This window comes from Patella vulgata, chromosome 8, assembly GCF_932274485.2.
Source record: "Patella vulgata chromosome 8, xgPatVulg1.2, whole genome shotgun sequence".
Lineage (NCBI taxonomy): Eukaryota > Metazoa > Mollusca > Gastropoda > Patellidae > Patella > Patella vulgata.
In genome coordinates, this window is record NC_065886.2 from 1,901,451 (window position 1) to 2,023,346 (window position 121,896).

Below are 121,896 nucleotides of genomic sequence, written 5' to 3' on the forward strand. Positions count from 1 at the left end.
CCGTGTATACGTTCAATTTTGTGCCGCCAAGGCAAATCGCTGGGTTTTCTCAAGATAAACGTGAATGACTGTTGAATGAATACTGGACGGGGCAGAGCGAAAACCCACAATGGTGGAAAAAGGGAAAAGATTCTACTTCTGATGACCATCAGAACATTAACAAAATGTATAATGTCCGGCAATAAAAAGCCATTGGATGAAGATAAAGAAAGCCCTGGAAACACTAACTGCTAGAATTCTAATTACCTCCATTTTGATATAAAATTTGATATCTGAGCTCAAAACCCGTGGCAAATGAGTTTCTGTAACGAAAGGTTTTATTTTTTTTACAAAAATTAAAATAATCCTGGACAGAGCTAACCGTGTTTAATCTTTACCCTGCTTTTATTATTCCTTAACCCAACATTACTAGCCTCCTTGGTCATCTCTATCTTCAACTCTACCTCCTCGACAATCTAACATTACTAGCCTGTAATTCCACCTCCTTAACCAACTATACTTCTTTGACCACCTAACTTCCTAATTACTTCCTTGACCAACTCTACCTCCTTAACTACCCCGCATCCCATATTAGAAACAGTGCGCCACGGAAATGCCTGTAAGCCGAATGGTTAGTACGTGCGCGCTGTATCACAAAGCCTGTAATTGAGTCAACTGGCATGGTTTCGAATCCCCGGTTGTACTTGACAAGGATTAGGATCGCCTGCCCAACCCCCTGGGTTTCCCAGGGTCCTCCGGTTTCCTCCCACTGCTAAAGACCCCTACGCGCAAGTGAATTATCGAAATAAAATTAAACCATGTTAGTCCCGAAATGACCTAGTTTGTGTCGAGTGGACGTTAATCCCCATTCCCCTCTCTCTCTCTCTCTCTCTCTCTGTAGGCCCAAGCCCAGCCTCCAAATAAAGTCTTGTCTTGGTTTAGGATCATCTATTTTTTCTGTACCACCTCCTCCGACACAAACTTTCGCACAAGACATTGTCACATGTTTCTGCACCTGTTAATCATTCGCACATCAAAACTTTAGGAAAATGACAGAGCCGAAAATTAACGACATTTGTGAAATAAGAGTAATGTCCCATTATGCACACCATAATATACCCCCCCCCCCCGATTGCTGGCAGGTTTAGTTCAGTTCCATAAACGACATGAACGAGATTAATTAACGCTGGACAATCCTCAAGTTAACACAGTGTTTGTATGGTTGACTGTTTGGTTTCGAGAGAGGGAGAGGGAGAGAGATGGGTTTAACGGCCACTCGGGACAAACTAGGTCATTTCGGGACTAACATATGGTTTAATTTTATTTCAATAATTCGCTTGAAAGTAGAGATCTTTAGCAGTCGGGGGAAACCGGGGAAAACCAAAGAGGTTGGACAGGCCACCCTACTCCTTGTCACGTACAACCGGGGAATCGAAACCACGCCGGTAGTCTCAATGAAAGACCTTATGATACGGCGCGCACAGGCCACCCATTCGGCCATCTCCCCGCCCTCCGTTTGTCTTGGAATTGAACACTGTAAGGTGATGAGAATCAGAGAAATCACCTACAAAAATGACGCCTGTCGAAAATAAAATCGCGATTGTTAACCCCTTTACATATCTAATCAGATGCTTGTGGGCACAACCCAACTTTAACAAGGCTGGCGTGCCGGATGCTTGACTACCGGTAGTTTAGGTAACTTTGTTCAGATACATATTAGTAATTCCTACACAGCTGGTCAGCAGAGACGGGGTGGGGGTCATTAACATGAAAGTGATATGAGACAGCTTGTTATGGCTCCAAAAATCCGAGACCAAAGAAGATGTAGAAGGCGACAGCCAAGCATATCGATGCGGTATAAATGAAATATGGGTTAATGGCACGTCAGCTCCAACCGGGCTATATTGCGCCAAACATATGGTGTCATCTAGAGATAAATTATATGAAATCACAATAATGTAGTAATATACATATATAAAAACAAGTATTTTACAACGATGCTGTCTAACTCGAGCTCCACCACAGAATCAACCAGATATTTAGACATGATGTTTGGCTGCATTGCCCCACTACAAAGTATTATACTCAATAGCACTTCGGGGAGGGGAGGGGGCCTTGGGTGTGACGAAAGTTGCCGGACACTCTGGGTATGTAATTAAGAGTGGTTAGCGTAGCTTTGAGACTAACATGCGGTTATTATTTATTTTTCTATGGTCAATGCTATTGACCGGACGTTGTAACATGACCTGACAAATCCCGAAGTTTTCCTCGATCCACGACGGAATTCGAACCCTGTAGTCCGGTGGCTGAAGGGGGGGGGGGATCGCCACCCGAGCTGTGAATTTATGAGACCAAGTTTTTTACGTAGATTCCGAATCTGGGTGGTGATCAGGGTCCGATGTCTACAATTGGGGGAAATGTCATTATGTTGATATAAATGATGATCATTTTATATATTACTAAAACATAAATTTCTCTAGGACTGTCCATCTCTAATGAAGTGTATATTATGCCCCCCCCCCCCTGGACAACTGTTTTGATTTGTGGGGAGGTGTGTTGGGGTAGCAGGTGTGCGTGTATGGGGGGGGGGGGGGTGTAAAATTAGCGGGAAATGGGTTCACGTTGATTTAAATGATGATTTTCTTAGAGCTTGGTAAAAACATTACTTTTTAATTCCGCTGCACATCTCTAAATATGTGTGTAAGATTCCCGTTGTATGGGGCGAGGAGGGGGGGGGGGGCAAAATGTAATTTTAGGGACAGAAACCATTCGGTTCAAAATTGGCCTGAAAAGTGTTTTCTCGTTAGCTTTTTCGTTCAATCTGATTAAAACACACATGCTATTTCGTTTCGTTTTTTATAGTTCAAAATTTCGTTTTCCTTGTCTTCACAACACTAGGATCTGGAAGAGTTGTTATATAACAGGCGGTCTAGTTGATGTGAGGGAATTAGCCAATAAAACGGTCTGTTACGGTGAGTTCTTGACGTGCTCTGTACGAAACTGTGGTGTAAACCCTTATAAGAAACGTCAACGCTGATTTGATTAATCAATGTCTGACGCCATAGTGTCAAAATCCGCTCTAAACATGTCTCTAATTTACTGTGTATTTTATGTACATTTCCAGATCTCTTGAATAGTACCATTATAATTTAATATATTGAATGACGAAATAGGTAATGAATGGAAAAGCTAACGAGAAACCACTTTTAAGGTCAATTTTGAACCAAATGATTTCTGTCCACAAAAACACATGTTACCCCCCCCCCCCTCCATAACCCGCCTACCCCCGCGAGCACCCACCCCGGCGTCCATCCCCATTCAATTGGAATATTATAAACATATTTAGAGATGTTTCATCAAGCTCTAAGAAAATCATTATTTAAATCGACGTGAACTCATTTCTCGCCAATTTTATCCCCCCTCCCCATCTTCCATACACACACGCACACCTGCAACCACCCACCCCACCTCGCCACAAATCAAAACAGTTGCCCAGGGGTATCATAAACACTTATTTAGAGATCGAAAGTTCTAGAAATTTATGTTTTATTAATAATTATATAACATGATCATCATTACTATGTTAACATAACCACATTTTCCCCCAATTGTAGACATTGGACCCCCATATCTCAAAAACGCCCCCTCAAACGCCCGATCACCACCCAGATTCGGAATCTACGCAAAAAACTGGTCTAGCAAAACTTGGTCTCATAAATTCACAGCTCGGGTGGCTACCCCTCCCCGACTAGTACAGAATAGGTGTGGTTGCAAACAATAGTTATAAGTCACGCTGACAAAATAACGTATTATTTTCCAAATCTGTGTACCGTATCTGTCTGCATAGATGATATTGCTTAGCCTGTACAACAGAGTATGGTATGTGAATAATATATCTCCCATATTGTTACCAGTTATATACTTCCTTGTCTGGAGATGTGTATACTAATACTAGTTTATATACCTACTATTAAAATAACATACAGACATGTATAACAAATCTTATATTATTTATAAAATATTAAAGTTTAACCAGAACACGCTTCAACACAGGTGTTTTTAAAGTGCAGTCGTATACTTCTTTGTCTGGGGCCTTATATCACAACAGTTTATATGTCTAGTTCATTATGTTACTAGTAGATATATAAACTAGGCATATAAACTGTTGTGATATACTAGTAGATATAAATAAATGCGTTTACCTTATCAATTTGTTTAAACATTCCCACTAACTAGAAGCATCATCGGTGTTATTTGGATAATAGAAATGAAATGAAATGTGGTTTAATGGGTTGGAATATCCATGCAGGCTACAGACAGGGATATACCTAGACAGAGTAAAGATTTAATATTTTTATTTTATCCAGTTGACCCATGCCGCTGATTTAGAGTAGGCACTCAGGACACAAAGGTAGAAATGCAATAAATACATTACATACTTCTGGAAAAGATGCGCTTACTCGTCAGCTAAACACGACCAAAGCCGATTAAATCGTCTGCATCATTCATCTGTTTTACAATATTGTTAAAATAGCAGTCGATTCTTGAAATCAAATTATTAACATTTTTGGTCCATCGTCGGAAGTCGGCATCAATACAATTAAACTTGTTTTATTCATTGATGTTTTCAACTTGGACTTTTTTTCTGTTTTGGGTTTGAAATCCCCGTTCTACAAAGGCTGTAGTAATGGGGATGGCCTGTGCATATTTTAATATTTTAGCTAAATTGGCCATAAAATCACTAATTTGAAACCATTGTATTAACAATGTCTAGGAATGAAGATTTTGCATTTGCTGGAAACCCGACAATGGGAATCCAATGATTCGCTGTAATCATTGTAATCAATGGTATCACTTTAATTGTATGGGTATCCCTACCAGTTCCGATTAGGATGACACTGAATATATTTACCCCCGTTGTACCGGCGATTGTATTATTTAATAAGTTACTGTCTTTACCGATTCTTAAACGGTAACGGCATTGATAGTTCATTTTTATTGTACATCATGGATAATTTAATTGAATATGGGTGGAATTCCCCATTTAATACATCAGACTGGGTGGAGGAGGGGTACCTTAGACCCGAGGGTGAGACGAGGGATAAGTCAGCGATAATACGCATTGCCAACAGTAGGGAATGGGGATTTTGGTCCTCGGCCGCAATTATGGCGTAGTAGGGAGCAATCCTCTGATTTTCCGACGCCTGAGTATGGAGATCAGAGAACTACCAGCAACTATGCTAACATCCCCGTTAAATCCTATTTACCCCTTCAACAGAGCTAGTAAACACGCCATTCTCTTACCATAGAGAACACAAAATCGTAATAAAAAATGTCCTTTAATTGGCTGTCCAGTCATAGACCGGAAAATAAAATTCCACTGTTTTAGGACACATTTACACCCATTCCGCTAAGGAAAGATCTGCCGACCCGTTTATAGTGGAGAAGCTTTGGAAACTTTATGCAAAAATATGGGAAGTACCCCGATAGGTATGGTCATGGCTACCGGAAACTTCGGAGCGGAGAACAAACACGTTCCCAGCACTACGCATAACTTGTAAATTAAGGGGGTGACCTCAGCTGCACCGGTAAACATTCTCTCAGTTTTTCGGTATGTTTGATATACAGGAGATGCATGAAAATTCTTCTGAATCATTTAGACCCGGTTAGGCATGGGGAATTCTGTAATTATTTTAGAGGAACTGCCCTTATTTAATGGGAGGGAACGGCGCAGACAGAAAATATGGACCCCGAGAGAGTTAATGCAGTACCTGTCCTGGATCCAGAGGAATCCTCGGTTGAAGACTGGGACGTGGACGTAGAAGTCCAGTTAAAAAAGAGAAAAGAACGTAAGTGTGTGTGTGGGAGCCGCATCCGCGGGCTATAAAGACTACGATATGACGTATCCCAATCCCCCTGAGGAGACTGTAAATACACCGTCGCCAGATGTAAGCCTGGACGCGGAATAGGAGAGAGAAATGATGTTTAACGTCCACTCGACACAAACCATTTCATTTCGGGACTAACACATGGTTTAGTTTTATTTCAATAATTCGCTTGCGCGTAGGGTTCTTTAGCAGTGGGGGGAACCGTTGGACAGGCGATCCTACTCATTGTCACGTACAACCGTGGAATCGAAACCACGCCAGTTGACTCAATCACAGGCCTTGTTATACAGCGCGCACGCGCTAACCATTTGGCCATCCACGCCCCCCCTTCAAACATGAGAGCATTATAAAAGATCGGATAATGGAGCGAATGACCTAGATATGATCAAATGTTGATTACCAATTCAGCCATAGAATATTTATCTGAATGATAAAGGTAATAAGTAACACGACAATTCATCTCTTTGATCGGAGTTCTGCTCTAAAACTTCGGACAGTGATAAAATGTATTAAAAGATGGTGTAAATATTGCAGAGTGGTTCAACAGATGATAACACGATTCATTCTGCATATGGCGATTACCAAACTGGGTACTTTATCACAGAATGAGTTTTTCTGCAATAGTTTGCTATTCTCTGGATAATGGCTCATATTTCCAGGGTTGTGACGTAATGTAGCCGCGATTGTCATAACATTTTACATATGTTTAGCTCCTATTAATCGCGATTGTTTGTTTTAAATTTACGTTGAAATAGATTGGTTGTTAACCCGCCTGTTAGCCAGTCATAATTTGGGACATGAATCATCAGACAGTCCAACAGTGTTTGCGAGGAGTATGTTGACTCAGTGGCTTTTAAAAAATGTTTTCGCCGCCAATAGGAGAGAAAATAAAACGGATATTTTTACTTCAATACTGACTTCACGTTGTGTTTAAGGAATACCGATAGTCGTTGTCACATTAGTAAAAACATTGTTTATTTTCTATATTTATCTTACATTCAGTAATTCAATACAAGAAATACAATAGTGAGATTAAACAAATTAGATGATTTAAATGTTATGTTTTTAGTCAGATTAAACAATTTACATGGTTTAAATGTTATGTTTATATCACGTCCAATAAATCATATTACACCGTTAGATTAAACAATTTAAAGTCGTAACGTTTGTGGTAGATCTTAATGAAATAAAAATAATAACTGCTCCCCACACCAAGTTGTGGCCAACTGTTGGATCAATCCAAATTATGATCTGAATGATATTCTGGGAAATTTATGCCAGGTTCTGCCTTTTAAAGGCGGGAAGTGCCCCATATTCTGGCTCAACTAGCAACTGACCCCCGGGCCACAGGGACACTTCATTCGTTAATCGGTAGACAATATACCATAAGCACAGGACAAATAAGAAACCTTGCGCCAGGAATCAGCTTCGAGGGAAGAGATGGTGGGTTGATTCGGGCCCAATGATCGAATATAGTGACTTAATTCAAAGCGGCCCCTTGCGATGTGACAGGTGAACATTTTAGTAAAACAATCAACTAATACAATCCACTGATGAAACTTCTTTTTAACGTTAAACATGAGGATAGTGTTTAACCCACCTGTGTCCAAACCGACAAGATTAGAACAAATAATTGAAATGAAATAGGGTTTAACGTCCTACTGCTCTGGGCTAATAAGACAGGCATGCGCCATACAATGTGCTATGATGGAAATTTTGCTCGGACTGTGATGCTACGTTCTACTCTTATATCGAATTCCAACTGCCAATTAATCTTTTACGCGCAGGCTAATATATACATGAGAACTTGGATTTCGTCCTTTCGGAACGACAAGACAGCTGTCCTGCACTGCTGATAAGGGGAAATCATACCGTAAAAAGATTAGAACAGGATTATCGGCAGCGTTATTGTCCATGGTGCGAAACCGTGTTGACAACCGACCGAACATAACAGAGCCATTAAACCTGTTCAAACTTAAATCGTAATTATTTGATTAACATTTATAATTGTCAAATAAAGTCACTGATTGACGTATACACCGTTATTTACAGGTTGCGCCAATGTTTGATAATTGTTCTTGGGCGATCTATTCACCATGACGTCATATGTAGACTGAACATCGTCAGTCGTTGCGTTAGAATCTCGCGCAGGTGACATTTCATAGTGGTGATTATCTTCTCTTGGTGTCATGACGTCATACATGTTATTAGGGTGATTGACGTCAGATCTAGATACGTATTCATCAAGTAACTTATCCTTTCTTCGTATTATACTGAAATAATTAAAAGAATGTAGTGTAAGGCTATATCACAAATAGATACATGTTTCTACAGAGGTAATGCTTACCATAAGACTATACTAGAAGTAATAAGCCCAGTCGCAGTAGAACAATCGGACGTTAAACACATGTGCTTAGAAAAGTAATACTCACGAGCCTCGTTTTTTGTTACTTTATCAACTTGTGTTGATATTTTTTGATATCAAAAAAGACTGGTAGGAGATTCTCTATTTATACAAGAAGTAATAACTATGCATAATTACTCACCATATAAGACTATACCAGAAGTTCTACTTACAATTAAATACATGTGTTTAGACAACTACTAGTCATCATATAACAATGATGATGATTACTTACCATATAAGTGTAACAATGATGATGATTACTTACCATATAAGTATGACAATGATGATGATTAAGACAAGAAAACCAAATGATACTCCAACAGCTATACCTGTAACTAGACAAACAATGGCTGATGTAAGAGAAGATTATTTCGCAAGTCGGCCCAATTCGTTGATTATGAAAAGAGATTTGCCTAGTTATTAGGAATTAAAATATATAATTATTAGCAATCGAGCGGTTGAATACAATATATAAATGTGTTATTCATAATAGATATATACACATACAGGCTTCGAACATACATTCTGTCATTTGAAATCGTTTCAAAAACACAGGTTTTCTAACAGAGAGATATACGCAAATAAGCGTAATCGTCCCCGTTTTAATGTTTCTCGAGCATCCCAGCAAGTATTAAATAATCAAAAAATAATGCATCTTTAACATAATAATAACATTTTTACCTGCAGATAAACCGTTATTTGGTGTACTTGCTTGTTCCGTTGACCTATATATAGATGTCATGCCACTCACCGGTGTTCTGTCCGTGGACCCCCCGTCAGGAGCTACCTTACTAACAGATGTCGTACTTTTTCTTGAGGTTATTTTAAAATTGGTTGTTGGTGGTGGTCTTGTTTGTTCTATTGTCATTTGTGGGGTTGATGCCGTGCTGATTGTAGCTGATGTAGTAGTATCGCTACGCCAGCAGATGATCGTGAAACTGGCATCTAGGACAGAAACAGATAGTATAGTATACCATATTGCATAAATTTGACACAAGCTCGATTACACGTCCCATTTATTGTAGGGAAGATCAAACAACGTTGTATTGAGTGTTCTTACTCCTTAATTCTTAATTCATAGTCCCTAATTTCTTCATTTGTTGTTGTATTCCGTCATCTGTACACTAAAATTAATATTTGTATCTTAAATGCGTTTGTCCTGTGTTATTACTAACGATGTAGTAAATGATCCAATATACACTGTGCATCTCCTCACAATATAATTTACCCAGTATGTTCAAACGGCAATAAAATCCCCGGGAACAAATATCTTAATTATAAGGCTCTTGCCCCAAGCACTGTGATACGGTTCCAAGGGAATACCAACATCCAGATATAGACAGGGTGGGGAGGGCGAATGGTTACCGCGTGCGCATTGTGCCATAAGGTCTGCCATTGAGTCAACTGGCGTGGTTTGGATTCCCCGGTTGTACGTGTCCAACCTCGTGGGTTTTTCCAGGTCCTCCCACTGCTAAAGACCCCTACGCGCAAGCGAATTATTGAAATGAAATTGAACCATGTTAGTCCCGAACAAGCACACCATCGAATTTGGATTTTCCGTATATGTATGTTAGTGCACATAGACAATATAATATATCCAGTATTCATTATTCTACCCCCAAGCAACTATCTAGAGCGCTGTGATACGGTTTCAAAGAAACAACAAAGTCCACCTGTTAGAAATGAAATGAAATGGAGTTTAACCTCCTACTTTGCTGCACCGACCGGGAAAACAAATACGGACAGCGGAATTATAGTCTACCCTTATATCGAATCCCAGCTCTTCGTTTACGTGAACGCCAATGTACACATTTCTTCGTCCTATACCACTGGCAATGGGAAAGCACGCCGGGTACTTCCGATGAACACGGGACTTCCATCTTAGCGAGCCAACGTCTTATATAAGTGGATATATTTTACTTATAACCAACTTACTTGTATCAATGTTGATGATTGTCGTGGTTATATGTAAACAGAATCCAGTAGAAGTAGGTTCTGGTGTTGAATCTCTGGTAAATGTTAACTGGAAGGATTTATTTAAACTCAGTGGATAGAGGAATATCTCACTATTAGAACAAGTCCAGCTATCATTATTAAGTGTGTTATAATTAACCACTTTATATCCACATTCTTTTACATCCTCTACATTGGATACAGTAACACTGTTAATACCAGATGTGGGTGTTTCAACCAACGTGACGTCACACTGACAACCATCACCCATACCACCATTAACAGGTATATTCATCTGTGTATAACTGTCAGTACTGTTGGTACATACAGGTACTGAAACATCAATAGCAATTTGATTATTGTTATAATATAACTGGAGAGAGATTCGGGGGGGGGGGGGGAGAAAGGATGGGGGAGGGGGCGGGGGGTAACGTCCATTCGAAACAAAATGGGTCAGTTCGTGACTAACACATGGTTCAATTTAATTATAACGATCGGCTTGCGCGTAGGGGTAGCAGAGGGGGGGGGCTGGACGGAGAAAACCCACGAGGGTTGGACTTGCGACCCTACTCGTTGTCATGTACACGCGGGGGATCGAAAACACGTCACTCACTGACGGACCCTACGCCTCCCCCCCCCCCCCATCGGTAGAAATTAAATGAAATGGAGTTTTATGGCACGTCAGCTCCAACCGGGCTATATGGTGATGACAACATTATCACAGACTTGTATTCATATATTTAAATAAAATCAAATATCACAGAAAGTATAATTAAAACCAAATATATCAAAATCTTTACATATTTATAAAATATAATATAATATATGACTATATACAAATAAAATTTTGAATAAAAATTTGAAACTTTTAAAAATGTTAGAACTTTGCTATATATCTCCGGTTGGGAAAATAACTGACGTACTGACTGGCAACGGTAATATTTTGATCTCATGGACTTGAGATGATTGCACTCAATCAAAATATGTCAAAGGAACATGACAGAGAACACCTTTTGGTTGAGACTCTCGATTTAAGATGAAAATATGAGTTAAAAACGAATGACCAATGCGAATGCGACACAAAACAACTTCATCTGTCCTGTTGGTTCTATAGGAGCTTGGCTAAGAGAGGCTTAATGTGATTTATTTGTGCCTGCAAGATCCCAAGACCGTTGCCAGCGGTCATAAATAAAAGGTGTGATTAAATCGGTAGAACACTGTACTCTGCCACATCATCTTTTTAAAATGAGTTGACCATATGGTTAGTTTGAATTGTTTTGATTTATTACAAGAATATATCCTTAATTATTATTCTGATGAGGTGTTTTCAGCAGAACTAAATTTCTGTATTCGCAACTCCTACCAACCAAGCAAACTACACAGTCACATTATTAAACAGGATAAGGCTGGAAATTATGTCAGTTCATTCTACAATTCTTGTTTATGTTGCTTGTGTTATGTCTTGTTTGTTTTCTATGTAGGCAACGTGTGCTTGAATGACACCACAAGCTGATCGGAATAAGACTACAGTATTGCCGAGGAAGACGAGGATACAGCAGTTAGCATTACCCACATCTTAATCCGAATTTCAGAGGTATAGGACTACAGAACACCAAAAGTGACTGGCTCTGAAGTATAACAGAATTGTTTTTTTTTATTTGTATTTATTTAATGACCACAGAAGCCTATGTGAATCCATCAAATGATAAGTGTTACAAAGTGTTTAAGAAACGTAACGCATACCCTCCCCTTTATTCCGCCCCCCCCCCCACCAGCGCCAACCTTACCCATACGATACCCGTCACCAACTGGAGACCTTACCCATACGTTACCCATCATCAACTGGTGATCTTACCCATACTATATCCGTCACCAACTGGTGATCTTACCTATACGTTACCCATCATCAACTGGTGATCTTACCCATACTATACCCGTCACCAACTGGTGATCTTACCTATATTGGTACTAGATGCACATTGACCATTTGCCGCTGAAATAAAAATAAGTCATTCTAAGTCTACATAACTAAATGTTCATGATCTGAATCTGAATGATCCGGCACCTCAATAAATATCAATAAAGGTTCTGGGATGTTGTTCCTTGGCCCTTTATATTTGTAGCAGAGTTTTTAATGAAGAAATGCCAAAACGAATCGAATTATCATTCCCTAAAACTGAGTGTTCTATATTATAAATCATACTAACCAAATATTGCTTCATGGTATATTTCGATATTTTTTTTTCAATTATTTATGATGAGGACAAATGAAATGAAATGAAATGGGGTTTAGCGTCCTACTGTTCTGTCCCTAAACAGGCTAATGAAGACGGGCATACGCCATACAGTGTGCTATGAAAGGAAATTTTGCTACGGCCTACTCTTATATCGAATTCCAGCTGCCAAGGGATCTTTTACGTGTACGCCAATGTGTTTTTCGTCCCATCCGAACGACTAGACAGCTATCCTTGTCAGGCCCTCCGTCCTGCATCACTGACAAAGGGGAATCACGCCGGAAAATCTGAATGAACTTCCTCGGCCAATGCAGGGATCGAACACCCGAACTCTAGGCTAGCGAGCCAGCGTCTTACCCACTTAATCATCATGACCCCAAAAAGTTGCTAACGTACAAATATATATACCTATATACATGTATACTAATAGTCTGTATATAAATTAGTATAAACTTACCTAGTGTATATAACATAATTTCTATTATCATTATTATCCAAAACACAGCCATGATGTATAAAATAAGTCAGTGGAATTTATTAGGTATAGTTTAAAGATGATCAAGTACATCTACCTGTATAATATCAGGTACATAAACTAGTATGGCATACCTGTATATTGTGTTAATAGTAGGCAATATACGTCTACAAACAAGGAAGTATATAACTGGTGTAACAATATACAAGGGGTTGTATTCATATACCATATTCATTTGTATACTAAAGTAGAAGCGATTAAGACAAGAAGGTTGAATACAGTCAACCTATTTGTAAATTTAGCCTTTCATAATAACTATATTTATGTCGTATAATATAATATACGTTTGGCAGATATATTACTTGAAAAGTCACCCAATATTGTAAATGAAACGTCATTCACCAATTATTAAGACAAATTAGATTGAATACAGTTGACATTTAGCATTTAAAACCCTTTCCTGTGCTGTTCTGCTCCGAACTGGGCTAATGAAGACGGACATACGCAATACAGTGTGCTATAAGGAAATGTAGCTCGGGGATATCCTAATTGTCTACATACTGCTTCACCTTCCTTCTGAGCAAAACCATCAGCATATTTTTCATATTTGGATTACTGAACAATTCCGTCACTGACTGAACCAAGTCTTACAGTAAAAGAAGACGCCTCAATACTAAGAAATATGATATCATCAGTTGTAGGCCATATTTAGTACAGAATAGAGCGGTTGTTATAAGTCACGTTGTAAAGATAAAATAATTAGCTTTGACCCAACTGTACAAGTATCTTTCTCTATATTGTTACACCAGTTATATGCACTTCCTTGTCTGGAGACGTATATTACCCACTATTAACACGATATATAACACACCTAATATTAATACAACATACAGGTATACGCATATAAGAATACATTAATCGTTCAACAGGGATATCTTTGTATTGTATTCAAATGCAATCATGTGAACTGAATAGTTATATCTTATATACCTAGGTATATATACTTGTACGTTGTCAACATTAAATTATACATAAACATTTCCACTCACCATGGATGTTATTTGGATAATAATGACAATAGAAATTATGTCTTATACCTTAGGTAAGTTTATAATTTAACATCTTTTAAAAGCCCGGGGTACATGCACGCTTGCTACTAATGATATGAGATGGGGTTTTATGTCCTACTCCGACTGGGTTAATGAATACGGGCATACGTGAAGAAGGGCATACGCCATACATTGTGATATGATGGACATTTTGGCGGACAGCTGTGTTACGGCCTACTCTTACATCATATTCAAACTGTCAAGGGGCGGGGACGTCCCGGTCGACTATACAGCTGTCCATGTCAGGTCCTCCTAACTGTACTACCGACAAGGGGAAACCACGATGAGCTTTCCCGGCCAACACCGGAATCGAGAGCCAGCGTCTTACGCACTTAGTCACCGTGGTTTTGAAAAAAAAAAGCCCATGCCCCACTGAAGCGCTTATGTTCTGCTTCATCGATGTTGATGCACGTGCGTTGTATTGAGCCACCAACTAGCTGCTGCCAGTTGACGATCAGTTGCGTACTTGCAGTCGCCGGGTACATAGACACCGAATTAATACTAGGTGCTACTAAATGGCTACAAACAAACGGGGATTCGGAACCACGTCACTTGTCTCAATGACATACCATGTGATCAAACGTTAACCATATGCCCCCCTCAGGGCCAAGGAAAATCACAGAAATGTAATTGTTATTTCAACGATTTAATTCATATTTGGGCGTACCGGGCTGAACTGGGGCTAGTTATCAATTTAGGTTTCGGATCACTCAGATTCAGATCATGTGGCTTAGAATTACTTATTTTTATTTCAGCAGCAAATGGTCAATGTGCATCTAGTACCAATATAGGTAAGAAAATGAAAAGAAATGTTGTTTAATGACACCAAACATATATACTAATGTCCAAAAGAAAGTATACACTGTGCATTTTGTGCTGCATCAACCAAAGTCGTTTTTCCTTGGTATACGGTATTTGGGTAGAATGTCAATTTGTTTCACATTTTTATTTTGCTTACAAATGTTGAGTTTGGACGCAAGAGACAACCTCAGTAATGCTTTATCAAATGTTTTTAATCTAAACAAAACTTAGTCCTACTTTTAGTGTGTATACTTTCTTTTGGACATCAGTATAGATGGTGACTAACGAAACAAATTAAAACAATAGCACAGGAATGTATCCATATATGAAAATATAATTAAAAATAAATATATCAATTTCTTTACATACATAAATATTTAAAACCCTATATATGATAAATATATACAATTACAATTTTTAATAAAAGTTTGTCTCTTTTAAAAATGTTAGCAATTCATCATGAAACTCTGATTGAGCAAATGTAAGAACTCCAGTTGATGATGGGTATCGTATGGGTAATGGGTAATGGGAGGGCAAACACTTATCATTTGATGAATTCACAAATATATAGAATTAAACCACCGAGTCTGTGACTTCTGGTGTTTCTTTAAATATTCTGGAATTATTTGATGATTCCAATAGCTAAAACAATGCTGTTGTACTTGAAACGACATTCTGGCATTTAGGTCAAATAATTACATAATTTCAAAAAACTGAGTGGTTTGCTTAGTTGGAGCGAGTTGATTTTGCTAACACATAAATGTAGTTATGCTGTTACCCCTGAAGCAAACAATGCATGTTATGCTAGATTTTTTTTATGACATGACGTTGCTCCCTGACACAAAACAGTAGTCATATATCAAATGTTGATATAGCGAGCACGGGACATCTAAAGGTGATAAAAAGTAACTTGAAAGAGAAAGAACATATTACATTAGAATAATGGGTTAATTCGTTGTTAAAAGATGGTAATATTAGTATAAATAAAATAAAACCAAGTACGAACAATCCAAACAATAAGACAGAATTCGAAGTCCTAAAAAAACGTTATAGGCAAAATAGTGTATTCAAGCAAAATAGTGTAATCAGCAAATGGACTGCTCCTCGTGTACAAAATACACGACAAACAATGGTAACAGGTGTCCGGAAGAGTAAGCTTACCCTGCCTGGCGCCACACCCGCAATAGCTGCATCCAAACTATTAGGCGAAATGTCGGTAAAATAGCGTGATTGGCCAATGAACTATCGGTATGCAAAATGCACGATGAATGTAGTAGACATTATCAGGGATATAGTAATAGTATACGTGTCAATTAAATATATCTAGAATAATAGCCGAGAGAGACACGTTATATTTACCAATCAAATCAATATGACGGCCATAAAACTTTTTAAAGGTTTTAATAAGTTTAGTGCGCAAGTATCCTTGTAGCTGAAGCTTAGATGACAAATGCCTCGATCTACTTAAAAAATCAGAATAAAAGGAACAGGCTCTCGCGTAACGAATTAGCTGAGACATAAACACTCCATAAGCTGGTGATATTGGAATGTTACTACTAATAAATGGAAAGTTAACAATTGGAAAGTCAAAGTCATCACGTTTATCGTACAATTTAACACTCCGTTTATGGCAATTGTCAAAATCGAGACGCAGATCCAAGTAGGAAGCGTAATTGTCACTGTCAGTGGTGTTTTTAATTTCGAGCTCATCAGGATATATGAATTCTACATAATCACTAAATTTAGGATTATTAAGTGATGAAACGTCATCGATATATCGATAAGTGAAATTAAAAAGTCTGACTGATCGTTTATTAGTTTTTACGAGCGTCTGTATGTAATCGGCTTCGTACGAATAGAGAAACAGATCAGCAAGCAAAGGTGAACAGTTGGTGCCCATGGGGATGCCAACCACTTGCTGATATATTTCCCCTCCAAATTCAACAAAGATGTTATCAATTAAAAAATCCAACATCTGAATTACCTTGATGGCCGTGAATTTGTTTTTGGAATCACTGTGATTCTTAACGAAATATGTGGAATTGTAATTTACAACTAAATATTGATATCTAGCAGTACCTGATTTAGACGACAAGACACTGTGAATAATGTCTTTCAACCGGGCTTTAAATTTACTATGGGGAATTTTAGTGTACAAAGTAAAAAAGTCAAACGTTTGAATAGATGAGACTGAAGCAAGGGATCTAGATTGCAAACCATCAAGTAATTCTTTGGAATTTTTCAACATCCACATTTGATTTATACCACTACAAGAGTATATTTTGTCACAGTATTTTTGAATACCCTCTTTAACAGCCGTTAGTATAGATGTCAATACTTTTGAAAGTGGTTTTGTGGAACAACGGGATGAACCCGCTATAAAACGTTGCTTGTAGGGATTTTTATGTAGTTTAGGTATCCAATATAACAAGGGCAAATCTGTATAGGTATCTCCACACGGAGTACCAAATGAAGTGAGTACAGATTTGTGATTGGATATAACTTCATCCTTACTAAGAGTAGATCGTTTATATGTAGCACTGTCGATTGGTTTCCCGAAATTAAGTTCTTTGAACAGACAGTCAAAATAATGTCGTTTACATATAAACACTATGTTATTGGACGCCTTGTCAGCCGGAACAATGACATACTTGTCATGCAAGGCATTGAGATTTTCAACAATGCTAACATCATTGAAAATAGACTTACTGTCTGAGTCTTGGTAAATTTTAAACGGATTTCTTCGATTATGAACAAACTACTTAACTTTGGTTATTATAAACTTACCTGTGTGTTTGTAATGAACTCCCGTTCGATAAAATCCATTGCACAATTAATTATCACAACGATGAAAACAAGTTCTCTCTTGAAAAATTGAAATATCACAAACTTTTCCCAGAGAAAAATACCAATATGGAAGATGGTTACGTCACTCTGCGGAAGATATCATTTCGTATTAGGGGTGACAGCATAGGAAATTCAAGTACAATTACGACAAGAATCCATGACCACTCGGACCAAAGACCACTCGGTTCAAGACCAGTCGGACCAACTGATAGACTACTCGGACCATACAAAAAGACTATTCGGACCCAACAGAAAGACGACTCGGACCAATAATAAAGTGTTGTTTTAATAAATTGATAATTGCGTTTGTTTTAATATGATTACTCGAACCAATAATAAAGTGTTATTTTTATAAATTGATAATTGTGTTTATTTTAATATGACTACTCGAACCAATAATAAAGTGTTATTTGAATAAATTTCTAATTGTGTGTGTTTTAATATGACTACTCGAACTAATAATAACGTGTTGTTTGAATAAATTGATAATTGTATTCCAAATCGCAAAATATCGAGAACCACACTTGTAGTCACGTTTAAAAAGGGGCATATAAACGTCCGGTCTTCGTATTATTATGTGCTGTTTATATTAACGCATCAAGGGCGGATAACTTGAAAACGTGTCTCCCCCCCCCCCCCTATATAGTAACCCAGGGGTTAGTGGGGTAGAACGGAATGAAACCACTGGGGATACCGCGAATGTGGAAAAAGTAAAATTAGGCTATCAGACAAGAACAGTATACCCGTATATGTAGAAACTGTCAAAAGTCTGGACATACCGAGTCTCACTGCAAGAGTAAATAAGAAAAATTAGATTGATATTTTTTTTGGCACCATTATTAATTAATTTTAAAACTAATCGTTGATTTATTTTCCGTACAGAAAATTGAACTAAACAACTCTAAATATAAGAATTCCGTATAAGAATTATTTTCTTCTTTGTATTGTGATATAATAATAAATAAATAGCATATTGTCTAGCCTTATAATATAATTTAATTGGTCCGACTGGTCTTGTTTTGGTCCGACTGGTCTTAGTCCGAGTAGTCTTTGGTCCGAGTGGTCTGGATACCTACGACAATTGGCATTGAGTTTGAGCGTCCGCACACATAACTACCCGCATTCCTGTATTTAGTTACCGTCTTTTACATTCTAGTAAAATCTCTGCAAATTTTATAGCTTTACTTTTTGAAATATTTTGTTCTAATTATTTGATTAGCGACTCGGATGGGATTATTTACTTTTGAACACGCATGCCGCACAAACACAACTATACATTCGTTTTACGGGCTTTATCACACTTCGGTCAAAACTGTCGAATCGAGAATTAATGTTCCGTTTCTTACGGGGTCATACGGGCTTAGTAGCATTATATACCATTATATATGTTACTGAAGCGGTTATTATTCGATCGAAAGAATGCGTATAAAATTAAAAATACACTCAGAGAATTCGGAGGTAAGCTTCATGATCCTTGTTAAATTATTTATAACATAAAGAAGATAGGATATATATAGTTTATACATGACTTTATTTTTACGAGTATCCGTGCAATTGTGAAGAAAATTTGATAGACTGGCGATCAATGGTTTCCATATAAATCTCCTATGTAATTGCCTTCAATTGATATTTTTCTTCGCCCAAAAACATATACGATCAAAATGATAGCGCTGTCAAAATATCTTTCAATGTTAACCAACCCCCGCAACAGGTATATTGGATTCGACCAATACGTCATGAAGACATTGTTGACATCGACTCTGTCGAAATTACAAGTAAATTTTCAAATTTTTCAAGAGAGAACTTGTTCTCATCGTTGTGATAATTAGTTGTGCAATGGATTTTATCGAACGGGAGTTCATTACAAACACACAGGTAAGTTTATAATAACCAAAGTTAAGTAGTTTGTTCATAATCGAAGAAATCTGTTTAAAATTTACGCGTGACAAACGTTGCATGTATATTCTTCGTTTAAGTAAACGACTGATAGACTTAGTCCAATCAGAGAGAGTATCCGAGATAACATCTTCCCTCTTGGCCCATGATCTAGCGTAGTCCTCTACGGCATCCATAATAAGTTTGAAATTTTGATCCCATGAAAATGGTTGCGGTTCCCGGTATTTGGGTCCTTTGGACACAATTTCACGTAGCTTAATATTCTGGACTATGTTCAAATCACCAGTGACCACATGTCCAGCTGGTGGGTAAAGGAAGGACGACGTAGAGCAAGAACATGGTAGAGGGTTATTATATAAGTCTTTTGCATTGATGTCAGATAATGCGTTTCTGTAATTAAATATTTTGGATGCAATGGGTTTAGTATAAGTATTATACTAATAATCAAAGTGATATTGATGTTTCAGTACCTGTATGTACCAACAGTACCAACAGTTATACACAGATGAATATACCTGTTAATGGTAGCATGGCCGATGGTTGTATATGTAAGGTCACGATGGTTAGAGCAGAGTCATCTGGCAGTAACCTTGTTAATGTATTCAATATAGAGGGTGTAAAAGGATGTGGATATAAAGTGGTTAATTATAACACGTTTAACAATGATAGCTGGACGTGTTCTGATAATGAGATAGTATACTATCGACTGAGTTTAAATGAATCCTTCCAGTTGACATTTACCAGAGATTCAACAACACAACCAACTTCTACTGGATTCTGTTTACATATAACCACGACAATCTTCAACATTGATACAAGTAAGTTCGCACAAAACGAAACAAATTGACATTGTCATAACATTTATATATAAAGTGTTTTAATGTATGGAGTGGACTAATAAATAATTATATTTGGTTCTCACACGACGGACTGTACACATACCGTTTACAGTTTAAAAATGTAAATGCCTTAAACTTAACTCAAATTATAATTAACACAGAAACTGACATTGATGTATTTATTGTTCATTGGAAAAGAGCTGTTGGTTGTACTTGTAAACTTTTTAACTGTGGAACCCAAGTTTTCAACTGGTCTCCGAAATCACACTTTGAAGAAATAGCCTATTTACGTTGTTGTTGATTTCAATTAAATGAAAAGGGATCAGGGGGGAATATCACTCCTCGCTTCATCAAAGGTTGTGCCAAAAAGCTCGTCTTATCTAACATCAGGATGTTGGCATTCCTTTGAAACCGTATCACAAAGCTTTAAATTGGTGCTTGGGGCCTGATAATTGAGCTCTGTGTTCCGAGGGTTTGTTGTTGCCGTTTTTACCGCACTTTGGGCATTGAGTGCATGTGTTTATTGGAATGATTGGCATATAGCTGAATCATTTACTAGATCATTAGTAACCAGCGGCTGCCAGGCAGAATACGCCCACATTTTCGAGAGATGGATAGAGAACAAGCTAACAAGAAAGTGATTTTTCCTACTATCAAGGGCAATAATTCAGGAAATTACAATTCAATATGCGCGAATATCGAAAGGAATTGAGATCTTTGTGTTATAAACTTACATTTCAATTTTCAACAAAATCGGATAAAAATTGTGACCTCTATAGGGTCCACAAGCTAAAAACGTGATTTTTCGTACAATCAGGGGCCATAATCCATGAAGTTTCAACCCGATACATGCCAATATCGAAAGCAGTCGAGATCTTTTGGGGATAAACCTATATTTCAAGTTTCGTCAAAATCGGATAAGAATTGTGACCTGCCGAGAGTCCACAAACAATTGTGAACGGACGGACAGGGGCAACGGCATAATACGTCCACATGAAAATGTGGGCGTATAAAAACACGGGACAATTACAGATATTTTACCAACATCAGTGAGACGTGTAATCGACGTTCTATCACATTTATACAATATGACATATTTATCAAATTTATACTATCTGTTTCTGTTCTAGATAACACATTTACCATCACCTGCTGGCGTAACGATGCTACTACCACAGAAACAACAAGCCCTCAACCAGAAACACAAGCAAGAACCAATCCTAAACCAACATCACAAGCAACCACCATTCCTAATACATCAAGAGAAATTATGACATCTGTGGGTGGGGTAGCTCTTGGTGAGGCATCCACGGACAGAACGGCAGTGAGTGGCATCACATCTATAATTGGTTCAACGGAACCAGCAACACTTACATCAAATAACGTGTTACCTGCAGGTTAAGATATTATTAGTATGTAAAGTATGAAATGTATAGTAATTATACCTCATCATATCCTCCATACTATGCGAGCCAATACCACCTTTCATACCTCATCATATCCTCCATACTAGGTGGGCCAATACCACCTTTCATACCTCATCATATCCTCCATACTATGCGAGCCAATACCACCTTTCATACCTCATCATATCCTCCATACTAGGTGGGCCAATACCACCTTTCATACCTCATCATATCCTCCATACTAGGTGGGCCAATACCACCTTTCAGGGATAGTAATTATACCTCATCATACCCCCCATACAATGCAGGCCAATACCACCACCTTTCACGGAGAAGTTTCCTTCCCGATATTAGTCATTGGAGACCTTTGGTCTTCAAGGCTTGTGGGTTCACATTAATTGTATTCTAATCCATGCCATCAATGGGTAAACAGAGACAATACCCCTTCCCCCCACAAAGCAGTCGTTTGTGGAATTGCGTCTTGTCTTTGCTTTCCTTGTTTATTCCTAATAAGAAAACATTGTGGACGCTAAACTTATAATTGTGATTAAGAATGGGTAATATAAGTCTAAATTAATGGAATGATGCATTTACTCGATATTTTTGATTTATAAGGTTTGATTGACAATTTCATATATGTGTGTAGCATATATGTTATGGGCAACATTTTTAATAACACATCTATATATTGTATTCGATCGCTAATAATGATATATTTTATTTCCTGATAACTGGGCAAATCTCTTTTCATAATCAACGAATTGGACCGACTTCTGAACTAAACCCCTTTTATATCAACCATTGTGTATCTAGTTACAGGTATAGCTGTTGGAGTATCATTTGGTTTTCTTGTCTTAATTATCATCATTGTCATACTTATATGGTAAGTAATCATAATCATTGTCATACTTATATGGTAAGTAATCATCATCAAAGGGCCCAATAACATGAATATAGCCGGTGTATACCTGTTTATTTGTGATGCATACAAATCTGATCATTCCAATGCCCGGTTTTTGAAATACAATTTAAAAGAAACTTGGTATGCGGATTAATGTTATTTAAGCCTATTTGCTGATTTTAGGTTTTCGACACTTTTTTATAGGCCCAGGTCGTATGTTGTCGTCGCTCCCGTCTGCGCTTTGGGGGTTAAACAATTGAGGTAATGAGACGAAAAATCCTATTTATTTCCGTTAATTAATTCCAGATCTGTGACCCTTGATATTGAATGTCTTGTGTACTAAACGTTAGTATAGAGCAGAACTAGAAGCCAAACAAGTCTGACAATTAATTAATGGGTTGTTATTGGTAATTGGGCGTTGTAAATGTTTTTCTTACCGACAAAAGAAAAAATATGCGACATGCCTTGTTGATCGTTCCGACGAATTAGCTGCTTCGGGCGTATGTTTCGTTGCCTGGCAATCTGTCTTAAAAATCCACAACAGGCCAATGGATTATGTAATATTTATTTGGTGTGAATGGGGTATGCTGCATTGACTGGAATACGTTGTACGATGTGGGAAAAGTATTTCAGTTAGAATAGACATCCAACAGGATATATTAAATTATCTAAATAATGGCCAAGCCAAAATCTTTCCCAGTTCGCTTGAATACCTGAGTCAGACCAAAGGGTCCAGTGTCCAACCAGACTTACGCACCCTTTACCAACACTGTGTAATGTTTCAAAACTCAAGAGTTATGAACACGATAATTTGACGCTTTTATTGCCTTCGTTTTCAAGGACGATAGTGGATGTATTGTTGTTGCCCCGGCAACGCTATATTGAATAAATATGGTGTTATTTGTATTAAAACACACAATATATATAATTATTTCAGTATAATACGAAGAAAGGATAAGACACATGTTGAATACGTATCTAAATGTACATGTCGTAGATCTGACGTCAACCACCCTGAAAACATGTACGATGTCATGACGCCAAGAGAAGATAATCACCAGTATGAAATGTCACCCGTGCAAGATTCTAACGCAACAGCTGACGACGTTCAACCTACGTATGCCGTCATGGTGAATAGATCTTCCGAGAACAATTATCAAATATTGGCGCCACCTGTAACCAATGGTGTATACGTAAATCAGTGACTTTAGTTGACAATTATAAATATTAATCAAATAATTAGTTTGAACAGCTTTAATGGCTCTGTTAGATACCAAAATGGTTTCATTTCAAATACAATAACGTTGCACATAGACCTGTCTAATCAATATGTCAACCATTTTAAGGAATAGCCATCCCAAATGTCAGCTATGAAGTTTGCGAGAATCACATCAGTGCGAAAGGTCTCTGATGTTAGGCGTATGTTTTAAACTTAGAACATGCGACTTGTTTGTGGTCTCATTAGAGTAAAATACCAGTAACATTTTGTTTAAATATTCTGTGACTATACTGCCATGCTTGTATTTTACAAAAGTTCCCGCTCATCTATAAGATTCTACACAATGTCATATGGAGTTGTGTCCCTTTAACTATATTGTAAACACAATGTTCCTCGCGTCCTGATCTTGACGCACAAGTTAACAAATATTATCATGTTTAACGTTAATACACAATAGTTTGATGTGTATATAAGTCAGTATTTCATAATGATAAATGCTTCTGAAATATCAACCCCAGAAATTTGGTTTTATCCACAACTGGAAGGCGATTGCCATCCTAGTATAGGGGTTCATTTTATCTGGATGCAAACCTCGTTGCCCATTGTTGAAGTGAATTCAAGCAGATTTGCAACTCGTGTTCAATTATCTGCATGTCTGTAAAACCATAGCACTTCCGAAAGTCGTCAACATAAAGAACGCTGTTTGTACTTCTTTAGTCTGGCTTAACGTGTATCTTGATCGTCTTCTCGTCCTTACTTTGCGACCGAAATCCACATTGGAAGTCAGTAAAGCCTGGATAGAGCATAACTATCTTTTTATTTTGCAATTACTTCTTAGAAAAACTTAAAAGATATGGCCAAATGGGTGCAGCATAAACCAACCTATGTTGTGATTTTATTCATTTACAAATGAAGATTAACCATGCATTATGCAAGAGCTAAGTCTGCTTATTGTCGGTCTTTAGGCCTGAAATATTATCTAAATTATTAATTCGACATTAATTAGCTTATCCAGACTGAAATTTTCAGCAAATTCCCTTTACATTATCTAGTTTTTAACTATTATAGCGAGAACTGCCAGATCTTTATCTAATCGTAGATAATGCATGTATCTTTAATTTGGATTTTTGAAATATTTCTTTAGGCCTGAAATATTATCTTAATTATGTATTCGACATTAATTAGCTTATCCAGACTGAAAAATTTAAGCAAATTTCTTTTTACATTATCTAGTTTTTAACTATTATAGTGAGAACTGCCAGCTCTCTATCCAATCGCCGATAATGTATGTATCTTTAATTTGGATTTTTGAAATATTTTCAATTGTAACCTGCCTGTGTTTGGATTTCGTAAATTGTGTACGTTTTTTAATAGCTTTAATAATTGCTTCATTTCTATTTATAATAAGTCTTCCTTTTAATTATACGTCGTTTGTCCTCGATTTCGCAGGACCTGTGTATGAATGTATCAATCCTGAGTTTGTGTAGTGGCTCTAGGACGACCCGAACGAGGTCTATAATCAACATTGTGGGTTTGTTGGCACCGGTTCCACAGTCTGCTGATCACAGACTGTGACACATTAAGCATGTTGGCTACTGCTCGCTGTGAAGAACCCATTTGAAGCATGCCAATAGCACGTAGACGTTCATCATGTTGAAGACGTCTCATTGCAAATTAAACGTAACACACTAAAGCAAAGATACGCTAAACAGTAATTCTTATGCTAGAACTGATAGGAAAGCAAACATGTATAGGATAAACCAGCACTGGCAGTTTTCACCAACCCTATTGTAGCTCAGTGGTTCTGTCGGGGCGAAAAGTTCTTCATCTGTGAACATTCTCTCAAAGCATGTCAAGTGTCCATGACTATTTATCCTATCACAACCTGCATAGGTATTTGCATTACAATATCCCCTACTTTTTTATATATATATACACACAATATACATATCTATTTTAATTTCTATAACAAATTTACATTGAAGACGTCTTTTTTCACATATAAAAGCTTTGTCCCAGCTAGTACGTTTTCAAAGTTATGTACATATCTGTGCTGCGGGTCCTCGATCTGCTACTGTTCACATACGCAGCTGCAGAGTGATGTGCAGGGAGCTCTGTCTGAGAGCACTTGCACCTTCCTTTGCAAACCTTCTTACAGGAACTGCAATCGGTGGTAGTGTTGTCCAATGTATCTGCCATGCCTCTCCTTTCTGTGTCCACTCCCATTCAGCTGGACTGCTCTTATCTGGATTACATTTGGTTGCTTGGCCCCAAATGATCCTAGTCTGGTAGGTTGCACGAATTGCATGTTCTCTGAGGGCTGCCTCTGTTGGTGGAATTGAGTTGTACGGCCTCTGCTTGCGGGCAAACAGATCTAGTCTTGCTTCGTCCACACCAGTGGCTGCGCTTGATCTGTAGTTTTCTCGATCCCAGAACCTTCGTCAAGTCTTGCAGTGTCTAGATTGATTGGTGGTGCATTGAGTGAGTGAAACAGAAGAATATGCTTTGCCAGGTTCATATATCCACCATCCCGTCTTCTGCCAGGGTTTACCTCCTTTACCTCCTGACAAAGGCAACACTTAGTCCAGTCTGTTTTCCACAAATTTCCAGTAGGGTTCGCATCCATGGCCACGATGACGTTCAGGTTCGAGGGATTATTCTTTTACGACCCTGTTATGTATATGTATGTAATGTATGTACACTAATTACCTACTATGTATGTACTCTATAGAACTATACACTAGGTACACTATATACATGATGTACGCTATACAATATGTAATTTATAATGGGCACTTTCCTGTATGGGATACAACTAGTCAGATCGTTCATCCAGTGTCATAAATCCCGTGCGATCTGTACAAAGGTACTACCTCTAACACTACACCCCATACATTGCAAAGACATTCAAACGTATGAAACTTATAAATAAACATGCGAAGTGAGAAAAATATGTCTCGGAGTGTGAAGAAAGACAAACAATCCTGTTTTTAATGTAAATTTGTTATAGAAATTAAAATAGATATGTGCCGTTCCTGTGAAAATATGTCTCGGATGCTTTTTGAACAGGAAAATGTAGTTCAGCAGGCTTAGATCATGACACTTAGATCATGCAAATCGGACAACTACAAATATTTCTAAGCAAAACATCAACTTCGGGTGGCCATTTTGGCGGCCATCTTGAAAAATGGCCGCCATCTTGGATTTTCAATTGGCCAATCGGGCAGATTGGATTAGCATCCCTTGGAGAACAATTGTGCCAAATTTGATTCTTGTATCGTCATTTGCACGTTAAGAAATAAATATATAAAATTTTGTTCGTTGATGGAATAGGCAATGCGAAGTGAATAGAATTTGTACCTTACTAATGGGGTTTCTTTTCCGGAAACAAAACTCTCTTGAAATGAATCTTTTTCCTTCCTGTAAGACAAAGAAAACATGTCATAAGGCAGTTGGTTGAACATGAATTGCTTTATATAATTGACCAAATCAATTCCAAAGTGTTACTACATCATTATATAGGCCCTAAGACGCAACTGGTTCACCTCATCCGTGGTGAAGGGGGGTTCATGCTAGTCAACACCAGCAATTTCATCACCACCTGTCTAATTAATGTGAAAGTTTATGCCAGCATCTTTTAGACAAGGTATAGCCCTATCAAAAGGGCAACGTCTCGCCTTTGAACTTGACAAAGAAGAAACATCTTTCATTTCACTTTTACCATCAGACTCAACAACATTATCTCCACCATGTAAGCAGTCGCAGTTTCCAGCTTTGAAAATTAAATCCATTTCTATCTCTGCCATGGCATCCTCCGATGAATCAACGCTATCACGACAGAGATAAAACGCGTAGTCGGCCATTACAAACAACCACTGAACTGTCAGAACTATCAAAAAGTTCTCATGTGAAACCGTCGCGACAGGGCCTAAGCCCATGTGATTGAAAGCCCGAGGGCAAAACTAAAGAAAATCTTTAATGTTTTGAGCTCGCCTCCTTTAATTCTCTGGCATTCCCACTTCTTGCTGTAAAAAGATTGTAACAATTAACACAAACATTACATTCAATTCAGTGTACACCCAGGGTATGCCTATAAGCAATCGTGATTCTTTAGCGGGGAAAGTCGTCGTTATAGAAGCGGTGTCATTTCAGACTTCAAGATGGAGGAAGCGGAACTTGAAAAAATAGGTCTAAAGGAATTCGTCATTGAAAAATTAATAATAACGTTTGAATGAAAATTAGAAGATGTAGAAAATCTGTATAATGATTCAAGCGATAAGCTAAAAGAAATAGAATAAGATTTTAGTTATCTAAAAAAAAAGCACAGGAGATAATAAACCTGCCCAAGAATTCGAGAAAAAAAATGGATGAAATGAAAGAAGAAACCGACAACTCGAAGAAAATAGTATACGTCGGCAGTTTATAGATGAAATGAAAACACAGCCATCACTTGCAGGTGAAGATATGGTGCCAGTATGCCAGTCCACACCAAAAGTTGATCCAACCAAGCGGAGGAACCCGTTTGATGTCATGTCACCATCAGCTAAGTTTTCTATTTCAGAATGTTTAAAGGACGTTGTGGACATTGAAATGCTGTTTAATGGCGCGTTAGCTTCAACCGGGAATATTGAGCCAAACATATGGAGAGTTCACGGGGCAAATTAAAACAATATCAGAGAGATGTGCTTATATATGTAAATAAAAACAAATAAATCAAATTGTTTACATATATAAATATTTAAAACGGAATATATGATAAATTATATACAATTACCTATTGTCAACAGGTGTATATAACATAACGTTATTATTTGTAGATTTGGATGCCGAGAGTAAATTCATACAGATCAGCAGCGAGAATTCGAGTCAACGTTGTTTTCTACCATGTACGAAAAGCTTGATATTAATAAATCCTTTACAACCCCTTATCATCCACAATTAGATGAATCTTTTGTAATGAGAATCGGACAGATTGGGATGATTTCGTGTCCTTTTCCCCTCATGGCTTACATAGCTCCGTTAAAAAATCTACTCAATGTACACCAAATTTACAAATGCTGGACAGACTTATCTCGTCCAGTAGATATTATGTTTGGTACCCCTTTGGAACAAAATGACACTTGTCCAATCAAATATGTAGAATGGCTGAAAAATACAATGAAAACAACATTTGAATTTGCATGCAATATGCTGGGAACTGTTAAACAAAAGAAAAACTATGATAAAGATTGATAGGAACCTGGGTGTGGCGTTGGTATCCTCCACATGCCGCTCGTAAATTATCATTAGGTTGGACTAGACCCTATTTAATAGTGGCTAAATTAAGTCATCTTACCTATAGAATTCAAAAATTTAATACTAGCCCTTGTATTTCGGTTCATGTCAATCATTTGGAACAATATGCGAGTCTAGATGCGCCCTGTAACTGGCTAGAAGACTGATAGCTAGGACGGGGATGTAGTGGAATCGAACTCATCGACTTCTAAAACAGAGTCTTATTTCCCATAATAATATAAACAAACAGGTTAAAGGGTAGGCAATACAAACAGTAGATTAACGGGTTAAATCATTTATTCGTATTTTCTTGTTTACTGAGTATTTTCATCTTACAGTGTTTCTTATGGAGTTAGAGATATCCGTTGATGAACCGCAACAGTTCCAGAATTAACTTAAGGGTTTTTTTCCGGACCAAGTAATGTTGTGTCATGTGCCTGCCTGTGATCCGCAGCATTATAGTTGACTGAGGAAGTATTTCAACCATTGGCATAAGGTACACACCTCCACAGTAGGATAAATCAATGCTCGACTTGTCACAAAAATCTTAAAAAAGCCACTCATGGCAGACGGCATTGCTGCCCTCTATATTAATAGAAACTACTATTATGAGCCAGAAATATAGTAACCTAGGTGATATTTTGCCACCCAAACTGAACGTTCAGAGTAAAACCCTCGTGGCATCTCCATCAATACCCGAACACGGTCATTTTAATTCCAGAGAGGATAAACTTGATGCATGTAAAGGAGGATGGAGAGATTTTGATGTTGGAATCGCAGGACAGGAGAATTGTCGTTCCGGATCCTATTGAGGAACTATCATGGGAGTGGGAGAACTCCACAACCAATACTTGAAAAGAAGAAAATATAAAACTATTGATTTATTCAAATATCTTAAACATGCATTATGCAAGAGCAAAATCTGCTTATTACAAGTCTTTCTTTAGGCCTGAAATGTTATCTAAATTATCAATTAGACATTAATTAACTTATCCAGACCATAATAAACTCTCGATGTCAAGGCTAGCCTTCGATGTTGGCTGGATTAGATTCCTATATGCCGCTAACGGCCGTTGATAATTAAATCAGAAAAAATGGATAATCGAGACTATGCTGTTTATATTAATGATTTTAGTAATGATGACCGAGACTATGCAAAAATTTCACCCGCTTCTTTCTCGGCTCGTAGTGGATCAATTTAACTGAAATTTTCAGCAAATTACCTTTACACTATCTAGTTTTTAACTATTATAGCGAGAACTGCCATCTCTATATCTTATCCCCCATAATGTATGTTTAATTGGCAAATCTTTTAAATTTTTAGGGAGTTTATTTATGTTTTTTCAATTATAAATATTCAAGAATTTGTTTCTCCTTGTTCTTTTAAAAGACCAGTCGCATATAGTGGGGGTAATTTTTGATGAATGGATTTTCGAGAAAAAAAAACAACTAGCAACCGACATCCTTAAAAACTACTTGTATTTTCAATAGAATATATTATTACAATTAGTTTGTAAGGATGTCGGTTGCTATTTTTTGTTTTTTTTTGTTTTTTTGTTTCGAAAATCCATTCATCATAAATTACCCCCACGCCTTATATGCGTCTGTTCTTTCAAAAGAACAAGGAGAAACAAATTCCTGAATATTTATCATTGAAAAAACATAATTAAACTCATAGAAAATCAAAGACGGTGTTATATTTAATTGTATTTTTATGTATGAATATGTTATTGTGGTAATTATAGACCATTAGGTGTGGACGTACAATTAATCACCGATCTTTTTTACTATAATCCTATTGAGCTCACGAAACAAAACATTTTATTTTTCATAAAAATACAAGGTAAGCCTTATAACCTGGAATGTGTTGAAGAAATAGATAACTGTAACTTTACACAATACCTAACTACCCTGTCTAGACTTCGGTATTCAACACAATTCAAGTAGATCATCTATATATCACCAGTGTATTAGTAGTGATATGCCAGCTTAAACCAATTCCATGATTCTGTATTCTGAAAGATGTGTAATGCGGTCACTCCAAGTTAAATTTATGTTAACAGAGGCTTCCTCAAAATCAGAATAGATATTCCTTTACTATTGCAGCTAGTTATAATTGAAGTGCTTAAATTGATTGACAAACTTATTTGACGCATACAAATTTTAACACCTGTAATTTATACACGGTGACTGTTTTATCATAAGGCTACATTAAATGTTATAAAACCTTAGACCGTACAATTAGCATACACACTGTGTAATCAGCAACCAACCGATTACATTAAAGGTTATAAAACCTTAGACCTTACAAACTGTGTAATCAGCAACCTACTCATTACATAAAAGGTAAGACCTTACAATTAGCATACAAACTGTGTAATCAGCAACCTACTCATTACATTAAAGGTTATAAAACCTTAGACCTTACAAACTGTGTAATCAGCAACCTACTCATTACATAAAAGGTAAGACCTTACAATTAGCATACAAACTGTGTAATCAGCAACCTACTCATTAAATGTTATAAAACATTAGACCATATAAACTGTAATAAGCGACCAACTCATTGCATTAAAGGTTAGACCGTACAATTAGCATAGAAACTGTGTGCTATAAGCAACCAACCTTAGATCGTGTCAATCTATATCACTGATAAGATATACTAATCCGAATTATAAAGATAACAGTAATTTTATCTGGGTCGTTTTATTCATTGTATAAGTTGGTTAGCACCATGCATGTAAGTTTTGTTAATGTCTTTGTGTTTAGTGGACCAAGTCATATGTTGGTGGGTTTTGAAGAAGGGGAATTTCACTGTACATGTTCGTGAGGACCGCGAGGTTTACAACATCTAGCCATTGCTAGATTAGTGTTAAATCACCGAACATTTAGGTACGTTATCTCCCTTTAGCACAGACAAATAAACAATAATGTTATCCAATCAGCGGTTGTGGTGCAAACACATGAATGTATTTATACGTTTATGAAATGAAATGAAATGGGATTTTACGTCCTACTTTTCTGCTCCGACTGGGCTAATGAAGACATGCATGTGCCATAGTGTGCTATGATCGAATGGTAAGCACGTGCGTGCTGTATCATAAGATCTGTCATTCAGTCAACTAGGCTAGTTTCGATTCCCAGGCTGTACGTGACAAGGGATAGGGTCGCCTGGCGAGGTTTCGAATCCCCGGTTGTACGTGACAACCTCGTGGGTTTTCTCCAGGTTCTCCGGTTTCCTCCCACTGCTAAAGATCCCTACGCGCAAGCGAATTATTGAAATAAAATTGAACCATATGTTAGTCGGGAAATGACTTAGGTTGTGTCGAGTGGACGTTATACCCCATTTCTCTCTTTCTACCATATTTGGGTAAGTGTTTCATTTGGGCACCCGGTTTCGTCCACCTTGTTTTCTATAATTGGACTTAGCTGTGAACCAGATTTCTGGACAACAGTAACACACTTCTATAAATAGATTGTGGCAGAACAGTGAGTTGTAGAATAATGCAAGGTGCCTACTGAGCCCAGTTCTCTTTGTTACCCCCATTTGTTTAACCAATTTAAACCGAGCAACATTCACAGAACTAAAATAACCCCTACAGACATATAGTATTACAGTAATAGGCATTAAAACCACCCACCTTGCAATGGGCATGAAAACCACACACAATTTAAAGGACATTAAAACCACGCACCAGGTATAGGACACTAAAACCACACACCTTGTAATGGGCATGAAAACCAAGCACATAGTAATGGGCATGAAAATCACACACCTTACAGTGGACATTAATACCACGCACATAGCAATGGGCATTAAAACCTTGTAACAAACATAAAAAAAACATTGCATCATTTTTAGTATAGAAACGACGAATATTTAAAACGTCACGTACGTGCTAGATAGGTACATAGTATAATACATGCAAATATTAGTTAATTGCTAAACAATGTTTTAATAATGTTTTGTAATAATCTCGTGAATTAGTTGGTATGGATTTCCATTCCTATGAATTCCATTTTCGAAAATATTGACAACACACTGAATGAATGAAATGGTGTTTAATGGCACGTCAGCATCAACCGGGCTATATTGCGCCAAACATCTATATAAGTGTTTATAATTTAATTTTTAAAATAATAATATTTATTATTTAACGCCAATTACATCAACATAGATCTCAATAGCCGGTACAACATAAAGAGAAATTCAATAAAATAAAATATCACACATGGTAAAAAAAGAATATATATATCTATAAAGAACATTTAGGTTAAACGGTAGATCCACAATTAAAAGAAACAACTCAGAAAAAAGTCTAAGACCAAAACAAAAATTCAAAATTGCTTAAATGACTCAAATATAGTAGGTATTTAAGAGATTCAAGTAACGGTGCATTATAGGGAATGTTCTTTTAGAAAATATTGGCAACATCTGTTTATCCGAATTTCTCAATTTTAGCTGTTGGGACTAACAATAGTGGTGCTCGTCGGACATCTTGTTCAGGGATATAGTCCAGGGATAGACTTTGTTGGAATTGGATACAATTTATTGAAAGCTAATCCCGAAGGAGGAGTTGGAGGTGCAGGCGGTGTGGATCCAGGATTGAACGGCGTCAGAAAAATATTGCAGCTATCTCCAGGGACCATCCCAAGAGAAGTTGTTTACAAGAAGAGACAAAGCTGCTTACATGTCAAGTCAACATATGTTTATTATGGAACCAAATCTTACCAGTCGAGGCTTGGTGTTGGTGTAACTTCTTCAGGTATGGTGGTAACTTTACATATCAAATACGATGAGGAGGGGGGGCGTATGGTTACCACGTGCGCGCTGTATCACAAGATCGTCATTGAGTCAACTGGCGTGGTTTCGAATCTTCGGTTGTACGTTACAAGAAGTAGGGTCGCTTGTCCAATCTCGTTTTCTCCGCCCCCCCCTCCCCCACTACTAAAGACCCCTACGCGCAACCGAATTATTGAAATAAAATTGAACCATGTGTTCGTCCCGAAATGATCTAGTTTGTGTCGAATGGACCCCCTCTCTCTCTCTCTCTCTCTTTCTCTGATATGTTACTTTAAATCTAATATGTATATATGTATTTGTATATCATCTGATGCAGGACAAGGAGATGGCCAAGTTAAGGGTGCAGCTTTCAGTTTAAGTGCAGGTAAGTCAGCACGTCGCTCTCATTATTGTCCTGAAAGACATTAAAGATTTTTCTATGTCAGTCTACAATTAATGGGTTGTTACTATAATAATGTTAACATAATCTTTAATACTATATTGAACTTTATCAGGGTATAAACGAGCATACAGTGAAACCAATAAAGAAGGAAACGTTATCTTCGATGATGAAAATATTTGTAACTTGGGAACAGCTAGATTCTCTGAGGAACTGTCATCACAGCATAAATTTCATATAACCAGTAACTTTGCAGCTGTTGTTTGTTCTCTTCCTCTACTATATAACGAAGCTAAGTACATGACGTTCCTGGATGACTGGGGAACGGTTGGTTTTTTATTATTTTTATCTGTTTGATTTCTCTCTCACACACACACATAAATCAGAGAGAGCGAGAAATGAGGTTTAACGTCCACTCGACACATAAAAGGTCATTTCGGGACTAACATGGTTCAATTTTATTTCAATAATTCGCTTACACGTATGGGTCTTTACCAATGGTAGGAAACCGAAGGACCCGGAGAAAACACACAAGGGTGGACAGGCGACCCTACTCATTGTCACGAACAACCGGGGAATAGAAACCACGCCAACTGACTCAATGACAGACCTTATGATACAACGCTCACACGCTAACCATTCGGCCATCCCCCACCACCCTCACAAATACACTCATGTGCCATAAAACCACATTTCATTTATATACGTTGGTGATCATTTTCTGTTTTGGTCAAGTTGAGCAAAATTGGAACACGAAATGAAATGAAATGGGGTTTAACGTCCTACTGCACGGCTCCGAACTGGGCTAATGAAGACGGGCATACGCCATACAGTGTGCTATGAGGGAAATTACGGCACGCCAATGTCTACACGAGACCTCAGTTTTTCGGCCCACCCGAATGACTAGACAGCTGTCCTTGTCAGGCTCTCCGTCCTGCATCACTGACAAGGGAGAACCACGAAGGGAAAATCTGGTTAAACTTTCTCGGCCAATGCAGGGATCGAACACTCGACTTCCAACCTAGCGAGACAACGTCTTACCCACTTAGATACCATGATCCTCTAATTGGAACACAAGTACTAAGGGAGGTAGAAATATAAGAGTGAGAAGCAATGTGATTGTTCGGGGCTTTGTAAAAAGATCAGTTCGAGTGTGTTTGTAACTGGAAGAGATTAGGGGTACTGTTTCCTTCTTTCAAGTTATTTGAATATACTACTTTCATAAACTTATATTTGTATTTTAAAAAAAAGGATACGTATTGTCTTTATCTTACAGCACGTGATAATGCAGGTTGATTTTGGTACAAAAGTAATCAAAAGATATGAATCATCTATGACAGAATTTATAAACCACGTACAGAAAAGTGTAAGTAAACCCACATTTACGTTAGTGGTTGGTATTCAATGCTTTTTGCAATCATCACATTTGTGATGCTTTACAATTTGGTGTAAAGCACTGTGGAGATCAGAGACGTTTCCGTGCATGAATTATCTCCGCTTTGCCGAAAACCTTATGAACGCTGAATATCGATAAAGGCCGTCCAGTCATTATTACCACAAGCCAATTGTTGACGAGCGAAGAGGTTGACGACATAATACGATCACGCTGAATTGTTGGCGTATAATATCTACGAAATGATCTAAGAAATGTGATGGATTTAATATTAAAGTAAATGGGGGTATCACTCTAGTCTTAATCCATAATTTTCTTTTGCAATTAAGAGTTATTTCCCATGGGTGTGTACACGCTTGTTCTCTTGTTCCTTTGATGAGCATCCTAATTAGCTGAAATGTGAAAATATTAGACTACCTACACGTCTTTTACATGACTCATTTAGATTCCCTACGTTCTTTTTTTCGTCAATTCAACAATGAACAAAATTGCCGTTTGAATTCTATACGACCTATTAGAACCGAAGTGTTATGGGTGGGGGGGGGTATACAGTCTTATATATGTCCGATTATTGATTTTAGGGAGGCTTTGGATTGTCAATTGCTGGATTTCTTAGTGTAGATTTCAGAACTTTTAAAGCGAGCAGTGCATATAAGCTTCAGTTCGGAACCTATCAATCAACTCTTACATCTGGTACCGCCAATCAACCTGAACCAATTGGTCTCAAGGTCAAGACTATAGCAGAAGCTCTGAATTATGATTATTGGTGGGGACAGGGAGTGGCGAATGCATGTGGCCATCCATTGACCTATTTACATTTTAAACAAATCAACCTAGTCAAGGCCTTAAATGGTTATGCTAAATACAAACTATTTAAACCACCCACAGGTTAGTCTTAACCCTTAAACTTATCTTATCCTAACTCAATGTAGTAACGTGCATGTAAATTAATATCGAACTCAAGCTGAATTAATTAGAAAGACATCACAGTATACGACGGAGTTTGTGTACTGCTGAAACACTATTTATTCACTTCATTGGTTATCGGGGGGTTGGATGGCCAGTATCATAAGGTCTGGCGTGGTTTCGATTCCCAGGTTGTACGTGACAAGGAGTAGGGTCGCCTGTCCAACCTCGTGGGTTTTCTCCGCCCCCCCCCCTTGCTAAAGACCCCTACGCGCAAGTGAATTATTGAAATAAAATTGAACCATATGTTAGTCCCGAAATGACATGGCTTGTGTCGAGTGGATGTTAAACCCATCTCTCTCTCTCTCTCTCTCTCTCTCTCTATCATTGATTATCTTATGTTGTCGCTTGTTAGACCCTCTTATATGGATTCCACTCATGGGAAACATGGTCTCAAAATAACTTCTTTTTTTCTTTTTTAGATCCTCAGCTACGGATTCCTCTCACATGGCCATCTGGAACATATGGTCTTATAAAAACTACTTCTGGATGCCCCGCTGGTAGAGTCACTTGGCATGAAGGAGTGAGACATGAAGACGGGTACACCTTTCATAGAGTTCGTCCACCATTTAATAGCTTCCCGAATAAAAATTCGTGGTCTAAGCCTAACCATATAGCAGGTAATCACCATCAACCCGACTACAACTACACACCTATACTACAACTACACACCTATACTACAACTACACATCTATAGTACAACTACACTACAACTACACACCTATACTACCACTACTACACACCATCACCATCACCATAAGGTCAAAATAAGGTATGTCTGACACACCTGAACTGCAACTACGCATCTATAGTACAACTACACACCTATACTACAACTATACACCTATGCAGTGCAAGCGTCTCAAGGATATTAGATCGCATTTTTACCGTTGTCAATTATTACGTCATGTTTTTATCACAAATTTTAATTTGTATTTATATATCATTTCATTGTTTGTCTTTTAGATAGTTATATGCATAAAAGATAGATTTTATTTTTAATGTTACTTACTGTGATATTGTTTTTATTTATGCATGTAATTTGTTCTGTGATATAATTTAGCCTGGCTTGAAATAATCACCATTTGTTTGGCGCAATTAGCCCGGTTGGAGCTGACGTGCCATAAAACAACATTTTATTCATTCATTTTACTACCGATTTACTGTTTGAAATAACCAGTTCAATGTGTTTCAGGTACTAAAGGCCAGGATATCACCGTGAGTTTCTGTATGAAGGGAGATAATAAAATTACCCAGTATGATACTGATTGGCCAGCTGGAGATTATTGTATTCTCAAATATGGAAATTGTCCTAAAGGTAAATTATTATACGGACGTTTTGTTGAGATGATCGGATAAGTTGAATAAAGACAAAACTAAATGATAACGGATAGCTTAAAATAGTAATTGACCATACACTTATCACTGTTATATTCCATTATTGCGGCCATCAGGTCATGGTAAAAAAACAACTCTAGCCACAGGGTTAGATATATTCCATAACTCCACGAGATATAAACAGAGCTAGCACTAATCCCAACCCTAAACCTAGCCCTAGTCCTTACCATGACGAAAATTGAGCTGGCCTTAAATAGATTTAGTCCTGGCCACAACTGCTTTTGAGCAATCTTTACACATCGCGTCACAATGCGCGCTTTGTCACGCGACAGTGCCATTTTAGTTTCAGTGTTCTGGTGCGTGCATAATATTTAACGAGGGAGGAAATACGAGAAGTAATAGCATCCTTTGTCCTGGTCCTGTTAATAGTTTAAGAATCGTATCCTCCAACTTGAGTTGCGAGGTTGGTCAATTACTATTCAAGTCATCCGATGATCTAGAGAGTTGATTACGGGAATTTATGTGAATACACGTCTACATAATACGATAAATAACACCGGAAACCGGAATAAAACCCTTCAATATTGAAATTTAGCTCTTAAATAATGCATTATTAACGAATTTAGTTAAGTTCTCTAGGTTTCACCTATAAGACTGGTCTGAGAGAATAAGTTATTCGGAAAGTCTTAAAGTCTTTAAGAATTGCAAACTGAATCTGTGTTTGGTAAAATCCCTAAGCAGGTGTAAGAAATGTTACAGAATTACGGTTAAACATATTCTCCATAGCAGCAAATTTGTATAAGAGCAAATTAGCCAAACATCCGAATTACATGGTTTGTACACCAAACCACTTGCAGATTTAGATCATATATGAATTGTATGTAAAACACGCCATAAGCTACGAGTTCAATATTTAAGTGACTACATTAGTGAAGACAATGGATTTATTATTTATTATTAACATGAGATGAACAACCTTTGTTAGAATTATCCTCTCATATAGATAAGATATTGGTATTAAGAAATGAATTATCAAAAACCCAAGCCCTGATGTCTATTTATTGATAATTTGCACTAGAATGGTCTCAATACACTAAAACACCAAGTCTGTTGATAAAGTAAGCTAACTCCATGTATCATCTATTATGTTATTGTTATATATATTTATTTGTAATATTACCAATCTATCTATACCATGTCTTACCTGACCGCCGACCTTAATCCGTAATAAACAATATATTAACTGACAACGAACATCATTATGTCTGGATATTTGAGTACACACATCTTATACGTATATACACATCCAACCTGATACATTTATGCGTGCTTTATATTTTCCACAGGCTTCCAAACAGGCTCCGTTTTATGGGATGATGAAAACAAGAACAATCATAATTCTAAGTCAGGAACGTTACCAGACGGTCAGTACGATGCAGATACAAGAATAGATTTTTGTTGTAGGTGAGTATCCAATGATAAATACCAGTACGATACCAACACAGGACCAGTTCTGTGATGTTGGTTAATATCACATGGTAAACACCAGTACGTTGTGTGTTGCAAGTTAGCATATCAGTATGATATCAACACATAACCAGGTAAATACAATAGTGACGCACGAATACCCGTGCGATACCTTTGTTGTAGGTAAAATATTCTATTGATTATAAGATTCCAAGGCTAGTGAATAACTTACTCTGTGATGCGTGAACATAAAACACCATAGCCTTCTCGCCCAGCTCTCTGTCAGCTGTAACTCATAACAGTTACTCGACTCGCTCCCTGTCAGCTGTAACTCGTACCAGTTACGTAGCTCTGTCAGCCGTAACTCATAAGAGTTACTCGACCGCCCAGCTCTCTGTCAGCTGTAACCCATAACAGCTACTCGACTGAGCAGCTCTCTTGACTGAGTGACAATTAAGCGACTATTGTCCAGTGACATTTTTTTACTCATTTTCATCGTTCATAATTTCAGAAAGGATGGAGTACCAACCGGAGCAATCTCGCTACCAATAGAAAAACCCTTTTTTCTGTTTAAATATACCCGGGAATGTCAACGAGTAAAGGGTATGTCAGTGGCTGAAGAATATATTATATGGGATGATTACCCTGCCCAAAATCACGACAAAGATACAGGAGCGCACCCTTTTGATGATGGTGGAAGCCACCAGCACAAATTACATTTTTGTTATTATGCTAAATCAGGTTCATCATTAATAGGATAAACGATGTACTAGATGAAAATATTAATTGTTTTATTATCGATGTTCATCATTAATAGAATAAATGGTTTAACTATGAGCTAAATGGAAATATTAATTGTTTTATCCTCGAAAATAAAACTGTATAATGGATTTCATTACCTAAATAAATTACCATCGACCAGGGAATAGTGTGGTTATAATTACCAACCTGTATGTCGTGGCCGATGTCGTACCATCAACCCGAAATTCCAATCCACGAACCACAGGGCTTGTGTGATTATGGTTAACAATCTGAATGTCCACACTACCCCCCCCCCCCCGGGAGGTGTGTGGTTACTTTTTATAGACCACCGGACAACACCTCGAGCATTTTGTTTAGGTTAGAAAAAAGAGAGAGGTGTGATTAAAGATCTTATATGTTCTATTTAATTATATAGGCGCTATTTTCTATACTAGGAGCCACGGTAGCTTAGTGGGTAATGCGCTGGCTCGCTAGTCTTTAGATCGCGGGTTCGATCCCTGCATTGGCCGATAACGTTCATCGGGATATTCGGATGTTGTTTCACCTTGTCAGTGGGGCAGGACGGAGGGCCTGACCAGGAGCAGAACACTACGGCCTACTCTTATAGAGAATTCCAACTGTCAAGGGATCTTTTGCGTGCACGCCAATGTGTACACGGTTCCGCGGTATTTCGTCCCTTCCGAACGACAAGACAGCTGTCCTTGCCAGGCCCTCCGTCCTGCATCAGTGACAAGGGGGAACCACGCCGTAAAATCGGGATGAACTTTCTCGGCCAATGCAGGGATCGAACACCCGACCTCCAGGCTGCCCACTTTGCCAACGTGACCCCCCATAGAAAAACAGTTGGTCGTTCTTGCTATAATAGTTCACAAATAGATAATGCAAAATTATGGAAGCTGGTAAGTATCCCTTTACCCCTTCTTGCGTTTGGGTCAACGATGTGTGAAGACGCGACAAATGGGCCTAATATCGCTCATTCCTGTCTTCGATCAGAACGAGTAACAAGAAGTCAAGAATAATCAGTAAGAAGTCGGGTCACTTCTTCGCTTCGTCTTGTTCATTTATTGCCTCGTGACATCGCGGTGTTACTCGTAGCAAAGCGCAGCCCAGACGTTACGAGATTTCTTCCACTTGATTCAATGACAGACCCTCTGATCCAACGAGCATGCGTTAACTATTCGGCCAACCAATCCCCCGGAACCAATAGACGTAATGGACAAACCTCGATAAATGTATACATTTTGTGATGAGATTGTTACTTTATGATTGATTGTCTGTTTTTATCAACATGAAGAATACCTCGATCGGAGTGGAAGTAGTGGTGTTTTGTACAATAAAGATATGTCCCATACTTATCTCACTAACAATGTCAGTTGGGGCGGGGAGGGGCAGTGGTTAATTCTAAGGCTTATCTAATTTGTTTCATATACAAGACAAGAACTATCATCCGAGACGTGCTTGGTAGCTTAGAAGCTCCTTCCTTTGGTTCAGGGGTGTCGCGGTGGCTCAGTGTGTTGACCGAGATAGGTCATAGGGTTTTTTTCAACGTGGTCTTCCACTGTCTGTGATACAGGACGAAGGGCCTGGCAAGGGTCAATGTACATGAATAGTCGTTCCGTGTACAAATTGGCATGCAATTCCTACTGGTCTGGCCGTAAGACAGTCATACTCCATGCAGTGTGTTATGATCGCGACGTTTTGCCTGGGCAGCGGCACTACGGTCTACAAAACAGGCAAGAAGAAGCCACATTACAGTTTTGAAATAATGAAGCAAAGTTAGGGAAGAAATAAAATGACATAAATGAAAGATGATTAAAATGATTTATCTAAAACAGACGTATTAAACTAACATTGAAATATCAAACCAGTAAAGGGCATATAAAGAAACATCTATTAAAAATTTGTACATAATACAATTATACATAGACATCGTTACATGTGTTTTATGACACGTCAGCTTCAACCGGGCTGTATTGCGCCAAACATATTATGGTGAAAAATAAAACAGGCTAAATTATACTTAACAATCAATAAATTCATATAAAAAATTGTTTAAATATAAAAATAAATAGAACTATGCATATAAATATTTAAAATAAAACATGAAATGATGGATATATATCATTAAAATTTATAATAAAGATCTGACTTTTATGTAAAGTATAGTGTTTTACAATATAGATCCAGTTGGGCAAATAATAGGTGTAATGATTTTATAACCCATGTTATGAGTTGAATGGAGGGCGTTTAACGTCCACTCGACATAAGCTATATCATTTCGGGACTAACACATGGTTTAATTTTATTTAGTAGGAGGTCTTTAGCAGTGGACAAGCGAACCTACTCCTTGTCACGTACAAGTAAGGAATTAAAACCACGTCACTTGATTCAATTACAGACCTTATGATACAACGCACACGCGCTGACCATTCGGCCACATACCACCCCCAACCCGCTAGGACTGCGCTAATGAAGACGAAATTAAACTTGAGAGAACCCACAGCAACATGTTGCTTTAATTTAGTAACTGTGTTCCATATTTATTATGCTATTGAAATAAAATAAAATGAGGTTTAAATTAAATAAAATGGAATGAAATGGGGTTTAACGTCCTACTGTTCTGCTCCTATACTGGGCTAATGAAGACGGGCATACGCCATACAGTGTGCTATGAGGGAAATTTTGCCCGGGCAGCGGCACTATCCCCTACTCTTATATCGAATTCCAACTGTCAAGGGACCTTTTATGTGCATTCCAATGTATACACGGGACCTCAGTTTTTCGTCTCATCCGACGGACTAGATAGCTGTTTTTGTCGGGCCGTTCTGCACCACTGACAAGGGGAAACCACGAAATGAGGTTTAACATCCTACTGTTATGTTATTGTGTTTAATATGTAGAAGTGGGCGGGGTTTGTCTATACAGTGTCACGGGGGATTTTCAAATTAAGATTATTTTCAAAATAAAGGAAACTTTATCAAGCCATCATTCCATTTCAATTCAATTTATGACTGGTTTGTTTAATGGTTTAAAGGAATTTAAAAATATCCAGTGTTCGGGATTTACGATTTAAGTATAGGATAAAGCACGAGATTGAGGTTATGCCGGGGAAAGAAAGACTGAAGAACCGGAGAAAAAGACAAAACCGAGGCCAGCAGGCCGAGGTTTTTCTGTCGAGGTTTTTTTTTCTGAAGTCTTTCTTTCCCAGCATAATCGAAGTCGAGGACTTTATCTTGCTTATAAACCGTCTATGTTTACATGTACGTACAATGAGAATATCCCAGAATTAAAGTAAGAAAACCCTAAGACCATGTTTTCTTAAGGAAAATAAAAACCTAACCTGGAAGAATAACCCGTTACAGATTTAAAGAAAAACTTTCAGAAGAATAACCCCAAGTTCCCCTGTATATATCCAAAGTCGCCTCCGACTTTTAGACCGCAAGTTATTCCGGGCATAGAATATGCCCCAAAGATCAAAGGGATTTACCGTTATAGGTTTATAAGACAAAATAAATCTGCGATGGGAGTAAACACTGTAACATTCAAGAGGATGCTGGGAGCTTTTGATTCGACGTGGCCACGCACATCCCCAGGCCAATATGACAAGTGATACCAAGCCACACCCCAGATGTTACAGAAAGTTCAAACACACAAGACGGACATTACTTGTACTTTCATATAATGGGATATTTTAGACTTGATTCGTGGTCGTTGATCTGAAGTTGTCACCCAGTAAATAATCCAAATAATATTATTGCAACTATGAGGTCGTCGCCGTAAATTGACTCGAGTCAGTCGAACAATATTCGTCAAGCATAAAAGAAATACATTATGATGTAGAATTCTATACAGGGATTCCTGGAATCTGGTAAATAACTCCTGGAAAACTCCTTTTTATTTTATGGTTCTGAGTTGTACACTATTGAGTCGCTTGATAATAGTGACAGTAATTATTGCTTAACAATTACTCAAACAAGACATTCGTCCATTGTGTGACCTCATGTCAGATGCAAATAAAAACTGTGAAGTCTCACATCAAGGGCAAATATAAAATATAATAAAACAATCTCTTTTATACAGTTAATAACAAAACGTAATCATAAATGGTTAATTAGTTAAATCATATCCCCAAAATATAAAAATAATAAGTTATCTGTCGATGTACAATTAATATAATAAACCCGTTATCTGTCGATGTACATTTAATATAACCAACAGTTTTCTGTCTATATATATACAGTCAATATAATAAACTTGTTATCTGTCTATATACAGTTAATATAATAAACCGTTTTGTCTATATACAGTTAATATAACCAACCGTTATCTGTCTATATACAGTTAATATAATAAACCATTATATGTTAATCACAAAGGTAATTCTGTATTGTTTGGCAACTGGAAATAGACACAAACGGGTCGCAACGCATTTAATAACGTAAAATGAATGTATATAAGTTTATTTACATTCAATCATTTCTGTTTTTACTGTAATTTTTAATCAGTTATATTCGGCGAAATTCGCGAAGAGTCCAAATTAAATAATAATAATAATAATTTATTCGTACAAAATTAAGTACAATTACAAAAGTATCAATACACACATAAATCTGGCCTTAATAAATACATAATTTTAAATTCAGTTTGTACAAAGTTCATTAAGTATATCATTTAAATTGTCATCGTTTTCTCTTAAAGATATTAAATTCCTGATGGCGCCTGCCTTAATTTTATCATTCTCTGATTTTGAATTGATGTCGATTTTATTTACTGCAGATAAAATTTTACTAAGAGACATATTAGTCAGTTCATATTTTGATAAACCATATCTATGACAAATATAGTTTAAACTGTTACCCAAAGTTGACTGACTGCCATGTACAGCTAACTTAGCATAAATGTTTGTACATATGTTTTTACTATTGACAGTACTTTTGACAAATTCCAAAAACCTTTTATGAAGCTGTGCTTCAATAGAATAATCAGAACAGATTAGATTCAATAAATTGCAGTGTGTCCGTTGTGGTATATTCCATATTTTTCGAATGGCTTTTCGCCATGCACAAAAGAAAACAGCAACGCTGTTATGGGAGTAATCCCCTAACTGACACCCATACAGGGGCATACAGTAAGACTTAAATAACTTATATAGAATCCATGGATAAACAACTTTAAAATTCTTAAGCATTACATTTACTTTTGTCTGGAAATGGGGAATAAAAGATCCAATAATCTCAGAACTAAATACATTGCTGAGTGCATTTCCTAAGTGTTTTTCGGAATTGACATGTTCAATGAGTTGATCATCAAGAAAAATATCTTTAATTACATCATTACCACAAGATTTAGGATTAAAAACCACTAACTTGCACTTCTCGGGGTTAAATTTTACATTATATTCATTTGAAAAACTACTTGCTATATCTATAAGGTTCAATAATGCCTTCCTACTAGGCGTTATGAAAGTTACATCATCTGCATACGCTATAGCCCCTACGTAAACAGTCCCAATCTTACAACCGGAGTTGCTACTCTTACACCTATTTAAAAGCTCGTCTATGTAGATTGTGAATAAAATGGGTGACAAAACCCCTCCTTGCTTAACACCGTTTGTGACATTAAATGAATCAGTTATATAGTTACCCCATCTAACTCGTATTTTTTGATTAATGTCATAAACAATAGAAATCTAGTAATTAAAGGGCATATCCTCGATTCAGAAGCAATTTAAACAGTTTTATGTAATTCACACGGTCAAACGCGCGACTGGCGTCTAAAAGAGGGACACAGACAGAAGAGTTTCTTCTGTTGTAGTACTGTATGGTTTCATTTATAATGAAAGTGCAATGTGTTGTGGAATGATTTGGCTTAAAACCGTACTGCAAGTCAGAGCTCTTTAATATGTTGTAGTTGTTCTCAAGGATTATCCTGTCAAAAAGCTTGCCAACTATACTGCTGAGGGCTATACCACGGTAAATATCCGAGGAGTTTAAGGACCGTTTTTTGTTCTTTGGAATAGATATAATAGTAGACAATACAAAGTTATGAGGTGAATAACCATGTGTAATTAGGACAGTTAATATCAAAGACAGGTGAACAAGATAGGACTTAGATGCATAAATAATGTGCTCTGAGGATTACTAGTCTTTATATACCTCACATGGTCTTGCTGTTTGAACAAATCTGTTGTTATCTAATAAACAAACATATATGCAATGCCCTGGCCAAAGAGTATGAAAATCCATGCATTTTCAGATGAGCAGTGCAGCATTCTGCAAACACTATAATACATCAGAAAACTGTGGAATTTCAGACAGAAATTTAAAAGCATATGAATTTTGAATTCCACAGAACATTTTTATTTTTGAACATAAATGCATTCTGTAAAAAGATGAGATAAATTCAATATAAATCAAACACGAAAATACTTTAAAACAGTAATCATGATGCAATATTAGACTTTTAACACTTTCATCGAAAACCACACAGTTTTTCTCTGTTAACGCAGTTTCAAGTGCCAAATTGTGGTCAAATCTAAGATGTTGAACATGCAGTGCCTATCAATTTTAAAATATCTCCTATATAGCTGTATTTCCATAGGATAAGTAGGTTGAAATAATCTGATTATGTAACACTACAGCAGCTTTTTCACCCCCACCCCCTGTATGGAATCTGATAATTTAAAAGCACATGAATTTTGAATTCCACAGAACATTTTTATTTTTGAACATAAATGCATTCTGTAAAAAGATGAGATGAATTCAATATAAGTCAAACACGAAAATACTTTAAAACAGTAATCATGATGCAACATTAGACTTTTGAACACTTTCATCGAAAACCACACAGTTTTTCTCTGTTAACATAGTTTCAAGTGCCAAATTGTGGTCAAATCTAAGATGTTGAAACATGCAGTGTCTATGAATTTCAAAATATCTCCTATATAGCTATATTTCCACAGGATAAGTAAGTTGAAATAATCTGATTAGGTAACACTACAACAGTTTTTTCATCCCCACCCCCCAGTATGGAATCTGATACAAGGCTGACCAATCATAGGTCTTCCTGTTCACTCTGGCCTGTCAAATGATTTACAATGGCAATGGTGCCTACAACTTTCCTGACCAAGAGATATGCACAACCGTCAACACATAAGCCATTTCTGTTATCTTCCAATATGAGAGGCGTTGATAAACACAAGGGTGTCCTTTCCAAGCTCGGAAATGAAGTCATCACCAGAAAGCAAAGTTTACAGAGGTCCTCGACTGGAACCCAAACTGATTACGATTTGCCTTGCACTTCCACCATAGGTGTGTCATAGAGATCTGGGATGAAATTGATATGCATCATCGTTCTACTAAAGCCAGTCCAGGACGTCATCCGGTTTTGAGATGTAGACCTGAAATGTTAAATTTGGATGAGAATGAGAATTCTGGGGCGAATACTATCCAGGGAAACTGATCATTGACATCCAGAAAATGGTCAAAATGTGGAATTCTCTCATTCAGTTACATGCCAAGGTTAGAGGAAAGGCCTGTGCAGTACCAAATTTGCAGCCCGTTAGTGAGCAGAAGTGGGGATCAGGTTGAATGTACTTGGTAAAGTGTATGAAATGCACATTTATCTCACCTGTTTTGCTTCTTTTTTTTTAATACTTGTGTTCAGCTTTCTATCATTTCACTGTATATGAAACATTTCCCTGGCACCTGAAATGATAGAAAAGCAGGGGATAAATATGCAATAAAAAACAGTGAGAAAATAAGAATGAAAAAAAAAAAATGGTTTCAAATGGAAATAGAATTAAACCTCTTTATTTCTAGCGAACACCCAGTCACTGGCCCTCCGACAAGAAACCAGTTAACACTCAGTTAAAAAAAAGTAAACCTTGAGTGTCACATAAGTCTAAGCCAATCTCAATGGCAGACTCCATGTTTTGAGGTTTGGTCTAAATATTAAGGCCAACTGCAGGTTTGGTCAAAAGTCACACAGGTGTGAATTTTGGAGTGTACACATTAACATTTCATTGTATGATGTCAAAACATGTTAGGTTTAAATATTAAGGCCAACTGCAGGCTTGGTTCAAGGTCACAACATGTAACTAGAGTTGTGGGCACACGATTTTTTGACAAGATTGTGGGTTAGAGTTAGGGCCAGACTACGTCTTGCCTTAGGCCCGCGGCACAAGCTTGTTGACGAGGTCGTGGGTTAGGGTTAGGGTAAGGCCTCGGTTTTGGGTTAGGGTTAGGGTTAGCCCTGTTTACATCTCGGGACCTTAGACCAAATCTGCAGTTGAGTTGGCCTTAATATTTAGACCTAACCATGTTTTGACATCATAGTGAACGAAATGTTAACATTTACACACCAAATTCACACTCAGCCAACGAATACCCCCAATAAGGGCTATTTTGATCTCAAATAGTCAAAAAACCTACTGTTGGGCAATAAAAAAAGCAGTTTTCTTACCTTTTCTGACACTTCTTATTGAAAAATTCAGGAAATAAGTGACTGAGAATAAATCTATGTTTCGACCATCGTATCATATACAGGTCTCAGACTAGTAATTATTTGCCCATTGACTTCAATGTTAAATGGCTGTAACATCACAGGCTGTAGCTTTTTGTTCAACATTCCGTTGGTTCCAATCTTTATAGGCACAATGGGGACCACATTTGGCAATCTCCTCATCATAAACTTGTAGGGGGTTGACCGTTTAAATTTTTTGCTACGGGGATTTGAAGTTGACTGGGGTGAAAATCTCACTTCCGATACAATGATTGCTCGGCAGAAAGACATTTTACACCCCTATCCCTCCGCTGTAATATCATCAGTATTACCCAAAACTGCTATAAAATTGCAAATTTGATCCCTTTTCTCCTATTCTAGACCAAAAAGTCAACCCAAAAATGCAGGAAGAGGGGAGAAAAAAATTAAGGGAAAAATTGTCTATTTATAACTCGCACTACATTCGTCCATCATGAAATAAGGGGAAATAATTACTAGTCTTAGTCCAGATGGTGGTGGACCGACAGATCCAGTTGTTTGTGGAGAACATGCAACTCCTGGACGAATCGTGTTTGTTTTAACAGTATCTGTAAAATACAATTCCCAAGAGGAGATAATTAAACACACAACTACTTACAGAGATAAGTCTTGTATAATCTTTAGTCTTAGATCTCACAACCTGGTGTATAATGTTACATAATTGGAGATTATGTACAAAAATTATGACATTGGCACTGGTCTGACACATATTTACAAAACTTAAGACTCCGTAATTAACTTAACCTAGCTCGGCTTGATACCCTTGGGTGCCAACTCCCAACTAACTTACATGACGGATGCCCGGTCTTAACTTGGGACCAGACAGGTTTAAAGAAGAATAAAAGTATTAAATGAAGTGTTGTCTTCAAGAACCTAACATAAAGACTCAATACTGTAACAGTAACCGTATGACATGTTGGGTGATATTAGTTGTTTTTACGAAATCATTATGATGTCTAATGATTACATACGATTAAGGCATTATTGTATAATATAAATGTTGTCTATCCAGTTTCAATAAGGATAGATTATCCTGACAGCTGGTGACACTCGATGCATATTTAAAGAGACCGAATGGAGTAATTCATAGATATATTTTTACACTTTGTAAACTATCATATAAGCGGATACACACCTAAACGAAATGAAATGAAATGGGGTTTAACATCCTACTGTTCTGCTCCTATGCTGGGCTAATGAAGACGGGCATACGCCATACAGTGTGCTACGAGGGAAATTTTGCCCGGGCAGCGGCACTATCGCCTACTCTTATATCGAATTCCAACTGCCAAGGGATCTTTTACGTGCATTCTAATGTATACACGGGACCTCGGTTTTTCGTCTCATCCGACCTCCAGGCTAGCGAGCCAGCGTCTTACCTACTTAGCCACGTGATCCCCACACCTGAACGAAAGGTACCTGTTTGTATATACTTACTAGAATATACGACTTCAGCTGTGTTTGGGGCTATAATAACATTACCCTGCGTTGCTGGTTGTCGTTTATAACAACAGTATACAATAATAACTATCACCACTGTTATAATGATAATTAATGCCACTACACCTGCTATGATTCCTATGATGATAATGGTTATGGTCCTGAAAAACAAGTATTTTACTATTAAACTTATTATTTTAGCGTTTTCCGGGATTCTATCCGGATTATCGCCCTTATTGTTAAAATTGTTTGACGTTCTAACTCGTGACGTCAACTGGCAGACTATTGCCATTGAGGAGACAACCACTGTCAAGATCGGTCGCATTATTTCTGTTACGTCTTTTTTGTATTCCTGATTGTTTTCAAATTTGAGTGAAATCTGTGTCACTACAGGCCCGGGACTGTACAGCGCAGTGGACGCTTACGGCTGGCCCCCGGATCCATTTGATATTTGTTTATTTGGTGCAATGTCTATTTTCTGTCTTGTCCGAAGGTTTATCTTGTAGATTTTTGTTTTACGTGTAGTGCGGTCCTCCTGCACTTACTAATAGAGTAATATATATATAGATCAAAGGTATGTCGACACAAACTGATTTCAACACTTCAACACTTTCAACGAGCGTATAAAAAATAAATGGTCTTAACAATAGTGTAACACCCACTCGGCACAAACTACGTCATTTTGGGACTAACATATAATTTGATTTTATTTCAAAAATTTGCTTGCGCGTAGGGATCTTCACTTTTGCCTACCTTTTTACTTACATAATAATAATAATAATGAGGGTTATGTAGCATCTTCTCCATGTTGACACATGCTCAAACACTTTACAATTATACATCAAACTATGATCCTAAAAGACGCGGGGGGGGGGGGGGGTAGCGCGTTCGCGTAGCATCATAAGGTCTGTCATTGAGTCAACTGGCGTGGTTTCGATTCCCCAGTTGTACGTGACAAGTAGTAGGGTCGCATGTCCAACCTCGTGGGATTTCTCCGGGTCCTCGGGTTTCCTTTCACAGCTAAAGACTCCTACGCGCTAGTTTGTGTCGAGTGGACGTTAAACCTCATCTCTCTTCTCTCTCTCTCTCTCTCTCCCTGGCAGACACATTCCTAAACTAAAAAATCAGGTTACCTCATGTCCGCATGGTCCTCATAGGAATAGCAACATACGTTGCTAATGGTGGCTCCAATTCCGGTAATACAGCATCCATAAAAACAATACTTTGTTTGGTTCAAACTTAATCCATGATCATAATAGGAACAGTTCTCGGCTGTAACAACTTGAAATTAAACAAACAAAATATTTGTCAACCCTCTGGATATTTTATCATCAGGTCAGAATGCGTGCGATGTGCCACAGAAAGCGGAAGTGCTCAACTCAGGTTATTGTGTAATTACCCTAATCCTTTCCGTCCCTCAAGAGGAGTCAATCTACTGAGTAATCACCAGATTATAGGGCAACAAGGCATTGTCAAACAAAATAGTATGATAATACTCTACGACCAAGCACCTTAGCAAAAATGTACATTTCCTCTATCACCACATCTGTTTTCGGGAATCATCCACCCCGTTTTCACTAAAAAAAAAATGCCTTGAACTGACTTGTTCTTTGAATAATTCTTGGGGTGTGGCAAGATAAATTCAACAATATTAACTTGATCATTTTCAGATCATTGTAGAATGTATTATTTATCCTCCACAATCAAAAGTCCACAAGACTATAGCTAGACTATGCGAACAGTCTTATGACAATATTTAGCAGGAATCACTTTTCTTACATCAAAAAATCAAAGTAATCCAGAAAATACTTCTGGTATATTACTTTGTAAACATCCTCCTTTTACATTTCTTCAAAATTGTAGTTAATCGATCGTGTAAATACTCTCTCTCTCTCTCTCTCTCTCTCTCTCAGGCAATTGGTTTGAACTAAGGCGTGCCTCCCCCCCCCACCACCACCCAAATAATAGGCCAGGAGATCCGGGCCCATGCTTCCACACGTCCAGATCCAGATACACACCTCCGCCCCTCTTGTGTGCGATATCACAAGACGTTGACAATCGAAAATCGAACTATGCATGTAAAATCCCACATTTATAAATTATAATATAATAATTAATGTTTCTTAAATTAACCACTTTAAGATCAACTGGCCAGTTCATCTATCGCCATGTCAGTTTTAATTGCAACATTTACTTTTATCCTGTTATCTGATTTTCCGTAAATATAACAAAATTGTACATTGATGGTATTCACTAGTTAGGATCCCTTACTAAGTGTAGTAACTGGCCCGTTAGTACTGTAAGGCGCGGCGATATATGTTTATTTATGTTCTGGTATGCTAAAATATGGAAGGTAAACGATACATATTGGTCTATAAAATGAACATCACCTTGTCACATTTACCGGCAATTTTAGACCCACCCCCACCCCCGCCACAACAAACACACATACTCCCACACACCTCCCCCCAACACACACACAAACATAACCAGTATAGCATAACAGTTGGTCAAGGGGAACCTATACATTTTTTAATTGATTTATTAGATGAGCATCATTTATAACAATATCAACACATTTCCACCCAAGTATATACATTGGAACCACCCACCCCGCGTAAGATCACCGCCGAGAAACCACATCTACGTGATTAATGATAAATGACGGTGATGATGATGATGATGATGAATTATTTATTTATTGTATGTAAATATGTAATATATACTTGTACATTATGTATAGTTTAGTAATTGTATTGATATGTATAATTTACATGGAGAGGAATTTGTATAAGCCTCGGCTTGATTTCTAATCCATTACAAGAGTGTTGTAAATAATCTTTATGTATTTGAATAAAAATATTGTTTAAAACACCACATCTACGTAAAATAAAATCTGATGTAGTAAAACTTCATCCAATAAATCATCGTCTCGGGTGGCCATGCTTCATGAGCCACTGGACTTGAATTAAGTCTAACTTACTAGTTGTGAATCTATTTTTAGTCGAACTGAGTGTAAACATGAACCTTTACCTTGTATAAACGACCATAAACAGGCCAGGTATAGCGTTATATTGATAGTCGCGGCCATTACTAACTATCACCTTCACAAGGTATAGTTAATTAGGTAAAACTAGAATTAAATAACACGCATTTACTCGTCAATAAATACATCACATCAGTAAATAAAACGTACAATAATCGGTCCACTGGTTTCTCAGTGAACATACGTCACGTTGTCAACACAGCTCTTTGTAGGTTAATGTTATCAAGTATATTACTATATAAATATTGATCACGTGATCACATTCTATTCAGTTATATTTCATTCACGCCTTTCAAACCAACAGGACGGATCAAGTTGTTTTGTGTTGCTATCGCACACTGTCATGTTCGTTTGACTATAAAACACATTTTGATTGAGTGCAAGTACCTCAAAGGTGTTAGATCTCATTTTTACCGTTGTTAATCGTTATTTCAAATATTTGTCCAACCGGGTCTATACTGTAAAGTACTAGACTTTTTAAAAGAGACGGGTTTTTATCGTGAATTTTAAAATTGTGCATATATATACAGTAAAAGGTTATAGTAAAAGCCACGCTCGGGTGGTAGATATTAGAAATAAAGTTGTTTTTGGAAAGACAACTGGGTTTTTACGAGTACTTTCCGCTTTATTAAGGTTCTTCGGGCAATTGGTAAAGGTTGCCTGAAGAAGCTTAGTAATGCAGAAAGTACGCGCATAAACCTAGTTTTCTCAGTACATAATATTAAAAAAAAACACAATTTTAAACTAGAAACAATTCATAAAAACTAATAAATTAATCACATTTCGCTGAGTACCTTCGACCGTTGCGGAAATTTTCTGTTTAGGTGCACGTTAAAGATTTTACGCCTCTAATATGTAAAAACTTAATGATAACTGAAACACGTTAGATTTTTTTCAGCATTATCGGAATGTCTATAACGAATGCAGTATTCCATTAGACTGTAGATATGAAATAAGTCGTTCATTCGTTCCTGGAGCTTTACGTACACTTCAACCTGGAATGATATCGTTGACAAACGTTTCCTAAAAAAAAACTTGCCAGAGGAAGCCAAAAAATAGGCTTGATCCAGCTTTTTTGGATAAGACACAATTTCTTTATAGGGTGAATTTCATCAAAAGGAGAAGCTCCAAGTGTTGAAATAAACTGTGTGAAATAGCTTTATTTAACGCCCGCTTCCACCGAAGTGAAATAAACTGTGTGAAATAGCTTTATTTAACACCCGCTTCCACCGAAGTGATATCGCAGGCCTAAACCTGTCATCAAATACAATTTTTTTGAAGATTTTGAAATTTTTCCACTATTCAAACAAAAATTCAGAACGACAAAGTGCCCAGAAATGTCTCCGGTTATCCAAAAATGTAATCTTAAGACATTGGTTGAAAATTAATGGCCAATTTTCAATTTTCATGCACGTTAAAGATTTAACGGATTTCCGCTATAAATAGGCTGCAATAGCAAATTAAAACAGCTACATATATACATGTAAAATAAAGGACAGAAAATAAAATAAAATGCATTTAAAACTAAATACATTATACATGTAAAATAAACGACAGAAAAAAAAACAAGTACGACCGTACTATGAACCAGAGTTTGACCATGTTGTTCGGGAAATTCAAATTTCCAATTCACCAAATCCATGCAGGATTGTTCAAAGAACAAGCATGCCAATTTTCATGTCGATTGGATTAACATTGACGGAGCCTTCGGATTTTTCGAAGAGCGTCACCCTAAAAAGAAGATGGGGTGTAACGTCCACTCGACACAAACTAGGTCATTTCGGGAGTAACATATGGTTCAATTATATTTCAATAATTGGCTTGTCCGTAGTGGTCTTTAGTAGTAGGAGGAAATCGACTGACGGGGAGGAGAGTTGATTATGTTAATAAATGTTTAAATAATAATTCATATAACATTTAAGGCCAAAGAATATGCGGATTTAGCTCTTGAATACAGTGTAATGAACCCCGAGTCACAAAATCGAATATTACAATGGAACCCATCCACATAATGGACAAAATTCAATAAAACTATAAAACTCGTGATGAAATTGTTGCTTTGTGATTCATTCGTCTTTTTATCAACGTGAAGAATGTCTCGATCGGTTTGGAGGCAGTGGTGTTGTGTATTAGTGTACCATAAAGATAATAGCTCCATTTTAACTTACAAACTACAATTACCATTGACAATTACCGCCAGTGACTGGGGAAGGCGGAATGAACGGTTAAATTAATTTGTTTCAATCGAGACATATTTTGCTAGCTTAAGGCACTATCTTGTAAACTTTCGATCCCTGCATTGGCCGAGAAAGTTCATCAAGATTTTCCGAGGTGGTTCCCCCTTGTCAGTGATGCAGGACGGAGGGCCTGACAAGGACAGCTGTCTAGTCCTTCGGATGATACGAAAAACCGAGGTCCCGTGTATACATTAGAATGCACGTAAAATATCCCTTGGCAGTTGGAATTCGATATAATTTCCCTCATGGCACACTGTATGGCGTATGCCCGTCTTCATTAGCCCAGCATAGGAGCAGAACAGTAGGACATTAAACCCCATTTTATTTCATTTCATTTCTATCTTGTAAACTAAAAGTCGTAATGTTCACAGCTCCTTTCGTTGAATCAGGGACCCATTTCGTAAATTAAAAGTCGTAATGTTTCACAACTCCTTCCGTTGAATCGGAGGAGTCACGGTGGCTCACTAAGCTGGAGATAACGTGTTCGATCCCAGGTTTTTTATTCGGCGTTGTTCCCCAACGCCCCTTATCGGTGATGCAGGACGACGAAAACCCGAGGTTCCGTGTACACACTGGCATGCACCGATCGGGCTAATAAAGACGGTCATACGCCATACAGTGTGTTACGAGGGACATTTTCCCCGAACAACGCCACTGCGGCCTTCAAACCCAGTAAAAGAAAGCTACACTAGATTTTTTGCAATAATGAAGCAGACAAAGTTATGAAAGAAATAAATGAAAAGTAATAAAAATAATTTATCTAAAACAGACGTAATAAAATACTTACAAAGAAACATAAATAATTAATATAATTATAGACATCGTTCCATAAATAAATTATATAACAAGCCAACAGTGAGGCTGATGTCCACCGCCGAAATCCCAAAATAAATAGATGACACATATTAATTAATCGCACATTTATGGGGTTTTTTTTTCAAAAGTATCGAGCAATCAAACTATACACTAAGTTTCATCACTCTCTATCAGATAGAATCAAGATTATCTTGTCCCAAACCATTGACAAATGAAATTGATTAGCTCTGCTTAGCTTTAGCTTGAAATGTTAATCATTGAAATCAGCCAAGACATTCACCAAATCAACATCTACATCAAGTTTAAACATTCTACCTCGATTAAAAGCAGAGTTGTTATGTTCCAAAGTCTTGACCAATCAAATTGCTTATCGCTCCTTAGTCTAAGCAGAAAATTCTCGCCATCGAACTTAGTCAAGGTAATGATATAATGAATCTATATTCGGAGTTTCATCTCTCTCACTTCATTATAACCAAAGTTATCGTGCCCCAAAGTATCAACCAATCAGATTGCTTATCTCTGCTTACCCTAAGCAGAAATTTCTCATCTTTGAAATACATCAAGGCATTCACCGAATAGACACCTACGCCAAGAATGAGAGGTATTGTGTTCCAAATTCTAGAACAATCAAATTGCTCGTCGCTCTGCTTACCCTAAGCAGAAAATGCTTATCTTCGAACTCCATCAAGGTATAATGAATGCCTACTCCAAGTGTAAACATTCTAGCTCAATTATATAAAAGAGAGTTATTGTGTCCCCAAATGTGTAACGTACAGACAGACGGACGAACCAATTTTCACAGTCCCCTGTTTCCTTCGAAAGTCGGGGGACGATAATAGACATCGTTACATAAATAAATTATACATGGCCTATATATAGACATTGTTGCATGGATTTATATCTAGTTATATTACGAGTAGTAATTCGTTATAAGATGACAGGACAAAAAGTTTATTGAAGAAATGATCCTAGTTGAACAGAATAAAGACCGAAATATCAACTGCCGGGGTGTACTGTGACAAACATACGGTGAAGCAGGATAAATTATTTCACAATCAATACATTCATATGGATATGAAAACAAATATCACAGAGTTTTAAAATAAAACATAAATAGAACTACATATAAATATTCAAAATAAAACATGAAATGATATATATATATATATAAAAAGATATATTTGGTAATATACGGGGCATATTTCCACTTAAGACCTTTCTTGTGGGGTATTCAAAAATTATGGGGCATATATAAAACCTCGTTTTTATCTTGATTTTATTTTGGATCTACAGCCCAAATATGTTGTTTTTAACAACTGGTGCATATTTCGGTTTTATATCGATATTTCCAATAGTTGTCTCCCCTTAGACCACATACCGCATTTCTGACGATCTCTCAGAATCGTGGATGTTCATTGACATTCGAGTCTACTATTCGGGTGAAGCTGGAAGGATATAGGCCCCACAAAAATTGTTCGAGACTTCTATAGACTCTAGCGTGTTCGAGACTACTTTTAGTCAAGTGTGTTGGAGATTAGTACCGGTACAAAGAAAATAAGCAAAGAAACGAAAAAATACATTGTATTCGTAATACAGTTCTGGTTTTTTTGTGAAGGTAAGTTTAAGATTTGTTAATAAAAAGGTAGTTTATCAATAGGCTAATTAACGTATCGTCGTGGCCAAGCCGATTGAAGAAACGAAAGTAGTCGATTTTATCGGTAGCCATTTTTTCAAGCTTGGCGTGTCAAAATAAATTTTCTGGCTTGTATTTCTTTGCTTAACAAACCATTGTGCATGGATCCATATACATTATAATCCGACACTAAAAAAAACACAACAATATCCGTGAAATTCTACTACATATATGGTCCTGATTAATTGTATATTTTAATAAGGTAATGAAATTTCCATTGTTTATTATAGGCTTTAGCCCATAGGCCATAGGCCTATGATGATATTATCAATTTATTTCACTTCTCTGCTAATGGAATTTTGACCAGCTTCTGAATTTGAGTCTGATCATAGTTAAAAAATAATTTGCACTTTAAATATAAATTTAATTAAATATCTAGTACTTATTGTGGATTTATTGACCTCCAATTAAGATCTCATTTATTTAAAAGTATCACCTGTATAAGTATCACCTGTATAAGTATAAGTATACACAAGTTGAAACAAAGCATGAATTATTTTTTTTTATTAATTCATAGGAGCCGTGGTGGCTAAATCTTTAATAACATCATTTTGATTTTGAGAAGAAACAAAATGAACGAATCCGAAATGAAATGGGGTTTAACGTCCTACTGTTCTGCTCCTAACCTGGGCTAATAAAGACGGGCATACACCATACAGTGTGCTATGAGGGAAATTTTGCCCGGGCAGCGGCGCTACGGCCTACTCTTAAATCGAATTCCAACTGCCAAGGGATCTTTTACGTGCACGCCAATGTGTACATGGGACCTCGGTTTTTGGTCCCATCCGAACGACTAGACAGCTGTCCTTGTCAGGCCCTCCGTCCTGCACCACTGACAAGGGGAAACCATGCTGAAAAATCTGGATGAACTTTCTCAGCCAATGCAACGATGGAACACCCGACCTCCAGGCTAGCGAGCCAGCGTCTGTGAACGAATGTCTCATATTGGTTGAAATATAGACAATATAATATTCATTTAAAGATACATTGTGTACGATTTAGATCAAGGGCTGGTCGTTCTTGCTGTAATAATTAAAAACAGATAATGAAAAATGAATATGCTGAAAATTTCACTCAAACTACCTTATGCTGCTTGAAGTCTTCACAAAATGTGGCATAGATTGTTTATGATCGTAGCAACTGTGCTTGTTAATCGAGACTCAGACCCGATTCTACATTTTTTTAATTAAATCATTCAATGGCGATCCTGTTTCAATCCGTTTACATCGCCGCCATCCGATGATCTAGAGAGTTAATTACAGGTTGATCAAATATATATACACATAAAGAGAAATGTGGTTTAACGTCCACTCGACACAAACTAGGTCATTTCGGGACGAACATGCAGTTCTATTTTTATTTCTATAATTCGATTGCGCGTAAGAGTGTTTATCTGTTGGAGGAAACCGGAGGACCCGGAGAAAACCCACGAGGCTGAACTAGAGATCCTACACGTTGTCCCGTGCATGCGAGGAATCGGAACCGCACCATTTGACTCAACGACTGACGTTCCAATTTGACGCGCATGCTTTAACCCACGGAGACCACCTAACCCCCCTGGTGTATCATATGAATAAACTTCTAAAGAATGATTTATATAACAAGGCCTAGAATAGGCAGATTTACACGTCACTCTTACATATATGCACATTTAATGACGTTGTAAACATACAGTTTCTACTCTTTATCAGTTACTAAAGAATGATCAACGTCTATCATAATCTACGAATCTTACTGGACACAGAATTATTATTGTATTCCAGCAGCTTTACTGAATGGATTTGGTGGTTGTGACATACTAGGATTATGGGTGCTATTTTGTGACGTATCGTTTGGTTGTGGGTTAATCGGGTAGGGTGCGGTGTTCTCCGATCCAGGAATTTGAGGACTGTAAGGTTGTAATTGCTGTGGATAGTTATAGGTAGGTGGTTGCTGTGCATAGTTATAGGTTGGTGGTTGTTGTGGATTATAAGCTAGCGGCTGTTGTGGATAAGCTGGATCGCTGTACGAAATTGTAGACATCTGGCCTGAAACATATAATCAATACACGATACCATGACGATATCTTTTCTTAATAACGTTTTCACGTTATTAATGTAATGAAACAATGCCCCGAGTGTCATCAATTACACGCAATTAGAACCACAGTTATTGTGCTCCAAAGTTATAAATCTGCTTAACATAAGCAGCCAATGGGATTAAATGTCTTACTGTTCTGTTCCAGCTGTACACGTCACAATTCTATGGAATACAATTACTGCTTATTACTTGATAATGATTAGAGAAGCCTTGTCAATTTAACGTCCTACTGTTCTGTCCCGACTGGGCAAATAAAGACGGAAATTAATTACGACTATGTTTTACCTGAGCAGAAAATGCTACTTATCGACTTTATTTAAGGTATTAGGACTAAAAAAATGCAAGAATAACCAAATTCTCCCTATAACTGAGCCTCTAGATAAATACCAAAATCTCCCTATGACTGGGTCTCTAGATAAATACCAAAATTGATATATTTTCTACTTGCGCGTAGGTTTAACGTCCAACTTTTCTGACCCAACAGTGTGCTTTGAGAGGCATTTTGACCGAATAGTATCAATACGCACCAATACGCACTACTTTTATTCGAATTCTGTCAATGTGTACACGGGACCTCTGTTTCTAATACATTGTCCTTTAGTACACACTTCTGACAAGATAGAACCACCCCGAATTACTAGATGAAACCGTATCGGCCAATCGTACACAGGACCTTGGTAATGGGAATAAATGTTGTATGAGTGGGGGGGGGGACAACGAAAAACATTTTTAGTTGACATAACCGAGAAGTCAGGGAGTTGTGAAAAATCGAAAGTCATAAAAGTGGGTATACTGTTTTGACTATGTCTTTGTGTTGTAAATAGATTTACCAATGGAATATATATATAAGTGTCACTTACCATTATTAGAAACAGTTGTAACACTAGACGATACAATTCTTTCAGTAGGTTTGGTATATATGCGATAGCAAATAAATATCATCCACACTATAAATAGTACTCCAAAAGGAAGCCCTACCGCTAAGATGGTGGACCTGTAATATAACATTAACGACACAAATACATCATTTAAGTAATCTGGCTGTTATGGGCAAGGGTGGGCTTGTAAATTGTAATAAAAAATCCCGTTCTTTATTCTGTTTTTACGGCAGTAAAGTGTTAGCTTAACGTTTTATTTGCTTTAACCGTTCCACTGTTATACATTTACCTACATGTACTAGCATCTTGACATGTACTACGACTCAAAATATATTTTTTTCTAGTGAACTCTTTTAAGATTGTGTGCATTCATTATACATTTTTTTTATAAACAATATTTATTTAGAAACTGTGGATATTTGGAAACAGGCAAACCCTATATAAACCCCCTCTTCCGGTTACAAATAAATTACATAATATTACAATAGATTGCAAAACAAAGAAGAAAACAGCAATAGATAAATGGGAAACCATAAAAATATTTACATGTAAACATAAATTTGAAATAATTAAAATCAGCTATTTTTTTTAAATTTAAATCTTTCGGTTTGTTTAAATTTGGCTAAATATTGACACGTTTTCGTCGTATGTTAATGTTTGCGATCCATATAGTAGCACTTTAATGTTTTGCTGTGTCGGAGGTAAAGTGTCGATTGTTCTGTGGCGAGCATCTGAATACATTGTAAATAATGATCCGAATAAATTTCTTTTCCGAAAACTTTCAAATTTAATCGGAATCCAAGTTAACCTAATTCCTGAAAATATGCTTACGGTAAGGTTATAGCTTAAAGTAGCTAAGTCTCTAACTCAATATCATACAAAGTCTTACACTTTGAAAACACGAATTATTTGTCAATTCAAATCAACATTGATGTTGTGGTCTTACCGACAAAAGATAGGCTTCTGATATCCAATATTTTAGACAAAATAAACATTTTACCATTGGTACACGAATCGTGTACCATAGTGCGGTTCAGCGTCAATCTGTTTTACAGACCTAATGCGACATCCGTCTTTTATCTCTGTCCAAGATGACTGACCTTTAAAAGGTCAGACCGCTGTAGTTCTAAGGGTGACGTCACATCACAATGTTTACCAACAAAGCAAGATGGCATCGATAACGCCAAAAAAGATTACTTCTGTGGCTTGTTTTTGTTGTTTTAAAACAAACTTGAGCAGGTCAATCAGATTAGACGGTAAAAAATGTACTTCTGAAAGAATTCAGAGTAAACAAACAGAAAAAAACGTCAAATTGATGGTCACACGTGCGTTGTTTACATCGAACGTAGTAATATGAACGGTACGGGCAGAATTATATCGTTTTACCCATTTTACGCCTCCGCGTACTATTTTCTGTACCTATTTACGCTAAATATGGAATATTTTTTATCAAGATATCCTTCAAACACCTTTATTTATTTTTCTAATACTAAAAAAAATGTTTCAGAATTTAATTTGTCGAAAGAAAAAAGTTAATATTTTGTAGTCATTAAGTCGCATCGATGTCATCCTTATCAGTGATTGTAGCGGCCAAGCGAATATTCACTGCGGATCAGTGTGGTTCAGCGTAACTTGTAACAAGTGACCAGAAAGAACGAGGCTAGACATATCCCACAACTCATGTAAAACGGTGACGCCATGAGAGCATGCGCAATAGACTGGAATAACCAGACGCTAGAAATAGCGATTCGGTTGAGACTCATGCCGTATTTTGCTGGAGATAACTGATTTAAAATAAGAGTCAGAACGGAAACAATTGAATGTAAATCAGTTATATACAATCAGATTACATTATTATATGCGTTGCGGTCCATTTGGCTCAATTTCTAGGTCCCAAATATTAATGATTTAGCTCCTTTAACTTATGCGTATTATAGGGCTAGGCCGAATCCATTGATGCATTCCATATGGACACGTAAATTAAACTTACAAAGTTAAACTTATAAGAGATCTACAGCAGAAGACCCAAAATCTAAAACCCGTTAGACCAGTTCAGTCACGGCTAGTAACACATTCAATTTTCTTTTATTTCAAATACCATTTATCATCGTCACACAGTAGTCCTTTGTTCCCGACAACTATTAACTTGTTTTTTGATAAGATTACCTCAAGGCTGAAATGGTAGGTAAATTCATGTAAATTCCGAAATCCACCTACTTTATCGCAGCATATAGCTAGCAATATATCTTCAGCTTCCTGTTTTGTAGAGATACCCCTGATATATTATTCATTTAGAATAATGTCAAGTAACTGATTGATGTAATAGCAATAGGGAAATTAGAGTTAACCAATCTTACTCGAAAAATGCTGGATTCCTTAAAAAAAACACACCCATCTACGGTATTATTACTATCCTCGGTATCCCCCCAATTCCTAACCTTGTCTCTTGAATGGAAACCTTTGCGATTTGCTTACTTTACCGATGAGAGTTACTCCCCTTTGCCAACTTCCTTTACAATTAACGATTTATGGGATTGGTTTATAAAAATAGCACAATCATCAAGGACAGATAACTCGAAAACATGACCGCCCCATCCTCCGAAATCGATTAACCCAAGAGTTAGTGAAGTAGAACGGAATGCGACCAGTGTGGATATCGATGATGTATCATTACCAGACAACCTGCCCAGTAACGCTTTTGTTGATCGAATGACTAGCGGTGGTGAGATTCTAGCTCGTCAACAATTGTATCAATCAGAGACGAAAACTCCGAAACTACTTTTGGAAAAATGCTCGATAGTGACAATATTTTGCTTCTTAGACGAAGATAGACCCTAGGCTATTCTCCTTATGATGCCCCTTCCAACCCCCCACCTTCACGACTAGATGAAGATGGAGGTGTGTTTTAAACAATTAATTAAATAATGGTTATATTATAACACCCCCCCCCCCCGACACACCCCCACACACACACACACACGCCACATACCTAGATCTTAAGGCAAGAGGCTAAACCAGAATGTGAACATTGTCGTGTTTCTGTCATAGTTAAGCACATTTTGATTGAGTGCAATAATCTCAAGCACATTATATCGAAATGTCACTGTTGCCAGTCACTACGTCAGTTAATAACACATCCGGGTCTATATTGTAATATAGTAGACGTTTTAAAAGGGGCATGTGTATATCACAACTTTTAATTGTATACATTATTGTTTAGTATGTGGTTATATTGTAGTGGTATTTGGGTGGTATTGGATAGTATTGGGTAGTATTGGGTAAATCGTCTCACCCCATTATACCTATCATTTAAATTTTGTACTTATAAACATACATGTTTTTTATTTATTCTTATAACACGTGTCTGTGATATATATATACATGTATATATACCCCAGTTAGAGCTGACGTGCTATTAAACCACATTTAATTCATTCAATATAAATAATTACAATCTTAGGTCTTTAGAAAGTGATTACTGCATCATATCAATCATAATACAAAATCAAATGGGGTTTAACGTCCTACTATTCTGCACCGACTGGGCTAATGACATCCTCGGTATCTCATTGGAGAAAAGGGATCAAATTTGCAATTTCAAATATTACAGCGGGGGGATGGGGTGAAAAGTGTCTTTCTGCAGAGCAAAAATTGTGTCGGAAGTGAGATTTTCATCCCAATCAACATCGCATCCCCCTGGCAAAAAAAATCTAAACGATCACACCCCTACACAATTATGATGAGGAGAGTACCAAATGCGGTCCCCTGTGTGCCTATAAAGATTGGAACCAACGGAATGTTTAGCAAAAAGCTACAGCCTGGTGATGCTATAACCATTTACCATTGAAGTCAATGGGCAAATAATTGCTAGTCCTGATATGGCGGCAGGCTTGGAAGGTAGATATTTTCTCAGCCACTTATTTCCTGAAGTTTTGAATGGAAAGTGTCCGAAATGGTAAGAATACTGTTTTTTATGGCTCAGAAGTAGGTTTTGTGACTAGTTGATATCAAATTAGCCATTATCATCCTAGGTCAGTGCTTATGTGGAGACTTTAACCTCTCCTCCAAATCCTTAAACTTAACCCAGGACCTAGCCCTTACGTTAACCCTAACCCGCAATCTCGTTAACAAGCACATGTCCTAGGCCTAACCCAAAACTTAGCCCTAACCCACAATCTTGTCAAAACCCAATTTACATGTTGTGACCTTTGACCAAATCTACAGTTGGCCTTAATATTTAGACCTAACCTCTAAACATAGTGTCTACCTTTGAGATTGGCTTAGACTTATGGGGTAGTTAAGGTTTACCTTTTTATTGATTGTTAACTGGTTTCTTGTTGGAGGGCAACTAATGGGATGTTCGCTAGAAATAAAGAGGCATATTATTTCTATCTCCACTGATGGAATGTTCGCTAGAAATAAAGAGGCATATTATTTCTATCTCCAGTTGAAACCATGGAGCAGGTCTCCCTTCTTATTCAAATACATATTTTTTTCTTTCTTATTTTCTCACCTTTTTATTGCATATTTATTCCCATCTTTCTATCATTCCAGGTGCCAGGGTAATGTTTCATAGAGTGGAATGATTGACCTCAACACAAGTATTAAAAAAAATGCAAAACAGGTGAGATAAACGTGCATTTTGTACACTTTACGTGATCGCAGCTTGATCCTGCGAACCAATCAAAAAATAGTTCACAAACCAGTCTAAGCCGCAGTGTTTACGTTCACAACAATATACCGAGATCAACCTGGCACACTATAAGCCAGCAAACTAGGTGGATTTTAACACACGATAAGCTGCACGACAGTGACTGGCAATAAAATCACGTGATTGGTATGGCTAATCAGAGCCTTCGACAAATCAGATAAATTGAAAGTGAAATGAAATGAAATGGGGTTTAACGTCCTACTGGGCTAATGAAGACGGGCATACGCCATACAGTGTGCTATGAGGGAAATTTTGCCCGGGCAGCGGCACTATCGCCTACTCTTATATCGAATTCCAACTGCCAAGGGATCTTTTACGTGCATTCCAATGTATACACGGGACCTCGGTTTTTCGTCTCATCCGAAGGACTAGACAGCTGTCCTTGTCAATAAATTGAAAGTACAGTCTATCTTTAGTAATTATATTACTGTTGGACAGCGACCTATTTCTTTCCACAAAACAACGAGCATATTTATCTCCTACAGTACGTAATCATGAATGTGCCAGGAAATACCTGATAGATTCAAAGAGTCCTAGAAACATAACTTCCACGATAACTGGAATTTAATAGTACAACCCATATTTGGACATTGTAAATACTCGCCATACTTTCCAGTGATGTATGGCACGATAACTGGAATTTAGTACTAAAACCCTTATTTGGACATTTTAAATACTCGCCCCCACCCCCACCCACTCTCTCGCTCTCTCAGTAGAGTTTAGTACGCACACATTGTAGTTAACTTTGGTCCGTTTTAAAACAAAAAATATATATACATTGTGCCCAAGAAATAATGAATATACCTAAAGATAGGAATAGCTATGAAATGAAATGAAATGAAATGGAGTTTAACGTCCTACTGTTCTGCTCCTAACCTGGGCTAATGAAGACGGGCATACGCCATACAGTGTGCTATGAGGGAAATTTTGCCCGGACAGCGGCACTACGGCCTACTCTTATATCGAATTCCAACTGCCAAGGGATATTTTACGTGCACGCCAATGTGCACACGGGACCTCGGTTTTTCGTCCCATCCGAACGACTAGACAGCTTTCCTTGTCAGCCCCTCCGTCCTGCATCACTGACAAGGGAGAACCACGCCGGAAAATCTGGATGAACTTTCTCGGCCAATGCAGGGATCGAACACCCGACCTCCAGGCTAGCGAGCTAGCGCCTTACCCACTTAGCCACGTGATCCCCCGAATAGCTATGAAAACGGTGGTATGACAGCACGTAAGTATAATTAACTATCAGTGTTGATTCCTAGTCTCTATCATCCAGAAAAATATTCTACGAATATTAGTCTGGATGCGTTGTCAACATTTGAGAATATAGGTCATTGGCTAGATTATCCGGTCTTTTACATTATCATAAACAAAGTCTAAGGGAGGTAACTAGTCCCAAAACAAGATGTCGATGTCCATGAAATTAATTTAAGAATGTCATTTCAGAATATCAATTTGATTACGTTGCCAGTTCAATATCCAGTTCAATATAGGTACGTTGAAGACTAGGAGGTTCTGGGTGACCGAGACTAGTTGATTCCTAATTTACCCTCTATCGTTGTTTCTGTACCCAAATCGACAGGGGCCAACGGAAGCGATAAGGTCTCTTTATGGCTTACATAACATAAATACATAACATCACAATTTCTATAGCGTAATAAATGCTCGTATTAGGAGTTATAAATGCGCTTGCGAAGTTATACATTTTGGTTACATTTTATCCAGTCTCGTATGGACAGATGGGTTTCAGTATTGTTTTGAAAAATGCAAACCGGCTTTGATTCTTTCATATTAAGGGGTTTTAAATCCCATAAAGGACTTAGAAGAGTATTGGAAGAGTAACCGTCTCCAACCTTTGCGAGACAAGTCCCTTGTTTGCCTCCCAACACACAGGCACACCCACACCACAGGAGCTATATTTACCTTTAACCTATTATATGTAAAAACAGTAAATACACAGGGTGCAAAATACTGAAATTAATTAATTTGAGTTGTGTATACTTACGTGCTCGGCAGTGCTTGGCATTCTGCAAATAGGAAATGAAATGTAGTTTAACGTTCTGTTCCGTACATTCGAATTCCGACTGGGATTAATCCGAGAACTCTGGTTTCCTCCGACAGGAAAGTTTGAGAGAGAGAGATGGGGTTTAACGTCCACTTGATATAAACTAGGTCATTTCGGGACTAACATATGGTTTAATTTTATTTCAATAATTCGCTTTCGCGTAGGGGTTTTTAGAAGTGGGAAGGACCCAGAGAAAACACACGAGGTTGGATAGGCGACCCTTCGTCTTGCCACGTACAACCGGGAAATCAAAACCAAGCCAGTTGACTCAATGGCAGACCTTATGATACAATGAACACGTGCTAAACAATCGGTCATCATGCGATAGCGAACGATAATTAGGAAAAAGTGATCATCATATATGGTATTGTTTATTTATCAGATTATGGTATCTGTAACTGCATTGCGTTGTGTAGCTTGTAAAGGAAATATTGAATTAATTAGAAGTTTATACATAGGTGAAACGTCAATATCATATATTATCAAAACTGGCAGAGGTCATGAAGTTCTATGCACCTAAATGATCGATCAATTTGAAGAAAGGTATAGCTCACTTCGTCACACTAGTCGTTCAGGTGGGACGAAAAGTCGAGGTACCGTGTACACATTGGCGTGCACAGTGAGGGAAATTTTGCCCGGGCAGTGGCACTAAGACCTAATCTTATATCGAATTCCAACTGCCAAGGGATCTTTTACGTGCTCGCCAATACACTGGACCTCGGTTTTTCGTCACATCCGACTGACCAGAAAACCCGGTTAACTTCTTTTACCAACGCAGGAATCGAACACGCGACCTCCAGGCCAGCGAGCCAGCGTCTTTTTTCATTTTTTTTTTTTTTTAATTAAAATTCAGATATTCCAAATTTGTCGGATAGTGAGCGAAATGGATCTGGGGTTGCAATATGCCACAGAAACACCATTGCTTGTTTTGGAGTTGTGTGACCATATCCTTGTCCTCTTAACATCAATTCTGGCAACCCATGGAGCTCGTTAACAAGGTTAACAAATGTTACATCGGTTAAACAAAAGTGTGATTTAAAGTCTTCTAAGGATTGTAGAGGGACTGTATGTTCTGCATACTATACTATCCTTGGAGCTTTATTTCGCTTCTCCGGATTTCGTAGTTGCAATAAGATGTCAATAAAAAAAAAGAGATCATTATCAATTTAAGTTTGTTGGTGGATTATTGCCTGCTCGTCGATATTTATTAGAACACTGAGCATGATTGCATGGCGGTGTTTATCTTCCGTGTTGATACATGTACCTCAACAAAGCGCCGCGCCGTTCGATTACCCGTTCCCAATGCGCATGTCCAAACGTACTCGAGGATCCTGGTCGAGTAAGCTCTGAGCAAGTAATCGAACGCTATAAAAATAAGACGACTTATCTGCTGTATCACCATAAGCAGAGAGAAAAAAATGGGGATTAACGTCCACTCAACACAAACTAGTTCATTTCGGGACTAACATATGGTTCAATGTTATATCAATAATCAATTGTGAGTAGGGGTCTTTAGCCGAGGGAGGAAACCGGAGGATCCGGAAAAAACCCACAAGGTTGGACGCGCGACCCTACTCCTTGTCGCGTACAACCGGGAAATCGAAACCACTCAATGACAGACACCATTCGCCCCCCCACCCCCCCCACCCCCGCTCCACCCCCGCTCCACCATAGGTGGAGGTGGACGTAAAAGGCTAACAGGAGAACAACAGTCATGAATTATCTCTTTAACAAATTATAGCAAATTCATATGATAAAACCCGCAATAGAGGCTAAAGATTTTAACAACTTCTTTTACAAAATCTATGTGAAGCATAAGAGAGTATATGTCCTAAAGATTTTTCTAGTTTGCCTTCCATTTCTTGCCAAATGTGGTAGTACCTTCCATGACAACCACTTGTTATTGGTTTTACAAGAAAAACGACAACTTACTCACTCACCTGTTATAAATCCAAACAGAATAAAAATAACAAAAGAATTCATGACTTGATTTCTGCCCTAGTCTGTGTAGAGACTTTAATGATCAGTTCACACGATTTCTTGGCTAGACTTTGTAGATACTTCAAGACCAATTGACGTCTATCTTAACTTTTACAGAAGTGACCACACATTACCGCGTAATATATTGGACTGGTTAATTTGAAGATCGTATAAGTTACCACAATTGAATATATTATAATGTATCCTTAAATGTATATAACAATAATATACATACCTTCCTAGTAGGTAAATAACAATAATATACATACCTTCCTAGTAGGTAAATAACAATAATATACATACCTTCCTGGTAGGTAAATAACAATAATATACATACCTTCCTGGTAGGTAAATGATTCATGTAGTGTCTAGCTGCCCAATTACTACTACTAGGCTGTTAAATAATCCGCTTTCATTTATACATTGAATGTATGAAATAAAAAGAGAGGGAGAGAGAGAGGGAGGGAGCGCGATGGTTTAACGTCCACTCGACAAAAAACTAGGTCATTTCGGGACTAACATATGGTTTAATGTTATTTCAATGTTTCGCTTGTGCGTAGGGGTCTTTAGCAGTGGGAGGAAACCGGAGGACCCAGAGAAAACCCACAAGGTTTGACAGGCGATCCTACTCCTTGTCACGTACAACTGAGGATTCGAAACCACGCCAGTTGACTCAATGACAGGCCTTATGATACAGCGCGCACGTGCTAACCATTCCCCCCTCCCCCGTATGAAATATGGTTTAATGGCACGTCAGCACGAACCGGGCTATATTGCGCCAAACAAACATATGGTAAAATTAACCGAGACAAACTATATGTAATCACAGATTGTAGTTATATATATATATAAACAAAACCAAATATCACAGACTATTAAATCATGTAAAATAAAAATCACAGATATTTAAAACTGAGAAAGATTTACCCAACCCGGTCTATATTGTAAAACGTTAGACTTTTTAAAAGAGACAAATTTTAATCGAAAGTAGTATATTGAATGTTGTACGCTTATTTATACAAGATAATAAAATTGTTTCAATGGCATTTAGTAATTGTATTCATATTCTATTGTTTTATTTCTTTTGTAGCATTAAGTAAAGATATCGACCTAAATTATTTACAGTTTTCATATTGGTATTTTTTAATAGCAATGCCAATTTATACATTGATGGTTTTAACCAATAGTATTTTTCGATATACCTTTCTCTGATATACTTATAAGATGGACAAACTAACAGAGCATGAAACTCGCAGTTACAAAATTTACTTAGCCACGTGATCCCCAGGGGTTATAGCTTTTACGATTTAACAGACATTCATACATATGGCTATAACATGAATCGAGTAACATATGTTTACCTTTTAACAATTTAAGCCAATATTTTATCATACATAATTTGCTATAAATTGGAAGTGGACCCAATTCGTGATAAATTAGTGCATTTTGCATGTTGATGTTCTTACTCCAAGTATTTTCTTAAAGAAAGTTAACTTTAATAGAACTGGAATATACAGGTCACAGTTCTGTGGAATACTGCAATTACTGAGCCTACACCAGTTGACTCAATGACAGACCTTATGATATAACACGCATGCTCTAACCATTCGCCCCCCTCCCGCCTTCCCCGACCTGTATATAAGATAAAACAAGTCATTATTCTCACGTCTTTCGGCTTCAGTCTTTTAGCAAGAGAAGGGGTCTCGTAAATTCGACGTTTCGTTTATATCAATGGCGCCACGGTAAAGATTTGGATTTCGAAGTAAAGAGTATGCCTAGAGCGTTGTCAGTGCACACGATGTCTATTGACTTCACCCCTATCTTACAGAAAAGTGGAACATGTTACAAAAGTCTTTAGAAAAAGTACACAATCACATTTGTGTATATTGAAATCGTCAATGAAGTTTCTAAATGGCCATTATTCGGCAAATGTGTTCTTTTGTTCAGTGGCTCAGTGAGTAAGAGGTTAGCTCGCTAACCTGGAGTCCCGTGTTCGATCCCTGCGTTGGCCGAAAAAAGTTAATCGGGTTTTTCCGTCGCGGATCCTCCTTGTCTATGTATAGTCGCCCAGTGTACATATTAACGTGCACGTAAAAGATAAAAGAGTGGGCCGAGGCGTTCCTGTCCGGGCAAACTTTCCCCTGACAGCACACTTTATGGCGCATGTCCGTCTTTAAGCTTCACGTTGCCTTCACTTCCGTGACTAAAATATAACTACAGTTCGGGTTTTTTGTCTCCCGCCTTTCGAAGAAAGCAGGGGACTATTAAAATGGGTTCGTCCGTCTGCCTGTCCGTCCGTCTGTCTGTCCGTCACACTTTTTGGGACACAATAACTCTCCTTCTAATTGACCTAGAATGTTCAAACTTGGTGTAGGTGTTTATTAGGTCAATGCCTTGATGGAGTTCGAAGATGAGCATTTTCAGCTCAGGGTAAGCAGAGATAAGCTATTTGATTGGTTGATGCTTTGGGGCACGATAGCTTTAGTTCTAATTAAGTCAGAGTGATGAAACTTGGTGTATAGTTTCATTACATCAATACCTTGACTAAGTTCGATAATGAGCATTTTCTGCTCAGGGTAAGCAGAGCGATAAACAATTTGATTGGCCGAGACATTGGAACACAATAACTCTCCTTCTAATTGAGCTAAAATGTTCAAACTTGGTGTGGGTGTTTATTAGGTCAATGCCTTGATGGAGTGTGAAGATGAGCATTTTCTGCTTAGGGTAAGTAGAGATAAGCAATTTGATTGATTGATACTTTGGGGCACGATAACTTTAGTTCCAATTAAGTGAGAGTGGTGAAACTTGGTGTATAGTTTCATTACATCAATATCTTGACTAAGTTCGATATTGAGCATTTTCTGCTCAGGGTAAAGCAGAGCGATAAGCAATGTGATTGGCCGAGACTTTGGAACACAATAACCCTCCTTCTAAATGGGGTAGGTGTTTATGAGGTCAATGCCTTGATAGAGTGCGAAGATGAGCATTTTCTGCTTATGGTAAGTAGAGATAAGCAATTTGATTGATTGATGCTTTGGGACACGATAACTTTAGTTCTAATTAAATGAGAGTGATGAAACGTGGTGTATAGTTTTATTACATCGATACCTTGACTAAGTTCGATGATTAGAATTGTCTGCTTAGGCTCAGGAGCAATAAGCATTTTGATTGGTCAAGACTTTGGAACATAACTCTGCTTCTAATTGATGTAGATGTTCGTCTTGACGGAGTTCAATGATTAACATATTGAGCTAAAGCTAAGCAAAGATAACTTTGATTCTATCTGATAGAGAGTGATGAAACTTAGTGTATAGTTGATAACCAGTTTGATTGCTCGATACTTTTGAAAAAATAGATGTGCGATTAATTAATATGTGTCATCTATTTATTTGGAGATTTCGGCGGGGGACATCAGCCTCACTGTTGGCTTGTTTTTCTTCTGTTTTTATTGTATAAAAACTTACAATCTGATTATAATACAGATCTATACTTTCGATGACCTGCACTACATGAACATCTGACAAGTTATAGTTGGAGTTCACGTCAGGGGTCAAATGAGGGGCCTTTGACCCTATGACGTCAGGCATTGATTAAATAAGCAGCGTTGACGTTTCTAGTGGTTTACCCATAGTTCCGTGCATCACAAGACCAAGAACTCGACGTAACAGACCGTTTCGTTGGCTAATCCCTCACATCATCCAGAACACGTCAATGATAACAACTCTTCCAGATCCTAGTTGTTCGAGACGATGTTTATTGCAGAGTTTCACGAACATTTAAACGATGTACAATATAAATATTTCAGTTCGATAGTTCAATCTAAAAGACAAATTCTCCCACATGGCATCTTTTTTACACGTCACGAAACCCACAGAGTTAGTTCCCTTAGACCCTTAAAAACATACAGTCCACCGTGAATGCGAACACACGGTTCCGAACATATCCTCTCCTTGATGAGAAATAATGCGAACATCAACAAAAAAACGATGAAGTTAACGATATACAATAAATGAAACTTATGAACTACGATTATAGTTCTATCAACCATTACTGTCTATAAAACCTATTTCGATGAAAGGTCACTTTAATGTAATCTACACGAACAATGTCTCTATACGATTATTCGTTGTCAAGAGGCGTTGTCAAGAGGCGTTGTCAAGACGACAGAGACGAGTCACTGCGCTCCTGTATGTGTTCTGTCCTGTTTTTACATCTACCACGCGCACATGTCCATCACTTCCTGGGTAGGTTTTAACTATACGAGCTAATGGCCACTTTCCTCTTGGAGTTTGAGGATCTATCATAATAACCATATCATCTACTTTAAAGTCTCTGTGTGTAGTACGCCACTTCTTACGAGCGTTTAAAGTTGGTAAGAATTCCCTCAACCAACGTCTCCAAAATTGTAATACTATATCTTGTACCCTGCGCCATCGATTACGAAGCTTATGCGGAGTTAAGTCTGTAGATTCTGGCGCCAATTCTCCACCAAGTCGACCTATCAGAAAATGGTTTGGCGTTAACACTGGCTCATCATTCGAATCTTCTCCTTGGTAACACAATGGACGAGAATTCAAAAGACCTTCCGCGTTTACCATTGCCGAGATAAGTTCTTCATCTGTAACATCCGCGTCTCCGATAACAGCTTTCATAGCACGTTTAGCGGACTTTATTAAAGCTTCAAATACTCCACCAAATTGAGACGCGATAGGTGGGTTGAACTGCCAGTCTATTCCCATATTTGACAATTTTACTTTGATCCAACCGTTGTAATAACTCTGTGAGTTCTCTGCTGGCCCCAACGAAATTAGTGCCATTGTCCTATAACATCTGAACCGGTTTACCACGACGACTTACAAATCTATTGAAAGCATATAAAAAAGAGTCGGTATCCAAACTCCAAGCCATTTCGATGTGTACGGCGCGCGTTACTAAACAAGTAAATAAGCACATGTATCTTTTAGTTCGAACTTTCCCTCTTCCTTGCTTGGTAAGAAAAGGTCCCCCATAATCTACGCTAACGCTGGCAAAGGCACGCATAGGTTCACCAAGTCTCATTTTAGGCAAAGGAGCCATCATTTGTTGGGAAGGTTTTCGCTTACGTCAAATACAGATATTGTCTATCTAGCACGAAGAATCCAAAATTTAGTTCGAAGTTCCGATAGTAGATAAGACGTACCCGTTTTATGATTTCCCTTTTCATGATAACTATAAACGATAAGACGAGTTGTCTCCCTTCGTAGGCAAGATAATAGGATATCTGGCGTTATAAGATAAAGTCTCAGCTCGACCCAAACGACCGTTAACGCGAAGAACACCTTGATCATCTATAAACGAATTAAGCGATAACAGTTTCGAATTGTTCTTAACACCCTTGTCTTTTTCTAAGTCTCTGATTTCTTCAAGAAATGCTTCCCGCTGTGCGACCTTATACCAAAAGGTTGCAGAATTATCCATCTCTGCCGATGTAAGTACATTACCAGCAACACGATTGTCTAGATTACGAATGTTATTGATAAATCGAAAGATCCAAGCAGTTATCCGATGTAACTTGGTAAAATTCGAAAATCTTGATGGGCACAATCTACCTAATTCTTGATTAGAAGTAAGGATGACGAAAGTGTTACTATTCAACGAATGATTACTAGAACGGACTTCTTGTAACGCTTCAGGTGACGGCGGTTGAGATTTATCTTTAGCCGATACACCCCTTGTAGCTAAATCAGAACTATTTTCTCGCGAGTGCACATACCTCCACTGTGTCGGATTTGACGATGAATGAATTTCCCCAACACGATGTGAAACAAATGGTTTGTATCTTCTCGATTCTCCTTTGATCCAATATAATACATTAAGACTCTCACTCCAATACGTAACTTCTGATGACGAGCATTTAATACCGAACAAACGGTCTGCGTTAGTCGTATACCTAAAACGGCACCAGAAAGTTCTAACTTCGGAATCGATAACGTTTTAAGAGGCGAAACACGAGTTTTAGCAATTATCAATTTTACTGTTATACTCTGATCACCATAGATGCAACGAAGATAACAGGCTGCTGCATAAGCATTCTGCGACGCGTCAACAAATGTATGGACAGTTTTATTTAAGATTTTTGAGTGATTCTTCAAAAGACAACGAGTAATGTTTATTAAATCAAGTTGCGATAATTCACTTAACCAGTTCTCCCATAATTTAGCTAAGTCTGGCGGTAACTCGCTATCCCAATCAAGTCCTCTAACCCAAGCTTGCTGAATTCCGATCTTGGCTCTCACAGTAAATGGCGCTAACAGATTAAGAGGATCGAATAATTTAGCAGTTTTACTGACGATGGATCACTTGGTTAGTACATCACCATTCGGCTTTTCCACTTCGAACGAAAAACAATCTTTCTCAGCTATCCACAAAATGCCTAACGTCTTTAAAGATGGAAGACGATCTGTAACTGGTACCTCAGATAATACTTCTGGATCATTAGAAAGCCATTTACGAATTTCAAATCCCGCTGTTCGAAGAAGATCGGTTATCTCTTGTCTCAACTGCGTCGCTTCAGCTACTGAATCAAAACTGTCTAGTAAGTCATCGACGTACATCGAATTCAAAACGGAATCTGAACCAATCGGGTAGTTATTATTATGCTTTTCAGCGTGTTCACGAATTACTGCCTGAGATAAATAAGGTGACGATGTGTTACCAAAAACCAATCGCTGATACTCGTATTCCCTAACTGGAACTGTATCGTCAAGATCTCGCCATAAAAACCGATGGTATCTCCTGTCTTCGGGTGTCATTTCTATCTGCAGAAACATTTCTTTAATGTCAGCAGCAACAGCAACTAAACGATGACGAAATCGAAGGAGCACGTCAACTAACTCTCTCTGAAGCTTAGGACCTTGATGTATGCAATCGTTTATCGATTTACCATGTGACTTCGCAGCGGCACCCATTACGAGACGCACCTTTGTGGTCGACTTATCGAGACGAACGACTGGATAATGTGGCAGATACCATATATCTGGAGCTTCTTTTTCAGGTGGACGAATCTCTTTAATATACCCTTATTTCTTATGGTCCTTAATTATTGTCTGATACTCTACTGCTATGGAAGGTCGTCTGGCCAATGACTTTTCTAAAGTTACTAAGCGTGAATAGGCGAGTTCATAATTATTTATGATATCAGGTTCATTTGGTTTCCATGGAATATCCACCTGGTAACGATCATTATCAAATTTCAAAGATGACTTAGTTTCTTGTATGATTTAGCTTCGTCTATTGTTAAGGATGGCGATTTGGAATTTACACCGCTAGATTCGATCTCCCACATCTTACGTTATAAACTATTAGTATCATTTTGATCGACGAAAAAGGTACTTGCGAAATGAACAAATTTATGAGTACTTCTATCAACTGGATTTAACGGTCCGATACATGTCCAACCAAGCGGAGTAAGGCGAGCTATAGGATCGCCGGATCGACCACTAATTTCTGTTAACGAACGATGTAATTCTGGAACATTTAGCCCCATTAAAATATCAATATGCACTCTCTGGCCTACCCTAGGAAATTCAATGCCAGATAAATGCGGCCAATTATAAGCGTGTTTATTCCAATCGACGATATTAAGATCACCTGTGACATTCTTCACCGTAAATGCATCAAGGTTGATGTGAGTTCTACCATCGAGGCTAAATAAATTAACGAATACATTTCACTTATCGATATATCGATGATGTTCTATCAGTGAATAATCCAAAATTTAGTGATTATGTAGAATTCATATATCCTGATGAGCTCGAAATTAAAAACACTACTGACAGTGACAATTACGCTTCCTACTTGGATCTGCGTCTCGATTTTGACAATTGCCATAAACTTAGTGTTAAATTGTACGATAAACGTGATGACTTTGACTTTCCGATTGTTAACTTTCCATTTATTAGTAGTAACATTCCAATATCACCAGCTTATGGAGTGTTTGTGTCTCAACTAATTCGTTACGCGAGAGCTTGTTCATTTTATTCTGATTTTTTATGTAGATCGAGGCATTTGTCATCTAAGCTTCAACTACAGGGATACTTGCGAACTAAACTTATTAAAACCTTTAAAAAGTTTTATGTGCGTCATATTGACTTGATTGGTAAATATAACATGTCTCTCTCGGCTATTATTCTAGATATATTTAATTGACGCGTATACAATCTCCCTGATTATGTCTGTCTACTACATCGTTAACACTGTTCATCACGTGCATTTTGCATACCGATAGTCTTTTGGCCAATCACGCTATTTTACCGAGATTTTGCCTTATAGTTTGGATTCAGCTATGGCGGGTGTGGCGCCAGGCAGGGTAAGCTTACTCTTCCGTACACCTGTTACCACTGTTTGTCGTGTATTTTGTACACGGTGAACAGTCCATATGCTGATTACACTATTTTGCCTTATTACACTATTTTGCCTATACCGTTTTTTAGGACTTCGAATTTTGTCTTAATGGTTTGGATTGTTCGTACTTGGTTTTACTTTATTGATTCTATTTTTTTTTCTTCCAAGGACGGATACGTTAAGGTTGGCACAAGATCCACTAAGACCCAATTCTGAGGCTAAGTTCTGATTAATGTAAGAGTCCGTAGAACACTCATCTAATAAAGCGTTTGCTTGAATAGTACGATTTCTGTTCCGTACGATTACAGGTAATATCCTCATGGCTACTCTATCACAATCACTGTTCATATTTGCATGAGTTCGACTGTTATGACAAGATTCATTTTGACTTCTAGGATCAGGTAAGCTGCGATCATTACTACGTGCACCACTTGTATTCGGCTCATTTCGTTCTAGGTGATAGTATCCCCCGCCATGCTGATGATGGGTTCGCGGGCAACCATCTATACCACACTGTTGAACATGTCTGCAATTCTTACCATGATGAGATAAACTTAGGCAGCGAAAACATAAATTATTGTCCTTAGCAATTCTCCATCTCTGATATACAGATACTGATTTAAATTTAGAACAATCTGCGATTCAATGATATTCTCCTCATAAAGGACACTTTAAATTAAAACTCGAATTTGTATTATTTGTAGCGAATGTTCGAAATCTTCGGTCTGGTGGATCAAATCTACTTTTATTATGCGAAGGTGCTTTTGGGGAACAGAAACCTTCTGCTTCTTCTTGGGGTTCAATACGATATCTCACTTCTGACGATAACCATAAATGTAAAGTAACTAAATTCTCTTCTTTCTTTTCTGACGCTGACCATCTCTTGAAGTGTGCTATGTTAACTGGAGATAACTTTGATTTGGCTACACTATAAAACATGGAATTTTCTTCAAATTCCTTCGTACGACCTGCCTCTTTAAGCGATATTATCTAAAGTTCCAAAATATCTGTAAATTGTTCGACACTCTTTAAATCATTGAACAAGATTGGCTTCATTTGTCTAACTGCATCAAGATGTAATAAAACCATTCGCCTTTTACCACCATATTTTTCATCTAATCTTCTTTTTGCTGAAGTATATCCCAAAGTAGTCGCAGGAAATCCCTCTATGGCCTTAAGAGCCTCTCCATCCAAATATTGGCGTAACTGCAACATTTTATAACCATCAGAGCAATTTAACCTATCTATGCATTGGTCGAAGGTATCTTTGAACAAAGGATATTCTTTTTTATTTCCCATGAACTTGGGAATGGCGACTCTTTGTAATTGATGGTGCATATCTCTTTCGATTTCATATTTTGGTGGATTTACCGAAGGATTAAGGGAATTTGAAACGTTGTTCTGGTCGATTTCTGTAATTGGAGGAGTAGATTGACTATTTGGAGTTGTCTCCCTTTGACCTAATTCTACCGGACTGGGCCCTTCATTGCGATTGTTTACTTTCAACAACGATAAATATTCACTAATTTGATCTAATTCGGTTTCATATTTATCTGAATCGATATCACACAAGGATTCTAAGACGTCCATTACCTGTTCTTGACATGACAATAAGGGGTACTCGATTCTCAGTCCGGAACGTCCCGAATTGACAGAATTGCAATCAAGTGATAAGGAATTCAGTCCTGTCACAGTTCTGCCAGTCCCGACAGCCGAGGTGGTGTGAGTAGAATCGTGACGTATTTTAAGTAACACATATGTTTTAGCTGCCATGATTGGTTGAGATATTTTTAATGCAGTCGGCACATGCGTTGTACTCCGAAATACTGCTTTTCACTCGATTGACACTATTTTCGGAATTGAGAGAATTTAATTCCGGAACGTTCAATCGAGTATCCCCTAAGTAACTTAGTGCACTGCGAAGTTCATGTTTGTTTATATCGTCTTTACACGAAAATAAAGCAGTTAGGTTAATACGCGACCTAGTCAGCTGGGCCTTTAAATTTCTTTTCTTTTTTAACAACTTTTTAAGTCTTAACTCACATCCATTTTGATTACTCGTCTCACCTTCTTGGCTGGCTTGATCGATGACTGTTTCTCTGTTAGTGACACCGGGCCTCGTTTCCGATTCCGACATTTTTCTTCATCGACTTGTTTGAACACTTACTTGACTTTGACGAATTCTACGATGTATAACAGGCCGTACAACTACGCTCTGCTACCAAAAATGTTCGAGACGATGTTTATTGCAGAGTTTCACGAACATTTAAACGATGTACAATATAAATATTTCAGTTCGATGGTTCAATCTAAAAGACAAATTCTCCCACATGGCATTTTTTTACACGTCACTAAACCCACAGAGTTAGTTCCCTTAGACCCTTAAAAACATACAGTCCACCGTGAATGCGAACACACGGTTCCGAACACTAGTGTAGTAAAGACAAGTAATTTTGAACTATAAAAAAATGAAACGAAATAGGATCTGTGTTTTAATCAGATTGTTAATCGCTTAGCGTTAGTCACAAATCTTCCTCGTTCTCAAATAAGTATATAGCAGATATGACAGACGGTGTGAGTTCTGCCGAATACTACCCCCTCCCCCACTCTCTTTTATAGTGGGAGAGAGAAATGGGGTTTAACGTCCACTCGACACAAACTAGGTCATTTCGGGACTAACACATGGTTCAATATTATTTCAATAATTCGCTTGCACGTAGGGGTATTTAGCAGTGGGGGGAAACCTGTATTTATTTTCCAGTGATATAATTTGTCTGAACGTGACGTGTCTGTTTCCTGTATCGTGAATAAGGATATGAATTATAATATCTCGATGGACAGTCGTCTATATATATATATATATATATATATATAAATATAAATATATATATCATGTACCAGGATGGAAGTTGTATAAACTATAATATAATCATTTAATAGTTCATACATCATGGCCAGGCGTCTATATGTTATAATATTTGTGTCAATTTTCAAATTGTCTCAATGTCAAATAGGTATGTATTATTTGCTTTACTTGGTATAAAGGGTTGTTTGTCAATGTACTGACGGTATGTATTATTTGATTTACTTACCTTGGTATATGAAGGGTTGTTTGTCAACCCGTCTCCATGAGCCCGGTTGGTGTAGAACTGTGGGAATTAGAATCGCATCTCACTTTCATTTGATGACCACTGTGAGAACAACACAGTCCACGTTTCATCCAGAGCACGGTTCGGTTTCACTTACCTACCTCATCGATGGTAGTAGTAGTATTTGGTTACCGTGGAATATACAAGATTGAATTTCCTTTATTTTTGCACGAAAAAATGTGACACTATATCCTGTCCGCATTATATCCCTTAGCGCATGTTGGCTAGTCGTACAGCTAGGAGCGCCGGATGATGTCTTCCTAGGGAACCCCCAATGATGTCTTCGCCCTAGCCTCTAAGCCTAGGAACTCCGTGTAATGTCTTATCGTAACGTATATTTTTTTAACGCCTCGAGATAAATGGTGACAGGGACATCGCATTAACGTCAGAGGACTTCATTTAACAGCCCATTTGTTTAACCACTTCAATATATGAAACAGGCCTGAAATAACCACAAAATAACCAGTAAAATATCCAAAAAAAAACGAGCGAATTTTCTTGAACTGCATTTTGAGTTTGAGAAGTAGACATCTTATTAAAACATCGGCCCACACAATGGTCAGTAAAACATCGACCCACACAATGGTCAGTAAAAGTTCCAAATCCCCCCCCCCCACCTGTTCGTACGCCTATAGTTTGAACCGCTGGATACTTTGCTTTAATCAATGGGTTTTAGATATATATTGTTTTCATATACTAACAAATACAATGGGGCATATATATATATATATATATATCAATGACATTATTTATGAATAGTTCCAAGACGGACGAAAAGTACTTTAAAATGTTAAAATGTTATTAAACCAGTGTTGAAATCAGTTTGTGTCGGCTAACCTTTTTTTTGTCTTTTCATCATTTACCGTAGTGCAGCTTAGTTGCTAATAAATTTGTTTCACGGTAAATGATGAAAAGATAAAAAAAAAAAAAAAAAAAAGGTATGCCGATACAAACTGATTTCAACACTGGTTTAATAACATTTTAACATTTTAAAGTACTTTTCGTCCGTCTTGGGACTATTCATAAATAATGTCATTATATATATTAGTTGATTTTAATTTTCAGTACCTGTTACAGACCTGTCTATCAACTTTACATCAAACACCCGTAAACTTATCAACAATACACTACAGATTGAAAATGGTTCAGTTTTACTGATAGGTTGTCAAGCCAATAATGACGCCTCGCCAGCACCAGACATTAGTTTGCATTATAGCAAAAATGATGTTGATATACTTAATCGTACAACAGGTCATTATCTGGAGACATCTTTAACTGTTACCATGGAGATGGATGGATCAACATTGTACTGTAAAGCTAATAATAATGAACGCGTTGAACGAAGATCAACCTATATAAAGATGCAAGTATCAGGTAAGTTTCTTGTGCTCGTTTATCAAGATCTACACTAATGGGGTTTTTTTTATTTTTTTATTTTTTCCTATTTTATTATTTTTATTATTTTTTTTATTTTTTTTTGGTAACGGTGCTCTTCTGAGATACACCGTTTTTTTTTTATTCAAACCGCCAGTGGCGGGTTCACTCATTCTCACGGCCTTGGTTCAGTCTGTTTCACAGAGGTTCGTTCGTATGGTTTTACTTCGCCTTCTACCTTGTGTGATATCGCAAAGGTATTGTGAAAGGCTTTTTTCTGTATTAGGTAAGTGACCTTTGTAAGTTTGTATCTATGACGTCACATCACGTGACGTCCATCATTGGCTCTATGGCGGGTGCATTGTTTACATAAGACGTTGTTGCGTTCATGGCGCCTTTTACTCATTCTATATACCCATTTACACTAAACAGGAAATATTTTTTTATCCAGATATACTTCAAATACCTTTATTTATTTTTTCTAGAACTTCAAAAAAATGTTTTAGAACTTAATTTGCCGCACTAATATTATCCCACTCAATGATTGTAGCGGCCCAGCGAATATTCACTGCTGATCAGTGTGACCTTGCTGGCGAGCTGTTTTTGGGGAGCTTTGTCTCAGTCTATTTACGTGCAGTCCGTCTTCTGATTCCCCGATAAACCTATTTTGTTTAATAATTGCTGATTTTTCAAGTTGATGCACGCTAGGCGGTTAATTACGATACAATCTTGGCCCCGATGTGCATGGATATCTTCGTGAAACCCGTAGAAAGTAATGTGAATTTTATTCATCACTGTAACGTAGTATATGCCAGGGCCGTCTTAACAGGGTTATAGACAATCCCCCCCCCCCCCACACACACACACACACGGGTAAACCAGTGCACTGGGTAGATGGGTGGGCTTGGGCTGCCTACAGAAAGAATTGCACTGAGGGTCTTATCTACACGACTCACAGTAATAAACACGTATGGTCGATAAAATTAAATAAGTTTCAGGAAGTATATTGAAGTTGCTGGTGACTGAAGCGGGTGCTTGGTCTGTATCATCAAGTCCTGGCATCAATTTAATTTTATAAATTTAATTTGATATTGTAGTTGGATCATGTCAAGGCAGATGTGGTAGTAAATTAGATCGCAGTAAATCATGTCAATGTAATACACGCTGTAAAAGATTTAAAGACTGCTGTGATGATTATGACTCATTATGTAGTGGTAAGAACTTTAAATACTTTCAGTGATTGATAACAATTATTTTCCCCGCATTACATCAATACCTTGACTAAGTTCTATACAGAGCATTTTCTGCCCAGGGTAAGCAGAGTGATAAGCAATTTGATTTGTTGTCAAGACTTTGGAGCTCGACAACTTTGATTCTAATTGAGTGATAGTGGTGAAACTTGTGTATAGTTTTATTGTATCAATACCTTAACAAAGTTCGATGCTGGGCATTTTCTGCTTAGACAAAGTAGATACTTCAATCGGATTGGTTGAGAGTTTGGATGCAATAACTCCCCTTCTAATTGAGGTAGATTGTTCAAACTTGGCGTAGGTGTCTATTAGGTGCATGCCTTGCCAATCGTCGATCATGTGCACTTTCCACTATGGCTAAGCAGAGATAATCAGTGATTGGTTGCGACTTGGTTCTTACTGGGTTGAGTGATGAAACTCCGAGTACAGTTTCATCATATCAATACCTTGACTAAGTTCGATGAAAAGAATTCCCTGCTTAGACTAAGTAGCGATAAGCAATTTGATTGGTCGAGACTTTGGAACATAACATTTAGGTAGAATGTTTAAACTTGATTTAGGTGTCCATTAGGTGAATATCTTGACTGAGTTCAATGATTAATATTTCCCGCTAAAGCTAAGTAGAGCTAAGTAATTTCATTGATCGATGATTCTATCTGATAGAGAGTGATAAAACTTAGTGTATAGTTACCGGATAGTTCAAAACCTTGACTGAGTTGCCCGTGAACATGTTATGCTTAGACTGAGTATAGATAATCAGTTTGATTGCCCAATACTTTTGAAAAAGAAAAATGTAAAATTTATTAATATGTGTCATCTATTTATTAGGTGATTTCAGCGGGGGACATCAGCCTAACTGTTGTCTTGTAAAAATTAATTAATTTAAGGTGTTGTCAATTTATCATCCGTGTTATGTAAATCTCGATAAATAACAAAACTAAATTTGGTAGTTATTTTATAGTTCGCTTATGACGGTTAATGTACATTCTGAACACATTCTTGGTGTGACACAATATGAATAAAAATATATCAAATAACGATTAGATGGATTGAGTGACAATCAAAATTAATTACATACACAAATGAATTGAGGTTTAACGTCCCTCTGTTCTACATCGATCGGATTGTGTGCTAAGAAGGAAATTTTACCCGGATAGGAGTTGTATTCCAATTGTACAAGGGACCAACGCTATTCTGTTATTCGTTTTTATTTAAGATCCGACAACAATGACAACAATGTCATTACACGTGAATAACGTCACTGACAATAAAATAATTCTACAATGTAAAGTAGATGGTCGACCGAATAACTACATATTTTCACCATGGAAACATTACTTGGATGGCGTATTGATACGAGAGGTCGAAGGTTATCTGGAGAATGGAGATAATTCTATCTACTACCTCAACATCTCAACTCAGTTATATAAAAACAGAGGAGTTTATGTTTGTACCGGAAGTTATAGCAGAAATGGACAGATTTATTCTTATACAGCTTTTACGACGATTTCCGTTACAGGTTAAACATTTTAATTTCATAGTCTTCTCTTTAGACGATCAGGGGCGGGGGCGTTGTTTCGATTCTCCACTTGCACGTGACAGGGAGTAGGATCGTGTGTTCAATCCCGTGGGTTTTCCTCCGGTTTCTTAACCTACAATCAAGCGAATTATTGAAATACATGTGAACCATGTGTTAGTCCCGAAATTACCTAGTTTGTGTCGAATAGACGTAAACCCCATCTAGCCTTTACAAAATATAGTGATCCAGGACATATTCATAATATATAAGAATATTACATTTTAGGAATGGTTATCCAGACAACAAAAGTTAAAAATGACACCTTTTGTGCTGCTTATTGACGTTGTAATGATATCATATGCGCGCTGTATCATAAGTTCTGTCATTGAGTCAACCTGCGTGGTTTCGAATCCCCGGTTATACGTGACAAGGAGTAAGGTCGTATGTCCAACCTCGTGGGTTTTCTCCGGGTCCTTCGGTTTCCTCCCACTGCTAAAGACCCCTAAGCGCTGCAAATTATTGAAATAAAATTGAACCATGTGTTAGTCCCGAAATTACCTATCTCTCACTCTCGCATATGTTGTCAATACAAACAATTCTAACAACATAATTACCTAACTTTTTTAGTTCTATTTAAGGCCTAACTTAGTGTTCTTGTGGGTTTTGTTAGGTTTATAAAGGCGTCAAATATAGAAATATATAGCCTAACACTTCTTGTTGTAGAGACCTATTATGTTTCAGCTCCATCCAAGTTCTATAAAAATGACCTTGAAACAATGAACGAGACTGTCAGAGCAGGATCCGATTATAACATAAGTAAAATATTTATCACTGGAAGCAACAGTAACATCACGTGGTTTAAAGACAACACTAGGCTAGAACTATCCAGTCGTATTGGTATTAGAAGATTAGAAGTTAATATTCCTCACGACTACAACCAAACTGTGTTAATACCATACAGTCGAACATTGATAACAATTACACCTGTACAGGTATCTGATGAAGGATGGTATCAATGTTTCATATGTAACCATGACGACTGTAGTAATTCATCCTTTCATCTTTTAGTTGAAGATAAAGATCAGGTTAAAGATGCGGATAAAGGTAATTTTAAAACTCCATCTAAACTTAAAATTACGAGACTACCTTGATTTGGCAAATTTATTTGATTTCCCGTTGTGAATTGTCTTGTGGCAATGTGTGTTAAATTGAAAAGTTTACCTATACCGATATATTCATTTTCCATTATCTATTTTTGAACTGTTATAGAACGAATGTCCAGCTCTTTAGCTAAATTGATTTGGTTTAAAAATAAGATTGTCGAATTGTTTTGATCTCTGACAATCTGTAAAAAAAACATTACGTCTATATAAAACCAGTAAACGAATATAAAAATCACCCTGGTTATAGTTATACACATTGTAATCAAGCTAAACAAATAATAGGGGGGGGGGGTCATAAGGTCTTTCAATTCACCGGTTGTACGTGACAAGGTGTTGGGATTTCTCTGGGTCCTCCGCCCCCCCCCCACCTATTGCTAAAGACCACTACTTGCAAGCGAATAATTGAAATTAAATTGAATCATATGTTAGTCCTGAAATGACCTAGTATGTGTCGAGTGAACCTTGGAACAAATTTCTCTGTCTTGTAATTTTCAGATTCTCCTAACAACGGGAAACAGGATAATATATCTGTATTTATTGGTGCTGGTGTAGCGGCTCATTTGATTATCATCATCGTCATCATCGTTATTGTATTAGTTGTTAAAAAACGTCGACGTAAACCAAAAGGTAAGATTTTGTAATAGAAATAAAATCGTCGGTCTATAATTGAACACATAGAAATGGGAATTATTTATATAGAAATTCGCCTATGTTGTGTACTGGGAAAGGAGCATACTCTACATGTGTACTATACAACTGATTGGGACAGTCTATGGGATAGAATGGTAACCATAGTAATGGTTATTTATGTTTATAGTAATTTGTAAACATAATATAAACACAAGATTGGAAGAATTCCGCTACTTCATTTTAACAGACACTAGTCAGTTGCACACATATATATATATATATATATATATATATATATAGACATCATTATGACTTTGGATGGAAAAATCTATATTCTAATTACATTTACATATTTGCCAAGATCTTTCGGCCTTATGGTGTCTTCAGAGCTATGTACAAAAGTCAATTTCTCTCATAGCACACTGCCTGGCGTATGTCCGTCATTTTACTTCATTTCATATACTTGGGACGATGATCATCGTGTTCTTGTCGAAACGTTCCAGTCCCATGTAAGATTTAGATAAAGAACTGGCCTTTCTTGCTATAGTAGTTCAAAAATAGTTCGTGCTTTTACAATAAACCAGTGATTGTTTCCCATAAAACTGCGTTCTGTTAATGTGTTTCCCAATCGATAAATGCCACTTAAAGATTATCAAAAATAGATATTGAAAAAGATTTGATTAAGATTACTTTATTCTGAGCGAAGTTATGGCTGTTTGAAGATATAGCGTAGATCGTTGATTACCATAGCAACAGTACTTATTTTACAACTTGTCAGAACCCAAATGCTAATGATAAACGGGTTAGGAATGATAATTTCCCAGTTATCACTGTCAAGTTACACCTGTGATGCTGGCAAATATATTTGGACTAAAAAGTAATATTCTGTCGCTGCCCTGGCAAGATTATCCGATGAGTTCAAGTGTTTTTTGATATAGATATAATCATAGTTGTTGTGTTGACTTGTTTAGATTATGTTTTAATCAAGATCATTTTGTTTAATTTACTAAAGATGGTTCCTCGAAACAAGAGATGGAAATAATGGAGAATCATCTATATATAAGCGCTGATTATGATGCTTCACAGAATCAGGCTGATGGAAACGGAGTGAAGACGACACGAAACCAGAAATGGAAATAATGGAGAATCATTTGTATATTAGTGCTGATTATGATACTGCACATACTTAGAATGTTTTAAACGAAGTCATGATGCGTTATGTAAAGCAATGTACCTATACATATATATATATACAAATGCAATTTATTTCGGAAATTGATGAGACATTGTCTGTATAAAATATCTCATGTTAGCTTTTAGTATATGATATTTTAGCTTTTTGTATATGATATGTTAGGTTTTAGTATATGGTATTTTAGCTTTTACAATATGATATTTTAGCTTTTAGTATATGATATTTGTGCTATACATATATTATATTAGCTATTATTACATGATATTTTATATTTTGCTATATCAGGTTTTAAACATTTTCAATTACTGATTTTATTTCATATAGAATTGTTTTATTAAGTATTATTACCCCAGAATGAGATAAACACTACCTGTTTCGATTTCAGACGGGTGGTTATTGTGAAACAGGCACAATAGGAGTTTGAACATTTCACTCATTGTCGATTTCATTTCAATTAAAGTATATCTTGTTGATTTAATAGTTTTAAATTATTGTTGTTTGTATTTCATATGATATTAAATAATGTATAATTCACATAAAGCCATAAAGTTGGCAAATCAGAAGCATTCTTTCCCCTTAATCATAATATTCTTCATCTATCACGAAATGACGAGAGAGAGAGAGAGAGAGAGAGGGAGAGAGAGAGAGAGAGAGAGCGAGATGGGTTTAACGTCTACTCGACACAAACTAGGTCATTTCGGGACTAACATATGGTTTTAATTTTATTTCAAAAATACGCTTGCGCTTAGGGGTCTTTAACAGTGGGAGGAAACCGGAGGACCCGGAGAAAACCCACGAGGGTTGTCACGCTAGTTGACTCAATGACAGACCTTATGATATAACGCGCACGTGCTAACCATCCAACCCCCCGCCCCCCGAAATGACTGGAATACGTCTTACTAAAATATTAACATTCTTAATGACACTAATAGTAATTCACTACATGCAAGCAAATCATTGATGTAAATTAAGCAATTGATGTAGTGGTAAGAACGGCCAGTTAATCATATTAATAATTATTTATTTATTGAAAGTATTGTCCTCGTCATAAAGTACTTACCTTCAAAATTACTATGTAAAATATAGATTCTTGAAAAAATCAGGAAATGAAGAGTCATGTGAAGGAAATTTATATAATCTTTTAGCTTGTTTTTGTATCATATCCTTTGTTATTGTTATCTTATATTTTGTTATTTTATGAATAAATATTGCTTAAGACACTTGAAATAAAATGTGCTTTACGGCGCAGATTCCGTCACGGGCGGCAGGAAGTGGTCAAATCGCTAGCTGTTGAAGCACAAAATAATTATTACAGATAAAACTCTTTGTTGCGTAAACCGAAGAAGACATTAGAATCAACTTCATTTAATTACATCAATTTGTGGTGTTTAATAAAACAGATATTATATTAGAACTGAAATTGGGCTTAACGTTCTACTACTCTGTTCCGACTAGGCGGCTGGAGACGGGCATACGCCATACGGTCTGCTACGTGGGAAATTTTGTCCGGATATCAGCACTACGGCCTACTCTTATATCGAATTTCAACTGCCAAGGGATCTTTTACGTACATAACAAACCTCGGGTTTGCGTCCCATCCGAACGAATATACGTTGTCTCTTGCCAGGTCCTCTGTCCTGCATCACTGACAAGGGGAAGGCACGTAGGTAAATCCCGGTGAACCTTCTCGGCCCACGCAGGGATTGAAAACGGGACATCCAGGTTAGCAAGTCAACCTCTTACTCACTGAGCCACCGTACCACCACCACCACACACACACATTATATTATGAAGGGGGGTGTTTAGTAAACAGAAAATAGACATTACATTAGGTTATATAACCACCCCTACTCCCACTGCTGGAACTAATCTTACCAACCAAACTAATAGTTGTGTCTCAGTCATGGTCAACATCAATATTGCCCCTATAAATTATACTAAACTCAAGCTGCCTGTCTACAGTTTACTCCGCTTGAAAACAGACACTGGGCTGGTTTACCGACATTTTAATTCCTACATCGACGAACTTAGTCGAAAACACTAAGTATTCTTCGAGAATTTTGAGATGTATTCATTCTGCTTCCATTTAGTGGAATTGAAAAGGGTTTATTTAGTCTCTGTGTGTATGCCAGATGTGAAACTGAGACAACTGCATTATTAAACAATATAGTAATTTTTGGAAATGGCTGCCATTTAGGGAAGAGATTTATTCTCAAAGTATGAAGTAGATGAATCTCTGTGTGGAGAATGTCTTTAACTCCCACTCCATGTCAGAATGTCTTTAACTCCCACTCCATGTCAGAATGTGTTTAACTCCCACTCCATGTCAGAATGTCTTTAACTCCCACTCCATGTCAGAAATTGTGGATTTGCCAATTGATAAGCAGGCCTGTAACTGGGGGGGGGGGGGGGGGGGCGCAGGCGAATTCCTTGTGAAAAAATTGTCGACCATAAAAACAATAGATAAACATTGTCCGTCAATTTTACAGCACTCCCTGAGAACACGTCTCGCCCCCACCCCTCTCGTTGCTCTGAGCTAGTTACGTTCCTGTTGTTAAGTGTTTAGTAAATGATCAATTGAGTGTGTTTAATATTACGATATTAATATGGAGAAAGGGAGAGAAATGGGGTTTAACGTCCACTCGACACAAACTAGGTCATTTTATTTCAATAATACGCTTGCGCGTAGGGGGTCTTTAGCAGTGGGAGGAAACCGGAGGACCCGGAGAAAACCCACGGGGTTGGACAGGCGACCCTACTCCTTGTCACGTACAACCGGGGATTCGAAACCACGCCAGTTGACATAATGACAGCTCGTATGATACAGCACGCACTCGCTAACATTCAACAACCCCCCCCCCCCACACCCCGCAAAATAGGACGTTAAACCCCATTTTATTTACAAGGTGTGTTATCGTACCACGAGATTTCGTCTTCTTGTAGTTCAGCTGATTACATTTACTGAGTACCTGAATAAACCAAGCCAGTATTGCGCGATTAAACGGTTTCTATGACACTACGAGAGAGGAATGGTCGAATAGTTAACGCGTTCGCGTGAAATCACAAGGTCTGTCATAGGAGTAGGGTCGCCAGTCCAACCTCGAGGGTTTTCTCCAAGTTTTCCTCTCGTTGCCAAAGACCCCTGCCCGCAAGCGAAGTTTAAAAAAAGATCTCAAACAATTCTTGTCATTACCAATTGTAGGATAAAGTTTCTGGCAACTTGTAGATGAAAAGGTGAGAAGAAATATGGCCTGTAAAATGAAATGAAATGAAATGTAGTTTAACGTCCTACTGTTCTTTTCCTATACTGGGCTAATGAAGACGGGCATACGCAATACAGGAAATATTGCCCGGGCAGCGGCACTGTCGCCTACTCTTATGTCGAATTCCAACTGCCAGGTGATTTTTTACGTGCATTCCAATTTATACACGGGACCTCGGTTTTCCGTCTCATCCGAAGGACTAGACAGTACAAATTTGTACGAAAGCGCGACAGAATGCGAAACCCTTAACATGTGGGCGTATCAAAATAACGATAGACCAACTTTGTTATTAGAGATAATTAAATTATTCCCTGTTTCCTGTTGCTATATCATGAACAAGGATATGAGTTATATACATTACAATATGAGTAATATACATGAAATATAACAATCATTTAATAGTTTGTATATCATGGCTAATGGTCTATATCTTATAATATTTATGTCAATGTTCAAGTTGTCTCAATGTCAAGTAGGTATGTATTATTTGGTCTAGTGTTGTGCCTGTTGAAGTGTAAAATCAACCCATTGTCTTTGGTGGTTGGTTTTTGGTAGTTGTAGGTTGGGGATGTTCTTTGTAATGTAAGCATAGTATGCCCCGTACATGGTATTCCTAACTGATTAATGTGTATGAGGGGCATTGTGTTTGTGAGTTTTTGATATAACTTTATAAGGGAACAATGATATTTAATATTTTGAACAGTGGGGTATCAATTGTATAAGATTTATTATGTATAGATATAATACTATCCGTTTAAAGATACTTTCCCAGCAAAGTATTCTATTGACCCTTGTTGCGTCAGCATTAGGTGATATTGTCAGAACATATGGTCTCGGCTTTAATTTGTATGTCGATGATACTCAACTATATATTCCGTTTACACCTAATTGTCCATCTTCTTTCAATTTATCAAATATTACTTAACTAGCAGGATACCCGGCTTCGCTCGGGGGTTATAACTCCGAAACCGGAAGTGGCAGACTAACGCCACCTGACCTATGTTACTCCTCGGTCCGAGCTACCCCTATACCCCAAATTTCATACTCGGGGCAGACCTAGTGTAGCCGCCAACCCCGAACAGACCAGTTTCGCTCGGGAGCCATAACTCCGAAACCGGAAGTGGTAGACTAACGCCTTCTGGCCTATGTTACTCCCCGGTCCGAGCTACCCCTATACCCCAAATTTCAGACACGGGGCAGACCTAGTGTAGCCGCCAAACCCGAACAGACAGACAGACAGACAAACGACAGTCACAAATAATTATATAGAAGATGAAATTAGAAAATGAATGTCAAAGAACTTTCTAAAATTGAATGAATATTTGTGTTTAGGCTCAAGACATCAATTAATTAAATTTGTACATGATAACTCCCCTGTTGTAATTGGTAATTTATATCTTATTCTGCCCGTAATATTGGCGCAATCTTTGATAGTTTTATGCATATGGGAGCTCAAGTAAATAATATTTGTAAATTGTGCTATTTTAATATCGGGAATATACGTAAACTTCTAACTAGAGAGGCCACTAAGTCACTTGTTAATTCTCTGGTCACTTCTCGATTAGATAACTTTAATTCACTTTTAGTTGGTTCACCTTGACAGGTTATAGATAAATTACAATAAGTATAGAATACTGCAGCTAGACTTGTTACTTTAGCTATCAATATACTTAGCCATTCAACTACTCTTAAACACATAATGTATCCCATGCTTTTTTCTTCTATCAGTCAAATTGTAAAATGGGGGCGGGGCATATTTATGACCCACCCCCTGAAACAAACACAACAATATACCGCTTCATATTAGGAAAACGTTTAAAATTTAAACAGATTTCCGACCAATAGTGAAGTGGATGTGTGCTTTGAAATCTATCTCTAAAATTACCACAAGTTTCTTTGACCACGATCGAATCTTATGTATCAGTGTCAACTGTTGTCGTGTTGCTTGCTACTTTATATAAGAAGTAATCTTTTTCATACTTTGCAAGGAATATGGTTTATTCTCAGTTTATTAGTCGCTGTGAATAAAAATCTGTACCTAACGTAATGTTTCACCTTGAAACGCCTTCTCTAAAATCTCCATTTTGGCCAGAGCAATTCAATTTCTTTGCCTTTATTCACAGCACCGAATTCGTTAGCTCTAGTAGGTTTATATTGGTTTGACATGTCCTTTCTAATATAAGTAGTGTTTAATTCTCATATATATTACATATAAAGAAGTAACAAGTTATATTTTGCTTGTATATAATCTTGTGCATGTTTTTTTTTTCTCAGAACTTACAGGATCTGATATAGCATTTGAAGGCGAGAAATATGTTTTAACTTGTCATATAGCAGCTAATGAAGGAACTAGATATTATTGGTATAGAAATGAAGTATTGGTAGCTAGATCTGGTTCGAATCCTTCAGCAGATGGGGATTTTTGCGGAATGATCAATAATAACGGTTCTCAACGTGACAGATATGAATTAAACTGTCAACAACATCAGCTTACCATTAAATCTGTTGATTCGTCTGAAGATGGTGTTAGCTGGAAATGTCATAACTTTAGATATTCTATTACACAGAATCCAGAATATGGCGGTACTTTAACAATAAAAACCGGAAGTAAGTAACTAATTAATATCGAAACTGTCATAGATTGATGGCTTAAACTAAGTTAATTCCCGAACCGGATATACTAGGCAAAACAGGCAATGCGCATGTCAACAGAGTCAGAGCCATTTCACCTCTCGCATATCTCGCAAAAAGCGAAATTACGCAACTTACCAAATTAGTCATTGACGTCATCACACTTGGTTTTCTTCAACAAAATCATACAATTTTAATTCAAAAAACTTTTTGGGATTTCACATGAAACGAACATTTTTACATCACGTGATAAGCTTAATTATGAAGGTTTTATATTTGACACCAGTCAGTTTGGTTCTATTCAGACAATACCTGTTATATATTATAACAGCGCAACAGTCAGGTTCAGACAATACCTGTTATATATTATAACAGCACAACAGTCAGGTTCAGACAATACCTGTTATATATTATAACAGCACAACAGTCAGGTTCAGACAATACCTGTTATATATTATAACAGCACAACAGTCAGGTTCATCTGAATTTACTATTACAGTATGTGGGGCGGGGCTTTATAGGGAATATTGATACCAATAGTCCTTCATACGATTTACCACATAATGAGGATCGAACATGGCCGCTTTCTAGCCATGTCTGGGGTTTCTGTTCTGTATTTCATGTATTATATTGTTATGTTTTGTGATGTAAAGTCTAATTGCACAAATGGATCCGGTATTTGAATATATAACAATGGGTCTGTTTAACCAATCTAATAAATCCGGTTATGTCAAAGTGAGGAAATCATGAATATATTATCGTTTATATCATCTTTATTACATGCTGTAGAAAGTCGATAATAAAGGCTTACACGTCATGTTCTATGTGTAGTAATATAGATGATAGAAATATAACCCCTACCCTAACCATTGGTAACTATAGTAATATACATGATAGTCACAACAACCCTAATTATGTTTACTTATTTAATTTCTTAACGCCCAATGCTTTACACGTCTATCTTAACAATTTCACTCAACTTTTTTGTATATCCTTTAAATGTTATAGTTTTCATATATATTTTTTTAATGTCCACTTTGTTTCTAAATTATTTTTAAAAAATTCTTAAACATATTCATAAATCTGGATTTTTTAAAGACAATTTATGTATATCGAATTTTTTTAAAACCATGCATTTAACTTTTTTTTTAAATGCCTCATTGATTTGTACCGGATAATCTCATGTTATTTCACAATATGGCTTCTCTATATGGTTCGTTCTGTGAAAGCATAGTCACCGACCAATCTAGCTGTCTTTATTATATGTTTCCTTTGTACATAGTTCACTATACCCACCGTTATGGCTTCCCACCCCTTTGATGGTTTCCAAATGATTATCTCTGATTGTATATAGATGTTTGTCTTTCTTCCATATTTTGTATATATATATCTTCATTGCACTATGATGGTCATTCTTTGCTTGATACAGACGGGAGGACCCTCGTCGAAACGTCGCTGTAATAAACTCTTTTAGTAACTTGTATTCCATATAATTGTGTCATGTGTTATTAACCATAGTAATATAGATGAAAGCGAGAACCACAACCATGACCACTGGTAACCATAATAATAACAACACTAACCAATATATTTATGATCTCTCACCTGGGTCACTAGAGTATTCATTGTATCAATAATTCTTGGACTATCGGGGGAGAGAGAGAGGGTGGGGGAATGGGGTTTAACGGTCACTCGACTAACACATGGTTCAATTTAATTTCAATAGCAGTGGGCCGAAACAGGAAGACCTGGAGAAAACCCACGAGGTTGGACAACCAGGGAATTGGACCACGCCCCTATGCCCCTATTTTTTGTTGTTGTTGGTTTTCTTTTTTTTTTGAGGGGGGGGGGGGGTAGGGATGGGGTTGTTTATTTGGGAGAGAGAAGGCAAACAACACTATATCTGGGTTTTGAATGTAAACCAATAAGAAATTAATGAATACATATAAATTTTCAGTACATGTTACAACCATAGCTCTACCAGCTTTACATTAAAAACTCATCGAAATACCATCAATACACTACCAATTCTAACCAGTGAAGTTTTACGACTCGCCAGCACCAACGTCACTAAGATAGTGTTACATTTATTTTAATTGTTTTTCAGTACCTGCTACAGACGTGTCTATCAGCTTTCCATCATACACCCATAAACTTATCAACAACACACTACAGATTCAAAATGGTTCAAATTTACTGATAGGCTGTCAACCCAATAATGACGCCTCGCCAGCACCAGACATTCGTTTGTATTATATCAAAAATACTTTTGATATACTTAAACGTACCACAGGCGATTACCTGGAGACATCTTTAACTGTTACCATGGAGATGAATGGATCAACATTGTACTGTAAAGCTAATAATAGTAAACGCGTTGAAATATCAACCTATATAAAGATGCAAGTATTAGGTAAGCCTTATTAGTATTCACAATACACCTCTATTATTATAAGTCAAAAATCTTGTAGAATGTTGTATCGTGATTCTTGTGAAAGCCTTGTGATAAAGTTCCTGCGATTTTTAAGCGTCCCCCCCCCCCAACTTCCAAACCCAACCCCTCAGCCCCAAACCTCCCGCCCATCTAGTTGTTCCAATCGAGTTTAAGAGAACACGAAAACAATAGGAGGGCACCCTGCTATCCGGACAAAATTTCCCAAATAGCACACTGCATGGGCCCGAAGTTAAGTTCATTAATTGAATTTAATGATGGCGTGGAGGAACTATCGGTGTTATCAGGACTCAGACTAGCAATTATTTGCCCATTGACTTCAATGTTAAATGGCTGTAACATCACAGGCTGTAGCTTTTTTCTCAACATTCCGTTGGTTCCAATCTTTATAGGCACAATGGGGACAACATTTGGCAATCTCCTCATCATAATTTTGTAGGAGGTTGACCGTTTAGATTTTTTGCTACGCCGATTTGAAGTTGACTGGGGTGAAAATCTCACTTCCGACACAATATTTGCTCTGCAGAAGGACACTTTACACCCCCTATCCCTCCGTTGTAATATCATCAGTATTACCCAAAACTGCTACGAAATTGCAAATTTGATCCCTTTTCTCCAATTCTAGACCAAAAAGTCAACCCAAAAATGCAGGAAGAACTACATTCGTCCATCATGAAATAAGGGGAAATAATTACTAGTCTTAGTCCTATATTATCATACGTAAACGTGGATGTTAAACTATCAGTGACGTCAGTGTGTCAAGTTTAGGAAATAGATATGTGAAATTTACAAGTTTTAATTGCATGTCTACGTGTTAATATTATATCAGATATAATTATGGATAGTTCATGTGTTATTTTAGTAATGGAGCTATCTATTGTGTTACTCGCCTCCACCCACCCTACTCCGGATATAGTTTACATACCAGGAGATTTACAGTTTAATATTCTCTTTTCATTTATACACTTTTATATGAGATTTGACGAATATTGTATTGTTGGTACAAACAGAACTGTGACAGGACTGAATTCAACCTAACTCGATTGCAACCCTGGCAATTCGGGACATTCCGGAAAGACCATCCTGACAATTCGGGACATTCCGGAAAGACCATCCTGACAATTCGGGACATTCCCCTCTGGACCTCCTGACAATTCGGGACATTCCGGACTGGTCATCCTGTCAATACGGGATATTCTGGACTGGCCATCCTGTCAATTCGGGACATGGCCTACTCTTATATCGAATTACAACTGCCTGGAGATCTTTTACGTACACGCCAATGTATGCACGCCAGTGTGTTCTATCATTGGACGTGTTCTTATATGTGTGAAATAGCTTGTGTTCTTATAGCAATGTATGTGCTTTTATAGCATTGCACTTGTTCTTATAGTATTGCACATAGTCTTATAGTACTGCACATAGTCTTATAGCAGTGGACGTGTTCTTAATACATTTCATGTGTTCTCATAGATTTGCGCAATAGAAACGTCACCCCACAAACCTTTGATGAGAAACTTCTGTCCCTTATAAGAAACTCGTGTCTTTCTAATGTCGAATATGCTTTTTATAATAGAGGCAAACTACAATCTCCTGCTCGTGCTCATATTTTTTATATTTAAGATCCGACAACAATGTCATTACACGTGAATAACGTCACTGACAATAAAATAATTCTACAATGTAAAGTAGATGGTCGACCGAATAACTACATATTTTCACCATGGAAACATTACTTGGATGGCGTATTGATACGAGAGGTCGAAGGTTATCTGGAGAATGGAGATAATTCTATCTACTACCTCAACATCCCAACTCAGTTATATAAAAACAGAGGAGTTTATGTTTGTACCGTAAGTCATAGCAGAAATGGACAGACTTATTCTTATACAGCAAATACTACAATTTCCCTTACAGGTTAAACATTTTAATTTCATCTAGTAGCACGGAGAAAGGGGTGTCAAGTTCAGGTTGGACGGTGGGGGGTGAGGGGATTAAATCAAATAATTTTTTTTTTAAAATTTGAAATGTACAGGATGCCCTACTAAATTAAGTTTTATGACATTTGAAATGTACAAGATGTCCTATTTAATTTGTGTATTTCATCTGTTTTTTGCATATTTAAAACGTCTTCCCTACTCACATACATGAGTAGTAGGCCCTGTCCTTGAGTCTTGAGATTACTAGGCCCTGTTCTTGAGTCTTGGGAGTACTAGGCCCTATACGTGGGCCTTGAGAGTACTAGGCCCTATACTTGAGTCTTGGAAGGAGTAGTAGGCCCTATACTTGAGTCTTGGAACTCGGAAGCATACAATCAAGCAGCTGGCCCCGAGCACTGACACTGTATTCTACTATTTAACTGTAACTCGTCATATACAAAACACTTCCCATTTTATCGTATTGAACAGCCCCTTAATTTACAGAAGAAAAAATGGTCATATAAATATTAATGCCCATGAAAGAAGAACAAAAGGTTCCTGAGAATGGAAAACGCTCCACAGTCTCTGGGGTAAATTATATAATTATACACAACAAAAGTATGTTCATGATATTCTCTCAGAAGTCCTGTTGATATTTCATGAGTAAGCTACCCATGGCCCGACATAACAAAGTTTGATCACACGATGTAAAAAGCAAGGGTTGGTTTGTGAAGCTAGGGTTGTTTAGTAGGACGTCGAGAATTTAAGAATTGTCGGGTCGCAAATTCCGAATACGTTTTCAAGAATTATATCTACGTAAATAATATTTGGAATTTTAAATCTTGTGACCTTGATACAGATCAGAGTCTTCTATGAAATTTTTCAATATTTAGGGGATTAAGTCTTGGATTTATCTCGATGATTACAATTTGGACTCGTAAAGCCCAGGAAATCAAAAATAACATATTCTATATATTGCTATTTATTAAACTTGAACGGAATTTATTTTTTCACCGACGACTTTGCTGCTGGTGAACATTTCCGTATACCTAACAAGCCCCCGTATGATAACTGAAATATTTTCTTCCCTCACTCTTCTGGCCTAAGTCAGTTTTGTTGACATCTCTTGTAATTTTTAGATTCTCCTAACAACGGGAAACAGGATGATATATCTGTATTTATTGGTGCTGGTGGGGCGGCTGGTTTGTTTATCATCATCATCGTCATCATCATTATTGTTGTAGTTGTTAAAAAACGTCGACGCAAACAAACAGGTAACACTTTACGTCTTTCAATAGAAATACAATCTGGTTAAAACACAGATCCTATTTCGTTACGTTTTTTATAGTTCAAAATTTCGTTTTACTTGTCTTTACTACACTAGGATCTGGAAGAGTTGTTATCATTGACGTGTTCTGAATGGTGTGAGGGATTAGCCAATGAAACGGTCTGTTACGGCGATCTTTAGGCGTGATTTGCACGCACCTTTTGGTAATCTACTAGTCACATCAATGCTGATTGGTTAATCAAACGTCTGACGTCATAGGTCAAATGCCGCTCGTATGACCTCTGACGCGACCTATCAGTACAACCGGTCAGATCTTCGTGTAGTGTAGGTCATCGAAAGTATAAAATAACGAAATGAAATATAGATCTGTATTTCAATCAGATTGATAGAAAACAGACCATTGGAATTAATTAATTAAACGAAAGATATATCTGGTATAAAATCAAATGGTGATATATAGTTCGCGATATAACCTCGGTGGAAGCGGACGATAAATAAAGCTATTTCACACACACATGGTTCTCAACATTTGGATATTATTTCGAACAATCGGGTTGAGCCAGAATGGCGTGCGGCTCGGACTTTGCAATTGGTCGAGCATTCAAGTCTTGTTTTCGAACCATCCATGTCAACGATCACCAGAAACTGCTTGATTGATTGATTGATTGATCACCATAGTCGTTTTGGTTGATTGATCACCATAGTAGATTTGATTGATGATTAGAGTATGTTTGATTGGAATATGTTATTTATAATTAATATTTTAGGGTTATTTAAGAGTCCCAGTATTTTTTATCTGGAGCTACTGTAGCTCAATGTGTAAGGCCTTGGCTCACAAAGCAGAAGTTCCGGACTTTGATCTCAGTGGTGGTCGACAAAGTGCCTGAGGATATTCCAGGGCGGCACTCCTTGTCATCAGTTTAAGACGGGGTGCCTGGGTGGGAGGAAGTGGCATGAACTATTAACAAGGAACTTCGTCTAGTCATTCGTCCAGTTAGAATTCGATGAATTAGTATTCTGTTTAAATATTTTTTTGTAGAAATGGAGATTATGGAGAATGATTTATACATTAGTGGTGATACACCGACAGCAGAGATTGACAAGATTCTTAAAGCTAGGGGTAAAGCTAAATAGTTTCATTTATAGTCAGTACCCCCACCCCCCACCCCCACTTTAATATCAAAAAAGCATATACAGAGGCACCTCTGTGTTACATTTTAAACCCAGTATGATAAAACTGAAACATTAGCCTGACTCAAATAGTCTTGTAACTACCATATCGACATTCGCTTTTCATCTCAGTACAGGTGGGCTGACTATCAAAAGCGGTTTGGCGACCTAAGACTACCTTCCAGGGGGTGCGAGTTGGCTTGCTGACCTGAATACCTGACCTAGCTGTGCTCACTCGTTCTCTAGACATAATAAACACATTAAAATTTTATCAGTTTTATACAAATTTTATCTGAAGAAAATCTGATGGACGAATTCACCACTGGATGGAGCTACCAGTAAGCTAAATGTATAGTACCCAGTTAATTATTAGTTGATGTCTTACAAAATAATCAACCCAAATTTACAATATTTTCTAGGTGTGCCTAAAGATACTACAGTTCAAGAAATGGAAATACTGAAGAATCATTTATATGTTAGTGCCGATGATGACCCTTCGAACAAAAACCCTATAAAATCATCGAGTAAAGGTAATTTCTAGAAATTTTATTTGATTATTATGTAATTTGATATAAACTACAAAGCTACCATAACAGACATTGACGGCATGTCTGAATAGTATTTTCATATCAAAGTGGTTTGTAAAATAATGAATTTGAAAGAAGATACGACGTATGCTCGTTTCACATTAACATTTTTTATAGTTTATCAACATTTATTGATTAATCCGCCCAGATTAATGAAACATGGATTAAATTGGATTATACATTTTTTAGTTGATTTTGAAATTACAAGTAAAGATACATTATAGGAGATTTGATACCGAGTTGACAGTTCTCACTATAATAGTTACAAACTAGATAATGTAAAGGCAATTTACTGAAAATACCATTCAAATTGATCCACTATGAACCGAGAACTAAGCGGTTGAAATTTTCGGCTAACCTTGATCATCATTACTAAAGTCAGTACGATAAACATCATAGTCTCGATTATCCATTTAATCGTTAAATCGTGAAGGAAAGTTATGCAGTAAATCGGCTCATAATCCACTAAAGATCGCAGGCTAGCGATACCATCTAGAGTTGATTATGGTATGGATAGGTTAATTAATGTCTAATTAATAATTTAGATAACATTTCAGGCCTAAAGAAAGACCTGCAATAGACAGATTTAGCTCGTGCATAATGTATGAAGTAATCTGAATGAAATTTTCAATATTTTCATTTTACATTATTTATTTTTTAACTATTATAGCAAGAATGGTTAGTTATTTATCTAAATCTTACAGAATGTATGTTTAAACATCAATCAAAGGAAGAATGTTTATTCAGATTGAACCATTACAATGCACATTACACAAGTAACAATTTGTGATGTCCCCTTGATCATTTATTTACATTTTATTGTAATCAAGGTCATTTTGTTTAATTTACTAAAGATGCTTCCCCGAAACCAGAGATGGAAATAATGGAGAATCATCTATATATAAGCGCTGATTATGATGCTTCACAGAATCAGACTGATGGAAACGGAGTGAAGACGAAACCAGAGATGGAAATAATGGAGAATCATTTATATATAAGCGCTGATTATGATGCTTCACAGAATCAGACTGATGGATACCAAGTCATGAAGAATTAGAAAGGTAACCAGCACTATAAAAATATTTTGGAAGAGTATTTCTATCAGATTAATATCATAATGACAGGAGATTTTACTTAAATTCATCCCTCCCTAATCTATTAATCAAAATTGTTGGAATAAAAATATATATTGTCTGTAAGCCATCTATACCAGGTATATCAGTAGTCACCGACATTATCCCTGCATACATCTATTCAGGGGAGATAATTGACAGTCGAAAATAGAAATGCCAGGAGAAGCGATTAAGCCTCGTCAACACTTTAGTCGGATTGAGAGTGACACATAGTTAAATTTTAGTTTCTATTATCGCTTGTTAATTTCTAGAGAGGTGAGTTTTGCCTCGACTACGGCGTCATCGCCTATATTTATTCGAATTGCAACGGTCAAGGGATCTTGACATGCATAATAACGACTAGGCATACACGTTTGGAGGGGAGGGATCTATCATTGACTGATAGGGTAGGGTTGCCTGTACAACCTCGTGTTTTTTCTCCGGGTCCCCCGGTTTCCTCATACCGTTAAAGACCCCCACCCCACCCCACACGCAAGCGGAATATAACAATAAAAAAATTGAACTATATCGTAGTCTCTCCCCCCCCCCCCTCTCTCTCTCTCTCTTTCTCTCTCTGAACCAACAGAGCTTAAACAACATAAAGCAATCAATCCCTAATTTTAAGATCTCCCTGATTATTTATCTACTTTGCTTTATTACATTTTTTAAAATTAAAATGCTTCCAACAAATCCAAGTCCGTCGCGTCCTGAAAACCAGCCAACGAAATGAAATGAAATGAAATGTGGTTTTATGGCACGTCAGCTCCAACCGGGCTATATTGCGCCAAACATAATAATGATTCTTTGAGACAAGCTAAATCATATCACAAAAATTTTATATGCATAAATAAAAACAATATCACAGTTTTATCAAATTTAAAAATAAAAACAATCTTTTATGCATATAAACAATAAATATTACATATATATATATATTATAAACAAATTAAAATTTATAATAAAAACCTGTCTCTTTTAAAAAGTTTAGCATTTCGCAATATAGCCCGGGGTGGGCAAATAAGTGATGTAGTGACTGGCAACGATAATATCGTGATCTTGTATTCTTGAGATGATTACACTCAATCAAAATGTGCTTCACTGTCAAGGGAACATGACAATGTTCACATTCTGGTTGAGGCTCTCGCTTTAAGATGAAAATATGAAATGAAATGAAATGTTGTTTAATGGCACGTCAGCTCCAGCCGGGCTATATTGCGCCAATCATATGGTGAATCTATCAAGACAAATTAAAACAATATCACATAATTGAATTTATATATGTAAATAAAAACAAATATCACAGAAAATATATTAATTAAAAATAAATATAACAAATCTTTTACATATATATATATTTAAAACAATATACATGATCAAATATATACAATTAAAATTGAAAATAAAAGTTTGTCTCTTTTAAAAATGTTAACACTTTATCATATAGCTCCGGTTGAGCAAATAGCTGACGTAGTGACTGGCAATGGTAGTATTTAGATCTAATATACTTGAGATGTTTGCACTCAATCAAGATGTGTTTTACTGTCAAAGGAACATGACAGTGAACACATTCCGGTTGAGGCTCTCGCTTCAAAATGAAAATATGAGTTAAAAAGGTATGACCAATGCGAGAGCGACACAAAACAACTTCATCCCTCCTGTTGGTTCTATAGGAGTTGGGCCAATCTCCTAGGAGAGGCTTAATGTAATGAAGTTTATTTGTGCCTGCAAGATCCCAAGACCGTTGCCAGCGGTCATAAATGAAATAATTTATACATGCTTTAAAATCTTTATATGGTTGTTAAAAATGTTTTGGTTTTTTTTTTGGGGGGGGGGGGGGCGCACAGGGCTACGGAAAAAGGTCTGGCGTGTATCATCACCGTGGTCCCCATTGGTCGGTCGCACAACGCCTCTGGAAGAGTTGTTATCATTGACGTGCTCTGAATGGTGTGGGGGATTAGCCAATGAAACGGTCTGTTACGGCGAGCTTTAGGCGTGTTTTACACGGAACTGTGGGTAGTCCACTAGTAACATCAATGCTGATTGGTTAATCAAATCCACTACAACCGGTCAGATCTTCATGTAGTGTAGGATATCGAAAGTATAAAAAACGAAACGAAATAAAGATCTGTATTTTAATACAGATTGTATAGATGCTAAATCTGCCTATTGCAAATTTACCTTTTATGCCTTAAATGTTATATAAATTATTAATACCTGATTACCTTGATATAAAGGCCAGTTGATTTTATGATTACCTGGATATAGAGGCCAGTTAATGAGACATCAATGATTACCTTGATATAAAGGCCAGTTGATATATTGATTACCTGGATATAGAGGCCAGTTAATGAGACATCAATGATTACCTTGATATAAAGGCCATTTGATATAATGATTACCTGTATAGAGCCCAGTTGATAAGACCCAAATGATTACCTGGCATGCTCCTCGATTGACAAAGTACAGAGTGATCTTTTACTTCCACGTGGATCTTGTTAAATGGCCCCTCGATATGAGCCTCACCCAGATGTTTGTTTTTATCCATCCATGTAAAAGATGGAGATAATTCTTCACCAGTCAACCATTTAAATGTCTTGCCATTTTTATACAACCCTATCCATACTTCATTAGACCTAAAAAATATATAATGAAATATATTTACATTTGCTCTGGGATTATTCATCGAGAACTTTGTGTTTAGCATATGCACACTATTTGGATTATAATCAAATACTTCGCCATTTTTATACAACCCTGTCCATACTTCACTAGACCTAAAAATAAATAATTATACAGCCCTAGCCTGACGTCATTAGACCTAAAGTATACACCTATATATGATTAAAATTTTATACCACCCTAACTTATAGTTGATTTAACGTCATCAAGTTCCGAGTAGGTTTCATGGTCATGGGTCTTGTATAAGGCTTACTTCTAGAATTCCGGATACCACTTCAGGTGGGGATCACGTGGCTAAGTGGGTAAGACGCTGGCTCGCTAGCCTGAATTGGCCGAGAAAGTTCATCCAGATTTTCCGGCGCGGTCCCCCCTTGTCAGCGATGCAGGACGGAGGGCACGTAAAAGATCCCTTGACAGTTGGAATTCGATATAACAATAGGCCATAGTGCCGCTGTCCGGGCAAAATTCCCCCCATAGCACAATGTATAGCGTATGCCCGTCTTCATTAGCCCAGTTCGGAGCAGAACGGTAGGGCGTTAAACCCCATTTCATTTCATTTACTTGGAGGAAGGAGGGGTGATGGCCGAATGGTTAGCACGAGTGCTGTATCATAACGTCTGTCATTGAGTCAAAATGACGTGCTTTCGATTCCCCGTGACAAGGAGTAGGGTCGCCTGTCCAACCTCGTGGGTTTTCTCCGTGTCCTCCAGTTTCCTCCCACTGCTAAAGACCCTACGGTCAAACGAATTATGGAAATAAAATTGAACCATATGTTAGTCACGAAATTACCTAGTTTGTGTCGATTGGACGTTAAACCCAATACTCTCTCTCTCTCTCTCTCTCTCTCGAACCCGGTTTTTGCAGAGAAAGTTCCCGCTTTTGTGAAATGTGGTTTCCCCTGTCACCGGTGAAGGGCGGAGGGGCCTAGTCGTTCAGGAGGGACGACAAACGAGGTTTAGTGTATATGTTGGCGTTCACGTTAAAGAATCCTTGACAGTTGAAATTCGATATAAGAATAGGCCGAAGCGCCGCTATCTGGATAAAATATCTCCCATAGCGCTCTGCATAGCGTATGCCCGTTTTGATTAGCCCTGGCGGAATAGAACAGTAGGATGGTCGACTTACATTGAAAGATCATTATAATACTTGTCATCTTGTCCAGAGATTATAACAGGTAATATACCATCAATACCAGTACAACGTTGATGAGCTGTATAGAAATCTACATTCTGGTTACCATGGATAATACCTGGAATATAATTTATATATGGTATACACATGTTATGTGATGCTGCTATTGACAATACAATGTAATAATAATAATAATAATAATGGACATTTATAGGGCGCCAACATACAGCTAGATTAGCTGCTCAGGTGCGCTGTTACAGTGTTCATAATGGCCGGGAAAAAGAAAGATCACGTTGAAATAAGGTTTAAAGATCACACCGGGGAATCACGAAAGTTTCGTTTAAAAAAAAGGTTTAATTGTCGAAGAGATTTTGCCGGAAGATTGATCAGAAGTGAGTTACAGTACAATACACATGTTACGTGATGTTACCATTGATAATACAATGTATATATGGTACATGTTACCACTAATAATACCTGAAATTATATGTATATGACATACTGATGTTATCTGACTGAGAAAGTAACCGTGGAATTTACGGCGTGCCCCTTTCCCCCTTTCTCTGGTGTAGAACGGAGGGCATGGCTAGGACACCAAATGAAATGTTGTTTTATGGCACGTCAGCTATATTGGTGATTATTTCGAGACAGGCTAAATTATATATCATAGAAAGGTATAAAACAACATCACAGTAAATAAAATTTAAAAAATAAAATAATTTTTTTATGCATATAAATATTTTTAAAAAAAATACAAAATTGAAATGATAAATATACAATTAAAAGTAATGATAAAAAAACATGTCTCTTTTAAAAAGTCTAGTATTTTACAATATAAACCCGGTTGGCCAATAATTGATGTAAGGATTTAATCTAATGTCTTTCAGATGTGTTTACATGATGAATATCAATCAAGATAGGAAAATGGTCACTACCCCACAGATCTTCATTTACTCTCGATGTAAAATCCTGAAACAGGACCGGACAGCAACGGAGAGATCGAGGGCAGTAAAAGAAGCTGTAGCAGGATGTATAATGTTGTGCCATAGTGTTTTATGAATCTATACGTATCCTAGAACACGAAGGTGTACATTTGATGTAATTTTAACCATGATAAAGACAGGAATTTAATAATTATTTTTGATGAGTTTTTCTCGGAATTTTCATATTTTTTCCTGGCCTATCTGTCTGCATGCTGGTTGATCTACGTGTTTAATTCAGTGGGGTGGGACCTTGCAAATCTGTAAATGATGTGATTCTATGGTAAAGGGGTATAAATGATACATTAGTTAAACCAAACATTGCTGTTACCCGTGGTCCCTTGACGCCACAGTGTTTGATTTTGAAGAGGAGGAGGTAGGGGTGGGGACGGGGGTACCACCCTTTATCTATTTTACCTAAATATTAATCATCCTTGAATAAGTGTAAATATTGTAGCGAACTATACCTGAATCTGTCCTACACACATACGCCATTTTGGTCGAACATGGTCGTGTATACCAATTACCATCTGGCTGTACTGCTACACACGATTGAAGTCGTGGTTCACCAGACGCCCAGTTGACATTACCCAGTACATTACCATTATACCACTGATAACTCTGTACAGTTGAGTTCCATCGTAGACCTATCAATACTTTATCTCTGTATAATAAACAGAATTAAATACAGATGTGACGTCATCCTTTGAAGTTGGCGTACCATTATTTCAAATAATAGTACGGACAATGTGCCAAGCGTATGGTATTTATACTAGTGACGTATTTCATTCCAAAGCATGTGCAAGTGTCTGTATTTTAGTTGTTTAATGGTCTCGAGCTTAGAGTATTGCGTAAAAAAAGTAAGGGATATTCGGAAACAATAAAAAAAATGCGGAAATGCACTGCTGTTTTTATTAGAGATAACCAGTGTATATTAATAACAGGCCAATTGCCTACACATGAACATAAAGAGTTCATATGGGCGGCTTTTCTGACGGCCCCATTTCACTCGCAAAGAGATACACTGTCAAAAGTGAAAATGGACCTTTTTGATTTTTGTCTTAATAATGAGTAATTGCTCCACCAATTCTCAGACATTCAGCAATTCGTCGTGGCATACTCCTAGTCAACCGCCCAATCACGATTTAGGGCAATCTGGCCCACTCCTCTTGCAGTGCCACGGCCAATTCTTGCAGTGTTGTCGGTTGACGTTGACGAACACGTCTCCCGATCAAATTAAACGTAAGACACTGAAGCAAAGATACGCTAAACAGTAAATCTTATGCAAGAACCGATAGAAAAGCAAACATGGATAGGATAAACCAGGAAGCGGCAGTTCTCATCAACCCTTCCTTGAAGTGTCAAATTTGACAATGAACCCCTCCCACGTGTATAGCGCCATTGCGTGTCGCACATGCGGCTCAGTGGTTCTGTTGGGGCGATAAGTTATTCATCTGTGAACATACTCTCAAAGCATGTCAAGTGTCCATGACTATCTATCATATCACAACCTGCGTGGGTATTTGCATTTCAATATCCCCTACTTTTTTTTAAGAGTATATATTGAAACAACAACTCGGGACTAAAGTCCCTCGTATATACAGGTCACCATTCTATGGAATAAAATTACTGCTTATTACTGAGCGACGTTTCCACTAGGCTTCTCTAGTTATTATCAAGTAATGATAAAATGTGAAATTGTGTTGCTTCAATATATTTCTTAACTTCTCGCTCTCTAGACCATTTAACCACACATACAGGAAGCGATTCATTATTACACCAATTAACGGTTCGATGCGCCATTTGTATTTTTCCATACCACGTTCTATAAGGAACAACTTGCGCTGCCAACGGTGCTACGACGCACTCTTGTTCAATCTACAAGTCAGAACCCAATCTGTTTTACAGACCTAATGCGACATCCGTCTTTTATCTCTGTCCAAGATGACTGACCTTTAAAAGGTCAGACTGCTGTAGTTCTAAGGGTGACGTCACATCACGATGTTTACCAACAAAGCAGGGTGGCATCGATAACACCAAAAACGATTACTTCTGTGGCTTGTTTTTGTTGTTTTAAAACAAACACGAGCAGGTCAATCAGATTAGACGGTAAAAAATGTACTTCTGAAAGAATTCAGAGTAAACAAAGAGAAAAAAACGTCAAATTGATGGTCACACGTGCATTGTTTACATCGAACGTAGTAATATGAACTGGTACGGGCAAAATTATATCGTTTTACCCATTTTACGCCTCCGCGTACTATTTTCTGTACCCATTTTACGCTAAATATGGAATATTTTTTATCAAGATATACTTCAAACACCTTTTCTAATACTAAAAAAAAAATGTTTCAGAATTTAATTTGTCGAAAGAAAAAAGTTAATATTTTGTAGTCATTAAGTCGCATCGTTGTCATCCTTATCAGTGATTGTAGCGGCCAAGCGAATATTCACTGCGGATCACTGTGGTCAGAACCATGCCGGAAAATCCCGAAGATCTGTCTCGGCCAAAACCGTGATGTGATGGAGCCGGGAAGAATATGTACATGATAATTAGCGGCGACAAATTACATAAAATGGGGTTTAACGTCCTACTTTGCGGCTCTAACTGCGCTATTGAAGACGGGCATACGCTATACAATGTTCTATGAGGTATATTGTTTTCCGGAAAGCGGCACTAAGGCCTACTCTTTTATCGAATTCCAACTGTCAATGTGTACACGGAGCCTCGCTTTTTACGTCCCTTCCGAACGACTTGTACCCACTGAATGCCTCAGTTGTCCTTGTGGTTTATAGTACAATGTAACTTACGGATTGTGAACATCATACAGAGATTTAACAGCTTCATATTCATGTCTGGTTGACATCATGGCTAATTCCATTCCTAGAATTTCACATTTTATCCTGCCAACTTCTGATGACAATACCTTGTTTACTTTCAGAAAGTCACATGCTGGAAACAAAAAAACATCTAAGTGTACATCAATAGAAAGCTTGATCTAGCTTTAACGCTATACATCTTATCAAGGCCTTCACGTAATACATTGCATATTTCGGTACTAATTTCGATTGGGTGTTCACTCTGCTTGGGAGCCTATTAGGTTCCTCTAAAATTGCGAATACCAAGTCTTGCCCTTTCCGGCTAAAATGTCTACCTGTGATAATCGAGTTGCAAAGTTCAAGGTTCGTTCAATGTCAAGATCTCCGCGGAGGTCGCTATGTCACAACCTCTGATTGGACGCTACTGTTCACGTGTCTTCAGATAACGTACCTATAAGTTCGGGAATTGTGAAGTAATCTAGCAACGTCCAGATGTTGTAAAACGCGCATTCGCTTCTTCAGGAACCCGAGTGCACATTGAATGTAACTGGGGTTAAGGCCATTGGGGTTAAGGTCACATAGGCTAAGGCAACTGAAGTTGAATCCACAGAGTTAGAGTCCGGGTTAGCCTTCTTTACGATGTTAGTTGACGACCACCAAAGAGTCGGGTTTCCAACTGTTAAAGATGCTTTTATATGTAAACCAACGTGTACATGGGACCTCGGTATCCATCCCATTCAAACAGTTTCCATTGCCACGTCCTCAGTCCTGCCCCATGGACAGGGGAAATCAGAGTTGGAACACCTCAACGTAGCTCCTCAAACAACACCTAAACTAGCGTAACTAAAATCTGGTGATAGACGACGCAGACATTTTACACACATCAATACTGTTTTGTTTTGGGTTTTTTTCTTGTTTTTGTTTAATATATATAACTGGTGAACTGCTTACACAAAGATGAACAAATATATACCTACCTAAAGGGTGTAAGATTGAAAGGCATACTTACCATAAAGATGTAGGAATGACAGAACCACCAGACATCTGACCAACTTCATCCTTATTTTAACATCAATAACTGTAGAAAATTACAGCATCGATGATATTCTACGAACAAAGCAAACACTGTATTTTGATCGTTTTTTGCTAACTACACTATTGTGAAAGTATAAAAAGCTCTCAATAGTTTGTTTCGGTTTAATATTTAGGAAGATGGGGAGAATTGAAAATTTGTCCAGATATTCCACCCTCTGCAGACGATATATATTCATAGTCTTAAAAAAACCAGTCTGTACCACCCATAATTTTGGTTGATATCTTTTTACTGGTCTCTTGTTAATCCCACTGAATCGACCGATTATATTTTGATTATGAATTCATAAATCAAAGGTTTAATTCGCAATTACGAGGTGCAAAACTTACATATTGTCATAAAAATGCCGATCATCGACTTGAAATAAAAGGTTGCCATCTAAACACAAACATAAATAAATGTTGTATATAATTCAGAGAGAAAGAAATGGGTTTTAACGTCCACTCAACACAAACTAGGTCATTTCGGGACTAACATATGGTTTAATTTTATTTCAATAATTTGCTTGCGCGTATTGCTCTTTAGCAGTGGGAGGAAACCGGAGGAAATCCACGAGGTTGGACAGGCAGCCCTACCTACTCCGTTCAATGACAGACCTTCTAATCCAATGCACGCGCACGCGTTAACCAGTCGGCCACTCAACCCCTGGAAATAAAATGTGGTTTAATGTCCTACGTTTCTGCACCAACCGGGCTAATGGAGACAAGGATACGTCATGAAGTCTTCTATGGGGGACATTTGAGCTGGGCAGCGGCGTTTCTAGCAATACCAAATCCTAATAGGTTATTTTACAAACACAGTACACAACCTCCTGGGTCACGGGTGTAATAATGATAAAATAATAATACATAAAAATTCAAATTTCAATATCAGTCATTTGTGAATCCACTGCTATTCTGGAGGCAGGGTGCCACATTTGTAAATGAAATGGTGTTTAACGTCCTACTATTCTGCTTCACCAGTGCTAATGAAGAAGGGCATACCCCATACAGTGTGCTATGAGAGAAATTTTGCCAGGACAACAGTGCTGCGGTCTACTCTTATATCGAATTCCAACTGTCAAGGGTTCTTTTACATGTACGCCAATATGTACACAGGACCTCGTTGTTCGTAACACCCGATCGACTATACATTGTCCCTTACCACCGCTGAGAAGGGGGAATACCGATGAACTTGTTCGAACACATCACCTACAGGCTAACGAGCCAACGATTGACTTCACCTGAATAAAAATTACTTACCTGGTATAAAAACACCGTCTCAAACCATTCATCTGAGGTGGAAATACTCACAAGTCTTTATAAAGCAGACATTTTGTTATAGATAAATATTTACATAACACCATAGCACACCAAGTTCAAATGATGAAAATTAAAGGGGCGTGTCAATTCCACTGAGAAAATTAACGTAATTAATAAAGAAAATTCGAAGCACAGAAAATGTTGATTTGTATGACCGTTCGTTCAAGATGTAATGTTTAGATAAAGAACTGGCAGTTCTTGATAACATACTAATTTCAAAACACTTCATGAAAAGGGAATAACATTTCAAATTTCAGTCACATTAATTTATTCTGGGCAAAGTTATGAATGCTTTGATAAGTCTCGGTTTTCATTGCTACGATAAACCTTAGAGTCTCGATTATCCATTTCTATATACAATTATTAAATGAAGAACGTGTTTAAATCCATTAAAAATCACGACCATTCGTTGTTCTAGAGAGTTAAAAAATTATTTGTCCTTTTTAAGAGAAAATTTTCAATTTCATGTGATTTTTTATTCGTCTCGCGGGGGAAAATGCACAACAATGAACTCCGCGAACAAAACTTATTGTTACGGTTAAAAAAAGAATGGCCAAATTACATGAATATTTTATCGCCAAAATTATGTTTTATTGCAATGAGCAGAAGTGGCGATTGAGAGCGTGAGAGTTTGCTAAATCAACTAAGGGGAGGTTCACTTTGGCCACTGTTAAAAAAATGAATGGCTACAGGTAAAAGTTATCGTCAAAAATTTCGCCAGATTATATAAAGATTTTATCGCCAAAATTATGTTTTATCGCAATGAGCGGAAGTGGTGATTGAGAGCGTGGGGGTTTGCTAAATCAACTAAGGGGTGGTTCACTTTAACAAAAATAGATAATGTAAAATGAAAATATTGGAAATTTAATTCAAAATACTTCATTCTGAGCCAAGTTATCTCTGTTTGTAGTTCTTACAAGATGTGTGCATAGTGGTAACCAGGGCACTGGTATGTTCGAGACTTAGCCTCGCTTTCTCATTTTTAAATTAAATTTTTATATGGAGAACTGTTCTAATCTCGAGTATCCGATGCCATTGAGAGTTGATTATGGTCTCGTGTTGTTAATAAATGTCTAATTAATAGTTGATATAACATTTCAGGCCTAAAGAAAGATCTGCAAGAGGCAGATCTATTTCATGCATAATGGATGTTTAATTAGGCACAAGTGTAAAATATTTTCCTACAAATTGACCGGAAATGGGGTTTTATTTTCTTGTTAACGTGACAATGCCCCTTTAATTTCAGGTTTAATGTACTTGTTGTTAAGATATGGGATCGGGAACCTATTGATAAAAACTGTTCATTGATTGGGGGGTTTGACTACACATACGTTTGATTAAAAAGCAATAATATTTTTTTATTTTCTTGTAATCATCTATTCTCTTTTTAAAATGTATAATTGTGACATATCTAGATCGAACTTGAAAACGTCAAAGCAGAGATGGGGACAAGAACTGGATTTTATATAGACATTTTTTATGATGTAAATAACAAGGGGTGGTATAATCAATGGAGAGTGTTTGTATTAAATATTAGTGTACTATCAAGTACTTATATTGTATCTGATATTAGTACTTATTGGTGATGTAATTAAAGGGGGTATAGCTATATTCTTCGGAACCTTAAAATTGATGAAAATGGTTCTAAAAGCACACAATGTAATATGAATGTATATAAATAGAGAATCTCCTACTCGTCTTTTTTTTATATCAAAAAAATATCAACACTCGTCGATAAAGTAAATAAAACTCGGCTCTACTTTATCGACGAGGGTTGATTTTTTTGATATAAAAAAAAGACGAGTATGAGATTTTATTTATCACTCAATCCTTTCTTACATGCACAAATAAATAAATATAATTATTTGCTATAGATTTAAATTTTACTGAACCTGGTTACATTACGGCGTAGTGATACATCATTTTTTGAGAGCAATTCAACCATTGCAAATTCCTCAATATATATTGACCCAGTGTTTCCATCAAGGTCAATTAAATAAAAATATTTCATTTTTAATAAGAAAATAAAAAATGTAGTTCCTTTTTGATTGATCAATCAAATTCATGTAAAGCGATATCTGCTAAGGAGATATCGCAGTAGATTATGAAATTTATCACACAAGCGATATCTACTGTAGAATGTATTATTGGGTGATAAAGCGAGTTATATCCAATTTTGAATTTTTTTGTTGGAATTTCTAACCAATTATATTTGGTGAAATACGCGAACAGTCCCAATTAAACGGCAGCCATATGCGCCTGCTAGGCCCATACTACACGTTATTTTTGGTCGTTTGTGAATCAGCCATTTTTATTACTATCATGAACTACACGAGTCGTGAGGGATTTCCGAATGGTTCATTCTGTTCATTGGATATTAGGGTCACCTATTTTCACAATAAGATAACAACATCAATATTGATTGACATATATAATTCTAATTCGTGTTTTTAATTTCCAATATTATGTTAGAGGTTTAGCTCCTTTAAACTTAAACAAATGTTGTTGTTTTATTCCATGTTTTTTATTTAATTAATTGGTGACGAGTCACCAGGATAACAACAACTTGTGAATGGGTGGTCAATATTACCATTAAGTCATGTGTTGGTTACTGTACTATAATAACACATGGTATTGGTTGCTGTACTATTTATATTTATATACATTCATATTACATTGTGTGCTTTTAGAACCATTTTCGTCATAGTTGCATGTTGCTATAACCGCTTAACGTGAGGTCAATATTTATAACTAACAGATGCCCGTTTCTCGTTTCATTAACCTCAATACACAGAGAGAGACATGGGGTTATTCGGGTTTATTTTTTTTTTTTTGGGGGGGGGGGGAGTTGATATCTTAAAGAGAATAACAATCTCCCAATAGTTCTGTTCGGTTCAATATGTACAGAGAGAGAGAGAGAGAGAGAGAGAGAGAGAGAGAAACTAGGTAATTTCGGGACTAACACATGGTTTAATTTTAATTCAGTAATTCGCTGGCGCGTAGGGGTCTTTAGCACTGGGGGGAAACTGGAGGAGCCGGAGAAAACTCACGAGATTGGATAGGCGACCCTACCGGGTAAGCGAAACCACGCCCGTTGATTCAAGGACAGACCTTATGATACAACGCGCACACGCTAACCATAACCTCAATAAAACATAGTCTTATAATACATGTAACACTTAATTATAATAATTCAACACTACGTTTGAACTGATCAGCCATTACGAGACTCGAACATGCACAGACCGCATGTTTTTTTAATCGCACAATTCTACTTGAAAATAGTGTTGAATTATTATAAATTTGTGTCAGATATGGCGAAAAATGATTTCCTTTGGCGAAAAATAAATAAAGAATCGCGGTGAAAAAGAGAAGGTAAAGATTTCAAATTAGCCTTAGAACAGAGGTGGCGAAGAGCAGTGCTTTGTTTCAATAATATTACTTCAACCTATGTCATCTTTGACGTTTATACTCACGGCAAAAATAAAAACGAGGCTGTAGATATGCATTTTTCCTTTGTAAAAATATTCAGAATGACTTAAAATTTCGTGGGGCCCACAATATGCTAATATTAAACTTATTTTTCATATTAAAACAACTTATTGCTGTAGCATTCTCTTTTAAATATAAAAATAAATATCACAGTTCCTATGTTAAAAAACAAGATATCACGAATACTACCGCAAAAAGCGAAATTTTAAAAGTGATTCTGAATATTTTTACAAAGGAAAAATATACCCGAAAAAAACACGAATTGACATAATTTACGTATATCTACAGCCTCGTTTTGATTTTTTCCGTGAGTGACGTCAGAGACGACATACGTTGTGAATTTTCCTAGCTAGAAGGCTATTGCAACCGAGCACTGCATCCCGTCATTGTGACTAATTGCGTTGCTTGGGGTGTACTAATAGCACCAATTTAAATTTCTAAGTGGGCAACACGCAGACTTTTGCAGTCGATCATATATAGGCCTAGATGTAGGAAGTGCGTCAGATTTAACTGTGATAGAAAAAAATTTCAGCGATAGGCCTATTATACCTGACCCTCGTTTTTCAATAGATGCACAAAGAAAGTAGGCTAGGACATATAATAAAATATTACCCTACAGCTAGGTTAAACTTATTGGAATTAATAATATTTCTCGTTATATTGGGGGGTTGGATGGCTGAATGGTTAGCGTGCGCGCGCTGTATCATAAAGTCTGTCATTGAGTCGACTGGCGTGGTTTCGAATCCCCGGTTGTATGTGACAAGGAGTAGGGTCGCCTGTCCAACCTCGTGGGTTTTCTCCGGGTCCTCCGGTTTCCTCCAACTGCTAAAGACCCCTATGCGCAAGCGAATTATTGAAATAAAATTAAACCATATGTTAGTCCCGAAATGACCTAATTTGTGTCGAGTGGACGTTAAACCCCATTTCTCTCTCTCTCTCTCTCTTGAAATCAATAAATAAATGAAGCGAAACGTCATTGAGAATCAAAGGACTATGATAGGACAAGGTACTCGGATCTAATCCAAACACAGTCTGCGGCGATTATTCTTCTTCACTAGAATTGGTAGATTGTTCCGAACCACCATCGTCACCGTTGTTGCTCTCATTTCTAATTGGTCACCAGAATATCATAGTCTTCAACGTACGGATTGTCTGGGATCATTGTCCATATTTGACGAAAAGTTCCATTGCCCATGCGTAACCGGGTGTGTTTGATTATCCAGTATTTTTCACCAAGTTAAGTAAAGAGTTGTGCCCCTTCCCTCAATAAATCCCACAATTCTTGCATTAATATTAACAAACATGAATCGTGACGACGAATTAGGTTTAATTAAAAAAAAGAAAATAGATATGGTCCATAAAGAGTGAATTTTATAATAAAAAATAAAATAAAGAATATTGGATATTGAACTGGTAATGCAATCAAATGGATTTTCGGGAATGGCATTCTTAAATTAATTTCATGGACGTCGACATCTTTAGACTAGTTACCTCCCTTAGACTTTGTTTATGATAATGTGAAAGACCGGATGTTGACAACGCATCCAGATTAAAATTTGTAGAATATTTTTCTGGGTGATATAGACGAATGTCTGCCAAGCTGTCATTTACTGTCGATGCCATATTGAAAAATACATCGACTGGCACGTGATTTAGCTTCAACTCATTAATTATCGGGTGTTTCCGTAATTGCGGAAATCGGAAAGTGTTTTTTAATGTTATTTGTTACTAAACATTTTTTTAAATAAATAATTCTGAAATGCGTTACACAATGAACTAAGTAAATGATAAAATTGAACTTTTACTATAGCATTCTGATTTAAAGCATGTAAATAATAAAAATAAGCCAACAGTGAGGCTGATGTCCCACGCCGAAATCCCAAAATAAATAGATCACACATTTGAATTTATCGCACATTTATTGAAAGCAGAGTTGTTATGTTCCAAAGTCTTGACCAATCAAATTGCTTATCTCTCCTTAGCCTAAGAAGAAAATTTTAATCATCGAACTTAGTCAAGGTAATGATACAATGAATCTATGTTCTGAGTTTCATCACTGGCACTTAATTATAACCAAAGTTATCGTGCCCCAAAGCATCAACCAATCAGATTGCTTACCTCTGCCTACATTAAACAGACAATATTTATCATCGAACTAGATCAAGGCATTCACCTAATAAACGCCTAAACTAAGTTTGAACATTCCACCTCAATTTCAAAGTCTCGGGCAATTATCTCAAGAACATAAGATCGAAATATTACCGTTGCCAGTCTCTACGTCATCTATTTGCCCAACCGGGTTTATATTGTAATATACTAGACTTTTTAAAAGAGACGTTTTTATCATAAATTTTAATTTTATATATTGAATCATGTATATTGTTTTAAATATTTATATATGTAATAGATTTGTTATATTTATTTTTAATTAATATATTTTCTGTGATATTTGTTTTTACTTACATATATAAATTCAATTATGTGATATCGTTTTTATTTGTCTCGTTAGATTCACCATATGTTTGGCGCAATATAGCCCGGTTGGAGCTGCCGTGCCATTAAACAACATTTCATTTCATTTCCAAAGTATCGGCCAATCAAATTGCTTACCCGGAGCAGAAAATGCTCATTATCGACCTTTGTCAAGGTATAATTGATGTAATGAAACTACACACCAAGTTTCATCACTCTCACTTAATTAGAACTTAAGTTATCGCAAAGCTTCATCCAATCAAATGGATTATCTCCTTACCCTAAGCAGAAAATGCTCATCTTTGAACTCCACTAAGGCCATGACATAATAAACACCTACATTACGTTTGAACAATCTAGCTCAATAAGAACCCATTTTAATAGTCCCCTGTTTTCTTCGAAAGGCGGGGGGACAATAAATAAATGATATTATATTTTTAGACATAATTTAACAAAAAAACCTGGCTCCATTAAAAAATATAAGTGAATAGAAGACATGTCTTTAAATGGCATTTAACATATACGCCTTCTCGTATTATCTGCGCATGACATTTCATGTGCATCTCGTGCATTTTTTTTTTGTGCACACGGGCCGATATTTTTTGCGTTTGGGAGCATTGTGTGAAACGATAGTTCATAGTATTGCATAATATTATACGTACAAAACCACCTAGTAATAAAATATTTGGGGAAAAAAAGTGATGCGTTTTCCATGGCGGTCAACATATAAACCCGGTTGGGCCCGATCTAGTGTTGATGTTTCGATTTTGTTTTTAAGTAAATGGTAATAATCAATCTGAGAGCAATATGAAAGAAAAAAAAACCAATTGACTAATGGTTACTCTAACCAAATACGCCAGCTCACAAAACTTTATTTAATCAAATAACTACGGTAATTCAATATAATGGACATTTCAAAATAATACTTTCAATCAGATATAATTGTAGTCTGTACCCGCAGTTTATGTAGGTCACTGCAACCGAGGTTATCTCCCTTTCTTTACAAACTGCCGTAACAGTACTTGCATTACAAATATAGGTCAATCAGCTTTAAACATTATATAAAAGCAGATCATTACCAATTTTAGTTTCATAAAGTAATAAAATAATTATAATACTGTAATGTAGCCTTAAAACATTCTCAGTGTTTGAATTATGAGCTGTAATTCTTTTTAGGTCACATAAAGTTGAATTACCTCCCTTTTTAATATTTATAATACCGCAATCGCGTGACCCTTTCTTATCCTATAGCTTACAGTTACACACGGCACGGATTCCTGTTTTTGTGGGGTGAATAAAAACACTGTTCACCATGTCTGGGTGATATATTATCTGTCTCGGACCAGCAAGAAGTAGTTGAATCTGTATTGCAATCGCACAAATGATTCATTTTCTGTCTATTTGCTGATACCGTCGTCACCCCCGCCCGCTAAAGTTAATATCCGATTGACTTTAAATTTATACAGTGTTTAAAGGAGCCAAGTCTCTAACTCAATATCATCAAATGTCTTCGACATTGAAAATAATTATTTGTCAATTTAAATGAACATTGATGTTGTGATCTTACCGGGAAAAGATGGGCTTCTGATATCCAATATTTAAGACAAAAATAAACATTTTACCATTGGTACACGAATTTAGCGATATAGCTCCTTTAAGTCATGAGACGAAGAAGCTTATCGATTTTCACCGATTTCCGACAATTGCTTCCAGAGTTATGGCCCTTGATCACTTTGAAAAATCTTGTGGTCATCTCGAGGCTAAACTAGATTCCTATTTAAATTTATACCGGTGCTTAAGGTCATGGGACGAAGAAGCCTATTGATTTTCAACAATTTCCAAGAATTACTTCCAGAGTTATGCCCCTTTAAAACTATGAATTTTTTTTTTGGAGCATTAGAAGCTGAAGTTAATATTCGATTGGCTTTAAATTTATACAATGTTTAAGGTCATGAGACAAGGATACTTACTACGGGAGTTATGGCCCTTGATCACTTTGAAACATCGTGTGGATGCTTTACAGATCATAGTCATCATCTGATTGATTTTATATTTATACACCGTCAGAGCGTGGTTACGCCTAAATATAAATATACGAACAAGTATTTTGATATTCAATGATTTTTGTAACTTGAACAGCTAAACCAATGATTTTTGTTAATTTGAACAGTTAAATCCATGATATTAAATGTTTTGTATACTAAGCATTGGCCAAGCAAATTCTAATAATTTTCTTGTTCACAATCTGTTAATGCCTATTTTGGGATCACGAGCCACTTGCAGTAACCACTAAGTACTGTTCTATTTTAGTGGGTGACCCTATAAATATAGATGGCATTTGCTAATTCATCATGATTTGGGTTGGCTTCAATAAGGAGGAATCGGACCATGTAGTAAACCCTGTTGTTCATCATAGCAGACCAGCAAAGTAAGGTTTGTCGTTATTCACCCTGCTTGAATAATAACAAAAACTTTTCTTAATGAGGTAACTTATTTGGTTTGCAAAAAAAACCCCTAATCTTCCATATGTCCCTCCTAAGCTACAAAGACATATATATATAGATGTAATATCAGGATAAATTCAAAATCATTTGAAATGCAATGGCATTTTAAAGTGGGAAGTCACTCCTAAACTACAATACATTATACAAGTAGAATATAGGAAGAACACTATAATTGCACACAAAATAAGATAGAATGCAGTTGCAAGTTAAATATACACGACAAATAAGTATGTCATCAGTTAAATATTATGTTTTTTAGTGCTCAGTTAGTTTAATCTTAAAATTTTCAACATTTTTATATCAAAAGGCAGATTGTTCCATAAAGACATGCAGAATAATGAAAAGTACGGTTCATGGATTCCGTTTTGCATTTTTGAAGGAAAAGAGATTTATTGGCCTGTGAACCGAGCAAGATAACAGTTTTGGAAACGGAGTTTCAAATGGTGCATCAAGAATAATTCTTGCTGCCCTCTTTTGTAATATTAAAAGAATGTCTAATCTACTTTTGGTA

At 37.1% G+C, this 121,896-nt stretch overlaps 5 protein-coding genes and 2 long non-coding RNA genes across 11 annotated transcripts; 4 read left to right on the plus strand and 3 right to left on the minus strand.

Moving 5' to 3' along the window:
- Window positions 1–6,899: 6,899 nt before the first annotated feature.
- LOC126830407 (uncharacterized) lies at window positions 6,900–13,786 on the minus strand. Of its 2 annotated transcripts, none has more exons than XM_050560800.2 (6): window positions 12,919–13,786; window positions 12,185–12,220; window positions 10,210–10,560; window positions 8,956–9,219; window positions 8,540–8,603; window positions 6,900–8,140 (listed from the first exon to the last, which is right to left on the minus strand). In XM_050560800.2, the coding sequence occupies exons 1-6, from the start codon at window positions 12,968–12,970 to the stop codon at window positions 7,888–7,890; spliced, it is 1,020 nt and encodes a 339-aa protein (XP_050416757.2). In that variant the 5' UTR covers window positions 12,971–13,786; the 3' UTR covers window positions 6,900–7,887. The 2 variants fall into 2 exon arrangements, with proteins under 2 accessions (XP_050416757.2, XP_050416755.2); XM_050560798.2 differs by having other exon boundaries at window positions 8,540–8,609.
- Window positions 13,787–20,086: 6,300 nt separating this feature from the next.
- On the plus strand, window positions 20,087–25,293 carry LOC126830409 (uncharacterized). Of its 2 annotated transcripts, none has more exons than XM_050560802.2 (4): window positions 20,087–20,407; window positions 21,559–21,825; window positions 22,648–22,717; window positions 23,673–25,293. In XM_050560802.2, the coding sequence occupies exons 1-4, from the start codon at window positions 20,095–20,097 to the stop codon at window positions 23,938–23,940; spliced, it is 918 nt and encodes a 305-aa protein (XP_050416759.1). In that variant the 5' UTR covers window positions 20,087–20,094; the 3' UTR covers window positions 23,941–25,293. The 2 variants fall into 2 exon arrangements, with proteins under 2 accessions (XP_050416759.1, XP_050416760.1); XM_050560803.2 differs by having other exon boundaries at window positions 22,654–22,717.
- An 8,445-nt stretch (window positions 25,294–33,738) lies between these two features.
- Window positions 33,739–40,336, plus strand: LOC126830598 (uncharacterized; the record flags this gene model as incomplete). The annotated part of the gene is made up of 6 exons (XM_056102795.1): window positions 33,739–33,866; window positions 34,657–34,738; window positions 35,688–35,781; window positions 37,193–37,270; window positions 39,467–39,572; window positions 40,087–40,336. Coding segments are annotated over 6 exons (738 nt in total), but the record flags the coding sequence as incomplete, so codon positions are not given.
- A 16,091-nt stretch (window positions 40,337–56,427) lies between these two features.
- On the minus strand, window positions 56,428–69,972 carry LOC126830411 (uncharacterized). The gene is made up of 4 exons (XR_007683835.2): window positions 69,790–69,972; window positions 67,790–67,811; window positions 61,050–61,183; window positions 56,428–60,137 (listed from the first exon to the last, which is right to left on the minus strand). It is a non-coding gene; the product is annotated as an uncharacterized LOC126830411 (long non-coding RNA).
- An 11,124-nt stretch (window positions 69,973–81,096) lies between these two features.
- Window positions 81,097–89,716, plus strand: LOC130010363 (uncharacterized). 3 transcript variants are annotated; one of them, XM_056103064.1, is made up of 7 exons: window positions 81,097–81,225; window positions 82,426–82,734; window positions 83,832–83,948; window positions 85,201–85,503; window positions 86,245–86,607; window positions 87,162–87,293; window positions 88,309–89,716. In XM_056103064.1, exons 1-7 carry the CDS (start codon window positions 81,162–81,164, stop codon window positions 88,434–88,436), a joined length of 1,416 nt encoding a protein of 471 aa, XP_055959039.1. In that variant the 5' UTR covers window positions 81,097–81,161; the 3' UTR covers window positions 88,437–89,716. The 3 variants fall into 3 exon arrangements, with proteins under 3 accessions (XP_055959039.1, XP_055959040.1, XP_050416747.2); XM_056103065.1 differs by having other exon boundaries at window positions 86,245–86,593; window positions 87,160–87,293; XM_050560790.2 differs by lacking the exon at window positions 86,245–86,607.
- A 2,415-nt stretch (window positions 89,717–92,131) lies between these two features.
- On the plus strand, window positions 92,132–107,841 carry LOC126830402 (uncharacterized). Its single transcript, XM_056103066.1, has 9 exons — window positions 92,132–92,230; window positions 94,029–94,361; window positions 96,493–96,798; window positions 98,461–98,690; window positions 99,896–100,030; window positions 101,084–101,164; window positions 101,634–101,744; window positions 102,656–102,862; window positions 107,611–107,841. The coding sequence occupies exons 1-5, from the start codon at window positions 92,167–92,169 to the stop codon at window positions 99,998–100,000; spliced, it is 1,038 nt and encodes a 345-aa protein (XP_055959041.1). The 5' UTR covers window positions 92,132–92,166; the 3' UTR covers window positions 100,001–100,030; window positions 101,084–101,164; window positions 101,634–101,744; window positions 102,656–102,862; window positions 107,611–107,841.
- Window positions 105,356–111,630, minus strand: LOC126829735 (uncharacterized). Its single transcript, XR_007683505.2, has 5 exons — window positions 111,533–111,630; window positions 110,515–110,656; window positions 108,171–108,367; window positions 106,718–106,841; window positions 105,356–105,546 (listed from the first exon to the last, which is right to left on the minus strand). It is a non-coding gene; the product is annotated as an uncharacterized LOC126829735 (long non-coding RNA).
- Window positions 111,631–121,896: the final 10,266 nt, after the last annotated feature.

Excerpts from the sequence above, each read along its gene's own strand:
- LOC130010363 (XM_056103064.1), top strand. The coding sequence starts at position 81,162 with ATGGCCAGGCGTCTATATGTTATAATATTTGTGTCAATTTTCAAATTG. Across the intron at positions 82,735-83,831 it reads TATAAAGATGCAAGTATCAG|TTGGATCATGTCAAGGCAGA; the intron begins GTAAGTTTCTTG and ends TTGATATTGTAG. Across the intron at positions 83,949-85,200 it reads TTATGACTCATTATGTAGTG|ATCCGACAACAATGACAACA; the intron begins GTAAGAACTTTA and ends TTTTTATTTAAG.
- LOC126830407 (XM_050560798.2), bottom strand. The coding sequence starts at position 12,970 with ATGGCTGTGTTTTGGATAATAATGATAATAGAAATTATGTTATATACA. Across the intron at positions 9,220-10,209 it reads AATCATCAACATTGATACAA|ATGCCAGTTTCACGATCATC; the intron begins GTAAGTTGGTTA and ends TTTCTGTCCTAG. Across the intron at positions 8,141-8,539 it reads ATCATTGTCATACTTATATG|TATAATACGAAGAAAGGATA; the intron begins GTAAGTAATCAT and ends TAATTATTTCAG.
- LOC126830402 (XM_056103066.1), top strand. The coding sequence starts at position 92,167 with ATGGCTAATGGTCTATATCTTATAATATTTATGTCAATGTTCAAGTTG. Across the intron at positions 96,799-98,460 it reads TATAAAGATGCAAGTATTAG|ATCCGACAACAATGTCATTA; the intron begins GTAAGCCTTATT and ends TTTATATTTAAG. Across the intron at positions 98,691-99,895 it reads GAGGAGTTTATGTTTGTACC|ATTCTCCTAACAACGGGAAA; the intron begins GTAAGTCATAGC and ends TGTAATTTTTAG.
- LOC126830409 (XM_050560802.2), top strand. The coding sequence starts at position 20,095 with ATGAATATACCTGTTAATGGTAGCATGGCCGATGGTTGTATATGTAAG. Across the intron at positions 20,408-21,558 it reads AATCTTCAACATTGATACAA|ATAACACATTTACCATCACC; the intron begins GTAAGTTCGCAC and ends TTTCTGTTCTAG. Across the intron at positions 22,718-23,672 it reads ATCATTGTCATACTTATATG|TATAATACGAAGAAAGGATA; the intron begins GTAAGTAATCAT and ends TAATTATTTCAG.